The sequence below is a fragment of the Passer domesticus genome, chromosome 6 (assembly GCF_036417665.1).
Source record: "Passer domesticus isolate bPasDom1 chromosome 6, bPasDom1.hap1, whole genome shotgun sequence".
NCBI classification, from domain to species: domain Eukaryota; kingdom Metazoa; phylum Chordata; class Aves; order Passeriformes; family Passeridae; genus Passer; species Passer domesticus.
Genome location: NC_087479.1, coordinates 70,457,401 through 70,599,884, shown reverse-complemented (window position 1 = coordinate 70,599,884; position 142,484 = coordinate 70,457,401). Strand labels below are relative to the sequence as shown.

Below are 142,484 nucleotides of genomic sequence, written 5' to 3'. Positions count from 1 at the left end.
GCAGGCATGAGAGCACCAAAAAGCATCCCCTGGCCTCCCTCAGCCTGCTGCTGTGGACATGGCTGCTTCTGCCAGTGCTTCCCCACAGCTAGAAGTTGTTTTGTTACTATAGGATGATAAAGTGATTTCGCAGCCTGCATTTTTGAAGCCCACGGAATACCTTAGTAAGAGATTTAGGCATGAAACCAAATCTAAATAGCAAATGCACAAACTATCTGCTCTTTAACTCAGGGCATGCTAAGCTGCATCCAGCCCTGTGCCCTGCAAGGTGCTGCATCAACTTCCATTCCCAGTAGGGATGAACCACACCCCAGCTCTGCACATTCTTCAAATGTCTCTCCAAGCAAACAAAACATCACTGCTGGTTTAGCAATGTTGAATTAGGGACAGTTCAATCCCAGCTGGATCCTCACCTGCTCACAAAGTAATGGCCAAATTTAACCCATGGCACATAAACTTGATTTAGTATAACTGTGATAATTTTATTCAGGAAAAACACTAAGAGTGAAGAATTTCTGTTATGAAAAGAAGACAAAAATCAAAATATTAGTTTAATGACTGTGAAGTTTAAAATGTTCCTCAGAGTTTTCTGGACAGTCTACATGAAAAAAAAGGAAACAAACTAGGAAAAGACCATCAAACCCCAAAGAAAAAAAAAAATTCAAAAAATCCAAACTGGAAGAGGAGCTTCATGAAACTCTGGAAAGGAGAACCTCTAGGAAAGTTGAGTCACTGCTCAACTATAATGTGTATTTGATCAAATTGAACTTTTTGCCTACTTCTCACATATATAGATTATATGAAAAGAAAAAGAGACTTCCAGGTACCTTACAGATATAAATGGCAAACCATGGGTGAAAAAACCCAATAAAAGGAGAAGGTCAGTTAATGCCTCAGTGTGAATCAGGTCCAGAACTGAATCAGGATCAGGGAAATGGAAACTGCCTCTCAGTTACCATTAGTAGGACTGGAACTGGATCTTCCCAAGGTGCTATTCACATTGACATGGAGCAGTGAGGCAGCTGAGCCCTGGACTCGGGATTATCTCTGCTCCAGGGATGGCTGCCTCCAGCAGAAGGGTGAAGCAGAGCTGTGGGGATGATTTCTTAAACTTCTGCAGACAGCTTAGTCTGCGCTTTCACCATGAATTATTTTATTTATAAGACAAGCCCACTTTGATTTCTCTTGGAAACTTACCATTTCTGCTTTCTTCCTACTGTTTTCTGGGAGAAAGAAACTCATTTTATATTAAGGATGTATAGAGCTGCTCCATTTGCAAGGGAAATGTGTTGGAACCCAAAAGCTTCAGAGGAATGCAGGAGGAGGAAGAAAACCTTTGCACTTATTCTATCACAATGTAAATAATCTAAAAAAGAAGGGTTTGTCCAAATCAAGTGAAAGCTCAAATACACTGCAGAGAAAATGGAGAAACAGGCAAAAGTCAGCAAGCATACTCAGGGAGAGAGTTGCTTTGAGCACATTTCTGAGACTTTACCACAGCATTCGTAAGACTCTTGTCCTGCAAATCCAAATTTACCCAGAGTATTTAAGCTCCTGTGCTCTGCCATGTAATTGCATCTTACCCATCACAAGACCCATGGCTGCTTCAGCAGCAAGCATTTCAGCTAATTAGGGTTCACAATGGAAAAAAATTAAAGGTTTTTTTACATTATTTCCAAACACAACCCTTTCACAAAGGTAACTTGTGACAGCTCTATGTAAGAATGTGTCCTCACAGTATTCAAAGCTACTAAGGAAAAAAGAATACGAGATGGGGTTTTTTTAGTTTGGTTTTTTGGGGTTTTTTTTTCCTTTCAGGCTGTTGCAAGTTTTCTGAGGAGCAAACTAAGGAGCAAAGAACGGAGGGCAGCTTTGCTGTGTACCGCTGCCATCTAGTGACCTGCTTCTGAGAACGGGACTCCAGCAGCAGCGTCCCCGTGTCAGCACTGTCCCGGTTATACCCTTTATTTCAGATTCAGCAGGATGTGAAACAATTATTTCAGTTCACAGCTCCTATTGCGCTGCCTAAGTATTCAAAGCAAAGAACAAATTTCAGTTAATGGTGGTGGCATATGTGTGATCATATCACAGTAATGGAACATTTATTCACTTTGCATAATTGCTATCTCTATAAATCACCCATAGGAGAATGGTCCTTTTAAAGAAAGAGAGGGTTTTTTTTCTGTGAAGGCAAAGCTAATCCATCAGAAAATCAATTGTAGTATTAAAACATAATTAACATCCACAGACTTCATTATTTGCCTATGACATTGCCATAAATGAGCTTCAGTGGCATGCACAAGAGCAGACATTATGGTTGTGTGTTTCTTTCAGCTGCTTCTGATAAGCTCTCCATGAAGACTCAATTTTGAAGAGCTTCTGGCAACGACAGTGATTTAGAAAATGGAAGGGCAAGTTGTGGCACAATATGATTAAGAGTGGGTCTGTCTGAGCTGCTTAGGAGAGGTCCCATTAAACATCACAGTGACACTGCTGGCTCTGGGCTAACTCAGCCGAGCCAGCCCTCCCTGTCCCAGAATTGAGGGGGTAGGTCAAAATGAAAAAGGATTTGAGAGACCCTGATATTTCAGAGTCAGTTCTGCAAGTAAAAAGTAGATGTGGGAGAAGAGGCAGAACTGAAGAAGCAGGCTGTTAACATATAAGAGCAATAAATGTAATAGCCATAGCCTAATACCACAGCCCAGACTGTATCTTCATTTCTTTTATGCTCTAGACTTCTGGGAGGTATCACACAGTTCTGTATGTGGCTGAAAGTAATTTACAAGCCTATGGCAAGGGCCAAAATCAAGTAAACCTATATCAGAGTTGTTCCTAACAGGGAAACTCATAAAGGTATATTGGAAAAAAAAAAAAAAAAGCGCTATTCAGCAAATTACACAGCCCATTCTTTAAGGAGGTCATTGAAGTCAAATAAATTTCATAGGTCTTTCCTATGCAATAATTTAGATGCAGTTAATATGCCCCAGAACACCAATAACAGCTAGATGCAGAGGTCATTTATTCACATTTTATCAATAGGATCTTTATGAGATGCAGGCTACTTCTTCAAGATCCACCCCATGCCAACAACCCAGAACATCAATGCTGTCCAGAAACCCACCTCAGTGCAATCATCCATTTCAGACTGCTGACTGAGCAATATGAAGCTAGAAAATGTCTTTAGGAGATACTCAACCCTCTGCCTCCACCTCAAGCCAAAACTAACTTCAGACTTGCTGGGAGAAGGAAAAGGCTGCCATCCCCCAGCCATGAGGGGTTTTCATATGAAGTATGATAGCATCATGTTTCTTCTGAATAACAACTTACTTCAGCTTAATGCTTGTTTCTTCCTTGCCTGGGGTTCATCATTTCAGTAACACAATGTTGGTTTTTGTTCTACGTACCCTGGGCCAAACAGACATTTCTGGTGCTTCACTGCACAGGATGCAAGCAGATCAAAAATTAGTTTAACAAAACACATAATTGGCTAATTGACTATATCCCCTTCCTATAACATGGATTGTACTACAATTTCAATTAGGGTGGCTTTTCAATGGACTTAAGACAGTGTTGTTTGAGTACACACGATGAAAATATTAACACAGAATCAAACGCAGGCAAGTCAAGATCACTTGTTGAAATATATCCATGCATGGCATGAAAGTCTAAAGGCCTCATATAATCAGCTGATGAGTGTTCCACTGTTCCAAGTTTAGAAAGATTTCCTTTAAGGTCCACCTACAGAAGAAATATTCAGAGCAGTCATGTTGGGGAGTGCTGCTGATCCCACTGCTTCCAGAACCAGCTGACAAAAATTACTTCGAGAAATCACATAGCTCATAATGGAGGGTTCAGTTTAAAAAGTCAGTAATGTGATTGATCCAGCTGGACAAAAAGCCTGAGAAAAATCAAACAAGATTTGGCCTGAAGATCTAGAACATTTAGGATTTCTCTGTTTTCATTTGTAAGTGTTAAAACCGTTTTCTCGGTGTATTCAGAAATTCTGCTTATATAAATACATTAGGTTTTAAGGAATACTTTTCAGTTATTCTGCTTATAAAAACATCAGCTCCTCCCTGTCCCCCCAGTGATTTCCAGGGAGCTGCTACAGCTTGTTTCCTCCAAATTACCATCATCCTCCACCCCCGCCTACCACCCATTAGGAGCCTGATACAGATATCAAATATGGGGCATAATGGGCATTAAATGAAGACCTCCCAGCTGTCTCCTGACAGTTTCATTGCATAATGGCGACCTTTGCATGTCTTATTCACCAAATAAAAAAAGACAAAACTATACAATTCCAAGCTGCAGATTAAAAAAATAAAAGTCCTATGATATATTTGGGGGGCAGGTTGGGGGTCTTCATTTACTTGCATATGTAGATGGTCTTATAAGGCTTCCCTTGGTGCTTCCTAGATGTGTAATATTTTGTTTCTTAATAGTCATTCTTGCTTTCTTTCTTGCTGAAAAGTGATAGCTCACTTTGAAAGCAGAGATTTATACTGCAGACTCTTCATTTAAACCTTATGTAAAGAAATAAAATCTTTATGTCCACACATATTTGAGCTCCTACCTTCATACATTTATAGCGTGTTACATTTCCCAGCTTTCCCATATTTAATGTTTTACAGCCTGTTCTCCAGATTCAGGTAGTAAAAGGCTTGAAGGCCAGAAAGCAAGGCAGCAGCTCACCATTTAATTAGAAAAGAACCAACACCGAGTTCTCCAAACTGCACATTTGCACAGAGGTACTAGCAAGACCTCTCACTAGAATAAGAACAATCTAACCTACGACTTCCACCAAAATATTTTAATTTAGACAGTTTTAAAATGCTTTAAGTGAATCCTTGCTGGACCTTGTGTTGCCTCATCAGTATTTAGAAATAGCACTGCAGGGGAAAAGGAAAGAACAGGAAAGGGAAAGAACTATACACTAAATAGAAAAAAGTCTGGGTAAGTAGAAGTAACTATTCCTTCATTTCCAGAAGGCTTCACTCCCACTCCATTCGGCTATGCATCTCCCAGCCAAGATGTGTGACATTTTCTGTGGGTGGCAGCACAGTTGTATTGGTATTTAGCTTGCATCTGACAAGCCTGTGCATTTGGAAGAATCACAGAATCATAGAATATCCAGAGTTAGAAGGGACCCATGGGATCACTGAGTCCAACTCTTAGTCCTGTGTAGGACATCCCCAAGAGTCACACCATGAGCCTGAGAGCATTGTTCAAATGTTTTGTAAACTCTGTCAGGTTGGTGCTGTGAACACTGCCCTGAGCAGCCTGCTCAGTGCCCAGCCACCCTCTGGGTAAAGATCCTTTTCCTGATGTCCAACCTAACCCTCCCTGGCTCACTTCATGCCATTTCCTTGAGTCCTGTCCCTTGTCATGAGGGAATAGATCTGTGCCTGGCCCTCCTCTTTCCCTCATGAGGATGTTGAAGACCACAACGTCTCTCCTCACTCTCCTCTTCTCCAGGCTGAACAGACCAAGTGCCCTCAGCCACTCCTCATACAGCTTCCCCTCCAGACCCTCCACCATCCTCACAGCTCTGCCTTTGAGGGTCTCTAGCTGCTCAATGTCTTTGTTATACTGCAGTGCCCAAAACTGCACTCAGGATTCAAGGTGGGGCCACTCCAGTGCAGAATTTGCTGATAAGAGGGAGTTATCACAAATAACTTGTCAACAATATTTCACACTTGTGGAGTCTGACCACACCCTTTATATCCTTCCCACTTTCACTCTCCATGGGTTCCTCAACCCCCCCCCCCCCCCCCACTTCACACTGTATTTCCTGAAACATGAAACAGATTATAGGAACATGCCATCAGTCAAGGTTCTCAGGAAAATTACATGGCACCTTTCCCTTGCTCCAGAGGACTAAATATCAACTCTGCAATATATTTCAGATGTTTGTCTAATCCAGAAGGGTCCTCTGTCCCAAAACAAGTTCCAAGGCTCCACACAACCATCTGAAGGTAAACCATGCTGGCACTTCCCACACCTTATTGGATCCAAGGCAGGAAGCTCCTCCAACACATCCATACACAGCCTTGAGGGTTCCCTAGTGTTCCACAGAGCACACAGTGGAAAAAAATGGGAAAATGGGCACCAGAGCCTGGGTCTGTCCATAAGATAATGGCTCAGAAAGTGGGTATGCAAGTGCTGACACAAAAGCTCTGCCTGGCCCACAGCCTTCAGGTTACTCCTAAAGTACTTTGCTAAAGTTTTCCTTTCATTTTCCCATGTAGATCATGCTTTCCAAACTTCTTTTACCTGTTGTTATCCTCGCAGTTCTCTTATTCTCCCCTTGACCTCTTTTCCCTTTTCCCTTTTCCCCCCCTCAAATTAGGTCATTAACACAGGGCAATTTAGGTGATTAACACATTAACACACATTACCAAGCAAAACTACTGCTGACGACCACAGCAATTCCTACCCACAAGTTATTTTAATCTTTTCAAATACTTCTGAGAACTTCTCCTCTGCCACAGCATGACAATAGTGACTATGGCTCAGCCTCCAACATGCTCTGACTCACAGATTTTCCTCTATGCTACAGCTCACTGGAACATTACCCACATTTATGCCTCGGGTTTAAGCATTAGTTTTACATTACACTACATTTCTTACATTAATTCCTCAGTTCCTGCAGAAATCCAAGCATAAAGCTGGGATATTCCAAATAGTTGAGAATCCAGGTGTGACCATTGGCAGCAGCTGTCTGCAAGCAGCATCTCTGCTCTTCTTCATGGTGCACAGCACAAGTCAGAGGTTTTGCTGTCCCAAGGCTGCAAGAATGGTGGAAAACAGGACACCTCACTCCCTAACCCTTCATCCAAGTCTCCTTAGGAACCAGGGGATAGAGACCATTGGGAAAAAGGAGCTGCTATCCTCCAGCAAGTGGGGTGTGCCAGGGACCCCCATTTTAGACATTTTCAGCCAGGCTCTCCATTAATGCCATCAGTATAATACAAAGTTTACGAAATAAAATACCAAGACCCCGTTCAGACACCTCTTGGCCAGAACACAATTCCCTGCTCAGTACCTAGCATCTGATAAAGAGAATGATACCTTGTTTCCCAGCAGTCATGTTAGGGTAGAGGGATTTATCTTGTGTGGACTTATTCTGACAATCCTTGCCTCTGGTTGTAATAAAAGCTCTTTATGGTGACTTTTCACCAAGCAAACTTCTGTCAGAAGTCTTTTAGAATTACAAGCCTCCTTTCCCACGCCCTGCCTCAAAAAAAGGGAATGGAGGAGAACAGAATTTCTTTTGCTGCAGGCAAACTGGCTTTGTGTGCTCCATGCATTTTGGCTTTGGGTTTCTTCACAAAATTCAACAAAGTTTTCATGTAAATGCTTATAGGTTTGGAGGCAACAGCTTACAGTGGCAGCCTGAGGCAGGTCAGCTTTGGATTTTAGGGGCTGCAAGGAAAATGTTTCCTCTAATTGAAACCCACACTGACTCCTGTATGGAAAAGCATTGCAGAGACACAAGAGGCCACCGAGTCCAGCAGAGATGCTGCCTAAGCAGTTCAGGGAGGAGATGGGTTCTGGCAGGTTTCACTGAAATCAGGGAGCAAGTTGTGCTCCTTCCTCCGAAGAGAGAAGCGCAGCGCACGTCCCTGCCTGGCAGGCTGTGAAGTGAAAGCCTTATCTCTGAAAGCACAGATACTCCAGGGAGTCTGCTGTGGAAAATCCCTCCATCAAACAAATCCCTGTGAGTTTCCAAGGAGTCCCAAACCTCTCTGGCCTGTCAGAAATGGATGCTTAGCTATTGCTAAGGCTTTTCTAGAAGGATGCAGAGAGCCAGCTGCATGACTTTGGCAACAATCAGTGAATCACCACAAAAGGTTGTCTTTTTTTAATGGAGTTAATTTATATGAATATTGTCACTGCTGTTCTCTTCCAAAAGCTCAATTTGCAGCTGTGGCTCGATCTCAGACTAAAAAAAAAGGAAAAAAGAACATGTAAATGTGTATCATGTGATTAACTCACCCATCACATGAAACCTTCCCTCCACATGACAAGCTGTCTGAGACATCCTGCTATGTATACACAATAAAAACTGTGGGAAACTGGGACTCAGAAAAGTGCTTATTTGGTTTACAAAGCTGGAAACTTTGTCTTTGTTCAGCTGAGGTTTTACACAGACTAATGTACCCTCAGCTCCAGACACAGACTTGCACATATTCTCCCGTATAAATTTCTGCGAGCTCCAATTACCATATGTAAACTACACATGTTGGAATAACCAAAGCAAATTTTTCACAGAGTACAGCTACTGTGTGCTACAGTGAGTAAAACTGGATTCTTGCAGTCAGGAAATGCCAGATCTGCAAAACCAGAAAGGAAAATCATCTTCACAAGATATTAGCTCATAAACTTGGGTAAAAGAAAAATAGAAAATTGTTGTTGTGCAGGACAGTGGTGCTCAGCTGAGGGATACAAGGACTGCAAGCAGCAATGCAGGTTGCTGGGAAATTCTAATTAAAAGTACACTTTGACCCCAGAAAAGCAGATAAAAATATATTACTTTCTAAGAGAAAACAAGCTTTCTGTTTTCCTGCACCTTTTACCAGCAAGTATTGGATTTAGCAATAAACATATATATATGTTCAGACCCCACACTATTAAGAACATTACCAAACATTTATAATGTCATTTATAATATTATAAATATTATAAATATTATAAATAATATTATGTATTATCATATCATATGACTGACCTAAAACTTCCTGCCAATCCCATTATACATTGCAGGAATCCACAAAAGCTGCAACTTAAAGGTAGTGGTCCACAACCTACTGTCACTGATTTCTGAATCTGCTCGTAGCAGCTACACTGACAAAACCTGACACAGCACTGCCCAACATTTCAAGGGGACAACTCAAACCTCCCTCACTTAGTTTGTCCCTGAGGTCCCTATAAAACAGCAGCTATACTGACTAAGAAACTTGAAATTCGTGTACAGAGACCACCAAAATCACTGCCTCGCCCTGAAATCAATGTTTTCCTTTGATTTTCAAAAAAGCAAGGCTTCCAGACACAACCTTTAAATTCATATGGAAAAACCATTTAGAATTTCATTAGAGAGAATAAAGCATAAGTCCTTTAAAATTTTTATGAAGTAATCCTTAGGAATAGATAATTTAGTAGAATTCTAAAATAATTTCTGTAAAATTCCATAGAATTAGAAAGCGAGCATCTGTTCTAAATAACTTTTTAATTGCCATAGAGAACTGGAGAAGCAGAATATCTTTTCTTGTTCATTTTTACAGGCTGATAGATAATTCATGTAGCAAGATTATCAATTTCTATTAAATGTCACAGCACCTTTTCATGCAGGAGTCTGACTCTTTTCTTTCTCTGATCGTGTCTTATTTGAGGAGGGGAACATGTTCTGCAGCCAAGTCTCCATTATTTGCTTTGGACAGTCAATTTTGCAGCTGAGCCCATAAGGTTTCTCCATATAATTATAGAGCATGTCTGACTGCTTCAGTGGTGGGTGGACAATTACAGATGTCAAAACTTTTCTTCCAGATAATAACAAGACTGCAAGGATAGCAAACCTGTTATATGAACCTCCAAGTTAAATACCCAACATCATGTCAATTCTTCATCTGAAACACCCTGCTGGGCAGCACACATGGAAATTACCTTATTTGAAAGAAATAGCTGTTAGGCAGGGTAAATATTAACACTATCTGGCATGAAAATCTTGCTTTGGCTTAAGTTTTAGGTCAAGAAAGAATAAACAATGACAGAAGAAAACCTCCCAGCTGAATACATTATGCTAGTTAAAGAAAGTAAAAGGTGAAAACTCCTTCCAAGACCTTTTGTTTTTTAGATATCTTGTGAATTGCCTGAACCAGATTCCATTTCAGCCATTCACTCAAGTATTATCTCGAGTATAATTTAAAAAGCATCAACCTCACTCAAAATATAGTTTTATTTCAGATATGCACCCACCAAACTAAAGACTCCCAACACACTCAAATGCTCATGAGCTCACTTGCCTGAAGTCCTCCCCATTAACTTACAGTCAGCTCTTCCAAAATTTAATCTTTCTATTAGAGCAATAATAGTTCTGTAAACAAAACACATTTTATGATTGTTTCTGTATGTATCAAGATGTGTTTGGCACTGAGGTTTGCAAAAGAGAATTTCCTGTTTACAAGCTCATTTTCTGTCCTGAATTTCAATGCATACTTGAGCAAAACCCTTCCACACGACTCCTCATCTTATTTCAAATGAGAAATATTTTGATGAGCATTTTTGCTTTAAGTTAATCATAATTATTGTAACAGTTTGACCTTTTCTTTTCTTAAAAAAAAGAAACAAAAGAAAAAGTATTGACAAATTAACAACAAAATATGGATATTACAACATAATATATGAATCTAAACAACTTTATAGATCTGAGAAGTCCTGTTTGGTTCAATGAGACAGCTCTATCACATTGTTGGCCGTGTGTAAATGCAGCCAAAGCCTTTGTCAGGTTTTTCTCAACAGCTGTTAAGCATCAGTCTCATATGTCTGACTGTTTGTTATACTTATAATAATCCATACATTATTTTAAACAAAAAATTCATGGAATTATGCAGAGACATTAATTTACCTTATTTTCCCATTTCAAGATATCAAAAAAGTCTTTTTTTCCTTACTTTTTATTTCCCATATCCTCATGAAGAACATGTATTAGTTATGCTCACTACAGAATCATAAAAGTTCTAAGTTAATATGTGTTACACTCATGGACCTGAGTATATATACTGTGAAGGAAAGCAGCCAAAGTAACCAGGATAGAAATGAAGGTGAAATAAAGAAATACAAGGTGAGGAGTATGATTGTGCTGTCCACGTAGCACTTAAAACACTGACCTGGAGCTGTTCCTGAGAGCCGTGGCAGAACCTGGGCCCCACATGATCAACCCAGGCTGCTGCATTAGTCTGCCCAAATTACCATCCCATTTGCCTGAAACAAGTCTAACTTTGCTGTCTTCAACCTAATTATTTCTGACTTACAGTAGAATATAGGATTTATCATCAGCTTTAAAATACTTGGATGTAAACCAGCCTCAAGGCAATCACATAACCCCTGGTCCCTGGTAACCCTTTTCAGCATCACGACAGAACCCAAAAGTGCTGCATACTTCAGGTCCGAAGTCAGCAGAAATTCAGAGAAATGTTGTATTTACTTACATGGATATTTTATCACCCAAAACAGCTGCCAGGTACAGAGCCTGTTATTTTGTCAGTTACAAATTTCTAGTCTTAGAAACCTGCTTCATACTATTAATTTGCCAAAATGGTGGTAACCTCTATTTAGTATTCATATTCTAAAGTACAGAAAAGCCTCAGATGTGTTGCAGAAAACAGCCACTGAATTAATGTCTCAACCAAGTCATTTTCTATAAGAAAGAGGTTCTAGACAGGCTTTCAATAGTGCTTTTTACACAGAAAAGCAAACAATTTTTGCCTGTGTAAAATAATAAACCCAGTGGGGTGAGGCTGCATAGGGAACAGTAAAGCCAGTCACAGCACAGAAGGGCGGGACCACTCAGGTCTGTTAGGACCTGGTTGATTTCTCCTTCTTCACATCTATGGCTGAATCTAAGGTTTGCTGTCCCCCTGATTATAAAATACTCAGTCACAAGAGAGATGTCATCAATAGGTTTGAACTTGATCTACAGGATCCATAACTTAACTAAGAAATAGTTAAAAGATTTGGAAATTGCAATCTGATGAAAAACCATGTAACAACATAGCTCCAGACAGGACCAATTGCTCAATACTTAGGGAGTATAATCCCTAATAATTTAAATTAATTATTCAACAATGATGGATCTCCATTAGATCATCCACATCTCATCCCTCTGTACCCTTACGTGGGGTGTGCTGGGATTAATCTGCTGTGGGAAGCACAGTTTAAATACCATATGGAGGAAAGCAGAGCCACAGCCTGGGAATGGTAGGCAGAGCAAGCCAAATTAATATATTTTCAAATGCACACATGTTTGGCAATTAGGTTACACATGAACATTGTCAGGTGCAATTTCTTTTGCTTTGCAAATACCTTAGTAACTAGAGCAAGGCCTCGTGAGCATCTCAGCTCAGGAGGCAGAGGTGTGAGAACTGAGCTAATCCTCTGCTAACATGCTCAGAGGCACAGAGGACACAGCAAAAAGAGGAACCTTTGGCTATTGCTCTCATCACTTTAATTGCACCAACATAAATTGAGCATCTTCACCACTTCTCTGCTGACTTTTGCACAGCTACAGACCATCATTGTCTGACAACTGCCATGCTTTTTACAAAGTCAAGCAGACTAGCTTACATGAAATCAATCAGGATTTACAAAATAGAAATGAAACTGTCACTCCTCAAAGGGTTGATCTAACAGATATACTTCATTTGTAAATATATAAAGCCATGTATCTAGTCAAGAGGATAAAGCTTCTTGCAGAACATAGCTGCAACAACTGCTTTGCTTTAGGTGGTTAAGCTGTGCTTTCATGCAAGAATGTGACTGTCAGGGCACTTACCTTGTGGGAAACCCAAGTTCTTTTACATCTGCCACCGCCCATGAGAATGATCCAACTACCAGACTGCACAAACGGCATTCTTCAGCCTTTCTGTAGAATCAGTGCTGTGTTTTCCTGTAAAATATACGTCTCAGTGATACAGAAAAGGAAAATAAAAGCATGGAAGAGACCATGCTTCTAAAGTCTAGTAGTTATGTCACTTACTAAGAAAAGGAGAGTCTCGGTTCTAGTTCCAAGACTATGTCTGTAATCCCCATCATGGCATAAAACATATGAACACTACCTCAGACCTTCCATCCCTTTTCCGTCAAAGAAAACGTCAGAAACGTCAAAGTTTTCTGTTCAGTTATTTAAAATAAAAGGTATTTTTCAGAAATACTCAGTGGATATGCACCCACACAAGTCACTTTCCTCCTAAGCAAGGTGTCTAAATCTCAGAAGATTATTAGAGCTGGACACAATCTCCTGTATTTTTGTCTTGTGTAACTTTTATTAACTATCTTGAAGCATCTCCTCACTCAACACATCCCCCTTCATGGCATATTCCTCTAGGACACCAAGGCACTCAACATTTGGATTCTGGATTCAAATTTGCAACCAGGTTAAGGTTAAATGTTAAAATCAAATGTCTGCTACATTTTGCACCCTCCAGAAAATACAACCAACATGCACAATTTTAGCAGCCAGGGTCTGGAAGCAAGATTTCTATCTTCCATCTTTTTCTCCTGTCTCTTGTTCCCTGCAGCTTCCCTCTGTTTCCAGTCTGTCCTCCCAGTATTTTATGAGGTGGGCAAGCAGCAGGTGCTCATCACTGTAGCTGTGCTGATGAGCCAGGATATACTTATCACTGCTTCCATCATGAGAAGCCAGGGTTTCCTGCCTTCTGTTTGTAATTAATTGGGAGTCCACATCCTCACTGGATACTGTTTTTTTCACCACACATCCAGGAATTTAAAATTTCTAAACCATGAACTCTTGCCAAATGTAACTGGGTTCACCAGCAGATTCAGAAGGTTTTGGACAACAATATATAAATGTACATATGGACAAAGATTTTGACTTCTAGACAATTAGGCTTAATGAGGAGATGAGGCTCAGGCAGAGAAAGAGAGGAATAGGAATTAAGCAAATAGTTGGACCTTTCTAAAGATGAGATTCACCTATCATTTATACTGCAAGCCTTTTGAGCACATGCTCAAGAAACCACCAATTCAGCAGCCAGAGATGATCTGTGTGAGCAAACAGGGCTGGGGAGTGGGAACAAGGCCTGGCACATCCTCCAGGTTGCTCAGATCTCAGCAGGACCCACTTGGGGCTGAGCACTCTGCAGGACTGGGCTGTGAGGACAGGTGGAAGCTGAACAAGGAGCACTTTCCCAGGGGTACTTTGGATGCAGTCCCTCTCTTTGCTGAGGGTGATTTTGCTGTACTGATGCAAGCTAGGCTGGGCCAGTTGGCCTCAGGAGCAGAGAACAAATCCTGTAGAAGTAGCCAGAGAAACTGTGACGACATCATGTATTAATATTGCCCAGCTTATTTTTCACAAGGGGTGGATGGACAAAGAGGGGGAGTTTAGCTCTGTCCACCACTGGAGCCCTTTGGCCCTTCCCACAGGAGCAGCTCTGAGCCTGCATTTCTGCGAGGACATTCCCAGCTCCAGGAACTCAGTGTTCCCAGATCCTGAGCTGATGTGCTCACGGGAAAATGTTGAAAATATCCCTCGTAGACAATGATCTCATCTTTTTCCATAAACGCTCTTTTCTTTTCCAATCCTTCTGTGAAAAACTGAGATTCAAAAACTTGAAGACAACATTGACAGGTCCCATAAACAGCATTTGCGGCTGCCCATAGGGGTTAAGTCAGTGCTCAGTAACCTCAGTCACAAACTGGAAGACAGGAGTAGTAACAGGAATTAGTCAGAGAACCTTAGCCCTGGACTTGAACCTTTTTCTCCCCATATTTTCACTGTTGGCGAAATATGGGTACAGAAACACACATGCACACAAAAATTTCCTTAACTATCAATACACATATATAGACATCTATTAATACATTTACACAATAGTTGTACTTGTGTCTATCCCATTTCTTAAACGTATGCGGAATATAAGTACCTAATTACATATGAGTATTTCTGTAAGTTTCTTTAGACATTCACCCATATGCACATACACAATACAGATAAGATACATTAAATACTGGTTGGGGAGCACCTTATGACATACATCCTGAAATATTTTGGCAAAGGTACTCTAAAGGATGGAACTGGAAGAGTGATATGCTAGAAAAGTGCCCACAAATGCTGGCCTGATCTCATGTTTCCCTGTGCTAGCCTGTATCACACACATGTATGTACACACACAAAAACTCCCACAAAAGCCAATATGAGCTTTGATTTAGAAGCAACCCTTTATAAGCATTTCAGCTGAAACAGAGCAAGTTTTGGGTCATTTTGGTGAGTGACAGAATAACCACTCTAGCTAACAGGAAGAATTTTATTGTAATTCTTCTTTTATTTTTATAAATAAAAACTTTCCTAGACTAAAAAGTGAAACATGGAATCAGGTAATCACATTCTCCAGCCTTCTATCACACATTCAGAAATGAAAAGACTTGAAAAGAATACACCTTATTCCAAGACTTCTTTTGACAGCATCTATTTTTTAAAGCTGACCTTTTCTATAGGCTTCTATTTCCAGATAGGCTAGAAATATGCTTCCAGATACTATTTCCAATATATTTAATGTTTTAAAGAGATGAATTCTGGAGCATATTGCTTTTCTGGAAGTTTCTGTCTCTTAATTCTATCTACCCTGGTACCAGGTTAGCATTGAAAGTGCTTCTCTTTCCTTTGGTCACACACAATTTTTTCTACCCTGTAGCACACTTGCTACAAGGACACTGAAACCAATTCCCTTCCCTTCAGGTAAAAGTCTAGCTTTAAAATTTGGGTTCACTTCTCTAAGGTGTGTTCTCCTGTATTCATACACCCTGGACTCCAACTGTCATACTTACAGCAGTGTTGATATTAAAAGCCTTAACATTAACGTCACTGATAGCATTAACCATTAGTATTAAAACTCTGGCTTCATTCTTACTGAGCCCACCATGCTGCTATTTTAGGAGCAAGATTTTTAATTCTCAGTTATATACAGTTCTACTGACTAGTAGCCTAAAAGGCAATACCTTTCCAAGTGCCCTCTTATTTCATTATCATTGACTGATAACAGCAGAGAACCTTTCCTACAACATCCAGCCCAGACACTTTATCAAGAAACTCTTCATTCACTAGAGATGATTTTTGCAAGATAGATAAAGCCTCCTGTTTTCTCAAAGTCTGTGTTTACTAACTTTTGAAATATGCCCTTAGTGCTCCTTTTCAGTCCCTACAACAAGGCAATAAGCTAAAAGGTAAAATTCCTCAGGATAGTAGGAAGTTAAAAAGTATGGCACTGTGATCATGCATGTGCAATGTATGGAAAAATAAATGGTGTTATATTTCTCTTAAAAATAAATTTTAAAAGAGGACATATAACCTCACTACCATTTTGAAATAAACCTGATGATAGCTGAGTCTATAGAATTTTGTTTTCTGACAAGCAGAGCACTTTTATTTGAGACTTTCAATCAGAAATGTGTAAAGCTGGGCAGAAAGCAGCTGGGCATTTCAGAAAGGGAAGGAGAAGGCTCATAAATTAACCAGTTGGCACAATCCTAACTATAGTATCACGAACAGTGCTGTTATAATATTATTGCTGTAGGTTAATGTGATCCTTTATTCAGCCTTTTTTTCCTCCACAGTAGCCCATTTTCAAGAAGTAAAATGGTTTCATTTGAATTGCAAATCCCAACACATATATAGTTTGATTCTTTTGGAGCAGGATGAGTGACAGTGGTATATTAGAGTTAACAAACCTTGCCCACTTTTAAATACATTTCTGGTATTGAAAGCTAACAGAGCTGAAATCTGAATGGGTGAAGGGTCTGCTCTGGCATTCATTCCTTTATTGGAGCCTTGAAAGGACCGTATGGAGGGAACCTGATAGAAATTTGTGTTGCTGCTAAATAGAACTCAGTCCAAGGTAGAAAAATAAAAGCTTAGGTCTGTCGTCTTTTATAACATTTCATTCCTGGGGGCCACTGCTTTCAAAACTGAAACTAGGGGCTGTGCAGCTTCTTTGATTCAACTGGTCCCTCAGCTTAATGGACTACAGGCCTTGCAAAATTGCTGAATTGCCCAGCCTTTTGAAAGATTCTGTGCTTCTTGTACAGAAATGCATTAGCGCGTGTGGCAGCAACAGAAGATTTTTAAAAAAAAAAAAAAAAAGGAAGCTTCAAGAAAATGTGCAGTGGGAAGCAGATAATAATCTCCCTCCAACAGTCCTGCACACTTGGGAAGCTGTTTTTTAGGTCCAGTACAGAAGCTTAACCTGCACATTGCCATTAGCAACAACCAAAGGCATACCATAGACATGCAGGCATAGAGCAGCCAAACATGAATCTGACAGAGCCATGTCAGACTGAATTAATTCACTACTTTTAACATTTTTTAAAAGAAAATTCTGGATCCCAAAAGGATATACAAATATAATTTTATAGGAGGGAGAAATCAAATTCATAATAGAAGAAATAGGAGCCAGCCAAAGCTGCGCTCAGTTGCTCTATCAGAAATACCTGTCCAAGCAGGAATTAAACACAATTAGCAGAATTGTTGAGTATCATCCTCCATGTGCTTCCAAAACTTAAGGAAAAATTAGCAGTAAGACATTTCTACAAATAATACAAATATTCTTCTTGTAACCAAGCTACCTATCTGTTTAAAGCATCGAGAAGCAGAGCACTCACTCCACAGCACGGGCACAGACTCGAATGCAATGTGTCCCAACAAAGACGTTTCATGTTTTCATAGTTAATCTTCCATTCAGCCTTTGTACTTTGATGTGCTCTGAAAGCAGAAGAAATTTACTCATCCAACCACCCTTCAGGCTGCAGCAGCTGTGACACTGCAGAGCAACACAAAGGGATTGCTCTGTGGCCAGGGGATGGCAGAGACTTGCCTCCATTTGAGGCTTATAACTCATTCTGCCATTTAGAGCTCCAGTGTTCAAAAAACGACAGATTTACATTCAAAAATGGAAGTTGAGTGAGAAATAAAAAATGTATAAAAAGAATGAGTTGCATGCAGAAGCAGACATTAATTTAAATATAACTCAACATCAGCTCAGTTGAAGAGTGTCTGATCCCATGAGCACACAATCTGACACACATTTCAACAACTTTCAAAGTCTTGATCTTAAACAAAGAAATCATTGCTACCCTTTCCTATTTCTGTAAGGCTAACACCTGTAAAATTATTTGAATTTTACTCCTCCCCTTGCACATGATTTTAAATGGTGGCTGCAAATGTAGAAACTAAGATTTTTTAATGCTCTAGTACCCTGCCAAAATAAGCCAAAGACATCCCTAATAACATAAATATATTATTACCTGGGCCATCCTGCATTTATTCTACCAGTTACTGTAACAATCATTAACCTGAAGACCACAGAAGCATCAATTTTAAATGCTTCAGGAATAAATTTCCAACAAAGGATGAATAAGTGAAAGTCCACTCAGCCATGGGGTGGACTTTCTTGCTTTCTTTACTAGTGGCTTTCTAGCCTGAGCAGTGGCTTTGATTCCTTCATCAACCTTAGAACCGGACAGAAAGCCAAGAAAAATGTGCCTAGATCGCTACTGCAAATGCTGCGCAGACAATAGCTTTTTCACACACCACTTCTTTTAAACATTGTCTTCATTTCTATTTTTCACGGGTTTCCAAGAGATGAATGACAGATGTAGCCAGTAGTTTTAGCTGCCAAAACAAATGCTGGTCACTTCACTCATTGTCCAATGCCTTTGACTAAACAGATTCAGGATGTGGAGGATGCAAGGAGAAATTCCACACTAAAAAATGTATTATGGATTTTGCAATACCTGCCTTTGAAAAAAAGAAGACAGTCTGAATGTGAAAATCACTTTTAAAAAACTGGTCTTAAATCTCTGGCTTTGGCAGCACAGACTGTAGAAGTCAGAGGCAGAAAAGACCTTGCAAGAAATCTATGTTTCCTCATGAACATCATTCCTTCCAACACAGTTACCCCTAATGTAGTATGTAATTTAACATGATCTATGTCTATGAAAAAATTTGGATGATCCTCATAGAAAGATCTGTAACCAATATATTGGATCACACTTTTCCTCAGAGTCTCCCTGACCTTTCCCAGTTTCATTATTCAATTCTTTTCATAAATATCCCAAGCACAAATGCTTTTGTTTTACTAGTTACTGTTTAAGATTGAACACAAATGGAGAGAGTTAAGCCAACAAGCTTTATGGGACCACCTGTACATAGCTAGTATTTTTTAATGTATACATTTAAAAAAAAATAAATATTTCTTTTCGATCAGAGGTGATTGTGCATGGGATTGGAATTTGATGATCAAATTCAAAGACTGGGGAAAAGAGTGGAAGCAGCTGACAATAGAAAAATAACTTATTTTCTTGTATTCATTTATTTCCCTACTAGGGTCATATTTAAAAGAGAAAATACCACCTTCCAATTGATCTGGGTACTTTCCACTTGCAGTGCTCTTTGTCTTCTAAACAGGCAAAAGTTCTTTGTCAGGTAACATGACAAAAAAAGAGCTATTTTTCACATTTATCAGCCAAGGTTTTATACAATCTTATGATAATTCAGGCTGATTGAAAAATACCAATAGTGGTAGTGTAGTAACAGAACCAGGCAATATAATGGAAGAATTGTCAGTGGGATTTCCACACAGGAAGGGTTTCTAAACAACAAGCAAAACAACCAGCTCATTACTTGCATTTCTCTTATTACCTGCCAACAAAATGGCAGTGAAATCTGAAAAACTCAGGTTTTGAAGGCATGTTGTAAACATTGCTTCCACCATTCAAGCCAGAACCCTAGAAACTTTTTTCTGTGATGCTTTATAAAATTTTAAATATATATATAGAGAGAGAGAGGGAAATCAGATTGTTAACAAGACTGCTTCAAAGCAGACCTCTTATTTTGGCTCCTCTCTAATTCTCAGGCTGACAAGTGAATCTGGTGAATTAATGTTGGAGATTTGAACAATAAACACTCTGGGCCTTTTCTATTGCTTCAGTGATGCAAAGCCTAATTAGATGGTTAACTAGGCATATGGCTACTTTGCATCATTGTAGAAGCAGAAAGCATCTGATGTGCACACTGCTTCTAGAAATTTAAAAGCACTGTAATTGTTGGAACTTAACTTAATCTTCCTAGATGCCAGTAACAAATGGTTGGGGTTGTAGAAACATGGAGAACATTACAGGTTTTTCTTTATTTCTTGTAAATATCAATAGTATAAGCAGAAAACTGAATATATACGGTGATTATTTTTTATTGCACAAATAAGTCAGACTCAAGCAACAGAAATATACTGAGTGAAAACCAACTATTTTAGATCAGTACTTGGCTTAGTTAACAACTAACTATCACATTTTGAAAGCAAATTCCAGCTTTAAAAATTGGTAGTAACCATTGTAAATAATGCTGCAATCTCATCAAATATTCAAACAAAGGAACAAAGACTGAAAGCTTGAGAACAACAATTTTAGGGTTGTACAAAACTCATCTGTCCTTTGAAAAACAATGTTTGTTTTTCAATACTGAAATTTCCATAAACTAATCACCAAGAGAGTAACAAACCAGAGCAGTTCTTTCAGAACACATGGCTGATCCTTTTTATCATTTGAAGCTCTAATCTAAATGATCAGGATCTTCTCTAAAGCCTTCATTATTTAAATTTATTCATCAAATAGGTTTTTAAAAAGTTACTTGCTTTACTGGCAATTTACAATCAAATCTTAGCAAGCATTAAATATACAGAACTCAAGCTCTTCTTGAATAATGAATTTGTATGCTTTGCTTCTGTTTTTTTTTTTTCTCTGAAGAAAGATTATATTCAAAATTGCATTTCCCATTCTGATTCCCTTGACTACAAACTTGAAACCCACATTTCTTGCTAATTTGTGCAGCTACTTTTCAAAGAGCCTTATCAGTGAATGTTCCAGCACTCACATTTGTTTGCTAAGAAAGTCAGAGCAATCAAAACCAAAGTAGAATATGAAGAAGGATCCTAGAATTTGGATGCCTGTGTATCAGGAGTTCTTCTGTCACAAGGAGCATTTTTAACAATTTGCAAACAACACGTCTGCCCTGAGAGCTGGAAAGACACATTAACACATCTAACTGTTGGTTCACGGGTAAGAGCCTCATGCATTCTACATTTTCAACATGCACTCTAAAATTCCATCCAGCTTATCACCCTTACTTATTAATTTTTACTATTTTAATAAGGAAAACCAGGCTGGTGCCATTTAGCTACCTACATGAATGTTTCCAGTGGCATTTTCTATGTGCATAAGAATGTAATGAGAATAAGTGACACAGGGCTTGTTTCTGCCCAGTCAGTGTGATTACACAGCCTGAGCTATCCATGATCTCACTCACTAGACAAGGAAGAGGCTGGTTGGGAAGTCCCACGCAGTATTCCAGTGTCATAGCTGGGTACTTTGGGCAATTTGCTATATTTCACTTACCTTGGCACAAAATCACTTTTCAGAACTGATGCACATTCCAAAGCAGAGCAGAAGGTTCAGATACATACAGTGGCCCAAATTTTTTCATCCCAAATGGATTTTGTTCATCTCAGTACACATTTTTCATAAATCTGAGTTATTTTTATAAGGCAATAATGTCATTTGAAAGCTAAAATAACCTGCATTCTCTTCCTTTACCAACTTGAAACTTCCTTTACAAACTTGGAACATCCTTCAAGTACTACTGTAAAAGATATATCCAACCCAAATGTTTGGGTTGCTTGGTCTTTATATTATTAATCAAATTACTGAGGCTCTCAACTTCCCTTTATATCCTGTACTAATAAGCCCACTGCAAAAATAAACCAGATAATTACCACAGCCATCAACTTTCTACACACAGTAGCTGTCATTCTTACAGTGTTGGAGGCACTGCAGAAGTATTTGTGATCTCAGGAGGGCAAAGAAGGAAAAAAAAATGTCCAAAAGTAAAGGAGAATTTAAATTATTTATTTAAAGCATTTGGAATTAAATCAGTCAATATCAAGAGACAGCCAATGGTGGTATGCAAAATAATGGCAATGGGCTTTCTATGGTTTATCAGTTAATTCCAGGGAATTCAGCTCTCTGACAGGAGGCTATTAGCAAGTAACAGCTCAATAAGAGAAGATACCTAGAATAAATAGTTAGTGCTAAAATCTCATTAATCAAAAAGGAGTCTATAAGATCTTTTAGGCAAGGATCATGGACAAGGCATCTTGCAGATTTCAGCGTGCTTTTTGTGACATTAGAACAAGAAATTAGAACAATCATACAACAACATCCTCTGCAGACACCACAGAGTTTGCAACTCCTTTCAATGTTGCTGCACAATGTAACCACTAATGTAAAAACATTCTTTTTTCTTTTAAAATTACACAATGAATAATTGGCCTTGGCCAACTCTTGTCTTCATTACAAAGTGGCTGCTGCCACTTCCTCTCAGTGGGAAGTGATCCATGAGAGATGAAGGCTGCAATTCACATTTTTAAAATAACATCTCTCCTCTTTAATGTGAAGTGATCCTCAATCATTTCATGCAGATGAAAGAGGAAGTTGAAAATTATCCCAGTTTTTTATTCACTCTTCTATAATTAGTGTTTACCTATCCCCAGCTGACATGTCTTACATATAAAATTCAGAACAGTCTGACAGGAATGAACAAGCTTACCTTAAAAGAGAGTTGTACATAAGAGAAATGGTGCTAGCTTCCTCCCAGGAAAAGTAGAATCTGCAACATGGAATAAGGAAAATTTTATTTCAGTGGAAATGAAAATAAATAAATTTTATGTGGGAAAAGAGAGGATTTGTTCCTAAATTTAAAGAGTGTGGATTGAACAGCAGAAGGCCACCCTGCACAGAAAGAAAATAAAAACTTCAAGAACGTAGGTGTTTAGTTAGAAATACCTAGTTCTAAATATCTTAGAAAGAAAATCCTGCCAGCCTGAAACAGGATTTGGATTCAGGAAAAGGGCATTCTAAGCAGCAGTGTCATATGCAGACAGAGAACTTCTCCAGAAGTTCATCCCTGCAGCAGAAAAGAGCAGGAAAAGTTTAAGATGAGATCAAAACCGAGAGCCGCAAGAGCAATTCACCAAGGAACAGCACAGCCAAACCTTCCCAGGAGCCATGAGAAGGAATTCACGCCATGTCACAGCAGCACAGCCTGCTCTGTGCTCTGTCAGCTCTCACTCCCAGGACAGAGAGGCTGTGCCCACCCACTCAGGACCATCTCCACAGCTGGTAGCCCAGCTGTGACCAGTGCCTTCCGCCTGACATAAGGGGTGACATCCAGGATTCACTCAGGCTGGGCAAGTGAGCACAGTCCAGCCACAATACTCTTTGGAGTTGAAGGCAACTTCACAAATATGAACTGAACAGACATAATGGCCACAGAGCTGAAAAAACTATGAATTAAAAGGCCAACGTTTTCCATTTCCACATTTTTAAAATGAAATATTAATTTATATCCAATACTTCCTTCAAATGTGTGGCCAAGAACACATTTTATGTAAGAAACTCTCCAAGCCAAAACAATCATCTTAAAACAACCATTTATTTCATTTCAAACCATGTATCTTTTTTCTCTTTCCTGGAGAAAAAAAAAAAAGAAATAATTTTCCCTATTTTTTTTCATCTACGCATAAAATCGGGGGAAGCAAAAAAATATCGTTACATTGTTTAAAACCTCCTAATAAAAGGCATACGCTGTCTCCTTGGAGACATGCACTAGCCCTTTGAATTTCCAACTGGACCACTTGGTCCTGGAAAGCCTTTCTGCAATAATGGACTCAATGTATTTAAATACTGAAGCAAGGGAAGAGCAAAACTGAAAGTGGGCAATACACACAGAAGTGGGATCCAGATTTCCTCCTGAAGTATCCATTGAATTTCAACCTCACTTTTCTCCATTGCAGCTCATCCAAGACCTGCAGAGAACTAACTTTTGACAGGTGGTGTCAGAAGGCAAAATCTGTTTAGGACACTGGAAAAATTATGAAAAATGTGCTCTGACATTGAAACACCTCTAACTGCAGGGTATTACTGTGTGCCAAAAATTACAACACAAAGCTTTAAAAAACCAAGTCATGAAAAAATGCTGTTTGCCAGTGCTATCTAACTCTATTTCTTATTTAACATGTTAGAGCACATTAAAAATAAAAAACTCTTTGAAGCCATGCATGAATCTTACAGGTTCATATATACCTAATATGTGTACACATATATAATCATCCATATCCTTACTCAGAAAACATTCTTTATATTTTTCCCATTTTTAGCAAATTTAAGTTTTCCTAGATTTATGCATGTGGCACTATCATGCTCTCCTCAGATTCTTGAGTGGACTGAACTGCTCAAAAACCTCCTAGAAAAATATTTGCAAGGATTGGGAAATAACCTCAGGAAGTTGGACTGACACTCTTGGAATGCAAAGATCAAGAGTTTCTTCGCACTATTTTTATTATAAACAAAGAACCCACTACAATTGCAGTGGCATCACTGGGGGAGGTAGAGGGAGGAGATGAGGAACAGTAGGAAAGCTGGAAAAATAATACAGATAATCATTTTAAAGCCTTGAGTATACTCCTCCTGTACTCTTCACATCATTATGGCAATGAAAATACCCCAGGCTTTTTCACCAAGAGCTTCATTTCTGTCTGAATGAAGTAATAGCATTACAAATTTTGGAGGCTCTTTAAAAGATCTTTATGTGAAGTCAGATAGGAATTACTAAACAGTTCCCTGTTTAAAAAAAAAAAAAAAAAGAAACAAAGACAAGGGTCAAACACCAAAATACAAAGAAAAACAAAAGTAAGAGGAAGAAATAAAATTAGCTCAGTTTTCTGACCATGTAAATCATCAGGAATTGTTTCATCTTAAACACTAAATGGCCCAGCCATTGCTAGCATGTAGAGATAAGACATTTCCACCTCCACATGACAGCTCATACAAACTGTTTCTTGTTTGTTTCCCTATCAGGAGTTCACAGCAGTCACCAAGATGACTTCACTTGATTTGATTCCTTCCCTGCTCTCTGTGGTTCCTTTACCAAGCCCTGTACAAGGCTGTTCACGTCCCTTGGGAAGACCCAAAGTCAGGATTTGCACTGACAAAAGGTGCAGCAGATAACGCTGAGTGGAACCCTGGCTGCCACAACACTGCTCCTTTCGCCAGCCCCCTCACCAGGGCACTTTCCCAGGCAAAGGGCTGGGACAATTCTCCGTGCTGCTCTCATCTCACTGCTCTTCCCACCTCTCTCAATCTACCAAAGACAAAACAGGGACAGTTGTGAGGTTGGTATCTGTGGTTGTTAAATCCCATGTTTCCTAGTTCAGCCTTTCCATTGCAAATAAAAGTCAGAGTGCCTGAAAGTACATCTGGTTAAAACCAAAATACATTTCCAGCATTTATATGAAACTCTTTTTCTTTTAGAGACATGAAATGATGCCACAGGTTTTAGCTTTTATATTTTTCAGATTCTGTACTGGTTTAGTGTGTAGTTCTGAGCTTCATATGAGAGGATAGTGAGCTCTCTTCACAGAGCAGGGAGAAAAAACAATTACTTCTCTAGCTGGGGACCAAGGACAAATGATCCAGACGTCAGGCATAAAAAACAGCAGACTGAAGAGAGAAAAACAAGAAGGATGGGACTTCATAAGCTAAAGCTATAACTGGACAATTAACTCCAATACACTAATGGACCAGAACTTATAAAAGTGAGAGGCCCCATGACCAGTTATCAATTTTTTGACCATTTTGGGTTCACCTGGGGTGTGGCCCTGGCTGGGCTCTTGTGCTGCTCAAGGTGGATCCATTGAGGCCTCCTAATAAATCCCTACTTTATTCTTCAGCTCTGTCTGGTCTCTGTTCTAGGTCATCCTTCACAAGGCATGCAGAAAGCATTTATGAGTGCTGGTGATGAGACTCTGCTTTTGCTGGTATTCTCTTACTGCTCAAAAAAAAAGCTAAAGAGAATCCCATTATATTTCACAAGAAATGCATAAAAACAGCTTCTTCCACAATATAATTATTTAAAAAATCTCAGTTCGAGATAATGCTCTCTGCTAGCTGACAAGTCAAATTTTCATGTTAGCTTCTGCAAATGACTTTTGGTGAGTTATTTCCAGGCTACTGTCCAACCACACACTTACTTGTACAGGTAAAATGTAATTGATACATGAATGAGCTACCCATATCTGCTCTAAAACTTGATGTAGCAGAAAAAATCTTAAAAAATAAAACGAAGAAAAACAAAATTTGTCAGAGTTCCTGAAAAAATGCTTTTTTCTATTATGGAGAGTACCATCAACACCACTGAAGAATGACAGCAGAATTTATTCTGGCACATGTCCACAGCTTTCAAAACTAAGCAAATATTAGGCACAGTTAGGAAAAAAATAGTTTGATACCACTAAAAAAAAATATAGAATTTACTCTGATAATAAGATAAAGCAGATATTCTGTAACATAACCAAATCAAAACAACCAGCCGTGCTTGAAAATTTACAAATATTTTACTAGCTACAAAACCTGTTGCTTACTGTACCCAAAACACAATGGAAATTGGGGGGGGTGGTATTTATTCCAATGCAACTTTTTTTGTTGACGTTACAGAACAGACTAATTTTTCCAGTTAATTATTACAGGAAGTAAAATATTATAGCAGGCATAGATTTTTTTTTTTTTAAGTATTCCCCACATCATAGTAACAACACATTCTTTTTGTTTAATATTACAACTTGTAGCTGTTCTGAGATACGAGTCTCCTGAGTGAGTGTTAAAACACTTCAGTATTACTCCCTTAACTTCATCTGTAAAATGTGAAACAACCTGGAATTGTAACACTGAACACTAAGCAACCTTCCAGAAAATTCCAGCCTTTAACCCCTGTGTCAGTTAGAGCTCTGTACTCGTATCACACACTGGAATAAATAATACATGCCATACTTGTGAAAAAAAAAAAATGAAGGACCTGCAACTACAACCAATAAAATATTCTTTCACATTTTTTATATGTGATCAAAGAACAGGAGCTTCTAGAACATCATCCAACAATAAATGACAGAAATAGATATCTGAGCTTGGTGTGATTCATTTGCACATGTGACCTGGGAAAGAAATCAAATAAGTATTCTGGAAGGAAATCAAACACAGAGTCAGTCTGAAAAATTTTAAAATAAGAGCTGGAAACAATAAATGATACTTAATCTAGCGTACAGCAAGTAAATACAGTAGTAGAGAACCCAGAACCATTTTCTCAAAGGCAGATGTGCAGCTAGAGGCCTCAGTATTGAAAATGGACTGCAGCTGAGACAATTGACATCTCTATACATGATACAGATGTTATACACAATCAGCTATGGCCACGTCCCAGATGGTCACTTGTGACATCTGACTGTTGACCTAAAAAGCCATGGAACAAAAGTTGTAGGAACTGTTGGGCTTTTTTCTAAGGCCTTCATCACTCTTTTTTGTTCCTGGATGCTTTAGTAGTGAAAAAAACATTGTTACAGAGAATCAGCCAAAACAATTGACTCAATCAAGAGCTGCTGCACAAAGACCAACCTACAAATGCAAACACATCAGCAGGGAGATACTGAAACATTTGGTTCACCCCTTTACTCACTCCCATCTCATCCAAGTTCAACAGCAAAGGAAAAACGATTATTGCATAATTTCAGAAATTATAGAACGTCTCTTAATCAAGAATCCAAAAGCAGTTTTGGGGAATACAGTGCTAAGAAGTAGGTCTCAGGAGATTTCTCCTAGCTGTAGCCTAGGAAAGAAACTAGAAATATGCCTGAAGTAGACTGTGGGATTAAACATCATCACACTATTTCACTATTTCAAATTATTTCACTCATTTTTATTTGTCTTTGTCTGCAGAATTTAGCACAGATCTCCATTTTTCCTCCCTTTCCTCCAGTCTCCAATATTTTGATCTGCTGCAGACATTTCTTACTACCACATAATAAGATTGATTCATTTTATACTTGACATTTTCTTCCATCCTTGGATGTCGCTGTATATTCTTAAAGGAAAAACTGCATTGTACTCTAAATTATGGCAATCCAGAACTTAGTATGGGGCTTGCCTGAGAACTGCATCTTTGTAAATTCAGGCAGCAACAGCATAAGTTCTGTTCAAAATAGCTCTCCTCTGGCTGAACAGTAATGAGCACTGAATTCTAAGACTTTCTATCTAACTGACTGTGTTTGGTACTCCTGAAAAGAAAAGTAACTGTATTTTGTTTTAAAACTAGAAGGGAACAATACAATTAAAGAAATTAATTAAAGCAAGTGCAATAGAAAATATTACACATGCAGAGGAAAAAATGAAAGCATGATGAAAATTACCAAAAATAAAAAAGGAGGGGGTTGTCAAACCAAACACATATTCTACTGGTTTCCTTTCTAGAAAAGAAGACTCAGGGGTAATAGTTAAATTATAGATATTCAGGGTATTTCATAGGGCTGCAACCTGATGTCAGACCTGTTCTTTAAGCACCAGGGTCTGCCTCACCATGTAACCCCACTGTGCACTGTTCTGTAGATCACATCTTTGTGAACTGCTTCTAGGTAGTCTCCAGTGGCTGTATTCCATTACAAGCCGGGTTTTGATCCTCTTTTTCCCATTCAGTGTCGCTGTGAGAACAAAAAACTTTCTTCCCTCAGGTGAGATGTCTCCAGGAGACTTGGAGAAACCTCTGGAGGTTTTTTCTGGAGGCCATCAGCCATGGCCTTGCAGTTCTTCCAGGTATAGTGCCTTATGCTGCATGATTGTCACATGATTTTGGCTCTTTGCAGAAAGTGTGCTATCACTGTTAGAATATGGCACTACAAGGTCCAAATTCTACTTTTATTTCTAGAAGTAATTTTTAATAACTCCTCAGGGAAAGTGAGGGCCATTTAAAATATATTATCTCTCATATCATCTATATGTAGATGCATGAAGCCAGAGCTTTTTTAGCAAACAGAACACATTTAGACACTGAAATAAGGTCAAATTTCCAGAAATTATCTGCAGCTGGAAGCTCTCACCACCCTCAACACAGTTAGCTCTTGGAAACCCGGCAATGCATATAGACAACTAAACAAGAGCTGGGCTGTTCAGAAAATCTGGTCCCAGTTGTGAATGCTGACATCTCCTGAAGATCCTCTCACTGGTTCTAAAACTCTGACTTACCTACAGCTCCCACTGACTGGGAATCCCTGCCATTGAAAACCCACAGTTGCCTGCGTGCAGATTGCTGTGGTTCCAAATATCAAAATTCACTTTTGCAGCCACATATGATTTAATTTGTGTTTTTCAAGGACCTGGTGCTGAAAGGCAGAAATTACAAGGATATATTAAAACTTATCAATGACACCCTCTAAAAATGAGCTAAATTTTCAGGGCTCCAGAAGTATCCATTTAAGTCAAACAGTTTTATAAGTGAAAATTCCACTATATTCTAGGAAAATGAGGGAAGAGGAGAGCTTTCTGCTGGGAAGTTTCAGCTGGGTATTATTATGACTCCTTTTATACACACCGTAAGTATTTCATGACTTTGAACCATCTATTTTTCCAATTAAGATGTCAATGAAAAAAAATAAGCAATGGATCACACAGGGCTGGTCTTAAAAAGTCAACATCAACCTTAATTCTGTGATGACAATTTATAGATTATTTTCCAAAATACTTTATTTTCCACCCTCACAGAATTAACATTTCCTTCAATTGTCACTGCAACATACATGTTCTGTTAGTACAAAACAAGGATTTTTCTCAACACTTAAATATCATGAGGTTGCCCTCAATTTACCTTGTGCTAAAGTAATCCCAAAAGTGAGAAGGATGTTTCCCATCCATGCTCCTACTTCCATACTCAGCCCTCCAGTGACTTCTGTGATAGTTTTGGGTACTGGATTTTGAAAGCATAGTAGTTGATACTACTTGAAGTACATCACTTTCATTTTTAAATGTAATAAAAAGTAAGAGCCCTACAGTTTCCCATCAGAATGCACTACTTCAATCTCCTCCTTTTTGCAACCAAAACTATGGGGTTGTTTCCTCAGGAGAGGAAAAAAATAGAACTTAAAATGCAACAATAAAAAGCTAACACAATAATGATTCTTAACCTTTTTTTCATTAAAGCAATGCAAAAGTTTGAACAATAGCTGATGATATTGCCTCTAGAAGAAGCTCCTTGCAGAATACCAGTAACACCAGCTGTAAATTGAACTGCATAATTTCTAATGCATTAGGATATATGGATTATACAGACATTAGAATATTTTCTCACAATATCTTTGAAGAAGAAAGAATTAAAAGGAAAAAAGTAAAAGCAAATTTAAGTGAGCCTCCAACAACTATCAATATTTCAAACTACAATTTAAGTACCCTGTTGTTAATTTTAGTATGCACCTCAAAAAAAAAAAAAAAAGGTATTTTAAAAATTGTCTTAATACTTATTAATATATTCACATCCTGGACTATAAACACCCATTCTATGTAACTGAGTAATTGGTTTTTTGTGTATAGATGTTAAATTTAAGCCCGAGTAATCAACTGTGATTTCATCCACCATACACAGACTTTTTCCTTCATGATGGGAGGTGGTTTTTCTTGGGGACAGTGCTAGAGTTTTGGGGTTTTTTTGGAGGGAGAGGGATTGCTGATTTCAGGGATACTAAAAGAAAAGTGTATTTTGTAAGGATATCAGCATATTAACTCAATCTCTCATCGCAAAATGAATATCCCTGTGACTGATGAAGACACAAACTCCATGGATTTCAGAACACCAAGGGACCATGATGGCAAATATTTTGGAGAGCAGCAGAGAAGGCACAAGCTGAAGAGAAGGGTGCCTCCCTGTGGCAAACAGATACAAGAGAGGCCAGGCAAATTACTGGGGCTTAGTTCCAGTTTCTTTTTTCCATATTTTTTCCATATGGACTCAAGTAGCCATAGCATCAAATGTTCCTGGGAGCACACTCTCCTCTTTATGCTGTGGCAGAAAATTGCCAGGGCAAAATCACACCAAAACCACACACACAAATAGAGGAAAAAATAAACCTACAAAACATCCACACAGGCAAAAAGCCTCACAATTTTTCCTAATTTTGAGAGTTTAAAGTTTAAAGCTTATGCTGTATTTTGGTTTTTAATTAAAACAAATTGAATTACACAAGCTTCTATTTTGGCATCATCCGAATATAGATAGAGGCACATTTTTACAAATTCAGAAAAACAAATATTTTTTTTTGCTGAGCACCAGTTAACATCTAATCTTCCTTGATGCTCCCTTTCCATTCTCTGCTTGTAATTCTTCCAAATCAGTTCCTTCCTTCCTGCAGAGTCCTACTCTTGTAAGGATTCCATAGTGCCTTTACTACAAGTTCCTTTTTCCTTATTTTTCCACATTTCCTGAAGCATGTCACTTTCAAAACTAACTCTAAAGTTATCACAGCAATAGTTGGCTTTATGTCATTATTGAGGTCAAACCTGATCTAGCCAGTCAGACCTCTAGAAAAAAACCTGTATTTTTATCTGAAGGAAGACTGCATCAGCAACAGTCAAGGTAATGATATTACCCAGATAGCATCATCCCATACAGGTTGTTGAAGCCCTTTCAGATGTTTCATCTTATTTCAAAACAAATATTTTTGAGACAAGTTATTATAATTTTCTTCTTTTTTTTTTTTTTTTAAGATCTCATTCTCTTTATATTTCTTTTCCTTTCTTCACTGGTAGAGTGGAAAAATGACAGAAAGAAATTGAGGAACTAAAATCAGAAACCAGCTACACTATGCCAATCTCTTGCTATCATTCTCCACTTGTTTATCCTGCACATTCCTTTAGTTCTATCAGATACTATTAAAGATTCAGTACATTATTCTAAACTGTATTTGATACAGAAAATCACATATTGAAATTCAAACAAAGAGCAAATAAATACTTTACCCTTATAAATTCAGGATATGTATATAAAACACCTCCGAAAGGACTTGTGCATGTATGATGACACCAGTTCTTCACTTTGGATAAACAGCCATCTGTAAGATCAAGACAAAAGAAAAAACAGCCATATCTTAGGAAGGATAAAATTATCCTTTATCAATCGAAGTGAAAAATTTGGATTTAAGAGATGTAAGATCACTGCCTGGTTGCAGAGAACTTTTCCGGCAGTAGCTTTTTCTGCATATTACCCTAAGAGGAAACAAGATTGAATGTTAAACAAATGATTCACTACAATAATAAAATAAACTTTCAATATTTAATGAAAGCAATAAATAATAGATTGTAATTGTCAACCTAATACAATTTTAAAGGCAGAATAATTCTTATCCAAACACACTCAACTGAGCTAACAGGCTAAGTCAGGGGTTTTGGTTTTAAAATACACCAAAAAATCTTCAGCTATTTTTTCCTCTGTTCTAGAGCCTGCTGTAGGCAGATGAAACCTATCATGGTTATCATTGTATCCTGAACTAGTTTATTTGAAAATAATTTTGAAGTCAAGGTCTTGTGATACTTTATGACCTCCTTTACTCTTCCTCTGAAATATTCTTGGATGAACTTAAAAGAGGGCTGCACATATGGTCTACCGGATTAAACAAGGAGGTAGGAAGGTCAGATTATTACCAGAATAATTTATATTTCCTTTTGCATTGGCTGTGTACAACATGAGCTGTAAGCAAATGAGACTCCCCAAAATTTATAGTCAGCTACACTTTGGATTAAAAATCAGACCGGGACAAAAGAGATTTTGCAATAACCAGAGAACAGAAATTGTGACCAAAAACTGGAGGTGAGAGGATGGCAATTAGAAATATTTTACCATGCACCTGGAATGCAGCATATACTTCACCTATTGTACTCATTTAATCTAGTATTTCAGATTTTGAAATTTGTTATCACTTTACCAGGGAAGAGAGATCTTTTTTCTTTAGCCTGTCTCTTCACAGCAGTGAAGACAACCACTCAGTGGTCATTATACTGTACTCCTGCAACTGAAGGCAACACTCCACTGAAAGAAGCTGCACTGTTCATTTGATGACAGCCTAATTCCTCTTTAAGAAGTTTCTTGCTAAAATTTACTGGAAAGACCCTGTTACCTGGGATGGTCTGCGATATAGCCACAAAACAGAATCACTTTAAAAGGTGCATGTTCTGCAGTGATCCTAGCAATGCTGATCTTTCAGAAACAATCCGTGTAAGAATAAGGACAACTTTTCACAAAACAAAATACACACTCCCCGGGGGGGAAAATAGTGAGGAACTTTCTGTTCTGCATTCTCCAATCATCTCTAAGAAATAAGGATTAATAACTAGCTGCCTGTAGGCAAGTTGTTACAGAATTACCTACTAAAGGGCTTCTTCCCCTTCACCTTGTTCCCAGCTTCTGTGTTTCGAAGAATATTTAAAAGGTCATCCAAAGTAATCACCATGATAAATGCAAAGAAATTCAACTGCAATTGGTTCAGTAAAGGGTTTTCTTTCCTTAGTGGAAAGAAAACTTCAGGAAGTGCTTTTGTCAATCCCAGTAAGACTTTGACAGTAACATGTAACCTCAGTCCTTGACCCGGCAAGTCTGAGCTGCATTTAATTGGTCTGTCTGCAAAGCTATGAAAAATTTCTCTTTGTGTACTGTAAAATAAAATGTATATATTTCATACAGCTGGGAAACAATATCTACTATTCAGAGCTGCTGGCAGCACAACAGAGCACTTTCCTTGTTAAACTCTCTGAAACCATCCCCTTTTTCCAGCCCTGCTTTTAGGTGCACTGAAGAAGCCAAAAATATAAAAGTCAACAAGTGGAAAGCATAATCATTGGAAAACTCAAAGGATATAAATCATTCTTAGGAGAAACACAACATTTGGTGAAAATCATGAGAACCTTGCAGATTTGTTGGGTTGGTTTGTGGAGCTGGGGAAGGACTTATCAGGAAAAAAAAAACAAAACGCTGAACAGCCACATTGAAACCAAATCCTCATCTCTGTCCTGTCCATCTCTTTTTTATTTTTACTCTACTTACTGGTCTTCCTCAGCATCAAGCTACTCCCCATAAATCCACAAGTAGCAGCCATGTGGACTTTTATGAGATAAATCTCAGGATAACTGGGAACCCACGGGGTTTTTTTTAAAAACTAAGCTTTTCAATACCCGATCAAATAAACATTCAAAGAGGAAGAATTTAAGGAGGAAGAGACAGAAGCTTTCTAATCTCTAATTCTCATGTCTGTCAGTGTGAGTTACCATGGCAGTTTGAACACACATTGAGCTTGTGGCCATTTTTATGGCTGGAAACAGGATGGGCTGAGGTGTATCAACGTTACAGAATGAGTCAGCCAGCAAATCCATGCCAGGAGATTCCCTCCTGGAGTAGCTACAGCAGTCATAAAGATGTAAACAAAGGTAGCAACAGGACTTATTTCACTGCTGAGGTGCAGCTACCCAAGGAGTTTTGCTGGCAACAAGATCTTAGTAATGGGAGGGAGGACTTCCCAGTTTCCACTTAATAGACCCAAAACTAATAAAATTTATAGCACAGACTGAGCCTGAGCTGCATAAAAACATAGTCACTGAAAGTTTGCAAAGCACTGGTTAAAAGGAGAAAAATGGTTATGTAAAGGATGTCAATATTGATAAGAAATGTAGATTTCCATTGATCCCACACTGATCCAGCAGTAAAATGTCTATTATAAACATCACCACCTCACAGGACTGAACACAGTACACAACTTCAACTTCTTCTAAGCCTTCATTTGCAATCAAATTACAATCAAACAGGTAAATTAGGTGTGTCCTGTACAGCAAACACATGTGGAAGTGATGCACATTATGTATAAATTAGATCTATTTTTATTCTTCCAATTACCTTCAGATGCAGCAATAACTAACCACAGAAAAGGTATTCCTGCATGTGAGCAATGTCAAGATGCAAGACCATTTGGAATCTTTAAAGCAGCTCACAATTTTAAAGTCACTGGCAGTAGAAAGGCAGAAAAAACCAAAAATGAGAGTATTTTACTGCTAAGGGACCCGGACAACCTTCTGACACAAGTTTCCTTGTTGTTTTTAACTAAAGCACAGAGAGATAAAATGGTTACAAGTAACAATTGGTAATCATTAGGCCCTTTTTAAAAAAAATCCTGAGCAGAAAAAGAACATTCCCTCAAGTATTGTTTGGGTGGGCACTGAACAAATGCTGAAACCACTCACTCCTGCTCCTCCCTAGATGCTGTTTGGTGTTGCTCATAGTTAAATGATATAGCACTAGCATTTATACAGTTTTATATCTTCAAGCACTGGTATGAACTGAAGGGATTTTTTTTCAGCCTTTTGTAGGTGTGTGATAGTTACACAATGCAGAAATACAGGCTGCTGAACACTAATTAGAAACAAACCCTTAAAATACATATTCCATTTGCTTTAGAGCATCAATTATAAAACCAGATGTTAGAGCCAGATGTCAAAGAATTATTTTTCATAAGCCACAGCTTATAGCCATGTAGCCTCCATTTATCATCTCAGATGGGAACATTTAATTTGACAGCACACATTTTGGTTAATAGCCAGTTTCAACATTAGCACTTGTTTTTGCAATTTTATGTAAAGGGATGCGATAAAACTGTCTATAATGAAAATTCTGTTATTTCAGTACCTCAGCATTTACAAATCATGTCTATCTGTGCACAAGCTGAAAATGTTTTACACACTTGTGAACGTCTGCAGTATGTCTCAGAGGAACAGTTCTTTCCAGATGGTAGCTTATTTAATATATATCTACAGATAGGGTTTGCTCCTAGAAGCTGTGCTCCTCTTTCAAGACATTTATCTTAAGAGGACAGAAAATAAAACATTTCTGCTCCTGTGTTTCTTGAATATTATAAAACTTCACTGATTACAGTGGATAATTTTGGTTAAAAAAAATATTGCATTCTGTTACTTTTGGTAGATGGTCTTAACAGAAATTTGGGCCTAGAGCTCTCAGGGCAGCCTATATTTAGCAATACAAGTCCTTTCTTCTTGTGTATTCCTTGCATTTCTAGGTAAAATCTGTGCCAGGTCTTCAGCTGCTGTCAGGCTGGCGCAGACCCAGTAACTTCAGCACTGTATTTGAGTTTCTTTTACATTTGACAGGAAAAAAAAAAAATCTAACTGTTCTGAAGCCAGGAATGGTAAGGAAGGGATAACTGGCATACTTTAAAAATCTGCCAATAGATATCAATCCACCCTGATTTTAGTCCTAAAGGTGAACAGTCCCACTGCAAGGCTTCTACTGAGAAAAACTGGGTAATCATATCAAATTATGTGACAAATTTGTGAAAAGTGCAAATTAATTTTCCTCCTGACTAAAGCCAGGATTTGACTCTTCAGATAGTGAGAAGACACAAGTACACTATTTCAACTGGGATATTTCAGGTTTGAATTATTTTATCCAGACAGCAAAACAGATTTTTTTGGCTACCCATCACACATTTTCAAACTCAGACGTTAATTTTAGAATAAAATCCTCAAGAAGTAAAACCAAGATGTTTAATGCAACCCTATCAGAAAGACATATTATATGTGCTGCCTATACTTGTGAAAAATTAGGGAATGGGCATTTTTATTGCTCCTGTTCATAAATCAAAGAATGTAAGGAACTGATATATGAAAGGACTAAAGAGGAAAATATAGTATCATCTATCAAACACTTAAAATACATATTTTAAGAAACTCCTATGAAAGGGAAGTGGAGATGAGTCATAACACACCTTCAGTTCTTCAATGGGAGGCACAGCCTGATCACAGACTCCAACTGCTAATAAGAGAAACCCAGTCTCTTAACTGCAGATTAATATAGAAATTACATCCAACATCCTTTCGTGCTGACATAAAAGAAACCATACCAGCCAGCTTTACTTTTCTGCTAAGAAGGATTTCAAAAAGTGCCCTAGACCAGGACACAGGGGTGCTGAAGACCTGTGTTAACTCCTCCATACACTTCAGCAGCAGAAATGAAGAAGGCCTGGGTGTAACCATGGCCAAAAGAGCCCTGCAGATTCTGAGCTGATGAGGATAGGAGATTTAAGATTCCTTCTGTGAAACCACATTGGGGTTTTTGTTTTGTCTTGATTTTTCTTTTTTTTTTTCCTGTCTCGGAGATTGGAAATTCCACCTATTAGAATTGGTGAAACATCAGTCTTACTCCTTCTGGTAAGTCAGTATGCAAGCAAAACAAAAACAAACATATTAATAAGTTAGTAGATCATAATATACTGATGACTTCTCAGTTCCTGAAAATAAAACAATATTGAAACATCAGTTATTCACACACTGAAAATTCTGATTTTTCAAAACCCTGTAGCAGTAAAGTCAGCTCAAGGCTTTTGAGAAAGTCACAGTTACTTTCATGATTTAGGATATTTGTATACAAATACAACTTAAAGAGACTGAATTCATTACTGAATTTCTGATATACACAAAATAATGTTCTGACACAGGAAAAAGCCTGCGTACAGTAATTGTAACTATTAGCTTCAGTTGTTATGGTCTGGCAAAAGTCTTTCAGTACTCTGATATCTGCTAGCATCACTGGAGAAGGGCATTGCAGCTTAATTAACTTGTTAACAATGCAGAGGCAATGAGAAACTAACATTCTACCCTTTCACATAGATCATGCATGTTGAATAGCTCTAACATTCACATCATTAGCCACAAAAAGTTGTTTTTCCAGTCACTGACATGCATGTTTTTATTTCAGCAGCCATAACACTCTAATGGCTAAATGGATTTGCTTTCCCAGAGTGTCTGGGAAATGATTTTGCTAATCTTGGTTCACAAACTCATTACCAAACTGAATTCCAGCATCTTTTCCAGTGTCTAGCCTGAATATCAAGTTTCAGGCACCTTTCACTACTCCTTATTTATGTAATTCTTTATTAAGCCTGCATTTTACAGCCTTTTTTTACAACTTGGTCATATTAAGTAACAAGGTTCTGGATAACTGGAAAAAGCTCAGCAGCAGCTCAGGAGGTATCTCGGGTTTGGGATGGAGGTGTAAAATAACTCACAGAGCACCAATGTACACAATGCTGATGCAATTCATGTGGCTGCTGCTGCATGCATTTCATTGCACACAGGAAGGTGTGTTACCTCCCTTCCCATCTCACCCTAGCCCAGGAATTCTTTTCTGAGGAACAACTGTTTCAAGAGCAATATCAAATTTCCACAGCAAGGCAACCGGCACAGCAGCTAAATAATCTGCCCTTGTGAAGCACTGCAGGTGTTGAAACACTGTGCAGACAATTTAGGGGGTTTAGGGAGACAAAACTCCCTAAACCTTCAGCATCCTTTCAGCATTCTTTCCAAGGCAGGCAGAAGGGGATGCACTGCAAGCAGTCATGTGGCAGCTAAAGGAGTGCACCAAGTATGAGGAAACAGGGAAAAACTTCTCAGAGGACAAGAGACAAGAGCACAATCAGCACAAGAGGTAAATGGAAAACTACTATTAGGAATTGGGAAAGAAAAAAAAAAAAGCTCTTACAGAAAGGGTGATCACACCTTGGAACAAGCTGCTTTGCTATGGAATCTCCACCCTTGGAGTAATTAAAGAATTGCTTGGGAAAGGCCTCAGCAACCTCAACTGACTTCTGAGTTGAATTTACAATGAAGCAACCTCTGCTGTGATTGACTTGGAGCAGTCAACTTCCCCTCCCAGCCTAATTTATTCCTTGATTTGATCTCACCTTCCACCCCACATTCAGGATTCCACAATTTGGGAACAGAAAAGGGAAGCCCAAGCAGTGGAAAGGAGAGGCACATTTTCTGCCACAGAGGCTGAGCAAGGCAGAAGTAGCTTCAGCAGCACACCCAACATTCTTTTTCCTTTTTAATGTTTGCTCTATCCTCTACTCCCTTAGAAAAAGACAGCATGTACTAAAATCATAAAGTTTATCACTCTAATTTCATCTCTTCCTCAGTTTTCCATGGAATTTTGAAGGGCTACAACCTCCCTGCAAACATGTAGAATGCCTACAGCTGGAAATGAGCTGGATCCAGGAAGCCTTTCATATTCTGCCCTAAATCCCTTACAGTGGATATATAATTTTAGAAAATTGCTAACTTTTGAAAATAGACTTTTGCCAATTAAATGTCTGGCCTGTGCAATAGCTATTAGCTGAAAACTTCTGCATTTTCTTTTTGCTCCTTCAAAATCCCAGTTTGATACATTCTTTATTAAAATTTCAAATTATCTACTGAAATAATAAAAATTTTCAGGTGTCCTGAGGAACTATCTAATTTTAATTTTACTGCTGCAGTGAAATTAACAATTCCAATCAAGCATTTTCCCTACAGTTCGGAAGAAAGTTAGAATTGCATTTAAACTGTAAAAATAGTTCTCATCAACTAATCTTATTAAACTAAGTAGCAAAGTTTTCTATCACACTGATGTCTATTTAAATCTCACAAAGAAGGGGAATTCCTAAATATATAAAAATTGAAAAAAAACATAGGACTTTGTTTCATCCTTCCCAGTTTCTAGAAGAAACTGCACAATGAACTCCAAGATACTTCAGGTTGTTTCATTTTGGTTCTAACAGTATTTCATGAGTTGGTGATGTGCTTGCTCAAGTGTAATTTCAAGAAAATTAAATCAAATACATTAACGCAAACTGATAAGTTGAAGAGTGAAAAGAAGTTCATAAATTCTCATTTGCACACAGAGATGGTATTCAGAAAGTTACTGCCACTTCTAATTATCACAAGCAAACAGCTGGTGTATAAAATTGTTAGTGGCCAAAAGTATACACAGATCTGTTATTTAAATCTATTTCAGAATGTAAATGGGCTCTTGGAATGAAGAAGACCTATAACTAATTGATTTATACACTCTAACTTGTTTATTTCAGTTAGAACATAAACATTTTGTACATTCCTGAAAGACCTGGCAAGGAAAGTAACTGAGAAATAATGATGTTTCTCGCTTGAGTATTTTATCATTGTTCATTTTATTTACTGCTTTTTTTTTCCCCTATTGGATATATGAAATATGCAAAAGTTCCTGTTATTGTAATACAGATACATAAACAGAGGAATTTGGCTTTTCCCTGACTACATTGCAAAGGAAAACAAATCAGAATTTTACCTATTGTCAGAATTAGGCACGGTTGTGTTTTTTCAAAATTACATTAACTGCAGACCATATATGTGGGAATTCAGGTCAAATCTCATTCGGCCCATCACTTTTCTTTCTGTCACACAAACTCCCTTTATTTCCTCCTGCCATTTTCCAGGCTTTCTTGACACTTGGAGCAGCATCATTGAGGGGTTGGGAGGGATTATCCCAACCTATAACAGTGCTCCATCATGAAAATGGGCATTGCTCTAAGAACCATTTAATGAGTAATTAACAGTATCTAACCTGCAACTTGAAATAATTATCTCCCAACATTGTAAGTTGAATTAAAAAAAAAAAATTAGGTTTCTTAATACCAAGAGGGCTCATTATGAATAAATACCACTCTTTTAGTCCCATTTTAGTTCCTTTTTATTTCAGTTTTTTGCTTTCATTTTGCTTTTAAGTTGGAAAAAAATCCCAACATTTTAAAGCTTATACAGCAAAAGGTAATGGTATGCCAACATCATTCACAAAGCTACCCTACTTGCAAGGCTGGTCTCACTGTCTAAGGATTAGAGAGCAAATAAACATTTTAAACTGCAACCCAACTGTAAATGTCTTTCTCAGTGCAGCCTGACAGTAGGCTTTGATCTTTGTGTGTATATACATATATTCATATAAAACTCAGAGGAAAAAGCACTAAAAACAGCATTGGGAAGATTCAGAAAGCCTAAAGAGAATCACAAAAATCTTTTTTTAATGTCTTCAAATTCAGAAGTCAGACAAAACTGGAAACTGCTGTTTGATTTTTGCGTAATCCTTATTTCATGTTAAGAGTATAGAGTCTAATCATGAATCTGGATCTCTCAAGAACACACCAAGCCTAAACACAGAAAGAAAAGCATGCTGAGGGAATGGCCTGAAGTTGTGTCAGGGCAGGTTTAGGGTGGATATTTTAAAAAAGGTTCTTCCCCCAGTGTGGCTGGGCACTGAACGGGCTCCCAAGGGCAGTGGTCACAGCACCAGCCTGAATAGATCCTGAGGTGTGTTTGGACAATGCTCTCGGGCACATGGTGGGATTCTTGGGGTGTCCTGCCCAGGAGCTTCACTTGATGATCCCTGTGGATCCCTTCCAGCTCTGGATATTCCATGAATTTGGGATGAACGTCTTCAGCAAGATCCCATATCCCTCTGTGGGGCATTGTGACTGAACACAAAATCTGAGGGCATTGCACCTATTCCACAGGCCAAAAGGGACAGTCCAACCCCCTTGGATTATAAGGAGTTCAGCCTCCTTGTACCACCCATCCTGACTTTCACCTAGGCACGCAAACACTGAATTTTGCACCTTGTTACTGACAACAGGGAAGGTTGGTGGTGGTGTGTGTAATGCCAGATGCTGCCAGCAAAAGAATGATGTTGATAAACTCGACAGGGAGTAGAAATCTTTATCTTTCAGGAAAAACATAATCCTGAATACTTGAGATTGGTTCAGAAGCTTCATTTGAGACTGTAGGTAGTACTCTGATTTTCCTTTAAGGAGGCTGACCCAAGCAATGTGTCTGATGTATCATGGAACAACTTTTAGTTATTTTAAAGAACAAATGAATCAATTAACTGAATTCTTAAAGCTGGCAAAAGAATGAGCTAAGACTGATTAGGATGACTTAATGCTCAATTGCTTGATAATATATATATATAATAACTGTACTTAAACTTTTAGATCTAGAGGGTTTTGGTTTCCCAAAAGTTAAAAAAAGAGCAATTAAAATTCTGCCTTACAAAACTTTTTTTTTTTTTAGGCAGACCACAACCAAAGCAAAACACCCAGACCCAGCCTTAAGTGCCCTCAGCTTTAAGATTACATCCTGAACCCTGCTGGTCCCATGACAATCCCAATTCAGACCTCCCCAAGGAGTAAAGTGAGGCACTTGAAGCCCCCAGTCTCCAACAATCCCTTTACACATTGCAGCTTCACTTTATGATGATTCTGAGCAGACACATCCCTTAACCATGACCTCTTCCAAAACTTCAGAGAACTTCTAGAGAAACAGACCAATTTTCCTTCAGCACTGGGCTCTCCTCACCTACCTGTGACCTCCTCCTGACTTGCACACAGAGTTTGGTTCTGTCTCCCTGCACGTGAAGGGACCCACCCTCTTTCTGATGGGGATGCATTTCAAATGCTGGCGTGAAGAGCATGTCAGGAGCTGCTGGCTCAGAGGAGCTTGGAAGCAAACATGGAGAGAGCTGGAGCTGGGCTCTTGCATGACTTTTCCACACACTTTTGTAAGAATTTTAGGCTAGTCCAGACAGTTGGGAAATCCCAAATGACAGATGATCCATTTTTATTACCCTTATATTTCCATTGTGGATATAATTCATATTGGACTTGTCACAAAAAAGCTCCACGCTCAAAGCCAAAGAAGATGTAGCACATTTCAAAACAGTCTTTTTCACATCTCTATGGTTATTCTAGGAGGAGTTAATGTAAAAAGTAGCCAGGATGACATCTGCATTAATATATACATGCAGCACCTATGGGTTTACTCATTAATTAAAGCAAGAGCCTTTATGTCATTTGTACAGCGTGAGGTAAAGAACATTTTTCCTGTCTGTATAAGCTTTGGTACACCAGTTTCCTCCCTAAAGAGGACATAATAGCTACATTTAAGTAAATCGGGTCAACATGTCCTCCTTTATTTTAAGGTAAACTGACCTTCCTGTCCCACTGCAGTCCAATTTTTCTTTATAGCTATTTAAAACCTATTATAGGTTAACATTAACATTGAGACCACTTCCTGCACTGTCTGATTTTGCTAGATGATAAACTTAATAGCACTTAGTGACAGACAGCAACTGAGAAGCTGGGGGAAGGGGGGATTTCACCTCCAACAGCAGCCTACAATACTCATAGCAGTTTAATAACGACATCAATAAAAAGGCAGATCTACTGTAAAATGCCTGCGGTGGCAATTACTCTGCTCTGTTTACTTTGGCTGCAGCCAGCAGAGAGCAGGATCCATTCTGCTCACCACCTCTTCCCTTCCAGTCACTCCTATCCCACATCTGGACAGGGAGAAGCATAACTCAGGGTGGGGATCAGGAAAGTTTCGGGGATGGATCCCATACTGCACCTGGCACAGACGGCGTTTCTGCAGCACACAGACGCTCACCCCGCTGCTGCGGCAGGACGCATTAGCCTTCAATGGTCTGCACACTAACTGCAACCTTGGAAAAGACATTACCTCACAAGCAAAAAATCTTGCACTGTGTTCATTTTTCAAGATTGAATTAAGCCTGTTTTGGTTAAATGCGAATATCAGTAGTTTGGAAACCCAAATCTGATGCATATGTCTCTCTATACTGCCTCAGAGGTTCAATCAGGGGATGTTTAAAAGCTTTCTGCTGGTAGCAGGCAGCAAAAGGCACTCAAGAGGCAAGAGGAATGATTTGTCAAGAGGTTTCTGATTCCCAAAGCTGGTACTCAGGAGCAGTTTTGGTCTCAGGATCGATGTAGCTTCTAGAGACTGAAACTCTGCAGTTATGCTCTGAGGCAGCTTTAGAAATATCTTCATCTGCCAAAAGCAATATTTATAGTATGAAAGACCATGTAAGTTACTTCAGCAACAGAGTTTCTAAAGACATTCACACTTGGCTGATACCTGGCTCTTATCTTTTAGGGGGGAAAAAAAAAGACATAGAAAGGAAAACCTTTGTGTTAACAATGACAACTGAAAAACTAGCTGGTCTCTTAAAATGATACTAACAGTGCTAAAATGATTCTAAGCTGGGCCTTCCTGGTACAGAGTAAAATGCATGGAATAAAGAGAAGTTTCAACACTGTAAGAAGTTATTGACTCTGGGATTTTGCTCTGGCTGACAGTTTCCATACGGTCATGGAAAACAAGGAGAATTTTTAAAAGATGTCTATGTGCCTCCTTGTACAGATTTAGCTGTTTGGTAGTTCACATAAGGAGGTGTCACAGAAAACATTGCTATCTCCTTGCCAAGGAAACCAGACAGGTATCCATCGGTACTCTCTAATGAGCAGCACAAAGCAACCAGTCCTTTCATTTAATCAACTTCCTCCTAGAGTTGGACTCAATTATTCTTATGGATCCCTTCCAACTTAGGATATTCTATTGCATGATAATGCAAACAGCTACAAGTATTGACTTTTCTCCCTGTGAAAAAAACTCTTGCTTTTTTCCCAAAGTCTCCAAGATCATCTCTAGCAAAATAAATGCTCATCACAGTTCCAGATAATCTGCTTCTCTTTTCAGCATATCATGACTCTTTTTTTCATCCCAAAGTGTGAGACCTCAAGATCCTCAAGGAGGAAGCCGGGCAGCCCTTTAAAGAGGGAGATGCTAAGCTGTACATCCAGGAGAGCTCCTCTGAGCACAGAGCAGCCACAGAGCACACCTGACCACAACACTGCTAGTTCACCTGTGTCCTTATAAATGGGAAAAGAACAAAACAGTGGCAGGAAAGGAGGCAGAAGTCAACTGTGAGAGTTTCATTCTCCACGCATGATACTCAAAAACAGAATGAAGGCCTTATTAAGGAACACCAATAGCCATGAAAATTTATGTAAGCAGCACAGACAGGTGCTATATATGTCCCTTCTGCTTCCCAGCCTCAATGCAGACTCAGTTTCAGGATGCAGTGGCATCCCAGGAAGCTGCAAATGCTCAGGAGTGTAGTGGCTCGTGCCTCACTGATAACCACTTGGAAAAATATACTGTTTCGTATAAATTAGAGGAAACCTAGGAATCTAGCCTAAATCAAGTTCTAGGCAAGACCCCAGCCAATATAAAATATGGAGAGGCACAAAAGTGCCTCCACTTTCCACTCCACCTCCCTTGAACTCAGCAAGAACTAATCCCCAAACCTCACAGCCGGAGGCAAATGCAGTTGGTTGGGAGAGGAAATCTAAAGTCTCCTTGTGAGGCAGCTCTCCAAGGCTGAGCCCCAGGAGAGGCAGCTCCCGCAGCACGTGTGCAGGTGGCACAAAAAGAACCTGTGTGCCATGGCCAGCAGGACAGTGCCAGCCAAAGGGCTGCCTGAGGACGGCCACCGATGGTTTCACTGCCAGCCCTGGCTGAGGGGAAACCTGGACACAGGACAAGGCAGAGAGGGGCCAAATGTTCTACTCCTTCTCAAAACAAGTTGCTGTTTTTGTTTCCAAGCCTAGCACTCTTTGGATCTAATTAAATTTGAAGAGGGAAATGAGGAGTAAGCAAAATTCTTGGACAGCAGGCTGGTTTGTTCAGCTAGCTGGGGCTGCAAGCCATGCGTGAAAAGCAACGTCAGGTGCTAAAGCAAATCTCTGTGTCCTTCAACAGCAACAAGAGAAGTGTGAACAAGACAGAGAATATACCTATTTTAGGAATGTAATTGTTTTATAGTTAAACACACCAACACCCAGTGTTCTTCTAATCTTGCTTTTTAATACTCAGCGCTTGTAAATTCCTTCAATCTGGGAAGTCCAAGATTTCATCTGATAACATAAATATTTGTTCCGCACCATTTGGGGGTTTTTTTTAATTCTTAATGTTTATATAAATATCACTTAGCGACCTGAGAAGAATTAAGGAAATATGCCTTTAACTACTCTGTGTAGGTCACCTGCAACAAATTTCATGGCAGAGGAGCTTCTGGAAGCCCCTGGTTTACCATCACTACCAAAACTTGGTAGTGATCTTCCAGAGACCCACCATGGAGAGGCCAAACAACTATTACTGGTCTTAAAATGAAAAGAAGAATTGCTCCATGGAGCTTAAGAGAGCATGCTGTCTTGGCATTAATTCCTACCAAGGAATTAATGCCCTGACAGTACAGGGCAGTAAATAATGCAGATTTCTAATTTATACCTCTTAAAGCACAGCCTAAAAATAGGAAAGACTCCTATAACAAAGAATCCTCCATTGAGTGCTCAAGAAGGAATTCTTACATCTTCTTCAAGACCACACATAAACCAGGTGGAATCAGTTCTGAAGTCAGATTTTAATAGCTCTGAGAGAGATTTTCTTTCACAGTTGCATTATTGAAGCCATGTAAACTCCTGGAATCCATATCATCTTCTAACTATAAGCTGCAGAGATTAAATTTCTCACTGTGTGGAGAAATACCTGATTCAGTTTGTTTTGAATCTGCTGCCTGTCAACTTTTTTTGATCTTGTCAAAGGCTGTCTGGGGAGAACGTTGTCAATACAATTTTTGTGAAATCTACATGAGAATCTGAGGAGATTACTACACAGCTTGGATGCTAGAGGAACTTCTGCAAATAGGTTACAGGGTATTTATTTAACTGATTCAGAACTTTGCTTCAGCTGGCAATAGTTCAAGAATTTTATTTTCTAGTGTCTTTTGGTGGCCCACATTAAAAAACAAAAAAAAAAAACACAAAACAAAAAAAACCAAAGAACAAGTTCTGTCCTTCTCCAATTTCAAACAGATATTCTTTTTCTTTACCCATGAATTATGACAAAGCAAGTGACGTTCAAAGTCAGCATTCAGAAAGAGCCCTGAGAAGAGACTAGATGTATGCCAATTCCCTCTTGCTATTCAGCTGATTTTATATACTAGCTTTCTGTGTCTCTAGCTTTTTATATGATCTCTGTTACTACAGCCACTTCCAAATCTTGGTAAAAATTAGTAATTTCTCCACCTTCACTTTGTGGGAAATTGTGGGGGCAAAAAAGTAGCATTTTTTAGTCCAAGTTCAAGCAGAAAAACAGAAATTCAGAAATACATTCTGACCCTTGGCCAGTTTTAATTTTTATTTAACAGCACCCACAAGGACACCGTCCCCAAGTGAGGGGAGTGGGGCTCGCAGAACTCACCGATTGTGAGGTCACGTGCACATCTCCAGGGAGGCCTGAGGTATAACCATTGCTGTACATCAACATTGCACTCAGAGCTGAGGACAGGATCCCGAGAGGGAGCTTGCCCAAGGCTGCTGAGCGAGTTTTGGTGTCTCTGAGACATCTCTCTTCACTCAAGGAAGGATTGGAAGGCTTTGTCAGGAGGAGAAAGGCCGGCAGTGCTGTGGCACAGACCGTCCAGACATTCCTCCGTACCCACAATGGTGCAGCAGAACGCTGCTAAGAAGCGTCCCCCTGGCAAGGAGCGAGGTGAGAGCCAAGTCTCCCTCCCCACAGATGGCAGAGGGGGAGCGGCCAAGAGCAGCAGAAAGGGGAAACAGGAGATCCACAGAATCACCCCAGAGTAGAGGCCCTCCTCTCATGGGCCAGAGGAGCCAGGCTGGGCTGTGGGCATCGGCACTTCCCCTGCCCTTTAGCCAGCCAGCAGGGCCTTGGGGACAATGCTGCAGGGACATTTCCTGAGCTCTACAAGGTGCTCACTCCCCCTGCCCTCTCTCTCTCTCCCCAATGCACACCGTGTCACCGGGCAGAGGCAGACGCAGAGAGCGGCAGCTACCTCTCCGGACATGCCAGGCCGGACCAGGCTCGTCGCTGTTCATGGAGACAGCAAGCACAAGACTCGGGCAGCCAGAAAGGAAAACGCATCCGGCTCAACCGCGTGCCACTGCTGCGTGCTGAGACCAGCAGCCCCAGCACCGCCCCTCAGGCGGTGTCAGGGCAGTCCCAGGCCGTGGGGCTGGTCACCAGCAGCAGCAGCAGCTTGCCCTGCCGAAAGCAGGGCCTGAAGCGAGGCCACCCACGGGGAGACACGGATCCTCAGGCACCCAAGAGCCCACTGGCAAAGCGCCGCAGGTTGGAGGATGGTCCAGCCCCTCAGGAGGTGTCAGGGTGGTCCCAGGCCGTGGGGCTGGTCACCAGCAGCAGCTTGCCCTGCCGAAAGCAGGGCCTGAAGCGAGGCCACCCACGGGGAGACACGGATCCTCAGGCACCCAAGAGCCCACTGGCAAAGCGCCGCAGGTTGGAGGATGGTCCAGCCCAGAGTGCTGGTACCACCAGCCAGGTGGCATTGAGGGTGTCCCAGGAATCTCAGTCATCCAGGAAACAAACAGCCCCATACATACCCCCCTGGATCTTGCCCCGCTCCCAATCCGGGCCAATTCGTGTGAGGCACGTCTTGCGGCGGCAGCTGCGAGATAAAAAGCCCTACAGTCGGCCTGAAAACCAGGGCAGGACCAGACGAGCACCCACCCCTGTTGTTTGGCCCCCTCATCCCTCAAAATAAAGTTTTCTGGTTTGTTTGTTTGAACTGGGAGATGCCACATTCTTTTTTCCAGTCGTCTGCAGCTGATCTCCAAATAGGGGCCCCAAGCTCAGTGGGACAAGTGTGTGCCTTCAAGGACTCACCTGTCCCATGGCAACACCCAGCGTCACCACGTTCCATGGCAACACCCAGTCTCACCATGTCCCCTGGTCTGGAGATACCAGCCCTGCTTCTGCCAGGGAAAAAACAGAACTGTGCAAAAGGAGCACGGGGATTTTGCAAGCATTCCTGGCTGAGGCAGCCTCAGTGGGAGGGCACAGCTCTGCCTGCTGCAGGTGCCCAGGAGGGAAAATCATGGATGCAGTAGGATTATTCCCCTCCCAACCCAGCCCAGGCACAGTTCAATCTACCACTGCTGCCATTGGGGTTGCACGTACCAGCCTGGAGAGTAACTGGAATAAGAGAGAGTAACTTCCCAGCATCAGTGCAGCTGATGCTGGGAAGGTAAAACTAAACCCAGTCCCGCCCCCAGTAAAAATACACTGCACCTGAAAAAAAATAGCCAGCACCCTCCTGTTCTCTGCAAATGGGACCAAAATTTCAAAAGCATTAAAAAAATTAACCAGGCTTTGGAGCAGTTACAGGTCAGACTACATGAGGCTGGAAAAGATTGTACAGGTGACAGTTCTCAGAGGAAAATTAGCAGGAAATCCCTTCTTTCTGCTATTAAAATCTCAGGCTGTTGCCATGAGACACTCAAGCCACAAGAAAAGTACTTCAGCACCAGCATCCAACTGAGCACCTGTTTGATCCACTTCAGTGGAAAGCCATCACTTTGCCAGCAGAATTCCTCCTCTGGGTTACACACAACATATTTTTTTCTATCTGGGAGTGCCACTGGATTTTTTTACCTAGCATTTAATATTAAATTGTGGAAGTATTTTAAATTAAAAGGGAATGAAAAGATGGACCCACGAGATGGGACAGGAGGAAGCCGGGCAGCCCTTTAAAGAGGGAGATGCTAAGCTGTACATCCAGGAGAGCTCCTCTGAGCACAGAGCAGCCACAGAGCACACCTGACCACAACATTTCTAGTTCACCTGTGTCCTTATAAATGGGAAAAGAACAAAACAGTGGCAGGAAAGGAGGCAGAAGTCAACGGTGAAAGTTTCATTCACAACACATGATTCTCTGCAAGAAGCACTGGAGAAGTGCATGGGGTAAGAGTTCTGCAAGTGCCAGGCTCTTCTGCAGCAGAAAAGGTCTAAAAAAATCAAAATTCTAGCAAGCAAAATAAATCCATCCTTTAGGGCTTGTAAATACTCCGATGAATCTCAGTTACTTTGGGACAAAAACAAACACAGGGCAAACTTTCCCAAGTATGGTTTCATGACAAAATTCCCATTTGTCTGCTCCTGTTTATCGGAGAAGACAAGGTTACAAGCTGCCCAGCTCAAGAAGGAAAGGAGGATCTACACTTCCCTGTCATATTTTCCTACTGACAAAGGATTTAAGACAGAGAATTTGGGTAAATGGAAGGATAAGACTGGAGTACGGATGAAGTTTCACATCTAAGATACTTCATTTGCTAAAATAGAAGCACTTTTGTTGTACATGGATCTCCTTGCTAAACCTCTTTGTCTTCAAACTCCCTTCCTCCATGGCAGAACTGAGCAAGCTCCATGTGTCAGAGCTTCGAGTTAAAAGCTCTGTGAAGAGTTAGTTTTAATGGATCCATTTCCAGTCCGTGGGGTTGCTGTCATGAGGAGCTCAGGTGGCTTTTTGTTGAGATCAAAATCAATGAGCCATTTGTCCCAGCTCCACCTGTCCTGAGGCAGCACTGGCTCCACTGTGCCATTTCTAATGAAAATTGAACCTCCTAAAGAAGCCAGGCCAAAATCACAAGAGAGTAGTCACAAAAATTAATTTCGGCAGTTTGCTGGGTATTGATCTAACAGCTACCACCTTCCCAAAGTCCAGGCAACAGTTAACAAGGCTCTTTGCTCTGTAAACGGCCTTTCAATTGGTAGTGTTTCATACCCATGCAGAAGAACAAAAAGCCACTTCCACTGTAGAAACATGAGCTGCAGCTATGCAGTAAGTTGTGCTCAGTAGCTGACCTGCTGCTTTAGTTTTGGGGCAGGAGATACTGCCATAAAATTTCACAAGGAAACTATCAAGTATCTAAACTATGCAGCATTATGTTATTTTCTACCTCCAGTATTGCCAGCACATAGCTTAAGGAAGACAGGTATTTACCAGCCACCATAGATGAAAAAATTAGAATGAAAAATGGCTTTTAAGGAAATCAGAGTGATGGCCACCAGTCATTTTCCAGCTTTGCAGGATTTTGGTTCACAGTCAATCTAAACAAGCCTGCATATGTCTAGCAAGAAGGAAATCACAGAAACATTTCATAGATTGTAGCAGTTTGTTTGGGGGGGGGGGGGGGGGGTTCCCTGGGGAGTCCCCGGAGGGCCCCCTGGGCTGTGAGTTCGCTGGCAGCAGCAGGCACGCAAGGAGACTCCACACGGCTTCTGAGGGTGCTGATTAGATGAGGGTTTATTGGGGGCCCCAGCCCCGGGTGTAACATGGTTTCAGAGGGAGAAGGGGGAAAGGCAAAAGGAAGGGGGAGAGAGGGCGAGCCTAGGGGAGAGATGGGCCATGAGAGAATCTGGTCTTCCTCGCACAGCTTAAGAGGGAAATTCAAAGTGGGCACGAAATAAGATTTGGGCCAATGGGATTGCAGATTCATGGGACTTCAGGGGAGGAACACAGGTTGGAATAAATCATACATTTTTGAGGGGTACATTTTCAAGATAGAGCATACCATTTGAATGAAATGCAACACCACAATAGATTAATATGATAGATGATAGATAGATAGATAGATAGATAGATAGATAGATAGATAGATAGATTGACAAGGAAAATAGAGATATATGAATGCACTTGCCTGTATAACTTTGTATAGAAAAGGATGGGGAAGTGAGAGGTTATTCTTTTCCACACATGGGAAACTGTCTTTTTCCCAGAAAAATCAGCTTCCTTCTTCAGTGACCACCAGGGTATCTGAAGACCCCACCAAGAAGGCCCTGTGATGCCATTGGCCTGTGCATCCAGCAAGTCAAGAAAGTAAGGCCTGCCTCTTAATACTACAGTGGTGTTAAAGAGGTTTATTCTCGGTTTTTGGTACCAAGAGGAACAAACTGAAGCCACTTGCCATAAAATGCCTGCACAAGCACCAGTGCAAATCACAGCCAAAGGAAGGATGAAGCCAAGGTGTCCCACAACCACAGCCCAAGTGGCCAGAGATCCTCCTTCAACCGTGGCTGCATTGAAGCCCCACTGACTGCCAAGAAGAAAAGCACCCTACTGAGAGCAAGCAAACTTAACCCTCTGGCAGGACACAAATTCAGAGGGAAAAAAATTTTAAAATCCCCACACCACCAGACACACTTCCCAGTGAGAAGGGTTGGAACACTCTGCCCCTCAGCACTTCCCCGGCAGGCAGGTTCCCAAAGGTGCTGGGAGCTAAGCTGTGCCCTGCGAGGGAACAGAGCCAGCCTCCCTTCAGTGGGAGAAGGCGCGGCCTCAGCTGTAGCCCCGGGTGCCTGCGGTGGCCCAGGGCACGGCCATGGCTGTCAATGTGTTGGGCTGCAGCACAGGGCAGGCCGGAGCTCAGCAGCCTCAGCAGAGCCCAGGGCCGCGGCCCTTCCCTGCCGGGGCCCGAGCCTGGCCCGGCCCGGCCCGGCCTGAGCAGCCCGGACTGGCCCAGGGGATGGGCTGCGCCCGCCCGCTGTGCCCACAGGCTGGGCCCAAGCCTTTGCAAGAGGCTTTCTCCCAGCTTGGCAAAACCTCGGCCAAGTGTCCCTGTGCTGTCCTGAGAAGAGTAAAAACCCTCTCAAATTTAACCCTGCTGCCCAACGCATGAGGGATCCCTGCACACCTTAGGAGAGGCCATCAATACTCCTTTGTGCCTCATGAGGGATCCCTGCACCCCTCAGCAGGGACACCAAAATATCCCTTTGAGCCTCTTCATGTCCAGGCCCAGATGATGCCACGGAAGGAAATGTGCCCTCAGCCCAGGGACGCTCAGCATGGGCTCCCCCATCCCCTCGGGGCCCCGCCGCTGGGCACAGCAGCCCCTGCCTGGCTCCTGCCTGCCCACACCGTGGCCATCCACGGCTGCTCCTGGGCATGGAGCTCAGTCAGTGCTGGTGCCGGGTGGGCTTTGTTGGTGCTACCAACCGGACATAGCTGTGAAAACTCTAATTCTTTATTTAAACATAAAATGTGGGACAAGCCCTGCCCTGCCAGGCAAGGGCTGCCCACCTTCAGTCCTGGCTGGGGAACAGGACCAGGGGGCTCAGGGGCAGAGGGTCTCGTTGAGGAGGGGTGGGTTTTGGGACGGCCGCGTGGCGGGGATGCAACCACGGCAGGGCAGATAGGGGCAGAAGGGAAGAGCTGGGATAAACTGCCAGGTTGTCATTGCCTCTGTTTTTAGGTTTGTCTTCTGAAGATACACGCGAGCACCTGTGAATAGAGGTGGTGGCTGAGGCCCCAGCTGCCAGTGGCACACAGGGACCCTCGTGCACAGCAGGGCCCAGAGCTGGCAAGGCTCCCCAGCACGGCTGGAGCTGCTGGCACAGCTGGGCCCAGCTGGACAGCTGCCCCTCAAGGCTCCGGCCAGCAGGGCACGGCTCTGGGCAGGGTCCCTGGCCAGGAGCGGGCCCCAGAGCGCCACTGCCTTTCAAGGGCAAACTCGGCCCTGCTCTTTCTCCTCCCCACCTCCCTCTGCCTCTGCCCCGTGCCCCTGGGGCTGCTCTTGGCCAGGCAGCCTCAGTGGGAGCCAGCTCTGGCTGCAGCCCCAGCGGGGCCCCCAGGACAAGGCCCAGCAATTGAGAGGCCAATGGAAGCACTGGGCAGCAGCAGAACCCTCAGGAGAGTTATTTGGACTATCATGGACTGGCCACAACTCCACTGCAGCCTCAATGGGAATGTTCCCTGTCCACGTTAGACTTTCAAAAGAAGCTGTTTGAGGGGGAGAGCACAAAACACTCACTGTTTTCTGTTCCAAGAATACCAGATTCCAATGCAGCACAATATGAAGACAAGCTCCAAATAAAGCACGCCTGCCAGAAACCCTAGCCAGCAGCCTGTTCCCTGACAGAAACCCCTTCCGAGGCCATCCTGGGCATTGGGAACAGGTCTTGTGGTGCCAGCTGCATCTGTGGGAGCAATGGGAAGCGTGAGCCCGTGCTGTGCTGCACTGCTGAGCTGGCAGCACGGTGGATATGGGCAGGACGTTCTCTGTTTCCCCCAGAGCTGGGGCCTGCAGGCACCTTGCCGGCCCTTGGCACAGGCTGTGCCAGCCAACAAAGCCCAGCAGGCCGGGAGGAGAGCCCGGGGGCAGCGCAGCTGCTTGGGCAGTGGCTGCTGCCAGGGACACGGGCCAAAGCCATCCCTGAGCAGCCACTGCCACCCCTGGCCCTCCCTGCCCCGTGACAGCTCCCCCAGCCCCAGGGGACAGGCTCAGGCCCTGTCAGGACCCAGCGCAGCCCCTGCCCAGTCAGGAGCCAGGGCTGGCTCTGGCCCTGGGCTGGCGGCAGGGCTCCCGCTCGGGGCTGCTCCTGTGCCTTGGGCCTCTGGGCACTCAGGGCCAGCTCCGCAGCAGCTGCAGCGCCAGGGACGTTGCTGCACCAGTCCCGTTTCCCTGGAGCTCTGAACGAGCTCCAGAGGCCTGGAAGCCGAGGCGCCTCCAGCTTTGGCTGCTGCCGGGCCGGGCAAGGGCAGGCCCTGGGGGAAGAGCTGCTGCCACACAGCCCCGGCCAGGGCTGAGCCCGGCACAGCAATTACCTGCTGTGCCTGTGCCCATGTCTGGCATCGCCTTCCTTCCTGCAGCTAGCGCTGCCAGTGAGCCACTGCTTCTCCCTGAGTGTTCCTCCTCCTGAACAGCCTTTTGGTCCATCACTTGAAAAAGGAAAAAAGGGACAACTGGATCAAATGGAAACATTCCCCACTGGGGAAGTGGCATCTTCATCAGGAAATGCTTGTCAAAGTCACAGATAAAGACCAGGAAAAAGACCAGGTAATTTGGGCTAGGCCAGTGCACTCCCATGAGCAAACAGCTACACCGCCTGATCTTCTCAGAGACTGGGAAATGGCAGGGGATCTCAGGCCCACAGTACAGTTGGGGCACCCTATCAGCTAATGCCAAATTCCATCCTGCAGAGGCTGGGGAGGAATTGCAGCCAGGCCAGAATGGGAAACAGCCCTGCAGGGTGTGAAAGCAGCAGCGGGGCAGCGAGGCTGCCATGGATCCCTTCCCGCTGTGCCGGGCACGGCGTGTCCAGATGTGCAGCCAAAGCCCCCGGCTGCTGAGTCCCAGGGGAAGCATGAGGGAAATGCACCCACCTTGTCCTCCGGGTGCTTCCTTCTGTGTTTCTCTCAGGAATTCATCTGCCTCATGAGACATTTTGGCTGCAGTATCTTGGGTCTTCCCTTTTGGAGGACCTTAAGAGAAAGTAGTTCCATTTCCCAGGAATGGGTCCGGCAAAAGCAGGGCTCAGCCTGTGGGGTCAGCAGGGACACACTACTCACCCCTGCCATGGGAGCTGGGTTGGGGCCAAGCATCCAGCCCTGGAGCTGGAGAAGTCCTCCCTGCAGACACACCTGTAACTCAACAGCCACAGAAGCTTCTGCCATCTCTGCTGATCTGCACGGGCACCACTGAGCCGCAGCAGCGGTGAGGGGATCGTGCAGGGCGCGGGCACACAAGTGCATGGTTCTGTGCTGGCACCTGCAGCGCTGCCTCCCTGGCCCAGCTTTGGGCTCTGAGCTGGCAGCTCTCCCAGGGGAAAGGCCTTGACCTACCCTCAGCATCTCCCAGAGCCTCAGTCCTGGATGTGGGGCCTTCACCGGCAGGTTCAGCTGCAAAGAAAGGCAGGACAGAAGAGCTCCTGTGGCACTGCAGGAGATCCTCAGGCTGCCCACAAGGTTCAGCCCTGGGGCACAGCCCTGGGCCCGGCCCCTTCCCTCTCTGCTCTTCTCTTTGACTGCACAGAGCACACGGAAGGACACACTGGCACAGCACACGGGAGGAGGACTGAAAGATCAATCCTCCTTCGTCCCACTGACAGCGATCCTGAGGGATCCCTCAGGGATCCAGAAGGGAGAAGGGAAAGATTCTCAGAATCCTTCAGCCTTTACATAATGTTAAGGGAAATGGTTTATAAATGAGCTTTTGTTGCATTGATCCTGATTATTCACTCAGGAAGGGCAGAATGAAAACTTGCCTCCAGCATCCTCCAGGAACTTCAAACCATCCTTCATCAGGACTTCCTGAAAACCCATGTCACGATTCCAGTCTAAAAGGGAGCAGAGATCAGAACCATATCTGTGGCATGCTGGGATGCCCGAATGCTACATGGAAAAGGGCACTGCAAGGGGGTCGTGTAAGGCTATGGGACCCAGATGGGAATGGACATGGCCAAAGCTGCACAGGGGCCTGGGGAGCTTTGGGCTGGCTCCTGATCACTCTCCACACTCTTTCCCTGCCCTCAGCAACACCCCTGGGAGGGGTGGCTGGAGTAGCCCAGGGCCCTGGGGCTCTCTCCCTCAAACTCACAGAATACCCTCCCTAAAGCCCTGGGGAAAACTGCAGCAGGCAGTGCCACAGCTGTCCCTCCCTCCTACACTCCCTCCTGCCCTCCTTCTGCTGGGACAGCTCCCACATCCCAAGGGCAAACAGCCAGGCCCTCTCAGGACACACTGGAGCCTTGCTCTCCCCCTCTCTCCTTTCCCCACCCTGGGCACCCTGTGCAGTCACTGCCAGGTTTCAAGACATGTCTCCCATGGAGGGACCCCAGCAGGACTGCTCAGTACCCGAGTGCCTTGAGCCTGCTCGGGATAATTCCCCTGGGCTGTGCCGCTCTAGTCCAGGCTGTGCCCGCACTGCCAAGCAGCAGAGAGGGCAGCTCAAGCCTCAGCAGGGCTCAGGCCCAGAGGCACAGCAATTACCTCCTGTGCCTGTGCCTGGCATGGCCTCCCTTCCTGTAGCAGAGGCTGGCACGGAACCACTGCTTCCTCCGGGAAATGCTTCCTTCTGCACAGGCTCTCCGTTCATTTCTGGAAAATGGAAAAGAGACAGCTGGATCAGATGGAAACATTCCTGACTGGGAATGGGGAAGGTGAGGCATCACTTATGAAAGGAATGGATAAGGATCAGAAAACACCCAGGATTTTGCGACAACCCAAGGCTGCTTCCTTCCCCAAACAGCCCCAACATCTGATCTGCCTGTACATCAGGAAATTGCAGGGGATCTTAGGGAGGGCATGGCCTGTGGTACAATTGGGGCTGCCAGTCAGCTGATGCCAAATGCCTTCCTACAGAGGCTGGGCAGAAGCTGCAGCCAGGCCAGGCTGGGAAACAGACCTGCAGGGCGTGAAAGCAGCAGTGGGGCAGCGAGGCTGCCATGGATCCCTTCCTGCTGTGCCGGGCACGGCGTGTCCAGATGTGCAGCCAAAGCCCCTGGCTGCTGAGTCCCAGGGGCAGCATGAGGGAAATGCACCCACCTTGTCTTCTCTGCAGACATTCCTTCAGCATTTGCCACATGATTTCTAATGGGTCCTGGAATTTCTTGCCTGCCATGTCTTTGGTCTCTCCTGTCAGAGGAGCTTAAGAGAAAGTAGTTCCATTTCCCAGCAATGGACCCCACAAAAGCAGGGCTCAGCCTGAGGGGTCAGCAGGGACACACTACTCACTCCTGTGATGGGAGCTGGGCTTTTGTGCAGCATCCAAGGTAGGAGTTGGTGAAGTCGTCGCTCCAGATATATCTGTAACACAACAGCCACAGAAGCTTCTGTCACCTGGTCCTGACCAGTCAGTCAAACATTACGCCTTGGTGGGACAGTGAGAACATACCTGAAGAATGCTCGGAGGGCATCACAACTTCAGAGCGCCAGGCTAATGGAGAATCCTTCCCAGCCTCCCAGTCTGGAAGCAAACCAAGATGAGAACTGTTTCCATAGTGTGCTAGGGCTGGCTCTGGCCCAGCTTTGGACAGCAGGGCTCCTGCTCGGGGCTGCTCCTGTGCCTTGGGCCTCTGGGCACTCAGGGCCAGCTCTGCAGCAGCTGCAGCACCAGGGACGTTGCTGCACCAGTCCCGTTTCCCCGGGACTCTGAACCAGCTCCAGAGGCCTGGAAGCCGAGGCGCCTCCAGCTTTGGCTGCTGCCAGGCTGGGCAAGGGCAGGCCCTGGGGGAAGAGCTGCTGCCACACAGCCCCGGCCAGGGCTGAGCCTGGCACAGCAATTACCTGCTGTGCCTGTGCCCGTGTCTGGCATTGCCTTCCTTCCTGCAGCTGGGGCTCGCATTGAAGATGGAGTGCTTCCTTCAGGAATTGCCACCTTCCACTGAAGCTCTATGTCCATCTCTTGACAAAGGAAGGGAGACAGCTGCATCAGATGGAGCTGTTCCCCACTTTGGCAGTGGCATCAGAGGTAATATTTGTGAAATTTATGGAGCAGGAAAATGGCCAGATTCCAGTGGCATGATGTGAGCACTTCCACCTCCAAACAGCCACCCTTTTCCTAATCTGCAGGGCTGGATATAGTGGGGGATCTCAGGGTGTGTTACAGTTTGGGCTGCCTGTCAGCTGATGCCAAATGCCTTCCGGCAGAGGCTGGGCAGAAGCTGCAGTCAGGCCAGTCTGGGAAACAGCCCTGCAGGGCGTCAAAGCAGCAGTGGGGCAGCGAGGCTGTCATGGATCCCTTCCCGCTGTGCCAGGCATGGCATGTCCAGATGTGCAGCCAAAGACCCCGGCTGCTGAGTCCCAGGAGAAGCATGAGAGAAATGCACCCACCTTCTCTTGTCTGCAGGGGTTCCTTCAGCTCTTGCCTAATCTGTTTGGATGGTTGCAGGGACATCTTATCTGTTGTATCTTGGATTTTCCCTGTTGGAGTACCTTAGAGAAAAATATTTCCATTTCCCAGCAATGGATCCCAGAAAAGCAGGGCTCAGCCTGTGGGGTCAGCAGGGACACACTACTCACCACTGTGATGGGAGCTGGGCTTGCGTATAGCATCCAAGGTAGGAGCTGGAGAAGCTGGAGAAGTCCTCCCTGTAGACACATCTGTAACACAACAGCCACAGAAGTTTCTATTACCTGGTTCCTGCCCGCTTGTCTACAATTCTTCCTTGGTAGCACACCGAGAACATACCTGCAGGAGGCTCCAAGGGCTTCAAAACTTTATTCATCCAAGCTGATGGAGAAGCCTTCCCAGCCTCATCTAGAACGGAGCACAGATGAGAACACTTTCCATGGTGTGCTGGGATCCCCTTCTGCCACAGGGAACTGGGCACTGCCAGGGGGTCGGCTAAGGCCGTGGGAGCCAGATGTGAATAGACATGGCCAAAGGTGCACAGGGGCCTGGGGAGCTCTGGGCTGCCTCCTGGTCACTCTCCACACTCTTTCCCTGCCCTCAGCAACATCCCAGGGAGGGGTGGCTGGAGCAGCACAGAGCCCTGGGGCTCTCTCCCTCACACACAGAGGAAATCCTCCCTAAATCCCTGAGGCAAACTGCAGCAGGCAGTGCCACAGTTATGCCTCCCTACCTCCTTCTGTCCCTCCTGCCCTCCTTCTGTGGGGAAACCCCCCAGATCCCAAGGGCAATCAGCCAGGCCCTCTCAGGACACACTGGAGCCTTCCTCTCCTCCTCTGTCCTTTCCCCACCATGGGCACCCCGTGCGGTCGCTGCCAGGTTTCAGGACATGTCTCCCATGGAGGGACCCCAGCAGGACTGCTCAGTACCCGAGTGCCCTGAGCCTGCTCGGGATAATTCCCCTGGGCTGTGCCGCTCTAGTCCAGGCTGTGCCCGCACTGCCAAGCAGCAGAGAGGGCAGCTCAAGCCTCAGCAGGGCTCAGGCCCAGAGGCACAGCAATTACCTCCTGTGCCTGTGCCTGGCATGTCCTCCCTTCCTGCAGCAGAGGCTGGCAGGGAACCACTGCTTCCTCCAGGAAATGCTTCTTTCTCCGCAGGCTCTCCTTTGATTTCTGGAGAATGCAAAAGAGACATCTGGATCAGATGGAAACATTCCTCATTGGGAATGGGCCATGGATCCCATCCTGCTGTGCAGGGAACCATGCGTTCAGATGTGCAGCCAAAGCCCCCGGCTGCTGAGTCCCAGGGGAAGCATGAGGCAAATGCACCCACCTTGTCCTCCCTGCAGCATTTTCTTCAGCACATGCCTCATCTGTTTGGATGGTTCCAGGGATATCTTCTCTGTTGTGTCTTGCATCTTCCTCTTCGGAGGAACTTAGAGAAAAATATTTCCATTTCCCAGGAATGCATCCCACAAAACCAGTGCTCAACTTGTGGGGTCAGCAGGGACACACTACTCACCCCTGCCATGCAGACTGGTCTTGTTGGCAATAACCACCAATGTACGTATGAATCTCCTCCCTGTAGACACACCTGTAACTCAACAGCCACAGAAGCTTCTGCCATCTCTGCTGATCTGCACGGGCACCACTGAGCCGCAGCAGCGGTGAGGGGATCGTGCAGGGCGAGGGCACACACGTGCATGGTTCTGTGCTGGTACCTGCAGCGCTGCCTCCCTGGCCCAGCTTTGGGCTCTGAGCTGGCAGCTCTCCCAGGGGAAAGGCCTTGACCTACCCTCAGCATCTCCCAGAGCCTCAGTCCTGGATGTGGGGCCTTCACCAGCAGGTTCAGCTGCAAAGAAAGGCAGGACAGAAGAGCTCCTGTGGCACTGCAGGAGATCCTCAGGCTGCCCACAAGGCTCAGACCCGGGGCACAGCCCTGGGCCCGGCCCGGCCCCTTCCCTCTCTGCTCTTCTCTGTGGCTGCACAGAGCACACGGAAGGACACACTGGCATTGCACACGGGAGGAAGATTGAAAGCTAAATGCTCCTTCCTCCCAATGACAGTGATCCTGTGGGATCCCTCAGGGCTCCAGAAGGGAGCAGGGCAAGGTTTCCAGATTCTTTCAACCTTAAGATTATCTTAAGGGATATGGTTTGTAAGTGAGCTTTTGTTGCATTAATCCTGATTATTCACTCAGGAAAGACAGAATGAAAACTTGCCTCCAGCATCCTCAAAGAACTTCAAACCATCCTTCATCAGGACTTCCTGAAAACCCATGTCACGATTCCAGTCGAGAAGGGAGCAGAGATCAGAACCATTTCCATGGTGTGCTAGGATCCCCTTCTGCCACAGGGAACTGGGCAATGCAGGGGTGTTGGGTAAGGCTGTGGGACCCAGATGTGAATGGACATGGCCAAAGGTGCACAGGGGCCTGGGGAGCTCTGGGCTGGCTCCTGGTCACTCTCCAACCTCTTTGCAGGCCCTTTGCAACATCTCTGGAGGGGTGGCTGGAGTAGCCCAGGGCCCGTGGGGTCTCTCTCCCTCCCACAGAGGAAACCCTCCCTAAAGCCCGGGGCAAAACCATCCCCAGCGCTTCCCAGGGAGCAGGGAGCGCTGTCCCGGGAAAGGGCAGCCAGGCTGCCGGCTCACCTGCTCGCCGCGCTTGCAGCGGAGCAGCCTGGGCAGCCCTGGCAGGCAGGGCCACAGCCAGGAGCAGCAGGAGTAGGAGGCGCAGAGCAAGGGCCATGCTGCCTTGTCCTCCGGCAGTCCTGCAGCTCTTGCTGCCACCGCTGTCCCGACACCGCTGTCCCAACGTCAGCACCGCTGCTGCCACCGCCGCTGCTGCCGCAACAGTTGTGCTCAGGGACTGACTGCTGGCTCCTTGTGCTGCTGTGCAACCACGGGGCTCTGGCACCTCTGGCGCCTCTGTGACCTCAGGGCCTGCTGAGAGCTCAGCCTGCTGTGACCCCAGAGCCCTGCTGTGACCTCATGGCCTCAGCTGTACCCCCAGAGTGTGTGCCCGTCCGCATGAATGGACTGCCCTGATTGTAAATGTTTTGCTTCATCAAAGGGCCATTGCTCAGCAAAACCTTTCTTTTGCCTGCTGACATTGCTGGTCAGGCTGCGTCCCTCAAGATGCTCTTGATTGTTGCAGTTCAAATTTATTTTATTGATTCCATTTCAAGTCTTGTTTAAGGGCTCTGTTGTGCCCCCATTTTTTTCCTGAGTTGGTTTACCTCTGGGTTTTACCCTCCCTCCAAACTGTCCCTCGTGTCCTTCCCCACCCCTTGTTCCAGCTCTTTCCCTGCCTGTCAAGGCAACCCAGCCCCTTGGTTCCCCAACCTTTGGGCCAATCCCTGACTGCAACTCCCCTTTGGCATTCCCCTACTCCTGGGAGCCCCACTGGCCCTTGTGACCCATCCTCTCCACCCTCCTACCCCAATTGGCCCCAGACACTTATTGTAATCCCCTCACTCCTCTCCTGAGCATTCCCTATTGGTTCATTGTTTGCATCCACCCCATGACTTGTATGTGTACAAAACCCCTTGGGCAGTACAGCTAGGGGCTTCTCATCCTGTTCTCTTCACCTGGACTAAGCTGTTCCTTGCAGAACCTGAAGACAGGACGCCTCCTCCTTTCTCCTGTGCCTCGTCCCTGTCGTGGCTTGTGTCTGACACTGGAGAGCAAGTGGCACTAAAGGCTCTGCCTCTGGTAAATCCCCATAGCGAGGCAGTTCCCGACTCCTGCTGTAGTGCTGGAGTTGTAAGAGCTAGCCCAGGTTCCAGCACTCACTTCACTAATGTACCGAATGCCCCTTCTTCAGTGCCTGCTCTGGTGCTCTGCCAGCTCACACAGCAGAGTGTGATTCACATACTGCAGCCCAGAGGTAGGTTGTTGCAACATTGAAATGGGTGTGGTTAGCAGGATGGCTGGGCATAAATCACTACAGAACTAAAGCAAATGTGTGCACCGTGCCAGGCTGGACTTGAATAGACACAGGAATTGTGGAAAGATGAGGACAGGATAGCAGAGAACAATGGAAAAGCCAGCTGAAAAGGAGGACATGCTAAAGGAGTTATTTGTGCACATTTGGGGCTATATTTTTCTTGGGTGCAAAGCAAAATGAAAAGCTCCTAAATGCCCAAAAGATGAGAACTGTGTGTGGTAAATAGGTATGATTCATGCTGACAAAATTGAAAGAGTAATCAATACTGATACAGTAATTAATATTTGGAAATAATAAAACAGTTAAAGGTGTAATGCCAAGCAAGAAAGGGAGAGGAGGGGTTATCCCTCTCCCCACCGTTCTCCTGCAGCTGTTCAGAACAGGAAGAAGCAAGAGATAACAATGACTGAATTTAGTTGGAAGAGAGGAGAATTTGGTTGGACACCAGGCAAATGTTGATTATATGAGATTCACTGCTTTAATGTTAGAACACAATATTGGTTTATACAGTACCAGCTTGGTGCGCATGTGTAATCCAAAAGATGAACTCCAGGACATGGAGGAAGAGGAGAGGCCTTCCTCAAAGAAGATCCCCAAAGAGTGGTACAACTTACTTAAAGAAGTGTGGAGCATGCGTGGTAAAGGTGATGATGAGGGCGGTGATACAAGTGTGACGAATCGAAAATGGGAGGAGATGGTAATGACATACAGCATAAAAAGGGGAATTTTGTCTTGACAAGCTAGTCCGTGAGGTGACGGGGGGTCCAAAAGCCCTGCACTCCGTACCCCATGCATACCCCGCATGGTTAGTTTTGCTTATACGCTATTATCAGGACCAAATTATTCGTAATTTAAACCAAATTATATAGTCAGTGTTTCGAGTTTATTCAATTGTATATATATTAAGTTACATAATTAAAATTGCTGTTTTATTTAATTTTGTTTGGGTTTGTTTTTTTGGTTTTTTTGATTGGAAAATTTGGCAAATATAACATGTGGAATGTCCTCCACAGCAGAGTGTCAGACCTCTGAATCTTTTTAAACAATTTTATCAAGGTGGAACTGTGGCAGCTTCAGCTGGTGCCTCTGGAGGACCTTGAACAAAGAACCCCTGAGCTTTTCTACCCTCCCAGGTGAAGTGTGATAGTCTGGGGTCTTCCTGCTGTGTCCGAGTGCCAGGCCACTGGCTGGCACCACAGGTCCCCAGACCCTCTGCTGAGGCATCCCTCTCCTACAGTCAAGTTTAGTCTGTCACATTTGGCTTTTCTCTCTGATCCACCACCAGGACCAAAGATCACACGGTCGTGAGGATGTAAAAATGCCTGTTCCTTCTGGAACATTGCTGTTGTGTGACAGCCGTGCAGGCAGAGCGGGCAGCTGTAGGGATACTGACTCATTTCCCTGGTGCCAGCCGTGCTGCATACATCGAGCTGCTGGGTGTTGGTGCTCGCTGGGACGCGGCCTGGCCCGGCACCACGGGAGTTAGGAAGGGTCTTGAAGGAATCCCCACGCGTTAAAGCAGACGATTTAGCCGGGGATTTTAAGTTGTTTCTCAGTTAACCTTGTAAAAGGCCAAAACAAGTCTCCTATGAATTTTGTCCCTGTCAAGTTCAGTTCTGCCCCGAAATCCCCTCAGCATTCTCAGGGCAGTGGCAGGAGCCGGGTGCTGGCCCGTAGCCCCGCTGGCCGGGGAGAGCATGGCCCAGAGCGAGCCCCTGCTGCCCGGGATGGCCACAGGCCCGGGGGAGCCTGGTGGGCAACGCCAGGGCCCTGTCCAGGGCTCCTGGGGCTCCTCTGGCATCTGTTCCGTCCCCTCGGGCGCTGAGCGGTGCCCGTCCCGCGGGGCTGTCTGTGCCCGGCCCCAAAAGAGGCAGGGCCAAGGCTGTGGCCCCTGGGCTGGCGGTGCTGCCTGCCCGGCGCTCAGCACTGCCCGTGCCGTGCCGGTGCAGCGTGACCCGGCGGGGCAGCTCCGCCTCGGCGCCTCGCCACCGCCATCCCGACACGGCGGCTGGCCCTGGGCCACGGCAGCCTCGAGCCGCACGGGCCCGGGAGGGACTGCCGGAGCTCCCCGTCCCCTGCATGCCTCAGCAGACACTCCAGCCCCACTGTGTGCAGCAGGAGGGACACAAAGCACCTGCACGCTTACGAGAGTCCACAGCCCTTTCTACATGTGAAATGAGACCCCAGAACCCCGACATGTGCCTCCAGAGAGATCCCAGCACCCTGCACACCTTGGGAGAGATCCCAAACCCTCTGCATGCCTCACACAGGATTCCAAATCCCTTGCATGACTTGAAGTGGACCCCAGTGCCCTCCATGCCTCAGAGGACACCTAAAATATTCCTGGGTGTGTCACAAGGGACCCCACTCCCTCGTGCACCTTAGGGGGACTCCAAAGCCCCCATGTGCCCTACAGGGAAGTCCAGGCCAGCTACGCCGAGTGTTTTGACCTGGAAAACAAGCCTGGTTGGACCTGGGTTGTTGTGTCTCTGGGGCTGCTCACCAGCCCTGTCGGACCCTGAGGCTACACAGCCCTTCCCTTCCCTTCCCTTCCCTTCCCTTCCCTTCCCTTCCCTTCCCTTCCCTTCCCTTCCCTTCCCTTCCCTTCCCTTCCCTTCCCTTCCCTTCCCTTCCCTTCCCTTCCCTTCCCTTCCCTTCCCTTCCCTTCCCTTCCCTTCCCTTCCCTTCCCTTCCCTTCCCTTCCTTCTGGCCCTGGCTGAGAGCAGCAGACCCTGTGCAGCACCCTGCATTGGTGATGGCCCATCAATTAGGTCCTATCCAGTGTGTGTTAATTAGGGAAGAGCTTTGTTTTGCCTGCTGACATTGCCGGTCAGGCTGTGTCCCTGGAGATACTCTTGATGGCTTCCCTCTTTTCCTGGCCATGGCAGTGGAGGAGGTCTGGGCCCAGATGATCCCACGGAAGGAAATGTCCCTCAGCCCAGGGACACTCAGCATGGGCTGCCCCATCCCCTCGGGGCCCCACCGCTGGTCACAGTGAAGCGATCTGCAGAATAAATAGACTCCACTGTCGCCCTGGTTTTTAATGTTCTGTCCTGGATTAGGGTCAATCTGGGAGAAGACCTCCAAAGGAGGGCCTCCCAGAAAGCAACCCCACATGGCCCCTTCCCCCCAGCAGGTTGGGAAGGATTCCTTGGAGAGAAGTGGAAAGAACCTGTTTATTTGACAGGCAAAACACCCCCAGCACACAAAATGAACAATACCAGATGACAATGCTTTCACCGATCTGAAAAGGATGACAAATTCAGAAAGTCTTTCCTGGCAGTGGTGGCTCTGCTGTCGCTCCCTCCGGTGCTGGGGATAGCTGCTGCAGCCACAGGATGCAAACTCTCAATGTTTCCCAGGTCCCAGTCTGGAGCAGGTGTGAGTGGTTCGAAAAAAGGAAAGGAAAAACAGTCCAGGGAAAAATCTGGACTGCTTAGCTAAACTGACTAACAAGCAGAAGCCAAAAAGCAAAAGAAAAGCGGGAGCACAGCAGAAGCAAGAGCAAAGCAAGCAACAGAAAGCAAAGCAAAAAGCAAAAGCTGCACTATGTACTGCGCCGTCTGTCTGTCCTGCCAGCCGTGGGGGAGCAGGCTGATAACAAACCAAAACAAACCTTGCTCTTCAGGGCCAGTCGTGAAGGCACAGTACGTAATATCCAGCATTAACAGAACACACGACTGGGGATGCAAGCATCATAACCTCACCCTAGGACAAGTTCTTCAAGCCTTCTGATGTTTGCATTCTTGTAGCAAACTTTCTCACGCACTTTATGCAAATAACGTATTGTTATGCATTCTTTTCTGCAGGAGGAGAAATTTGATGGACTGTTGGTTTGTCCAGTGTCATTGGAGAGGTGGCACTTTCACCCTCCAATCCACTGTCACTTTTGGAAATCTGTAAATGTTGGAGTCAGAAATTCAACTGCCCTCTTTTTTACCTTGGAGAGATGCGTGTCTGTGTTGTTTTATTTCATGTCCTATAGTGACACTCCACAACCTGATGTAGTTATGATGTGGGTATGCGTGTCAGGGCCTGGCCAGGCGAGATGGCTCTCGTGAAAACTTGTGCCCCGAGCCCTGGTCCGAGCCACATCTTTGTTCACAAACATGTTCCATATGCAATGCATTACACAATCTCTTCATGCACATTCAACCCCTGGCCCCGCCTGTCCTCCCCTCACATGGCGATGAGATCCACGCCCTTCTGGGCACGCGTTGTTTCCTGTGGTGGTCACACTGGGGTCTTTGGTGGTCTCTGAGGCCGAAGGCTGTGGTCTTGCTCATGACTGAACTTTTGAACTTTTCTCCTTTGTGCGTGCACTGTGGTCCCCTGGTGCTTATCTGAGTACGTCTGTTGGTTGGATCAGCTTGGAGACAGAGGAGCTCCTTAGTCTAGGCTTCTTGCATTCCCTGGTCTTCTCCTGGTGTTATGAGTAAAAAAGTGATCTGTAGCTATGATATTTTATTAAAAATCCTTTCCTAGGATTTTTCCCCTCCTGAGGAGCTGAGGGCCTCAGGAAAGAAATGTAAACAATAACGATCTGCTGCTGTGGAATGCAACAGATGCATCTTCCATTGCTCCATGTGGATTGTTTTCACTTGATGACCAATCACAGCCAACTGTGTTGAGCCTGTGAGCAGTCACAAGATTTTTGTTATGCATTCTATTCTATTATTCTTCTTTGTAGCCTTCTGGTCATTTTTTCCTCTCTGTTCTTTTAGTATAGTTTTAATGTACTATTTTAATAGAATATATAATAAATCAGCCTTCTGAAATGGAGTCAAGCCTTGTGTCTCCACACCTGGTGTGTTCGCCCCCACAAATTATCCTTGTTTTTTTAAGGCTGCAAAGTTAAACAGGTTGGGCCAGTTGCTGAGAGTTGAAATGTTGACTATTTGTTGTTGATAGCTTCATGTTGCAATCACCTCTTGTTAATAGTTTTTCTTCAATTACCTGTTAATGGTTAGAAATCAAGCGCAGTTGTCCCCCTGCTGCTTCCCAGGAGCCTGAAGGTAGCAGGGGGAGGTGACATCAGAGCTAGTATACAGATGAGAATGCATTTCACCAAATTTTGCAATTTTCCAGGAAAAAAACTCCTAAAAACAACAAGCCAACATGGAATAAAGAAAACTAAGTAATGTCTAAAGGTGAGGAACTTAATCCTTAGTATCTGCTAAGATCCTTTTTACTCCTCACCCTAACCTGAAAGGATGTCTGCAAGAAAGAGGACCTGGAATGTTAGAACAAAAAAGTGGAATTCCCACTACTCCCTCGAGGATGGAAGCCCCAGCTCTGCCTGCATACCAGCGGGCACAGCTGCATCATCCTCCTCCTCCGTGCCACTCCTGGGAGCAGCGGGGGTGCGGGCGACCTGTCCTTTCTCCCCAACCTGAGCTGAATGTTTTTAATAAAGGCATTAAAAAGGAGAAAGATCTCCTGCCCTGTTTATGACACTGGTATTCTCCTACATAGCAAGAAGCTTCAGAAATTTGCATTTTTCTATGCCCTTTGTACCATGGCAGAGGTTTCTTAAGTAAAAGGTTAAAATTCAACACATAATTCTACAATTTAAAATTTAAATGCTTAGTCCATATATTGCTAACTTAATTGAACCCCCCAAAACCTCCATTTCAACAGCAGCCCCTGCCTGGCTTCTGCCTGCCCACACCGTGGGCATCCACGGCTCCTCCTGGGCATGGAGCTCAGTCAGTGCTGGTGCTGGGTGGGCTTTGCTGCTGCTGCCACCTGGACACTGGGGTGACCGCTTGTCCTGGGTTGTAGTGTAAAGATGTATTCTAATGCCATCCTCAAGAGCTGCTGAAACCAGGAGGGGCATTGTTTCTTCCTTATCTCCTGTTAATGGTCCCATCAATGTCTTGCCACATGAGTCAGAGATAACTCCCTCCCAGAGCCATTTCTGTTTCATGGCTAATCAAGGACCCATGAGGCAGAATGATATCAGCCCACTGTGAGATGCTCTGCCCATGGGGGAGGAGCTAAGCATCCCCAGGTGGATATAATCTGGGTTTTGGGACACAACAAGCAGTCTTTCCACTGGATTCCTAGAGGAACCGCTGCCCCTACCCACTGCTTTTCCAGAGGATGAGAGCTACCAGATTGTTTCTACAGGATCACCACTTCCACAAGTCCATTTCATCTGGACTGCTACCACCACCCTAACTAGCAGGGTGTCAAACTGTATTCTGAGCCTGTCAGTGGTTTTTCTTTTGTATTATTGCATGTGTTTTGGGTTTTTTTCCCTTTTCCTAATAAACTGTATTTCTGACTTGGACCCTCTCACTGGTTTTGCTTTCAAACTAGGACACAAATCCATCTCTTTATTTGAACACAGAGGAATGGGCCATTGCCTAACCTGCAAGCAGGAGTTGGAGCGGGTAGGAGGGTGGGGGTGGGGTGGGGTGTCATCTTCAGTGTTGCCTAGAGGGCCAGGCCAGGGGGCTCAGGGGCAGAGGAAGGGATGTGTTGGTCTCAGGAGGTGCTGGAAGCTGCTGGGCTGGTCCTGGGGTCCCTAGAGGAACTCGGGTTGGATGGGATGGGACAGACAGAGAGAAAAAAAAAAGATGAAGGCAGCTTGGGGAGGCCCATGAGGAGAGCAGGTGGCAGTGGGATCTACGGGGCAACAAGAGGCTTCCGTGTACACGGTTGTTCTGGGGTCCTCTTCACAGAAGACTTGAGAGGGCTGTCCAGGCCCTTACTGCTGCTGGAGGAGCTGCTCACGCTGTCTGGGTGTGAGGTGCAGCCACCGTCTTGCAACTCCTGTCCCGAGGTGCTCCTGTGAAGAGAGGAGGTGTCTGAGGCCCCAGCTGCCAGTGGCACACAGGGACCCTCATGCACAGCAGGGCCCAGAGCTGGCAAGGCTCCCCAGCACGGCTGGAGCTGCTGGCACAGCTGGGCCCAGCTGGACAGCTGCCCCTCAAGGCCCCGGCCAGCAGGGCACGGCTCTGGGCAGGGTCCCTGGCCAGGAGCGGGCCCCAGAGCGCCTCTGCCTTTCAAGGGCAACCTCGGCCCTGCTCTTTCTCCTCCCCACCTCCCTCTGCCTCTGCCCCGTGCCCCTGGGGCTGCTCTTGGCCAGGCAGCCTCAGTGGGAGCCAGCCCTGGCTGCAGCCCCAGCGGGGCCCCCAGGACAAGGCCCAGCAATTGAGAGGCCAATGGAAGCACTGGGCAGCAGCAGAACCCTCAGCAGAGTTATTTGGACAATCAAGGACTGGCCACAACCCCACTGCAGTCTCAATGGGAATGTTCTCTGACCACATTAGACTTTCAAAAGAAGCTGTTTAAGGGGGAGAGCAACAAAACACTCACTGTTTTCTCTTCCAGGAATACCCAATTCCTAAGCAGCACAACATGAAGACAAGCTCCAAACAAAGGACGCCTTCCAGTAACCTTAGCCAGCAGCCTGTTCCCTGACAGAAACCCCTTCCGAGGCCATCCAGGGCATTGGGCACTGGACTTGTGGTACTGGCTGCATCTGTGGGAGCAATGGGGAGCGTGAGCCCGTGCTGTGCTGCACTGCTGAGCTGGCAGCACGGTGAATACGGGCAGGACGTTCTCTGTTTCCCCCAGAGCTGGGGCCTGCAGGCACCTTGCCGGCCCTTGGCACAGGCTGTGCCAGCCAACAAAGCCCAGCAGGCCGGGAGGAGAGCCCGGGGGCAGCGCAGCTGCTTGGGCAGTGGCTGCTGCCAGGGACACGGGCCAAAGCCATCCCTGAGCAGCCACTGCCACCCCTGGCCCTCCCTGCCCCGTGACAGCTCCCCCAGCCCCAGGGGACAGGCTCAGGCACTGTCAGGACCCAGCGCAGCCCCTGCCCAGTCGGGAGCCAGGGCTGGCTCTGGCCCTGGGCTGGCAGCAGGGCTCCCGCTCGGGGCTGCTCCTGTGCCTTGGGCCTCTGGGCACTCAGGGCCAGCTCCGCAGCAGCTGCAGCGCCAGGGACGTTGCTGCACCAGTCCCGTTTCCCCGGGGCTCTGAACCAGCTCCAGAGGCCTGGAAGCCGAGGCGCCTCCAGCTTTGGCTGCTGCCCGGCCGGGCAAGGGCAGGCCCTGGGGGAAGAGCTGCTGCCACACAGCCCCGGCCAGGGCTGAGCCCGGCACAGCAATTACCTGCTGTGCCTGTGCCCGTGTCTGGCATCGCCTTCCTTTCTGCTGCAGGGGCTGCCAATGAGCCACTGCTTCTCCCTGAGTGTTCCTCCTCCTGAACAGCCTTTTGGTCCATCACTTGAAAAAGGAAAAAAGGGACAACTGGCTTAAATGGAAATATTCTCCACTGGGGAAGTGGCATCCTCAGGAGGCAATGCTTGTCTAAGTCACAGGTAAAGATCAGGAAAAAGCCCAGGTAATTGGGGCTGGGCCAGTGCACTCCCTTGTGCAAACAGCTGCACCGCCTGATCTTCTCAGAGACTGGGAAATGGCAGGGGATCTCAGGCCCACAGTAGAGTTGGGGCAATCTATCAGCTAATGCCAAATTCCATCCTGCAGAGGCTGGGCAGAAGCTGCAGCCAGGCCAGGCTGGGAAACAGCCCTGCAGGGCGTGAAAGCAGCAGCGGGGCAGCGAGGCTGCCATGGATCCCTTCCCGCTGTGCCGGGCACGGCGTGTCCAGATGTGCAGCCAAAGGCCCCGGCTGCTGAGTCCCAGGGGAAGCATGAGGGAAATGCACCCACCTTGTCTTGTCTGCAGGGGTTCCTTCAGCTCTTGCCTCATCTGTTTGGATGGTTCCAGGGACATCTTATCTGTTGTATCTTGGATTTTCCCTGCTGGAGTACCTTAGAGAAAAATATTTCCATTTCCCAGCAATGGATCCCAGAAAAGCAGGGCTCAGCCTGTGGGGTCAGCAGGGACACACTACTCACCACTGTGATGGGAGCTGGGCTTGCGTATAGCATCCAAGGTAGGAGCTGGAGAAGCTGGAGAAGTCCTCCCTGTAGACACATCTGTAACACAACAGCCACAGCAGCTTCTGTCACCTGCTTCCTGCCCGCTTGTCTACAATTCTTCCTTGGTGGCACACTGAGAACATACCTGCAGGAGGCTCCAAGGGCTTCAAAACTTTATTCATCCAAGCTGATGGAGAAGCCTTCCCAGCAACCTCATCTAGAACGGAGCACAGATGAGAACACTTTCCAGGGTGTGCTGGGATCCCCATCTGCCTCAGGGAACTGGGCACTGCAAGGCGGTCGGCTAAGGCCATGGGAGCCAGATGTGAATAGACATGGCCAAAGGTGCACAGGGGCCTGGGGAGCTCTGGGCTGGCTCCTGGTCACTCTCCACACTCTTTCCCTGCCCTCAGCAACATCCCTGGGAGGGGTGGCTGGAGCAGCGCAGGGCCCCCGGGGTTCTCTCCCTCAGACACAGAGGAAATCCTCCCTAAAACCCCGGGGAAAACTGCAGCAGGCAGTGCCACAGCTATCCATCCCTCCCTCTGTTCCTCCTGCCCTCCTTCTGTGGGGACAGCTCCCAGATCCCAAGAGCAAACAGCCAGGCACTCTCAGGACACACTGGAGCCTTGCTCTCCCCCTCTGTCCTTTCCCCACCGTGGGCACCCCATGCAGTCACTGCCAGGTTTCAGGACATGTCTCCCATGGAGGGACCCCAGCAGGACTGCTCAGGACCCGAGTGCCCTGAGCCTGCTCGGGATAATTCCCCTGGGCTGTGCCTGACTTGTCCAGGCTGTGCCCGCACTGCCAAACAGCAGAGAGAGCAGCTCAAGCCTCAGCAGGGCTCAGGCCCAGAGGCACAGCAATTACCTCCTGGGCCTGTGCCTGGCATTGCCTCTCTTCCTGCAGCAGAGGCTGGCACGGAACCACTGCTTCCTCCGGGAAACGCCGCCTTATGCCCAGCCTCTGCATCCACTTCTGGAGAAAGGAAGAGGGACAGCTGGATCAGGTGGGGCTGTTCCCCACTGGGGAGGTGGCGCCTTCCGGAGGGAATGCTTGTCAAAGACATGGCTAAGAATCAGGAAATCCCTATAAACATTTTGGGAAGGCCTGGGCCCTCCCCTCTCCAAACTGGTGCCCTTTCTGTTCTACCCGGCGACTGGAAAATTGCAGGGGATTTCAGGCCTGTGGTGCAATTAGGCGGCCGGTCAGCTGATGCCAAATGCCTTCCTGCAGGGGCTGGGCACAAGCTGCAGCCAGGCCAGGCTGGGAAGCAGCCCTGGAGGGCGTGAAAGCAGCAGCGGGGCAGCGAGGCTGCCATGGATCCCTTCCCACTGTGCCAGGCACGGCGTGTCCAGATGTGCAGCCAAAGCCCCCAGATGTTGAGTCCCAGGGGAAGCATGAGGGAAATGCACCCACCTTCTCCTGCCTGCTGCATTTCCTTCAGCATTTGCCTCATGTTTTCGGATGGATCATGGGGTTTCTGGTGTCCTGTAGCTTGGTCCTTCCCTCTCGGAGGACCTTAGAGCAACAGAATTCCATTTCCCAGGAACAGATCCCACAAAAGCAAGGCTCAGCCTGTGGGGTCAGCAGGGACACACTACTCACCTCTGCGATGGTTGCCAGGCTTCTGTGTAGGAATCAGCAAAGCAGCTGGAGAAGTCCTCCCTGCAGACACACCTGTAACTCAACAGCCACAGAAGCTTCTGCCATCTCTGCTGATCTGCACGGGCACCACTGAGCCACAGCAGCGGTGAGGGGATGGAGCAGGGCGAGGGCACACACGTGCATGGTTCTGTGCTGGCACCTGCAGCAATGCCCCCCTGGCCCAGCTTTGGGCTCTGAGCTGGCAGCTCTCCCAGGGGAAAGGCCTTGACCTACCCTCAGCATCTCCCAGAGGCTCCGTCCTGGACGTGGCTTGGGAAGCTGCACCACCTTCACCAGCAGGTTCAGCTGCAAAGAAAGACAGGACAGAAGACTTGTAAATCCACCAACAGAAACACCAGCCAAACCTCACTAAAAAGTCACCACTACTCCTTGAAGTAAAATAGACTGATGCATGTTAATACCTAAGCTTGTAAGCTGTAAAACCCATTGTTATGAGAAGTAAAATATTTTATTTTAAACTGTATTATTCATGAGGTTGTTTTAGGTGAACTGAATATTTAAGGTGTGATATGCAAATTTATTTCAAAAAATAAAATATTTTAGTGCTTTTGTTATAACAGACAAAAGAAATAGAAGTAAAAGCTAATGAAACACTGTAAAGAATATATTAGAACAATAATATGATTCGTGAAAAATCGGAAAAAAAAAAGTATATAAGATACAAACCAGATTTAAGTTCCAACAAACACTAAAAGTAACATTAAATCAGATAGGATATAACAAAAGCCGTTAGATATTTAATAAGGATCAAATTAAAATAAAGGAAAACAGCCAAGTATAGCTGAAAGAAAGAGAAGTGTACAGACTAATTACAACTTTAGAGCTAAAATGTCAAAGAAATAAAACTATAACAATTAGAAATAAGCAGATGCTATCCTAAATCCTGAAAAACAATTTAAAAGGCTCTTATAAATCTTATGAAGTAAATACTGAGAATGAGACGAATGACACCAGTGACTAGATCCCAAGGTGTAAGCTCTGCTACCAAGAAGATACACATCTTGGCCCTTTGGCTGCAACCCAAAGGGGCTTTGAGAGAGCTAGAGTGTTAAAACTGCAGAGGATTATTGTCCCTGTATTAGTTATCCAAGCCCAAAAAGAATGAGCCATATGCACACTCCCAAGTTAGTGTAGTACGCTATAATTTTAACAAATTCAGAATGTGCACTACGAGTAGTGAAAGACACTGCAATAAAGAAAATGTGAAATAGAGCAAAAAGAATAAAATGGCAAAATTTGTAAGCAATATATTAAAACTTTTTGTTCTGTAAGAGATAGAGAAGAAATAAATCCTGAGAGTAGAATAAAGCAAATTGCTCAAGAATTAGAAAACAAGAACATGAGACAGTTATAAAGACACATTTTAGCAGGCAACATAAGAAAACATGAAAAACTTATTTTACAAATATTACCAGCCTTAAACGACTATGGAGTCAAAATATATCTAAAGTACAATAAGCACATGCATTGATATAAAAAAATATAATTGACAATCCAAAGAAAAGAAATTAAAGATTTAGAATAGTCTACCTTATGAGAAGAGCTGTTAATTTTATACCCTGACTAGTAGTATGAAAGCGTAGTTGTTAAGTTTTAGAAATACTAAACATAAAATTAGAAAATAAGTAAGCTTTGTCAAAGTGTATCCTAAAAGTACAAATTTAATAAATTAATAGAGAAAGGGAGGGATTCTGATAGACTGTATGCACAAATTCATGCTCAGACTACAGTAATCTCGCCTAATGAAAATCCTAGCATAACAAAGGAGGCTTCAGGGCAATCAACATGCACCAAAATCCTAGCCTGAATATTCGTCCCCAGAAATGCTGATTCCAGAAGATTATTTCTCTGACCAAACCTCAGCAATGTGCATTCAATTTGCATCATCTATAAGATAAATGTGTGCCTCCTAGAATGCATATTGCAGGAGATTTTCCTCTAACAAAGTGAATTTTTTACCAGTTTTGGGGAAACTCTCAGCAAGAGCTGCAGCAAGAAAGGAAAAAATACATGAATATGCAAAAAGGATAAAAACAACCATAAGAAAGCAGAAAAACTCCTACCCTCCACACTGCTTGGAGCTTGGAAATGGACAAAAAAGACTTTGAGAGAGCTGTCCCTTCGTGATGCACAGGGGAGAGAAATGCCCCACCTGTCTCACCTGACGCTGTTAGCCTGCTTCAGGGCCAATCTGATATTTGCTTCTAGATTTTCTACGAATTAATTTTAATTATGGAATAAGTTCTCCTTATTAATCAAAAAAAGCTAATTCATTTAAAAAATGCGGGACTCCTGGAACCCTCATCAGGCACCCCAAAATATCCCTGTGTGCCTCTTCAGGTCCAGGCCCAGATGATCCCACAGAAGGAAATGTGCCCTCAGCCCAGGGACGCTCAGCATGGGCTCCCCCATCCCCTCGGGGCCCCGCCGCTGGGCACAGCAGCCCCTGCCTGGCTCCTGCCTGCCCACACCGTGGGCATCCACGGCTGCTCCTGGGCATGGAGCTCAGTCACTGCTGGTGCCGGGTGGGCTTTGCTGCTGCTACCACCCGGACACAACTGTGAAAACTCCAACTCTTTATTTGAATATAAAATGTGGGCCATGCCCTGCCCTGCCAGGCAAGGGCTGCCCACCTTCAGTCCTGGCCGAGGAACAGGTCCAGGGGGCTCAGGGGCAGAGGTTCTCATTGAGGAGCGGTGGGTTTTGGGATGGCCTCGTGACACTGCTGCAGCCATGGCAGGGCAGATGGGGGCAGAAGTGGAGAGCTGAGGTCATGGCTCAACTTCTCGCTGCCTGTGTTGTTAGGCTGGTCTTCTGGAGATGCAGAGGAGCACCTGTGAAGAGAGGAGGTGTCTGAGGCCCCAGCTGCCAGTGGCACACAGGGACCCTCCTGCACAGCAGGGCCCAGTCCTGGCCTCCACGGCTGCTCCTGGACATGGAGCTCAGGCAGTGCTGCTGCCAGGTGGGCTTTGCTGGTGCTACCTCCCAGGCACTCGCGTGACAACTGCATCTCTTTATTGCAGCAGAAGAGCTGATTTGGGAAGTGCTGTGCTGCCCCATTTCTTCAGCCCCACTAGCTGCCCACACCCACAGTGGCACTGGGCCGCCCCCAGAAAACTGTCGAATCTGGGCTGTGGCTGCAGGGCACAGCTGCTCTACAGCACAGGTGGACTGCCTTGGGGGTAGGACTGCACTGAGGGTAGGGACAAGGAACGGGGTGAGGTCTGCTCTATGTTTTCTGAAGGTGATTATTCTACAGACCATCAGGGCCAGAACAACACTGCATTAAAGGCATACACCAACTTACAAACTTGGCAGGGTCCCAGGGGAGGATCCAATCTTTAGCCAATTGGGAGAAACTGAGGGTGGAACACCAGGCGGGGAATACAAGGTTTAAACCAATTGGGGATTACAGGGGAGGGGAAGAATTTAAACAAACCAATGGGGTTCCGAAGGATACAAAATTGATAGGAAAATTTCTAGAGCAAGGGGCAGGCTTGGAGAGGGACTGACATGCAATGGGAGGAGGAACAGTGAACAAAAGGGCAGGTCTTTGGGGGGATGGACAAGTGGGCAAAACCAAGACATGGGGTAAAGGAGCAAGCCCTTGGTAATAAAATATGCTATAACAATAGAAAATAAGGGGAGGGGTATAAAACTGACTGCTAGGACGGAATTACAATCAAAGACATGAACTGCAGTGCCGAAGCTCTGAGTCAATGTTCAGTTGAGCACTTCCAAATAATTTCCTGGCAGAAACAGATAGCCAAACTTGCCCTTATCACATGCAAAGAGAGGGTTCCCCAACAGCAACCCATTCTGAGGCTCTTCTGGGAATGGGAAACACGTGTTGTGGTGCCAGCTGCATCTGTGGAAGCGATGGGGAGCGTGAGCCCGTGCTGTGCTGCACTGCTGAGCTGGCAGCACGGTGGATATGGGCAGGACGTTCTCTGTTTCCCCCAGAGCTGGGGCCTGCAGGCACCTTGCCGGCCCTTGGCACAGGCTGTGCCAGCCAACAAAGCCCAGCAGGCCGGGAGGAGAGCCCAGGGGCAGCTGCTTGGGCAGTGGCTGCTGCCAGGGACACGGGCCAAAGCCATCCCTGAGCAGCCACTACCACCCCTGGCCCTCCCTGCCCCGTGACAGCTCCCCCAGCCCCAGGGGACAGACTGTCAAAAAGTCCACAGCCAGCAAAGAGATTGTCCCAGGAATTGTGTGCTGCTTTTCCTCCTGCAGCTGGTCCCAGAAACATCCCTTAGACTGCTGTAAATGCCCACACATGGTCTGATCAGCCCCTATGCTTTTCCACTCTGCTCTCAGAAATTCTGCAACAAATCCACCAATAAATTCCAGGTTACATCTGTGAATTGCATGCTACACTTTCCTTCCTTTTTTCCCAATACCCAAAAGTTTCTATAGATAGTAATGCCCTTGACGATCTCTGATTATTTTCATTTTTTTTTTTCTTTTATGAGGCAGATGAAACAGCTTTATTTGTTTTAGTTTTGGCTGGTCAGGCTTTTTTCTTAGTGTGATGGTTTACTTATTATCTACATTAAACTTGTTTTTATTTATGGTCATTTGTTCCCTAAGCAATTATTTTGACAATCTGTCATTCACTTCTTAGTTAATGTTCCATAGATTAACAATTTGGACTCTCTTTTTATAGGAATATAAAGACCTCAAAAAGCTGTATTTTTGATTTTGAGGACATTCTTTCTCCCCACTCGCAGCTTATTAAATGATCATTTTTGAAACATCTCTGAGGACATATGGAGTTATTTGAGAAATGCTTGGCTTAACCTGGGTGTTGGATTATTATTTTCAGTGCTATAAACCTACATTGCTTCAAGGTTCACACCATGGTCCTGATTTGTGGCTCACTGCATGGATGACTGTCTGAATTAAAAGAATGTTTGTGAGGCAGCTGAAGAGCTTAGACCCCAGAGATTAAAATTCCTGGGAGGAAGAAAGGATAAAATCCTGATTCAAAGGTTTTTTTCTCACTTTTAGTATGCCAGAAGTATGGTAGACTACACCTGTCTTCAAATGTCATTTACTTACAGAACAACTCTCTACAGTGTCAGACTCCAGGAGAAATGACTCAACACTTTGCCTCCCAATGCATCAGCTTTAATTCTAGTGAAAGGTAGGTCTTAATTACAGTCCAATTGGAGCAAATCAACAAAGCAGTCTAGCCATTGTGTGAATGGCAAGAGGAATTTGCTTGTGAAGAGATGACTATGTCCCACTCAGTAATGAACAAAATTTGCCTTGACTTGGAAGAAAGTAGACAAGGAGCAATGCAGTATTTGGGGTTTATCCAGGGATAAATGGAGCAAGAAGCTGTAACAACTTACCTGTTTTACAGAACACAAGTACTGATATGGCCAATAATGAATCCACATGAAGGGATCTTCAGGACATTCCTTTATTTCTCTAACCAGGAATGGGCAGCAAAATGCTGGCATTTATCTGAACTGGAAGCCGTGTTCCTCTCCTTTTTCTCCTTGAGCACACTGAGTGTTATTTGCAGACTTCACTGTCCAGCCCATCAATCCTCTCGTGGCCAATTGCTAAATGGCACAACGACCAAAATACAGGTGCCAGCATAATCAGCCCAGCACTAATGCAGCACTGCTTTGATGGTGCACAGAAGCACAGAATGGCTTGGGTTGGAAGGGACATTTAAAGGCCATCTAGTCCCAATGGCCTGCAGTGAGCAGGGACACCTTGAACTAGGTGAGGTTGCTCAGAGCAGGAGCTTGAATGTCTGCAGGGATGGATGTCCACCTCTCTGGGCAACCTGTGCCAGGGTTTCAAAAGCAATAGTGTAAAATATGTGCTTCTTTCATCTAGTCTGAATTGACCATCTTTTAGATTAAAAGACCCTCGGTCTGGTCACAAAAGGCTCTACTAAAAATTCTGTCCCATCTGTTTACAAGCCCCCAGAAGGCCCTGAAAGGCAGCAATCAGGTGTCCCTGGAGTCTTCTCTCTTCCAGGCTGAACACTGCCAGCTCTCCTAGCCTGTCTCCAAAGCAGAAGGGCTCCAGCCCTCAGAGCATTTTGTCCCTCCTCTGGACTTGATCCTTCCTGTCTTGGGGACCCAGAGCAGAATGCAGTACTCTGTCATGGTAGAGACCGAGACACTACAAAGAAACACACTCCATTTCCAGAAGGCTTCAAACCCTGTTTTTATTCTAGCCTGCATGCCTTTTCTACATTCTTACAAAGCTCTTCTTGGAATAGGCCATTGCAGGTTTCTCTTATTTATCCTTCTTTCTTTCTTGGTTTCTATATCAATGACATAGAAAATTGGCAGAAAATTATTTCCAGGGTTAACGTGGATCCTCTTATCAAACATCTTGATGGCTCACAGAGGCCACTGTAAAACCTCTTCCACAGTACTCCAGGTGGAGTCTCACCAGAGCAGAGAGGTGGAATCACCTCCTTCAACCTGCTGGGCACTCTCCTTTGGATGCACATGGCTGCCTCACGTCCAGCCTCTCTTCTAGCAGCAACCCCAAGACCATCCTGGCAGAGCTGCTCTGCATCCCTTCATGCCCCAGCCTGTGAGATCAGCTGAGCTGGGACTCTGTCACAGCCCTTGGGCAGAGCAGCTGGGCAGGATGAGCTCCCTCCCGAAGAAGGCAGATCCACCTTCCCAAACAATTCCACCCTGGCCATGATGTCAGAGCAGGCTCTGAGGGCCCTAAGCCCTGTGGTTGCACAGCAGCACAAGGAGCCAGCAGTCAGTCCCTGAGCACAACTGTTGTGGCAGCAGCGGCGGTGGCAGCAGCGGTGCTGACATTGGGACAGCGGTGTCAGGACAGCGGTGGCAGCAAGAGCTGCGGGACTGGCAGAGGGCAAGGCACCATGGCCCTTGCTCTGCGCCTCCTACTTCTGCTGCTCCTGGCCATGACCCTGCCTGCCAGGCCTGCCCAGGCTGCCAGGTTTGTTTTTACCCCAACTGGCTTCAGCAAGGGCATTGAAACAATGACATTGAGTTGGATATTGGCTGAGTAAAGAAACTAATGCCACATCCACTGCAATCAGTGATATGCTGACAGATGTTAATAGTGTTAGACATGCTACCCTTCAAAACAGGGCAGCAGTAGATTTTCTTTTACTGGCACATGGACACGGTTGTGAGGAATTTGAAGGATTCTGTTGCATGATCCTGTCAGAGCATTCTGAATCCATCCAAACAGCATACAAAAGCTGAAAGATTTGACAGCTCAAATTAAAGAAGATGGTCTGTCATAGTTAGATGATTTGTTCCAAGAATGGAGCTTTGCACCTTGGCTAAGGGAACTCTGTAAGATAGGTCTATACGTGCAGAGTGTTTTGGTGGCCATACTAGTAGTGACACCTTGCAGACTTTGGTGCGACAAATGATGGAGAAAACTATCAAAGAAGTTTTTGTCATACAAGAGAGAAAAGTAGGAAATAGATTCACAGAAAGTTCTCCAAATCTTACAGAGATGGTAGATGAAGGTATAGCCATAGAAAAAATGTTTTGAATTAAAACCTTAGAACAGGCGAGAGTTTTTGAACAATGACTTGTAATTGTTATCAGACATGACTTATGCCCTTTGAACTGACTGGACTTTCACAGCATTAAAATTGCTGTGTTGTAATATAGCAATACTTAATGTGAGCAAAAAGGAAGCTTTAAGCAAGTAACAAGCAGATATATTATAGGAAATCTACAAAATGCAAGGGAGTTAATAAAGGAGACAGTTAGGAAAGTTTCTTTTTAGTTGAACCAAGAGGGGGAATTGTGGGAATCCATAGAATCTGAGGGTTTTGGGAAAGCTGCAAAAGGCAAGCCTCAGTGACAGCAGAACTGCAATTAGAGCTAAAAAGTAATCATAAGATTTGTCAGCAGAAAAATTGTATAAGAAGTAGGCAAGTAAAGACTTAGAGAGCAATGGTCTATGTATTAACACTTGTCTAAAACAACTCCCTAACCTGCAGAAACGTCTATCTAGTTGAACGTGAGGAAGTTCTAAGCTTAATAATGGAGCTCTGTGCGTTGTATTTTAAGCAGATATTGTATTTGAAATAAGCAAGCATTACTTTAGCCAAAGGAATGTGTGCTTACATTAATTGGATGGAACTACTGTCAATAGGTTTTGGGTTTTGTGATTGGCCAGGAAACTTTTAAAGTAAGTTGCAACATTAAGTTCTTGGTCTGCTGCTTGGGATGTGAAATGCTTGCATCTTCCCATTGTCATAACTATATAATGAGACTGGTGCTGGAAAATGAAATTGCTCAAGGCACATTCCTGAGTAGTACTGTCCTGTTTGTGATTTCTACATAGATCCAGATCCAGCAATAAGGGGCAGCTGTCCAGCTGAGCCGAGCTCTGCCAGCAGCTCCAGCCGTGCTGGGGAGCCTTGCCAGCTCTGGACCCTTCTGTGCAGGAGGGTCCCTGTGTGCCACTGGCAGCTGGGGCCTCAGCCACCTCCTCTCACCACAGGGGCAGTTCGGGACAGGAGTTGAAAGACGGTGGCTGCACCTCACACCCAGACAGCGTGAGCAGCTCCTCCAGCAGTAATAAGGGCCTGGACAGCCCTCTCAGGTGGTCTGTGAAGGGGACCCCAGAACAGCCATCTGCAAGGGAACCTCCTCCTACCCTGTAGATCCCACTGCCACCTGCTCTCCCCATAGGTCTCCCCAAGATGCCTTCATCCCTTTTTTGGTCTCCCTGTATCCTGTCCCAGCCATTTCTCAAGTTCTTCTAGAGACCCCAAGACTAGCCGAGCAGCCTCCAGCCCCTCCTGAGACCAACGCATCCCTTCCTCTGCCCCTCTGCTCCCTGGCCTTGCCCTCTAAACAACACTGGAGTTAAGCCCTGCTGCCCCGCCATTGGGCCATTGTGAGTCAGTGAGGAGCAAGGGGTGCAGCTACCTGAGTTGCTGCTGAGTGGTTGATTATAAGAGGTGTCTGGGGAGCGGGGCGAACAGGAGCGAGCAAACGGGTGTGGTGAGTCTCTGGGGCTTATACAAGGCAGTTTGCGCGGCAGTTCCCACAGGCAGGGCAAACAGGCAGGGTTGCCAACTTTCTTGCTAGTAAGGAGTCCTCTGTGTTGTTTGAGGTTTTTCTGCTGCCTGCTTGTGTTTGAGGTGTCTGTTAGTAATGGTTTCTACACGGTCAAAAACTGTGGCTGGTATAAGTGTAAGTGAGTTGAGCCCTCCAAAAAGGATGTGTCTGTACAGACCCATCCGAGCCCAGAATGTTTGAGCTTATCGGTGGCTTCAGGGAGTGTTGTGGAGGAGACCTGCCTGCGGTGTGAACAGGTGAACAACCTCCTTTCACTGGTGGCTGAGCTTAGGGAGGAAGTTGAAAGGTTAAGGAGTATCAGGGAAAGGGAGCTGGGCCCTTCCATCTTTAAGGGAGGCCTCTGACCGAGAGACTGAGGACTTCTATGCCTCCCGCTGTCAGGCAATAGAAGGGCACCTGGTGGATGAAGAGGAGTGGAAATGGGTCCCCATTTGGGGAAGTAATAACAAAAACTCCTCCCCATCCCCATCATCCTGGCAAGTCCCACTACAGAATAGGTATGAGGTCCTGGAACTAAAGACCCAACTAGATGATTTAGAAGAAAACTGTCTGCCCAGTGAGCCCCCCCAATTATGATTCATCTGTAAGATGGATCACTACCTCTAACATCAAGAAGAAAAGAAGGGTAATCGTAGTAGGTGATTCCCTTCTGAAGGGAACTGAGGGCCCCGTATGTCGATCAGACCCATCCCACAGGGAGGTCTGTTGCCTCCCTGGGGCCCGGGTACAAAATATCACTGAGAGACTTCCCGGGCTGATTCAGCCCTCTGATTATTATCCACTGCTGATACTCCAGGCTGGCAATGATGAGATTGAAAAGAGGAGTGTCAAGGCAATTAGAAAGGACTTTAGGGTACTGGGTCAGGTAGTTGATAGGGCAGGAGCACAGGTAGTGTTCTGCTCAGTCCCTTTGGTGGCGGAGGAAAATGATGAAAGAAACAGGAGAATCCGCATCACCAACAAATGGCTTAAGGGTTGGTGTCATCGGCAACATTTGGATTCTTTGATGATGGGGAAACTTTTACAGCATCTGCTCTGCTGGCACCAGATGGGGTACATCTCTCTGTTAAGGGCAAAAGGTTTTTAGCTCATGAACTGGCAGAGCTCATTGAGAGGGCTTTAAACTAGGTTTGAAGGGGGAAGGGGATGCAGCTGGGCTGTCTGGAAGGCGGCCCAAGAGTTGCAAGGCTAAGTTAGGGGTGAAGTCAGTAGCCCAGCTGAGATGTGTGTATACCAATGCACGCAGCTTGGGCAACAAACATGATGAGCTGGAGGCCATGGTGCAGCTGCAGAGCTAGGATGTAGCTGCCATCACGGAAACATGGTGGGATGCCTCACATGGCTGGAGCGCTGCACTGGATGGCTACAAGCTCTTCAGAAGAGACGGGAAAGGAAGAAGAGGTGGAGGGGTGGCCCTTTATATTAAGCAGACTTTTGATGCCGTAGAAATTGAAACTAAGGAAGCTGGAGTTGAATGTCTATGGGTAAGAATTAAGGGGAAGGCCAACAAGGCTGACACCCTACTGGGAGTCTGTTATCGTCCACCCAAGCAGGAAGAAGAGGTAGATGACTTATTCTATAAGCAGCTAGGTAATGTTTCAGGATCATCAGCCCTTGTTCTTGTGGGTGACTTCAACCTACCAGACATCTGCTGGGAACTTAATAGAGCAGTAAAGAGGCAGTCCAGGAAATTCTTAGAGTGTATGGAGGACAACTTTTTGTCGCAGCCGGTGGGTGAACCCACCAGAGGAGGGACTATGTTAGATCTGCTGTTTGCAAATAGAGATGGGCCGGTGGGAGATGTGGTGGTTGGAGGTCGCTTGGGGCAGAGTGATCATGACATAATAGAGTTCTCAATATTTGGTGAAGTCAGGAGGAGCACCAGTAAGACTCTTGCACTGGACTTCCAGAGAGCAGACTTTGGCCTGTTTAGGATACTTATTCAGAGCGTCCCTTGGGAGGCAGCCCTTAAAAACAAAGGAGTCCAGGAAGGGTGGGCATGCCTCAAAACAGAGATCTTGAGGGCACAGGAACAGACTGTCCCTGTGTGCCGAAAGATAAGTCAGTGGGGTAAACGTCCAGCCTGGCTGGGCAAGGAGGTTTAGGAGGAACTTAGGAATAAAAAGAGGATGTATCAGCTTTGGAAGGAGGGTCAGGTCTCTAAGGAAGTATTCAAGAGGGCTGCTAGAGCATGCAGGAAAAAAATTAGGGAGGCCAAAGCTCAGTTGGAACATAGAATGGCGACTTCTGTAAAGGATAATAAAAAATATTTTTACAAATACATTAATGCTAGAAGGAAGGGTAAGACCAGCCTTTGTTCTTTATTGGGCAAGGGAGGGAACTTAATATCTGCAGGTGAGGAGAAGGCAGAAGTGCTTAATGCCTACTTTGCCTCAGTTTTTAGTGGGAAGTGGACCTGCCTTCAAGACACCTGTCCGCCTGGGCTGGTTGATGGTGTCAGGGAGCAGAATGGTCCCCCCCATTATCCAAGAGGAGGCAGTCAAAGAACTACTGAAATGCTTGGATGTTCATAAATCTATGGGACCTGACGGGATCCACCCCAGGGTAAGGGGAGAGCTGGCAGATGAGCTTACAAAGCCACTCTCCATCATTTACCAACAGTCCTGGCTCACTGGTGAGGTTCCAGATGACTGGAAGCTGGCCAATGTGACACCCATTCACAAAAAGGGCACAAAGGAGGATTCTGGTAATTATAGACCAGTCAGCCTGACCTCAGTACCTGGCAAAATAATGGAACAGTTTATATTAAGTGCCATCACACAGAATTAATAGGATGGCCAGTGTATCAGACCCAATCAGCATGGGTTTAGGAGGAGTAGGTCATGTTTAACCAACCTGGTCACCTTCTATGACCATGTAACCCGCCTAGTGGATGCAGGGAAGGCTGTAGATGTTGTTTATTTGGATTTCAGCAAGGCCTTTGACACTGTCTCCCACAGCATACTCCCTGATAAACTGGCAGCCCGTGGCTTGGACAAGAGCACTCTGTGCTGGGTTAGGAGCTGGCTGCATGGCCGGGCCCAGAGAGTGGTTGTGAATGGTGCTGCATCCAGCTGGCGGCCAGTCACCAGTGGTGTCCCTCAGGGGTCTGTGCTGAGGCCAGTTCTGTTTAATATTTTTATTGATGATATGGATGAGGGTTTAAAATCTTTTATTAGTAAATTTGCAGATGACACTAAGCTGGGAGCATGTGTGGATCTCTTAGAGGGACGGAGGGCTTTGCAGAGGGACTTGGAACGGTTGGATGGATGGGAAGAATCTAATGGGATGAAGTTTAATAAGTCCAAGTGCCGAGTCCTGCACTTTGGCCACAATAACCCCCTGCAACGTTATAGGCTGGGGGCGGTGTGGCTGGACAGTGCTCAGGTGGAAAGGGACCTGGGGGTGCTGGTTGACAGTCGGCTGAACATGAGCCACCAGTGTGCCCAGGTGGCCAAGAAGGCCAATGGCATCCTGGCCAGTATCAGGAATAGTGTGGCCAGCAGGAGCAGGGAGGTCATTCTTCCCCTGTACTCGGCACTGGTGAGGCCACACCTTGAGTACTGTGTCCAGTTCTGGGCCCGTCAGTTTAGGAGGGATGTTGAGATGCTTGAGTGTGTCCAAAGAAGAGCAATGAGGCTGGTGAGGGGCTTGGAACACAAGCCATACGAGGAACGGCTGAGGGAGCTGAGATTGTTTAGCGTGGAGAAAAGGAGACTCAGAGGTGACCTTACCACTCTCTTCAACTTCCTGAAGGGTGGCTGTGGTGAGCTGGGGGTCGGTCTCTTTCTCTGGGCAACAACAGATAGAACAAGAGGATACAGTCTCAAGCTGCACCAAGGGAGATACAGGCTAGACTTAAGGAGGGAGTTTTTCACAGCAAGAGTGGTCAAACACTGGAATCATCTGCCCAGGGAGGTGGTGGAGTCACCATCCCTGGATGTGTTTAAAAAAAGACTGGATGTGGCACTTTGGTGCCATGATCTAGTTGAGGTGCTAGAACATGGGATGGACTCGATGATCTTAAAGGTCTCTTCCAACCTAGAAATTCTGTGATTCTGTGATTCTATGAATCAGTAGGTGATGGCCCCTTCTTCTGTTGCAATAGAGAGATGGAGCTGTCACCCCAGTGTCTGGGAGGTAGCAGCAGCAAAGCCCACCTGGCACCAGCACTGGCTGAGCTCCATGCCCAGGAGCAGCCGTGGATGGCCATGGTGTGGGCAGGCAGGAGCCAGGCAGGGGCTGCTGTGCCCAGCGGCGGGGCCCCGAGGGGATGGGGGAGCCCAGGGGGCAGGCAGCAGCATGGGGCTCCTGAGAACAAGCCACCCCATTTTGCCTTTGTTTTGAATTTTTAGAAATGAGAAAGTTTTAGAAATATTTTAAAATTTATTTATTGTAGAGAGACTACCTGAAATATTTATTCCTGAGTACTACAGAATTTAAGGACTTTTCAAGGACTAAGGACTTCACTCCTAAAGCAGTTTTAGAATCCTGAAAAAGCAACCCTATTTTATCTTCACTTCTAATTTTTAGAAATATTTAGAAATGCTTCTTGTAGAGACAGTTCACCACATGGTTCATCCCTTTTTCCACAATATGTTTCTATTTTTGAAAGTAGTCTTACAGTTCTGGAAAATTCTTTACACTTATACAATAAAAAATAAAGTGGCATTTCAGTGGTAATATTTACTCTGCAAAGAAGTAAGGCACCCTAAGACACCCAGCCTGCTGCAGAAGCAAAGATCTTTTCCCACAGGAACTTTGTACCTAGTCACAACCACGTTATGTAAAACCTTTTCCCAGATGTTTCCTGGGATTCTTGACAAGCTCACCTCTTAGTCTTCAGAGGCAAACTTTGAGCACAGTGGGAATCTCTTCAAGTCACCATCTTTCTTTGCTTCTGCAAGAACTGCCTCAGTTCCAGAGCAGGGGTTTCTCTCAGCTTCCTGCTGCCCCCGGGCTCTCCTCCCGGCCTGCTGGGCTTTGTTGGCTGGCACAGCCTGTGCCAAGGGCCGGCAAGGTGCCTGCAGGCCCCAGCTCTGGGGGAAACAGAGAACGTCCTGCCCGTATCCACCGTGCTGCCAGCTCAGCAGTGCAGCACAGCACGGGCTCATGCTCCCCATCGCTCCCACAGATGCAGCCGGCACCACAACATGTCTTCCCGATGCCCAGAAGGGAATTGGTTTCTGCCAGGGAACACACTGCTGGCTAGAGTTAATGCCAAGCCTGGCTTTTCTATTGCATGCAGGGGATTGGGGGACCCCTGTAAGGATGGCAGTTGGCCGGGGTCCCTCATGTGGCACACCAGCTGGAGGGGGGGTTTTGTAGGTGTTGGGTTTTGCAGGAAGGCATGCAGGGCTTTGCGTCCTTTGTAAGTGGTGCATGGGGCTGGGGTTCCTCGTGAGGTTCTTAGGGGATTTGAGATCTCTTCTGTGGCGTACAGGGGACTGGAGATATCTGTAAGGCTGGCAGGGGCTTGAGTACCTCGTGATTAACGTGACACTTTAGTGCTTGCCGTCAATGCCTGGAGAGGAGCTGAGTCCTTCCTAAGGTGGGCAGGAGGCTGGGCTCTTTTGTGAGGCACACAAGGCTGCCCTGGAGTCTCTGCATTGGTGAACACGGATTCTCTGTGAGGCACACAGGGATATTTTGGGGTCTCTGCTGAGGGGTGCAGGGATCCCTCAGGAGGCACAAAGGAGTCTTGATGGTCTCTACGAAGGTGTGCAGGGATCCCTGATGAGATGTGCAGCGGGGTTTGTCAGTCTCCTCAGGGCAGCAAAGGGCCACTCTGGGTGGAGGCTGTGCAAAGTGGGCAGAAAGCTTCCTGCCAAGCCCTGCGGCCGGCGGGCGGGCAGAGCCCATCCTTGGGGGTCGGGCGGGGCCTCTGGAGCCGCCGCACCCTTGTCGGGCAGGTCCCGGCCCCGGCGGGGAGGGGCCGCGGCCCCGGGCTCCGGCGGTGCTGCCGAGCAGCGGCGGAGGCACAACAAGGGCCCCGCTCTGGCCTGGCCCTGTGCTGCAGCCGAGCACAGGGACAGCCACGGCCGCTCCCTGCGCCACAGGCAGCACCGGGGCTGCAGCTGAGGCCGTGCCTGCTCCCACTGAGGAAGGAGCTCCTTGCAATGCCCACTTCCCTAAAGCACGTGGGCAAGCCAGCACAGCATGGAAACGCTTCTGAACTGTGCTCCCATGGACACTGGGATCGAGAGATGGATTGACTGGAAGTCCTGGCCAGTCACAGTGTGAAGATCATGCTGGATGCTGGAGGCGACTTCTCCATGTCCCTTTGCTGACAGAACAATCACAGATTAGCAATTGTGGCCGAGAGCAGCCCCAGGGGCACAGGGCAGAGGCAGAGGGAGGTGGGGAGGAGAAAGAGCAGGGCCGAGGTTGCCCTTGAAAGGCAGAGGCGCTCTGGGGCCCGCTCCTGGCCAGGGACCCTGCCCAGAGCCGTGCCCTGCTGGCCGGGGCCTTGAGGGGCAGCTGTCCAGCTGGGCCCAGCTGTGCCAGCAGCTCCAGCCGTGCTGGGGAGCCTTGCCAGCTCTGGGCCCTGCTGTGCACGAGGGTCCCTGTGTGCCACTGGCAGCTGGGGCCTCAGCCTCCTCCTCTCTTCACAGGAGCACCTCTGCAGCTTCACAAGACCAGCCAAAGAGTTCCATCAGGGAGACTGCCACCTGCACCTGCGCCTCTCATCAGCCTTCTCTATGCCAGTGTCCAAAGTCCCTGCCACGGCTGCATTACCAGCTTGTTGCTAGGGACATGCTGCCACCACCCAGAACAGGAGCCTCTGGCCCTGAACGTGCTGGCATTGGTGTCCAGCCAGGACTGAAGGTGGGACCCTCCTGCCAGGGAAGGGCTTGATCAACGTCTTTTACCTCTGCTCTCTGGGTGGTAGCATCAGCCCTGCCTGTGCTGATTTTCTGGGCACCGCCAGGTTTGTGCAGACAGCAGCCAGGCATGTGTCTCCTGACACTAGGATCTAATATTTTTAATTTTGCAAAATTTAGGAACATTTGTCATAGAATATTCCCCTAATAGTTCTTCCCCTTTCCCACAACAGTTCTATATTTCTCAGCGTAGTTTTAGTAGTTGGAAAACCAGAATATTTTCACACTTCTAGAATAAAATAAAAAAAAAATTGCATTTAATTGGTAATCTTTATTCCCGGAAGAACTAAGTTCACTGAAGAAACATAGTCTACTGGAGAGGCTCATTGCCCAGGGCAGATTTGTATCTTCTCACAACTAACCAAGAACCTTTTCCCTCATATTTTCTGGGATTTCTGACAAGCTCACCTCTTAGTCTTCAGAGGCAAACTTTGAGCACAGTAGGAATCTCCTCAAGTCATCATCTTTGTTTGTTTCTGCCAAGAACTGCCTCAGTTGTAGAGCAGAGGCTTCTCTCAGCTTCCTGCCGCCCCGCTCCCCCCAAGCCTGTCCTGAGCCCTCTCCTGCAGCTGCTGCACTGCCATGGAGCTGCTGTAAAACACAACAGCTCTGCCACAGCCGCTCAGCTGGATTGGAGAAGCTTTCTGGCTGTGCTTACATTAGGCTGATGGCTTCTTGAAACACAAGCTGAGCTTCTGAATGCTGTGTTTCACCTGGCAAAGGAACTGATGCTACCTTTCTCATGGAGCCTAATCTCCCATGGGCTTTCAACGCTTTCTGGCCAGCATACAGCCTGGAAAACCTTTTAATGCAGCCATTAAGTACTGAAAATTACCCAGTCTGTGTATCAAAGGAACTTTTTAAAATGCTGGAGCCCACCAGAGCATCCTTCCAGGCCATAATTTACTCCCCATCGCACCTCCCCCTGCCTGACTGACAAACAGCACCTTTGACAGTTCTTTCCTCCAGAAGCTGAATGGCACCATTTTATTTGGGGGAGGAAAAAAAAGGAAATGTTCTGGGATACAATCATCATCATCATCATCATCATCATCACAATGAGCCACAAATTAGTTAAATTACATCAACATCTCAGACTGTGGACTTACTTCTCAGAGTGCAGCACTGGCTGTACTACCTCCTGAAACTGCAGATGTGCTACAGTCTTTAAAATCAGGTGGATGCAGACGAGATTTGGAGCCAAGCACAGCTCTGGGAGAGCTTTAGGGATTGGGCCTCCACGGGCACCACTGTGTGCCTGGAGTAACCTGCCCCAAGCCATCTGCCACCTGAAGAGCCAAGTGGGGCACGGAAAAGCACAGGCTGCAGAGAGGCTGGGAGTGCAGGGAGCCCATCCTGGTCAGGACTAACACGCTCATCCCACCTTCGCACTGGCTTTGGATGGAGACCAGAACTAATAGCTGGCAAAAGGAAAAGAGGGTACAAAGGTCCCTGGAGTCCCCTGCCCCAGGAAAGGAAGAAGGCAATATGTGGCCGGGGGTTTAAAAGGAGGCTGTGTTCCCCACTAGCTGAGAGAGACAACCCCACAAGCGGATGTCCCAATGGACTCGCTCCCTATGTTCAAACAAAGCTACAGGACTCCTCTGGCTCCTTTATGGACACTGGCTTTTCACAGCGTGATTTTTATGCACACCTGTTTCCTTGTATCAGACTATCAGCAGCCTGCAGTGACTCACTGCCACTCTGGTCTGCAGGGGAAATGGAACTAATTTCCATTGGGGCCCTCCCAGAGGGAAGAACAAACCCAGAGGAGACAAGCAACCCCTGCAGGCATCCAAACTTCTGCACCAGAGGCTGAGTGAGCTGCAGAGGGGGCGTAGTGGGTGCATTTCCCTCAGCAGCTGGGCACTTGCGCTGCACACGTGTGTTGGATAATATACCAAGTTTAATTTTTGTTTCATGTCTCCAGTCAGGCTTGGTTTGCCTTTGCCTTAGGGAAAGGAATTCTCATGGCTTTTTTAAGGGATCTTGCACCACTCTCAAGGGAAATGAGCTGAACATCTCAATGAACTGGGAATAACCCAAAAGGTCCACAAAAAGATAATGACCATCAAGAACACATCAATGACCATCAGCAAACATCAAGGAACATCTGCCCCAGACACTGCCCCCTGGCATAGTTGGAGACACCTGGTCTGGAGGAGGTTGAGAAGAAAATCAAGGAGGGTGGACTTTATTAACATCAGAGGCCAAGAAATCTGGCTTCAGGAGAAAAACAAATACTAAGAACTATGTGACCTGAGACCAACGAATATTAAAGGAATGGAAAATTACATCTAGTTGAATATTAGGAAGTCTGAAGCTTAATAATGGAGCTCTCGGTATTGTGATGTGTTTTTTCTTTTATTAATTTGATTTGTAATTTTGAAGTTTCCTTATGCTGTTCCTTTTGTCCCTGCCCTTTTCCCAGAACTTTCAGCATTTTTCCTTTAATGTTATTAGATGCTGGTTTCTCCCGGAGCTTGCCTCCCCTCGAGAATTTTCAGTTTTGTATTTCTTCAAACTTTATTAGTTCACTGAAACTGTTTTCCTCCCTTGAACTTCTTTATTGGTTTATACATTGTATTTCCCGCCTTGTTTTTACTCCCAATTTTCCTGATTTGTTAAAGATTGTATCCTCCTGCTGGGACCTGCCCCTGTCTATAAGTTGCTGTTTGCCCTCAGTTCAGGGTCCTGGGATGATGAAGAGGGGAACTTTTACCATCAAATAAAGTTACCCCGGGACCCGTGTTGCTGTTCCTTTGTTTCATGCTGCACCATCACTGGCAGCTGGGATTTAGTGGAGCTCGGGGGAGGGGGATTGTTGCCCCCCTGTCACCATCTAGCTGGGCCAAGCAACAGTGATGTGTAGTTATGTTATTGTAGTTTAGACGTCCTCTGTTCTCCCCATAGTTCCCTTTCCCCCCATGTATTGTTACCATCAGGCAGCCAGGGTTGTCAAGGCCAGGTAGAAGAAGGCGTGCACGTGTCCCTTACCTGGGGCAGTTGGGAATGGAGAAGCTTGTTGCCAAGGGGGTACAGCATGGCAACACCTGATCTCCCATCAAGTTACAAGAAAGCAATCTCCACCGATAAATGGCAAAGAGCTGACTGACAGACTTTGGCAGGGCCCAGGGCTGTCTGATGCAACACTCAGGGGTAGAACAGGCTGAGCACCAATCTTGAAAAAGAGCCAGCAACGTGGTCTCCACGAGGCCAGTTCCCAGCGCTGCAAATTTTTCCTTATATAGTCCTTTGTTGTATTTTTGTTAAGGTTTAATAAACCTTTTTACATTTTCAAAGTGAGCAGTTGTTTCTCACTGATAGAACTACTGTCAATATGCTTTTGCTTTTTGTGATTGGTCAAAAAACTTTTAAAGTAAGTTGTAACATTAAGTTGTTGGTCTGCTGCCAGGGATGTGAGCTGCTGGCATCTTCCCATTGTCATAGCCATGTAATGGGACTGATGCTGGAAAAGAAACAGCTCGAGACGTGTTCCCCAGCAGTTCCATCCCGTTCGTGATTTGTACGTAGACCCCCCGGTCAGCAATAAATGGTGCTCCTCAGTGAGGAGGATTGGTAGACTAGAAGAATATAAAAAATAAAAAATAAGACCGTGGACAGTGCAATTGCCAGAGGCCCAGGCTGTTAAAAGGAGGAATGGATCATGCCCTTTGTTGTCTGTCGCTGGTATGCTTGTAAGTAACAAGTAGCAACTTTAGGGGCTCCTGGGCAATGAGATGGGAAACCATCTATCTAAAACAGGAGGGGATGTCTTTTACCGGCTTCAGACAATTTTACAGGAAAAAGGACATTCAGACAGCTCAAAACATGAACGAAAAGACTTATTAATCTGGGTAAAAGCGAATACTCAAAATATAGACTTGAAGTCTGCTTTTGCCTTTGATTTCTGGGACCAGATAAACTGGAAAATTTACAGTCTAGTCTCTCTCAAAAGGAAGAGACTTTAATCAAACCTGTTTCCAGAGCTTTATCATAGAGCTTTAAACAGAATGATCGTAACAGAGACTTTCTCAAACACCAAAACAGAACACCTAGTTCTAAGATGTTAATTCCGAGTGGTGCTAGGTCTTTGTCCATCTCTGGGAGGATCTGGGGTTTTGTTTCTAGCTCTTTCCCTTCTCCTGTCATGTCTGGGGTTTCCCCAGGCAGTGTGGACAGCATCCCAATCCCCGCGAAGGGGGAATCAGATCAGCTTCCAGCTTCGGTCGTGTCCTCTGTTTCTTCCAGGATTCCCTGTGCCTCTGATGCTGCGACCAGGCATCCTCCATTCCTCCACAAAATCATCCACCCCTGGATTTCCCGGGAAAGCATTCGGGATTTTCGTTGTGCTGCGAGAATTTGGGGGGTCAGGAGTCGTGTTCTGGGGAGATTGGGAGTCAAACGGGTGTGAGAGATGAGAGTTTGGGGAAGGTTTGCAAAACAAGGGCTGCTGTTTCTGAGCCCTGTTCCTCTTCCAAACAAGTTGTGGTCGGATCTTGTTCTGAAGTTGTTCAGCGGGGTCTGCCAAGGGGGGCTCCAGATCCACTTTGCCTGGCCGAGGGGCTGTGGGAGTCACCCCTGCCACGGTTTCTTCCTGGGAAGTCATTCCCTCAGATCAGGCTCAGGCGGGCAGATTGTTTTGCAGTTCTGAGAATTCTTTTCATAGAGATTCCTTCACCAAGCCTCTTCCAGAGTTTTTGCCGCTTTAAGCACCCCAGACTCTGGTTACAGCTAGTGGGGGGGGCTTTAGATTTAGCTCTGCCTGCAGGGAAGCAGGCAGGGGGACAAACAGAAGCAGCGGGAGGCAGCCAAGAGTCAAGCAGAGCTGGGATGGCTCTGCCCAGAGAGATGGATGGGGTGGAGGCGGGAGAGCTCAGGAAAGTTTCTGTCCAAACACAAAGAGTTCATTAGGAGCCTTGAAACCTCTCTCGTTTGTTACTGGGGGTTGGGCGGGGGGGAAAGCATGCTGAGATCGCAGCTCAGACCTGAGAGTTTTCCAGCTGAGTCCCTGTGGGTGGGGATGCGGTGTGGAACCTGTAACAGCTCATTGCAAAGTGTCACAAATACAAATTTGGGATCTACAGCTCTAGCGCAGCTTGATTTGTATGAATCTAAAAACCCCAATTTAGTGAATTGAGATGTGATTTAGCAAGCTCTAGCTTTCTTCCTCTAACCAATACAACACATTCCTCGGCCGCTACCTCCAGCAGCGGGCAGGGGAAGGGAGGTGGGGGGTGTGTTAAAAATGTAGAGCTCTCCTCCTCCACCCTTCCTGGCAGGGCTCCCGGGAAGGGCGACACCTCTGCCAAGAACTTGGAGCTTCTTGGCAAGGTTCCTGAGACAGCTGATTGCTGTGACAACACTACCTGTTCTTCTGTATCAGATACAGGAGTGATGAGAGGCAGAAACCACACACAGTCTAAATCAGAGGGAAACCTTCCACTTCAACTACCCAATTCATCTAATATTAGTCAAAGTTTAGAAAAAATTTAGACTCAAATAAACAGCTCCTTGCCTTAACCTGCAGGATATAGTCATAATGATGTAAATCCATGCTATGAAACTCATTCTCACCATGATATAAAAGAACTCCGTCAAGCTTTGAAAGAATGTAGGTTCTCTTCTCCTTATTTTAAGAATGTCTTGAAAAGTATATTTAATTCTTTTACTTTAGTCCCTGCTGATTGTCAAAATGTAGCTTCCTTGATCTGAACCAATTCACAATATCTTTTATGGGAATTACAATGGAAAAAATCTTCTTAATAAATCAGTTGAAAAATATAACAATACTCCTTAGGAGAATATAGATATTATATGCCCAACTAGCAAGTGATCCAACTTTCCACAGACCAGAAAATCAGGCTGTAGAATTGCCTCAGCCTGTAGTCACAGATATTAAAAATGCTGCTAGAAAAGCTTTCCTTGCAGTTGAGCCAGCTGGTACCCATGTAAATGCTTACCCTACTATCAAACAAACTGATTTAGAACCCTTTAGTTCTTTCCTAGATAGATTACCCAAGCTGTTGAAAAACAGTGTCCAGGTGAACAAACTCATTTCTGTTTTATTCAAAACCTTGCTTTTGTCAATGCTAACGAAGAATGTAAAAAAATTATTTTAACTGTACCTGATCAGCCTCCAAGTGTAACACAGATGCTAACAGCTGGCAGTAAGCTCACCTCTCCATAACATCTGGCTAATGTACAAGTCAGTGCTTTTGGAAAGCAGATTGCAGAATCGCAAGAATAGTCTAGAAAAACATTGGGAGATAATTTAGGAAAACCTTTAAGAGAAAATTTGAGACAACAAATGGAAAAGCTTGAAAAAGCCCTAGAAGCACAAACAAAAATTTTGTCCAAATCTGTTGGCACTTTACTGTTGGACTCTGATAAAAAAAATTTCTTGCTTTGCTTGTAGTAAAACAGGTCACATTAAAAAATATTGTCCTACAAAAACATTCCAACCTAAACAACTTTCTATTTGCCCTCAATGTTGGAAAGGGAAGCATCTTGCTAAGCACTGACACTCTCAGTTTGACATCGATGGCAAACCTTTGTCGTTAAACTCAAAAAAGATCGTGGATAAACTCTAAAAAGAGCGTGGATTAGCACCACCCCTTGACACAAGCAGTGGTACCTCCTGACAGTCAATTACCCAGCCAAGTGGCATTGGTACCTCCATCATTTATTCCGCAGTCAACCATTCCTCAAATGGTCCCAGCTCAATACCCTCAAGCAGAAGGTTTGAATTGGCCTCCTCAAAATTAATACAGCTTTTAAATAAATTTTGTTATGAAAGTATTTCTACTGGAATTATCAGGTTTTTTTCAACTAAGACAAGATCTTTTAATTATAGGCAAGGCCAGCACCAAAATTTTCAGACTTTCAGTGCATCCAGCTGTTGTTTCAGTAAATTGTAAGAAAGAGCTAGTAATTTTAGCTCTTGCACTTAATGTTCCTATAGTAATTCCACCAAAAACACCTATAGCTATTGCATTTCTTTTACCCATGAATACATCCAAGCAAAACAACTTTCCAGAGAATTCAATTCTGTCTGTGCCATTTGGAACTCAGGTCCTGAGGTCTTTTGGGTGCAATCTTTAGACCACAGCCAACCAAAATTGACTTGCAGCCTGACTCACCGTGGTAAAACAATTTCCATTACAGGCATGCCAGGTACTGGTGCAGATGTCACTGTAATTTCTCACGTGTTTTGGCCCAGTGATTGCACTTTGGTAGCTCCTGCAAGTTCCCTCACAGGGACTGGAGGTGCTACTGCGTGTTTGCAAAGTGCATCCCTGATTAACATTAAAAGTCCTGAAGGACAAACAGCCACGGTGCATCCTTTTGTTGTTCAGAAGCCTCTCAGTGTCTGGGGGAGAGACATCCTGTCCCAACAGGGAGCAAAACTAAAAGTGAGCCTGTGATGGAAACCACACCAAAACCTGCCACTTTAAAGCTGAACTAAAAAACTGATCATCCTATAGAGATTGATCAATTGCCTTTAACTGAGAAAAAATTAAATATCCTTAAAAGATTAGTAAAAGAACAGTTACAGCAAGGTCACATCACATCCACAAACAGTCCCTGAAATTCACCAGTATTTGTCAACCACAAGAAGACATCGGACAATCCTGGAAGTTGCTTCATGACCTAAAGAAGATCAATAAAGTAATTGAAGACATGAGACCTCTTCAGCCTAGACTTCCTTCTTTATCAATGATCCCAAAACCCTGGCCTCTTGTTGACATTGACTTAAACAACTGTTTTTTCCACATCCCACATCATCCTAGTGATGCTCCAAGATTTGTCTTTTCAGTTCCAGTCAGTCATCGATCGAAGAGAACCCATCCAGAGATGCCACCAGAAATCATTGCCTCAAAGAATAAAATAATTGCCTATAATTTGTCAATATTTTGTTGCACAAGTTTTGTCTCCAGGTCAACAGAAGCATCCAAGATCCATTACTCTACACTAGATAGATGATTTGCTCATCACAACTACAATGCAGCCAAGGAGAAAACAAACTCGTGCTAGTGTTGTTACTGAAATCCAAAATACTGGAGTTGAAATTTCTATGACCAAAATTCAAGAAGTTCCACCCTAGAAGTATCTAGGATGGAAAATGACTGAAAAAAACATTACAAAAGACACAGCTCCAGACCAGTATCAGCAACCTACAAAATTTACAACAACTTCTAAGAGAAATCACTTAGGTCAAGACTGATTTGAGAATTACCAGTGATGAACTGAGACCACTTTTTAATTTACTGAGGAGACAAAGCTGTGACATCAATTCTCCTAAAACTCTAACACCTGAAGCTCTTGCAGGCCTTAACAAAGTCATAGAAGCTCTCCAAAGACGACAAGATCATCTCTGTATTCCAGAAAACCTTACTTTTTTGCAATTTTGAGAGGAAAAAATGCAACTTTGTAGCCTCATCTTTTGATGAGACTCTTCTAAGAGAGATCCTTTGTTGATAATAAAATAAGTCTTTCTTCCCTACAAGTTTCCAAAGACTCTTTTTCCAGTTTTAGAGATAATAGCACAAATTGTAATGAAAGCCAGAATAAAATTGTAAGTTTAGCAGGTCAAGAATTTTAGTTTTCTATTTACCATTGGAAAAATAAAATCTTAATTAGGCAATGTAAAATTCTGATGATTTGCAATATGCATTGTTAAATTTTCCAAGTATTTGTTGTGTTCATTACCCAGCTCACAAATTATCGCAAGCAAAATTGAGTTGGAGAGAGAAACCTATGTTAGGCAAAGAAGCTTTGAACGCAATAACTCTTTTCACTAACAAATCTAGCAAAAGGCACAAGTCAGTTGTAACTTAGTTGAACCAAACAACTAAAATTTAAGAATCAGATATTGCAATAGTAGAAGGATCTCCTCAAATTGTTAAGCTTGCTGCTGTAGTTTAGGCTTTTCATCTCTTTCTAAAACCTTTTAATTTAATCACAGATTCTGCTTATGTTGCTAATGTGGTTAAAAGAATAGAAAGATCAGTTCCAAAAGATGGTTTGTTGCTAATGTAGTTAAAAGAATAGAAAGATCAGTTTAAAGAATGTTAATAATGACACTTTATATGGTTGGCTTTCATGTCTTTATACAACTTTGCAATCTAGAACTAATCCATATTTTGTTTCTCACATTAGGTCTCATTCCTTGTTTCCTAGATTTTTAGTGAAAGGAAACGCAGGAGCACAAAACCTGACAATGGTTATTTCAAACACTTTACCAAACATTTTTGAATAAGCAAAACTGAGTCATGCCTTTTTTCACCAAAACGCACAAGCACTTGTGCAAATGTTTCAGATTTCCAAAAGTGAAGCTAAGGCTATCGTCAGTACTTACACTCAGTCAGCTTGTGCAGCCTCCTGTTTCTACAAGAGCAGTCAACCCACAAAGCTTACAAAGCCTGCAGTTATGGCGAACGGATACCACTAAATATCCTTCCTTTGGTACATTTAAAAATATACATGTTTCAGTAGACATGTTCTCTTGCACAGTTTTTACTTCTGCTCACAAAAGTAAAACATGTAATCATGCCTGTCAACCTTTTTTGCAAGCTTTTGCTTCATTAAGTGTACCCCAAGAAGGAAAAACTGACAATAGTTCTGCACATAGATCTCAAAAATTAGCCACATTTTAAAAAATTTAAGTGTTCATCACAACTTTAGTATTCCTCATTCTCCCACAAGTCAAGCAATTATTGAGACAACACATCAAACATTAAAACATATTCTTCATCGACAGAAGGGGGATTAGAGGTCACACCACAGATGAGGTTGAACAAAGCTTTCTATGTTTTGAATTTTTTAAACAGCTCTGTTGCAGAACCCGATCCACCAATTTTTAGGCATTTTTCAAATAATAGACAGATAAAACGGAAAGAAAATCCCCCTGTTTTAATTAGAAACCCTGAGACTGGACAAATTGGAGGTCTTTTTGGCTTAACCACTTGGGGCAAAGGGTGTGCTCCTGTCTCTACAGGTGCAGGAATTAAGTGGGTCCCAGCCAAAAACGTCAAACCGTATCGCACCCCAGAACGTGTTGGCGAGTCCAAGGCCGTGGAAGCGAGTACGCAGACGTGAGCCCAACAGAGGCATCATGGGCCACGCCTGGCATTCCTTGTTCATCCCTGGAACCTGCAAAGTCTGATTTTATGCTATTTATCAATGTGTCAGTTGTGTGTTTCGTAGAATCTTTTTGGCAAAAGTGTGGGTTTTGTTTTGTTACATTATAGATCCCCCTCTACTGGATTTTCAAAGGTGAAATTCTTTTTAAAGGTCAAAAGCAAAGTTTTTAAATTGAGATATATAGGAAGATCTTTTGCCAAAAATATGCTCACTAAAAGGATGGAACGAAATTGAGTGATACACTAGTGTTAGTTGGTTTTAATTGTTTCTTGTAGTGCAAATTTACCTGTAGAACAACTAAAAACAAATGTTTGGGTGACCTTAGCCAAGGCAACAGGCTCAGATATCATATGCTTGTCTAATTCAGAAGCAGAAAACCTGTCCAGTTGGTGTGCCAGTAAAGGATTTGCCTTTGATTGAAAAACAATTTAATAGTAAGCCTAGTGAAATTGACAATGAGAGCAATCCTGTACTGAATTGGAACATTTGGGCCAAGGAACTTCCCAAAGCAGTGTCTGAACCCCAAGAATTAGAAATCCTTGGTTCTTTCACAATGGACTTTTGCCTTACGTTGACAGCTACTGACCCGAAGGCGACCTTCCAAAGTACAATGTTAGTCCCCATTATTTTGCATACAGAAATTCAAGTTTTTAGTGTAGTGATTCAGACAGTTGGGATGTGCTTTCCGAGGCTGACCAATGTCCTTGACAATTGCCAAAAGGATATGGGCTCATTTGTGGAGATAGGGCTTGGCAAGGCTTTCCATCACGCCTTGAAGGTGGCCCATGTAGCATTGGAATGCTCACTGTGATAGCACCTACTGCTAAAGCAGTCATTAAGAAGAAACATAGGGGAACAAGATCCGCTCATCACTATGATGAGAATTGTAAGAGTGATTTCATGCCTTAGAATGATGCTAAAAAGGGTTTCAGCAGGTTTGTTTTTACCCCAAATGGCTTCAGCAAGGGCATTGAAACAATGAGATGGAGTTGAATGTTGGCTGAGTAAAGAAACTAATGCCACATCCACTGTAATCAGTGATATGCTGACAGATGTTTATAGTGTTAGACATGCTACCCTTCAAAACAGAGCAGCAGTGGATTTTCTTTTACTGGCACATGGACACGGTTGTGAGGAATTTGAAGGATTCTGTTGCATGATCCTGTCAGAGCATTCTGAATCCATCCAAACAGCATACAAAAGCTGAAAGATTTGACAGCTCAAATTAAAGAAGATGGTCTGTCATAGTTAGATGATTTGTTCCAAGAATGGAGCTTTGCACCTTGGCTAAGGGAACTCTGTAAGATAGGTCTATACGTGCGGAGTGTTTTGGTGGCCATACTAGTAGTGACACCTTGCAGACTTCTGTGCGACAAATGATGGAGAAAACTATCAAAGAAGTTTTTGTCATACAAGAGAAAAAAGTAGGAAATAGATTCACAGAAAGTTCTCCAAATCTTACAGAGATGGTAGATGAAGGTATAGCCATAGAAAAAGGTTTTGAATTAAAACCTTAGAACAGGCGAGATTTTTTGAACAATGACTTGTAATTGTTATCAGACATGACTTATGCCCTTTGAACCGACTGGACTTTCACAGCATTAAAATTGCTGTGTTGTAATATAGCAATACTTAATGTGAGCAAAAAGGAAGCTTTAAGCAAGTAACAAGCAGATATATTAAAGCTACAAAACGCAAGGGAGTTAATAAAGGAGACAGTTAGGAAAGTTTCTTTTTAGTTGAACCAAGAGGGGGAATTGTGGGAATCCATGAAATCTGAGGGTTTTGGGAAAGCTGCAAAAGGCAAGCCTCAGTGACAGCAGAACTGCAATTACAGCTAAAAAGTAATCATAAGATTTCCCAGCAGAAAAATTGTATAAGAAGTAGGCAAGTAAAGACTTAGAGAGCAATGGTCTATGTATTAACACTTGTCTAAAACAACTCCCTAACCTGCAGAAAAGTCTATCTAGTTGAACGTGAGGAAGTTCTAAGCTAATAATAATGAAGCTCTGTGCATTGTATTTTAAGCAGATATTGTATATCAAATAAGCAAGCATTATTTTAACCAAAGGAATGTGTGCTTATAGTAATTGGATGGAACTAATGTCAATAGGTTTTGGGTTTTGTGATTGGCCAGGAAACTTTTAAAGTAAGTTGCAACATTAAGTTCTTGGTCTGCTGCTTGGGTTGTGAGATGCTTGCATCTTCCCATTGTCATAACCATATAATAAGACTAATGCTGGAAAATGAAACTGCTCAAGGCACATTCCTGAGTAGTACTGTCCTGTTTGTGATTTCTACATAGATCCAGATCCAGCAATAAGGGGCAGCTGTCCAGCTGGGCCCAGCTGTGCCAGCAGCTCCAGCCGTGCTGGGGAGCCTTGCCAGCTCTGGGCCCTGCTGTGCACGAGGGTCCCTGTGTGCCACTGGCAGCTGGGGCCTCAGCCACCTCCTCTCTCCACAGGAGCACCTCTGCAGCTTCACAAGACCGGCCAAAGGCCTCAGTCATGGAGAACTGGACCTGTCATCTTGCATCTCCTTGCCAGTGCCCCTTGTCCCTGCCATGGCTGCATGACCAGCTTATTGCTGGGCACATGCTGCTGCCACCATCACCCAGAACAGGAGCCTCTGTCCCCAGAGGTGCTGGCCCTGGTGTCCAGCCAGGACAGATGCTGTGGCCCTCCTGCCAGGGAAGGGCCTGAGCCCAGCAACATCTTTGGGCTTCAGCTCAGGTGTCTGTGAGCTACCACCAGCACTGGCTGAGCTGATTGTCTGGCACAGCCAGGAGGGGCAGCCAGCAACCACATATAGGACTCCTGAGAAAAAGCGACCCCATTTTGTCTTTGTTTTACATTTTGACATATTAGAAATTTTTAGAAATATTCAGCATTATTTTTCATAGGAAAAAAATCCCCAAATATTTCTTACATTTTTCTATTGTCCTTTAGGATTCTTCAAAATACTTTTCGAATTAGAAAAATTTAGAACACTTTTACACTTGTAGAATAAAAAATAAAATTGCATTTAATTGGTAATATTCGCTCTAAGAAGAATGAAGTCATGACAAGACACCCAGTGTACTGGAGAGGCTCTTTTCTCACTGGAGATTTGTACCTAGTGACAACAACCAACTTAAAACCTTTTCCCTGATATTTTCTGGGATGTCTCACAAGCTCACCTCTCTGTCTTCAGAGGCAAACTTTGAGCATGGTGGGCATCTCCTGCAGTGCAGGAGGGTCTCTGTGTGCCAGCTTCAACTGGGGCCTGAGCCACCTCCTGTCTCAACAGGTGTCCCGGGGGGATGGGGGAGCCCATGCTGAGCATCCCTGGGCTGAGGGCACATTTCCTTCCATGGGACCATCTGGGACTGGACCTCCTCCAGTGGCATGCCCAGGAAAAGAGGGAAGACATCAAGAGCATCTCCAGGGACACAGCCTGACCAGCAATGTCAGCAGGTGAAAAATAAGGTTTTTCTGAGCAATGGAACTCTGATAAAGCAAAACAATCAGGGCAGTCCATTCATACAGATGGGGGCACACTCTGGGGGTACAGCTAAGGCCATGAGGTCACAGAAGGGCTCTGGGGTCACAACAGGCTGAGCTCTCAGCAGGCCCTGAGGTCACAGAGGTGCCAGAGGTGCCAGAGCCCCGTGGTTGCACAGCAGCACAAGGAGCCAGCAGTCAGTCCCTGAGCACAACTGTTGCGGCAGCAGCAGCGGTGGCAGCAGCGGTGCTGAGGTTGGGACAGTGGTGACAGGACAGCGGTGGCAATAAGAGCTGCGGGACTGGCAGAGGGCAAGGCAACATGGCCCTTGCTCTGCGCCTCCTACTCCTGCTGCTCCTGGCCGTGGCCCTGCCTGCCAGGGCTGCCCAGGCTGCTCCGCTGCAAGCGCGGGGAGCAGGTGAGCCGGCAGCCTGGCTGCCCTTTCCCGGGACAGCGCTCCCTGCTCCCTGGGAAGCGCTGGGGATGGTTTTGCCCAGGGCATTAGGGAGGGTTTCCTCTGTGGGAGGGAGAGTGTCCCAAGGGGCCCTGGGTAGCCCCATTTCCCATTCCTGTCCCAGAATCTTACACAGGGCAGGGAAAGAGGGTGGAGAGTGACCAGAGCCAGTTCAGAGCTCCCCAGGCCCCCATGCACCTTTGGCCATGTCCATTCACATCCGGCTTCCACAGCCTTACCCGACGCCCTTGCAGTGCCCGGTTCCCTAAGGCAGAAGGGGATCCCAGCACACACAGAAGTGGTTCTGGTGTTTGCCCCCTTCTAGATTTGGATCACGACTTACATGACTTGGAAGTCCTGGTTAATGACACTTTGAATGTCTTGGAGAATGCTGGAGGCAAGTTCTGCATTTCCGTTTTTACTGGCAGAATAATCAGTGTCCATGTGGATAAAGCTCACTCATGGGCCATTTTTGTTAAGGTTAAGTCAGAGTGGAAAGATTCTAAAAACTTTGCCCTGTTCCCTTCTGGAGCCCTGAGGGATCCCACTGGATCACTGTCAGTGGGAGGAAGGAGCATTTAGCTGTCCATCTTCCTCCTGTGTGCAATGCCAGTGTGTCGTTCCGTGTGCTCTGTGCAGCCACAGAGAGGAGCAGAGAGGGAAGGGGCCAGGCCCAGAGCTGTGCCCCGGGGCTGAGCCTTGTGGGCAGCCTGAGGATCTCCTGCAGTGCCACAGGAGCTCTTCTGTCCTGCCTTTCTTTGCAGCTGAACCTGCTGGTGAAGGTGGTGCAGCTTCCCAGCTCATGTCCATTACTGAGCCTCTGGGCAATGCTGAGGGTAGGTCAAGGCCTTTCCCCTGGGAGAGCTGCCAGCTCAGAGCCCAAAGCTGGGCCAGGGGGGCATCGCTGCAGGTGCCAGCACAGAACCATGCACGTGTGTGCCCGCGCCCTGCGCGATCCCCTCACCGCTCCTGCGGCTAAGCGGTGCCCGTGCAGATCAGCAGAGACGGCAGAAGCTTCTGTGGCTGTTGTGTTACAGATGTGTCTGCAGGGAGGACTTTCCCAGGTCCTTTGGTGGATGTTGCATGCAAGCCCAGCTCCCATCACAGGGGTGAGTAGTTTGTTCCTGCTGACCCCACAGGCTGAGCCCTCGTTTTGTGGGATCCTTTCCTGGGAAACGGAAATATTACTCTTAAGGTCCTCCAAGACGGAAGAAGAAACCTACAGGAGCTCGTACATCCCTGGAGGAATCCAAACATCTGGAAAAACTCCTGCGTGATGTGGAAAGCCAGCGTGGTGGGTGCATTTCCCTTATGCTTCCCCTGGGACTCAGCAGCCGGGGGCATTGGCTGCACATGTGGACACGCCATGCCCGGCACAGCGGGAAGGCATCCATGCACCACAGGCCATGCACACCCTAAGATCCCCTGCTATTTCCCAGTCTCTGTGCACATCTGGAGGGGCCGCTCTGTGCAGGAGAGAGGGCCCTGGAGCAGCTCCAAAACCCTGGCCATTCTCCTTATCCATGTCTTTGACAAGTGTTGCCTGGAGCAGAAGGGCACAGCATAGAGGAATTATGGCATGCAGGCTCAGGGGTTTGGGTACTGAGCAGGCCTGTGCCAAGGGGCAGCAAGGTGCCTGCAGGCCCCAGCTCTGGGGGAAACAGGGAGCGAGAACGTCCTGCCCGTATCCACGGCGCTGCCAGCTCAGCAGTGCAGCTCAGCACAGGCTCATGCTTCCCATTGCTCCCACAGATGCAGCCAGCACCTCAACACATTCTGACATCATCTGGAAAAGCATGAGAAGAGTTTTCTGCTGGGGAACACCTTGTTTGATTAAGTTGATGGCCATTGTGGCTGGTGCGGCACTGTGCCTGATGATGTGCTGTGCAGGAATCTGGTATTGCTGGACGAGAAAATGGTGAGTGTTTTGCGATTCTCCACCTCAAACAGCTTCCTTTAAAGGCTGCTCATAGTCAGGGAACATTCCCAGAGAGTCTGCAGTGGAGTTGTGGCCAGTCCATGATTGTCCAAATAACTCTGCTGAGGCTTCTGCTGCTGCCCAGTGCTTCCAGTGGCCTCTCAATTGCTGGGCCTTGTCCTGGGGAGCCCTCTGGGGCAGCAGCCAGGGCTGGCTTCCACTGAGGCTGCCTGGCCAAGAGCAGCCCCAGGGGCACGGGGCAGAGGCAGAGGGAGGTGGGGAGGAGAAAGAGCAGGGCCGAGGTTGCCCTTGAAAGGCAGAGGCGCTCTGGGGCCCGCTCCTGGCCAGGGACCCTGCCCAGAGCCGTGCCCTGCTGGCCGGGGCCTTGAGGGGCAGCTGTCCAGCTGGGCCCAGCTGTGCCAGCAGCTCCAGTCGTGCTGGGGAGCCTTGCCAGCTCTGGGCCCTGCTGTGCACGAGGGTCCCTGTGTGCCACTGGCAGCTGGGGCCTCGGCCACCTCCTCTCTTCACAGGCACCACCTTGAAGAAAAGCTGAAAGTTGGTGGCTGGTCACGAGACCTCTACAGCCAAAAGAGCAATAGCAGCAGCTCTGAGTCTGATTATGAGTCTGATGAGTGTATATTTGCCCCTCCAACCCCTGTGGTGCTTGGAGGCGACAGGCCCAGCACTCCATGCAGGGCTGAAGGTGGGCAGCCCTAGAACAGGATTTAGAAGTGCTCAAGTTAGCACTCTTGGAGAGCTTCCAAAATCACCTCTTCCCTTTCAATAAAGAGATGGAGCTGTCACCCCAGTCTCTGATGGCAGTAGCAGCAAAGGCCACCTGGCACCAGTACTGGCTGAGCTCCGTGCCCAGGGGCAGCTGGGGATGGGCATGGTGTGGGCAGGCAGGAGCCAGGCAGGGGCTGCTGCGACCAGCGGTGGGGCCCCGAGGGGATGGGGCAGCCCATGCTGAGCGTCCCTGGGCTGAGGGACATTTCCTTCCGTGGGATCATCTGGGCCCAGACCTCCTCCAGTGCCATGCCCAGGAAAAGAGGGAAGCCATCAAGAGTATCTCCAGGGACACAGCCTGACCGGCAATGTCAGCAGGCAAAACAAAGCTTCTCCCTAATTAACACACACTTGATAGGACCTAATTGATGGGCCATCACCAATGCAGGGTGCTGCACAGGGTCTGCTGCTCTCAGCCAGGGCCAGAAGGAAGGGAAGGGAAGGGAAGGGAAGGGAAGGGAAGGGAAGGGAAGGGAAGGGAAGGGAAGGGAAGGGAAGGGAAGGGAAGGGAAGGGAAGGGAAGGGAAGGGAAGGGAAGGGAAGGGAAGGGAAGGGAAGGGAAGGGAAGGGAAGGGAAGGGAAGGGAAGGGAAGGGAAGGGAAGGGAAGGGAAGGGAAGGGAAGGGAAGGGAAGGGAAGGGAAGGGAAGGGAAGGGAAGGGCTGTGTGGCCTCAGGGTCCGACAGGGCTGGATAGCAGCCCCAGAGACACAACAACCCAGGTGCAACCAGACTTTATTTCCAGGTCGAAACACTCGGCACAGCTGGCCTGGACTTCCCTGTAGGACACGTGGGGGCTTTGCAGTCCCCCGTAAGGTGCACGAGGGGCTGGGGTCCCTTGCAGCACATCCAGGGATATTTTAGGTTTCCTCTGAGGCATGGAGGGCACTGGGGTCCACTTCAAGTCATGCAAGGGATTTGGAATCCTGTGTGAGGCATGCAGAGGGTTTGGGATCTCTCCCAAGGTGTGCAGTGAAATAAATGGGCAGGAGATCTTTCTCCTTTTTAATGCCTTTATTAAGAAGAATCAGCTCAGGTGGGGAGAAATTGACAGGTCGTGCCCTCGCCGCCGTTGCTCCCAGGCGTGGCACGAAGAAGGAGGATGATGCAGTTTTGTCCGCTGGTCTGCAGACAGAGCTGGGGACTCTATCCTCACAGGAGAGTCGTGGAGTTGTAGCTTGTTTGTTTAAAAACCCGGGGTGTCTCTTTAATCAGTTTCTTTTCAGGTTAGGGTGAGAAAATAAAAAGGTCCAAGCAGGTACGGGACTATGCTCCCATCCTTAGACGTCACTTAAGTCACTTGTTGGCTCGTGATTTTAGGGGTTTTTCTTGTAAAAACTGTAAAAACCCAAGGCGCACTGCATTTCTTATTTGCATACTGGCTCTGATGTCACTCCTATTTTCTTTACCTCGGAGGGGTCTGTCCTGGTGTCTTTTTTTTTGGTAAGTGGCCAGCATCAGGGAAACAATCAGTTAATCACCAGCCATTAACAGGTATTCGAAGAGCTTTTCTTTGGCAGCGAACCTAAAGGAGTCTGACCGGTTTGACTTGCTTTTTTTTTTTTTTTAACTCTGAAACTAAAAAAAATACAATATTCTATTCATAACAGTTACCAGAGAAACTAAACCAAGACCTCACTCCCCCCAGCGTGTTTCACCGTTCACTCACACCCACACACACACACAAGCACGCACATCCAGACGTGATAACCATACACAATCACAGTTCAAACCAACGCTCCGCCAGCTGCTCTGTCAGCTGGGGACCCCCCACCACCGGCCTCTCCCTGGCAGACGATTGCTTGCAAACTGCTTGTGCAAAACTACACACAAAGACGTCTCTTATGTGATTTATCAGTAGCCAACCCTAAAAAAAGGAAAGGAATACATACCACTTCTGTCCATCAGCTTGGAGACAGAGGAGCTCCTTAGTCTAGGTTTCCTGAATTCCCTGGTCTGCTCCTGGTGTTATGAGTAAAAAAGTTATCTGTAGCTATGATATTTTATTAAAAATCCTTTCCTAGGATTTTTCCCCTCCTGAGGAGCTGAGGGCCTCAGGAAAGAAATGTAAACAATAACTAGCTGCTGCTATGGAATGCAACAGGTGCATCTTCCATTGGTCCATGTGGATTGTTTTCACTTGATGACCAATCACAGTCAACTGTGTTGAGCCTGTGAGCAGTCACAAGATTTTTGTTATGCATTCCATTCTGTTCTTCTTCTTTGTAGCCTTCTGGTCATTTTTTCCTCTCTGTTGTTTTAGTATAGTTTTAATGTACTATTTTAATAGAATATATAATAAATCAGCCTTCTGAAATGGAGTCAACCCTCGTGTCTCCACACCTGGTGTGTTCGCCCCCACAAATTATCCACTTTTTTTTAAGGCTGCAAAGTTAAACAGGTTGGGCCAGTTGCTGAGAGTTGAAATGTTGACTATTTGTTGTTGCCAGCTTCATGTTGCAATCACCTCTTGTTAATAGTTTTTCTTCAATTACCTGTTAATGGTTAGAAATCAAGCGCAATTGTCCCCCTGCTGCTTCCCAGGAGCCTGAAGGTAGCAGGGGGAGGTGACATCAGAGCTAGTATGCAGATGAGAATGCATTTCACCACAGTTTGCAATTTTCCAGGAAAAAAAAAACTAAAAACAAGAAGCCAACATGGAATTATGAAACCTAAGTAATGTCTAAAGATGAGGAACTTAATCCAGTATCTGCTAAGATCCTTTTTACTCCTCACCCTAACCTGAAAGGATGTCAGCTAGGAAGAGGACCTGGAATGTTAGACCAAAGAAGCGGAATTCCCACTACTCCCTAGAGGATGGAAGCCCCAGCTCTGCCTGCATACCAGCGGACACAGCTGCATCATCCTCCTCCTCCGTGCCACTCCTGGGAGCAGCGGGGGTGCGGGCGACCTGTCGTTTTCACAACCTGAGCTGAATTTTTTAATAAAGGCATTAAAAAGGAGAAAGATCTCCTGCCCTATTTATGACACTGGTATTGTCCTTCATAGCAAGAAGCTTCAGAAATTTGCATTTTCCTATGCCCTTTGTACCTTGGCAGAGGTTTCTTAAGTAAAAGGTTAAAATTCAACACATAATTCTACAATTTAAAATATAAATGCTTAGTCCATATTGCTAACTTAATTGAACCCCCCCAAAAAAATCCATTTCAACAGCAGCCCCGGCCTGGCTTCTGCCTGCCCACACCGTGGCCATCCACGGCTCCTCCTGGGCATGGAGCTCAGTCAGTGCTGGTGCTGGGTGGGCTTTGCTGCTGCTGCCACCTGGACACTGGGGTGACCACTTGTCCTAGGTTGCAGTATAAACATGGATTCTATTCCCATCCTCAAGAGCTGCTGAAACCAGGAGGGGCATTGTTTCTTCCTTATCATCCTGTTAATGGGCCCATCAATGTCTTGCCACATGAGTCAGAGATAACTCCCTCCCAGAGCCATTTCTGTTTCATGGCTAATCAAGGACCCACAGCATGAGGCAGAATGATATCAGCCCACTGTGAGATGCTCTGCCCATGGGGGAGGAGCTAAGCATCCCCAGCTGGATATAATCTGGGTTTTGGGACACAACAAGCAGTCTTTCCACTGGATTCCCAGAGGAACCGTCGCCTTTACCCACTGCTTTTCCAGAGGATGAGAGCTACCAGATTGTTTCTACAGGATCACCACTTCCACAAGTCCATTTCATCTGGACTGCTACCACCACCCTAACTAGCAGGGTGTCAGCAGGCTGTATTCTGAGCCTGTCAGTGGTTTTTCTTTTGTATTATTGCATGTGTTTTGATTTTTTTCCCTTTTTCTAATAAATTGTATTTCTGACTTGGAGTCTCTCACTGGTTTTGCTTTCCAACCAGAACAAAGATCCTTCTCTTTATTTAAACAGAAGAATAGGCCATTGCCTAACCTGCAAGCCGGGGGGGTGGGGGGGGTGTCACCTTCAGTGATTCCTAGAGGGCAAGGCGAGGGGGCTCAGGGGCAGAGGGAGGGATGTGTTGGCCTCAGGAAGGGCTGGAGGGTGCTAGGCTGGTCCTGGGGTCCCTAGAGGTACTCGAGTTGGCTGGGATGGGACAGACAAAGATAAAAAAAGGGATGAAGGCAGCTTGGGGAGGCCCATGCGGAGAGCAGGTGGCAGTGGGATCTACAGGGTAAAAGGAGGTTCCCTCGTAGACGGTTGTTCTGGGGTCCTCTTCACAAAAGACTTGAGAGGGCTGTCTGGGCTGTTCCTGCTGCTGGAGGAGCTGCTCACGCTGTCTGGTGTGAGGTGCAGCCACCGTCTTCCAACTCCTGTCCAGAGGTGCTCCTGTGCAGAGAGGAGGTGGCTGAGGCCCCAGCTGCCAGTGGCACACAGGGACCCTCGTGCACAGCAGGGCCCAGAGCTGGCAAGGCTCCCCAGCACGGCTGGAGCTGCTGGCACAGCTGGGCCCAGCTGGACAGCTGCCCCTCAAGGCCCCGGCCAGCAGGGCACGGCTCTGGGCAGGGTCCCTGGCCAGGAGCGGGCCCCAGAGCGCCTCTGCCTTTCAAGGGCAACCTCGGCCCTGCTCTTTCTCCTCCCCACCTCCCTCTGCCTCTGCCCTGTGCCCCTGGGGCTGCTCTTGGCCAGGCAGCCTCAGTGGGAGCCAGCACTGGCTGCAGCCCCAGCGGGGCCCCCAGGACAAGGCCCAGCAATTGAGAGGCCAATGGAAGCACTGGGCAGCAGCAGAACCCTCAGCAGAGTTATTTGGACAATCATGGACTGGCCACAACTCCACTGCAGCCTCAATGGGAATGTTCCCTGTCCACGCTGGACTTTGAAAAGAAGCTGTTGGAGGGGGCAGGCAATAAAACACTCACTGTTTTCTGTTCCAGGAATACCAGATTCCAATGCAGAACAACATGAAGACAAGCTCCAAATAAAGCATGCCTGCCAGACACCCTAGCCAGCAGCCGGTTCCCTGACAGAAACCCCTTCCGAGGTCATCCTGGGCATTGGGAACAGGTCTTGTGGTGCCGGCTGCATCTGTGGGAGCAATGGGGAGCGTGAGCCCGTGCTGTGCTGCACTGCTGAGCTGGCAGCACGGTGGATATGGGCAGGACGTTCTCTGTTTCCCCCAGAGCTGGGGCCTGCAGGCACCTTGCCGGCCCTTGGCACAGGCTGTGCCAGCCAACAAAGCCCAGCAGGCCGGGAGGAGAGCCCGGGGGCAGCGCAGCTGCTTGGGCAGTGGCTGCTGCCAGGGACACGGGCCAAAGCCATCCCTGAGCAGCCACTGCCAGCCCTGGCCCTCCCTGCCCCGTGACAGCTCCCCCAGCCCCAGGGGACAGGCTCAGGCCCTGTCAGGACCCAGCGCAGCCCCTGCCCAGTCAGGAGCCAGGGCTGGCTCTGGCCCTGGGCTGGCGGCAGGGCTCCCGCTCGGGGCTGCTCCTGTGCCTTGGGCCTCTGGGAACTCAGGGCCAGCTCCGCAGCAGCTGCAGCGCCAGGGACGTTGCTGCACCAGTCCCGTTTCCCCGGGGCTCTGAACCAGCTCCAGAGGCCTGGAAGCCGAGGCGCCTCCAGCTTTGGCTGCTGCCGGGCTGAGCAAGGGCAGGCCCTGGGGGAAGAGCTGCTGCCACACAGCCCCGGCCAGGGCTGAGCCCGGCACAGCAATTACCTGCTGTGCCTGTGCCCGTGTCTGGCTTTGCCTTCCTTCCTGCAGCTAGGGCTGCCAATGAGCCACTGCTTCTCCCTGGGTGCTCATCCTTCTGCACAGCCTTTTGGTCCATCACTTGAAAAAGGGAAAAAGGGACAACTGGATCAAATGGAAACACTGCCCACTGGGGAGGTGGCACCTTCAGGAGGCAATGCTTGTCTAAGTCACAGGTAAAGATCAGGAAAAAGCCCAGGTAATTGTGGCTGGGCCAGTGCACTCCCTTATGCAAACAGCTGCACCTCCTGATCTTCTCAGAGACTGGGAAATGGCAGGGGATCTCAGGCCCACAGTACAGTTGGGGCACCCTATCAGCTAATGCTAAATTCCATCCTGCAGAGGCTGGGGAGGAATTGCAGCAAGGCCAGGCTGGGAAACAGCCCTGCAGGGCGTGAAAGCAGCAGCGGGGCAGCGAGGCTGCCATGGATCCCTTCCTGCTGTGCCGGGCACGGCGTGTCCAGATGTGCAGCCAAAGCCCCCGGCTGCTGAGTCCCAGGGGAAGCACGAGGGAAACGCACCCACCTTGCCCTCCGGGTGCTTCCTTCTGTGTTTCTGTCAGGAATTCATCTGCCTCATGAGACTTTTTGGCTGCAGTATCTTGAGTCTTCCCTTTTGGAGGACCTTAAGAGAAAGTAGTTCCATTTCCCAGGAATGGATCCCACAAAAGCAGTGCTCAACTTGTGGGGTCAGCAGGGACACACTACTCACCCCTGCCATGGGAGCTGGGTTGGGGCCAAGCATCCAGCCCTGGAGCTGGAGAAGTCCTCCCCGCAGACACACCTGTAACTCAACAGCCACAGAAGCTTCTGCCATCTCTGCTGATCTGCACGGGCACCACTGAGCCGCAGCAGCGGTGAGGGGATCGTGCAGGGCGCGGGCACACACGTGCATGGTTCTGTGCTGGCACCTGCAGCGCTGCCTCCCTGGCCCAGCTTTGGGCTCTGAGCTGGCAGCTCTCCCAGGGGAAAGGCCTTGACCTACCCTCAGCATCTCCCAGACCCTCAGTCCTGGATGTGGGACCTTCACCGGCAGGTTCAGCTGCAAAGAAAGGCAGGACAGAAGAGCTCCTGTGACATTGCAGGAGATCCTCAGGCTGCCCACAAGGCTCAGCCCCAGGGCACAGCCCTGGGCCCGGCCCCTTCCCTCTCTGCTCTTCTCTTTGACTGCACAGAGCACACGGAAGGACACACTGGCACAGCACACGGGAGGAGGACTGAAAGATCAATGTTCCTTCCTCCCACTGACAGTGATCCTGTGGGATCCCTCAGGGATCCAGAAGGGAGCAGGGAAAGATTCTCAGAATCCTTCAGCCCTTACATAATGTTAAGGGAAATGGTTTATAAATGAGCTTTTGTTGCACTGATCCTGATTATTCACTCAGGAAAGGCAGAATGAAAACTTGCCTCCAGCATCCTCCAGGAACTTCAAACCATCCTTCATCAGGACTTCCTGAAAACCCATGTCACGATTCCAGTCTAAAAGGGAGCAGAGATCAGAACCATATCTGTGGCATGCTGGGAACCCCTAATGCGACAGGGAAAAGGGCACTGCAAGGGGGTCGTGTAAGGCTATGGGACCCAGATGGGAATGGACATGGCCAAAGGTGCACAGGGGCCTGGGGAGTTCTGGGCTGGCTCCTGATCACTCTCCACACTCTTTCCCTGCCCTCAGCAACATCCCTGGGAGGGGTGGCTGGAGTAGCCCAGGGCCCCGGGGTTCTCTCGCTCAAACTCACAGAAAATCCTCCCTAAAGCCCTGGGGAAAACTGCAGCAGGCAGTGACACAGCTATCCATCCCTCCCTCCTACAGTCCCTCCTGTCCTCCTTCTGCTGGGAGAGCTCCCAGATCCCAAGGGCAAACAGCCAGGCCCTCTCAGGACACACTGGAGCCTTGCTCTCCCCCTCTGTCCTTTCCCCACCGTGGACACCCCGTGCAGTCACTGCCAGGTTTCAGGACATGTCTCCCAAGGAGGGACCCCAGCAGGACTGCTCAGTACCCGAGTGCCCTGAGCCTGCTCGGGATAATTCCCCTGGGCTGTGCCGCTATAGTCCAGGCTGTGCCCGCACTGCCAAGCAGCAGAGAGGGCAGCTCAAGCCTCAGCAGGGCTCAGGCCCAGAGGCACAGCAATTACCTCCTGTGCCTGTGCCTGGCATGGCCTCCCTTCCTGCAGCAGAGGCTGGCATGGAGCCCCTGCTTCCTCCGGGAAATGATTCTTTCTCCACTGGCTCTACTTTCATTTCTGGAGAATGGAAAAGAGACAGCTGGATCAGATGGAAACATTCCTGACTGGGAATGGGGAAAGGGACAATTTCACGAGGCATCACTTGTGAAAGGAATGGATAAGGATCAGAAAACAACCAGGATTTTGGGACAACCCAAGGCTGCTTCCTTCCCCAAACAGCCCCAACATGTGATCTGCCTGGACACCAGGAAATTGCAGGGGATCTGAGCGTGGGCATGGCCTGTGGTGCAATTGGGGCTGTCTCTCAGCTGATGCCAAATGCCTTCCTGCAGAGGCTGGGCAGAAGCTGCAGCCAGGCCAGGCTGGGAAACAGCCCTGCAGGGTGTGAAAGCAGCAGCGGGGCAGCGAGGCTGCCATGGATCCCTTCCCGCGGTGCCAGGCACGGCGTGTCCAGATGTGCAGCCAAAGCCCCCGGCTCCTGTGTGCCAGGGGAAGCATGAGGGAAATGCACCCACCTTGTCTCGTCTGCAGACGTTCCTTCAGCATTTGCCACATGATTTCTAATGGGTCCCGGAATTTCTTGCCTGCCATGTCTTTGGTCTCTCCTGTCAGAGGACCTTAAGAGAAAGTAGTTCCATTTCCCAGGAATGGACCCCACAAAAGCAGGGCTCAGCCTGAGGGGTCAGCAGGGACACACTACTCACCCCTGTGATGGGAGCTGGGCTTTTGTGCAGCATCCAAGGTAGGAGTTGGTGAGGTCCTCCCTGCAGACACGCCTGTAACACAACAGCCACAGAAGCTTCTGTCACCTGCTTCTTACCAGACAGTCAAACATTACGCCTTGGTGGGACAGTGAGAACATACCTGCAGAATGCTCGGAGGGCTTCACAACTTCAGAGAGCCAGGCTAATGGAGAATCCTTCCCAGCATCCCAATCTGGAAGCAAACCAAGATGAGAACTGTTTCCATTGTGTGCCAGGGCTGGCTCTGGCCCTGGGCTAGCAGCAGGGCTCCCGCTCGGAGCTGCTCCTGTGCCTTGGGCCTCTGGGCACTCAGGGCCAGCTCCGCAGCAGCTGCAGCGCCAGGGACGTTGCTGTACCAGTCCCGTTTCCCCGGGGGCTCTGAACCAGCTCCAGAGGCCTGGAAGCCGAGGCGCCTCCAGCTTTGGCTGCTGCCGGGTCGGGCAAGGGCAGGCCCTGGGGGAAGAGCTGCTGCCACACAGCCCCGGCCAGGGCTGAGCCTGGCACAGCAATTACCTGCTGTGCCTGTGCCCCTGTCTGCCATCGCCTTCTTTCCTGCAGCAGGGGCTGGCACTGAAGATGGAGTGCTTCCTTCAGGAAATGCCACCTTCCACTGAAGCACTATGTCCATCTCTTGACAAAGGAAGGGAGACAGCTGCATCAGATGGAGCTGTTCCCCACTTGGGTGGTGGCATCAGAGGTAATATTTGTGAAATTTATGGAGCAGGAAAATGGCCAGATTACAGTGACATGATGAGAGCACTTCCACCACCAAACAGCCACCCTTTTCCTAATCTGCAGGGCTGGATATAGTGGGGGATCTCAGGGTGTGTTACAGTTTGGGCTGCCTGTGAGTTGATGCCAAATGCCTTCCTACAGAGGCTGGGCAGAAGCTGCAGCCAGGCCAGGCTGGGAAACAGCCCTGCAGGGCGTGAAAGCAGCAGCGGGGCAGCGAGGCTGCCATGGATCCCTTCCTGCTGTGCCGGGCACGGCGTGTCCAGATGTGCAGCCAAAGCCCCCGGCTGCTGAGTCCCAGGGGAAACATGAGGCAAATGCACCCACCTTGTCTTGTCTGCAGACGTTCCTTCAGCTCTTGCCTCATCTGTTTGGATGGTTCCAGGGATATCGTATCTGTTGTATCTTGGATTTTCCCTGTTGGAGTACCTTAGAGAATAATATTTCCATTTCCCAGGAATGGATCCCACAAAAGCCAGGCTCAGCCTTTGAGGTCAGCAGGGACACACTACTCACCACTGTGATGGGAGCTGGGCTTGAGTGCAACATCCAAGGTAGGAGCTGGAGAAGTCCTCCCTGTAGACACATCTGTAACACAACAGCCACAGCAGCTTCTGTCACCTGCTTCCTGCCCGCTTGTTTACAATTCTTCCTTGGTGGCACACTGAGAACATACCTGCAGGAGGCTCCAAGGGCTTCAAAACTTTATTCATCCAAGCTGATGGAGAAGCCTTCCCAGACACCTCATCTAGAACGGAACACAGATGAGAACACTTGCCAGGGTGTGCTGGGATCCCCTTCTGCCACAGGGAACTGGGCACTGCAAGGGGGTCGGGTAAGGCCGTGGGAGCCAGATGTGAATGGACATGGCCAAAGGTGCACAGGGGCCTGGGGAGCTCTGGGCTGCCTCCTGGTCACTTTCCACACTCTTTCCCTGCCCTCAGCAACATCCCTGGGATGGGTGACTGGAGCAGCGCAGGGCCCCGGTGTTCTCTCCCTCAGACACAGAGGAAATCCTCTCTAAAACCCCGGGGAAAACTGCAGCAGGCAGTGACACAGCTATCCATCCCTCCCTCTGTCCCTCCTGCCCTCCTTCTGTGGGGAGACCCCCCAGATCCCAAGGGCAAACAGCCAGGCCCTCTCAGGACACACTGCAGCCTTGCTCTCCCCCTCTGTCCTTTCCCCACCCTGGGCACCCTGTGCAGTCACTGCCAGGTTTCAAGACATGTCTCCCATGGAGGGACCCCAGCAGGACTGCTCAGTACCCGAGTGCCCTGAGCCCGCTCGGGATAATTCCCCTGGGCTGTGCCGGTCCAATCCAGGCTGTGCCCGCACTGCCAGGCAGCAGAGAGGGCAGCTCAAGCCTCAGCAGGGCTCAGGCCCAGAGGCACAGCAATTACCTCCTGTGCCTGTGCCTGGCATGGCCTCCCTTCCTGGAGCAGAGGCTGGTACGGAATCACTGCTTCCTCCGGGAAATGCTTCTTTCTCCACTGGCTCTACTTTCATTTCTGGAGAATGAAAAAGAGACAGCTGGATCAGATGGAAACATTCCTCATTGGGAATGGGCCATGGATCCCATCCCGCTGTGCCGGGAAACATGCGTTCAGATGTGCACCCAAAGCCCCCGGCTGCTGAGTCCCAGGGGAAGCATGAGGCAAATGCACCCACCTTGTCCTCCCTGCAGCATTTTCTTCAGCACTTGCCTCGTCTGTTTGGATGGGTCCAGGGATATATTCTCTGTTGTGTCTTGCATCTTCCTCTTTGGAGGAACTTAGAGAAAAATATTTCCATTTCCCAGGAATGCATCCCACAAAAGCAGTGCTCAACTTGTGGGGTCAGCAGGGACACACTACTCACCCCTGCCATGGGGGCTGGTCTTGTTGGCAATAACCACCAAAGGACGTATGAATCTCCTCCCTGCAGACACACCTGTAACTCAACAGCCACAGAAGCTTCTGCCATCTCTGCTGATCTGCACGGGCAGAACTGAGCTGCAGGAGCGGTGAGGGGATCGTGCAGGGCGCGGGCACACATGTGCATGGTTCTGTGCTGGCACCTGCAGCGATGCCTCCCTGGCCCAGCTTTGGGCTCTGAGCTGGCAGCTCTCCCAGGGGAAAGGCCTTGACCTACCCTCAGCATTGCCCAGAGCCTCAGTCCTGGATGTGGGACCTTCACCGGCAGGTTCAGCTGCAAAGAAAGGCAGGACAGAAGAGCTCCTGTGGCACTGCAGGAGATCCTCAGGCTGCCCACAAGGCTCAGCCCCGGGGCACAGCCCTGGGCCCGGCCCCTTCCCTCTCTGCTCTTCTCTTTGACTGCACAGAGCACACGGAAGGACACACTGGCATTGCACACGGGAGGAAGATTGAAAGCTAAATGCTCCTTCCTCCCAATGACAGTGATCCTGTGGGATCCCTCAGGGCTCCAGAAGGGAGCAGGGCAAGGTTTCCAGATTCTTTCAACCTTAAGATTATGTTAAGGGAAATGGTTTATAAATGAGCTTTTGTTGCATTGATCCTGATTATTCACTCAGGAAAGACAGAATGAAAACTTGCCTCCAGCATCCTCAAAGAACTTCAAACCATCCTTCATCAGGACTTCCTGAAAACCCATGTCACGATTCCAGTCTAAAAGGGAGCAGAGATCAGAACCATTTCCATGGTGTGCTGGGATCCCCTTCTGCCACAGGGAACTGGGCAATGCAGGGGTGTTGGGTAAGGCTGTGGGAGCCAGATGTGAATGGACATGGCCAAAGCTGCACAGGGGCCTGTGGAGCTCTGGGCTGGCTCCTTGTCACTCTCCAACCTCTTTGCAGGCCCTTTGCAACATCTCCGGAGGGGTGGCTGGAGTAGCCCAGGGCCCGTGGGGTCTCTCTCCCTCCCAAAGAGGAAACCCTCCCTAAAGCCCTGGGCAAAACCATTCCCAGCGCTTCCCAGGGAGCAGGGAGTGCTGTGCCGGGAAAGGGCAGCCAGGCTGCCGGCTCACCTGCTCTCCGCGCTTGCAGCGGAGCAGCCTGGGCAGCCCTGGCAGGCAGGGCCACGGCCAGGAGCAGCAAGAGTAGGAGGCGCAGAGCAAGGGCCATGCTGCCTTGTCCTCCGCCAGTCCCACAGCTCTTGCTGCCACCGCTGTCCCGACACCGCTGTCCCAACGTCAGCACCGCTGCTGCCACCGCCGCTGCTGCCGCAACAGTTGTGCTCAAGGACTGACTGCTGGCTCCTTGTGCTGCTGTGCAACCACGGGGTCTGGCACCTCTGTGACCTCAGGGCCTGCTGTGAGCTCAGCCTCCTGTGACCCCAGAGCCTGCTGTGACCTCATGGCCTCAGCTGTACCCCCAGAGTGTGCGCCCATCCGCATGAATGGACTGCCCTGATTGTAAATGTTTTGCTTCATCAAAGGGCCATTGCTCAGCAAAACCTTTCTTTTGCCTGCTGACGTTGCCGGTCAGGCTGCGTCCCTCAAGATGCTCTTATTGTTGCAGTTCAAATTTATTTTATTGATTCCATTTCAAGTCTTGTTTAAGGGCTCTGTTGTGCCCCATATTTTCCTGACTTGGTTCACCTGTGGGTTTTACCCTCCCTACAAACTGTCCCTCGTGCACTTCCCCACCCCTTGTTCCAGCTCTTTCCCTGCCTGTCAAGGCAACCCAGCCCCTTGGTTCCCAAATCTTTGGGCAATCCATGACTGCAATTCCCCTGTGGAATTCCCATACTCCTGGAAACCCCATTGGCCCTTGTGACCCATCCTCTCCACCCTCCTACCCCAATTGGCCCCAGACACTTATTGTAATCCCCTCACTCCTCTCCTGAGGATTCCCTATTGGTTCATTGTTTGCATCCACCCCATGACTTGTATGTGTACAAAACCCCTTGGGCAGTACAGCTAGGGGCTTCTCATCCTGTTCTATTCGCCTGGACTAAGGTGTTCCTTGCGGAACCTGAAGACAGGGAGCCTCCTCCTTTCTCCTGTGCTTCGTCCCTGTCGTGGCTTGTGTCTGGCACTGGAGAGCAAGTGGCACTAAAGGTTCTGCCTCTGGTAAATCCCCATAGCGAGGCAGTTCCCGACTCCTGCCGTAGTGCCGGAGTTCTAAGAGCTAGCCCAGGTTCCAGCACTCACTTCACTAATGTACCGAATGCCCCTTCTTCAGTGCCTGCTCTGGTGCTCTGCCAGCTCACACAGCAGAGTGTGATTCACATACTGCAGCCCAGAGTCAGGTTGTTGCAACATTGAAATGGGTGCGGTTGGAAGGATGGCTGGGCATAAATCACTACAGAACTAAAGCAAATGTGTGCACTGTCCCAGGCTGGACTTGAATAGGCACAGGAATTGTGGAAAGATGAGGACAAGATAGCAGAGAACAATGGAAACACCAGCTGAAAAGGAGGACATGCTGAAGGAGTTATTTGTGCACATTTGGGGCTATATTTTTCTTGGGTGCAAAACAAAATCAAAAGTTCCTAAATGCCCAAAAGATGAGAACTGTGTCTGGTAAATAGATATGATTCATGCTGACAAATTTGAAAGAGTAATCAATATTAATAAAGTAATTAATATTTGGAAATAATAAAACAGTTAAAGGTGTAATGCCAAGCAAGAAAGGGAGAGGAGGGTTTATCCCTCTCCCTACAGGTCTCCTGCAGCTGTTCAGAACAGGAAGAAGCAAGAGATAACAATGACTGAATTTAGTTGGAAGAGAGGAGAATTTGGTTGGACACCAGGAAAATGTTGATTATATGAGATCCACTGCTTTAATGTTAGAACACAATATTGGCTTATACTGTAGCAGCTTGGTGCGCATGTGTAATCCAAAAGATGAACTCCAGGACATGGAGGAAGAGGAGAGGCTTTCCTCAAAGAAGATCCCCAAAGAGTGGTACAACTTACTTAAAGAAGTGTGGAGCATGAGTGGTAAAGGTGATGATGAGGGCGGTGATACAAGTGTGACGAATCAAAAATGGGAGGAGATGGTAATGACATACAGCATAAAAAGGGGAATTTTGTCTTGACAAGCTAGTCCGTGAGGTGACGGGGGGTCCAAAAGCCCTGCACTCCATACCCCACGCATACCCCGCATGGTTAGTTTTGCTTATACGCTATTATCAGGACCAAATTGTTTGTAATTTAAACCAAATTATATAGTCAGTGTTTCGAGTTTATTCAATTGTATATATATTAAGCTACATAATTAAAATTGCGGTTTTATTTAATTTTGTTTGGGTTTGTTTTTTTGGTTTTTTTGATTGGAAAATTTGGCAAATATAACATGTGGAATGTCCTCCACAGCAGAGTGTCAGACCTCTGGATCTTTTTAAACAATTTTATCAAGGTGGAACTGTGGCAGCTTCCGCTGGTGCCTCTGGAGGACCTTGAACAAAGAACCCCTGAGCTTTTCTACCCTTCCAGGTGAAGTGTGATAGTCTGGGGTCTTCCTGCTGTGTCCGAGTGCCGGGCCACTGGCTGGCACCACAGGTCCCCAGACACTCTGCTGAGGCATCCCTCTCTTAGAGTCAAGTTTAGTCTGTCACATTTGGCTTTTCTCTCTGATCCACTGCCAGGACCAAAGATCACACGGTCGTGAGGATGTAAAAATGCCTGTGCCTTCTGGAACATTGCTGTTGCGTGACAGCCCTGCAGGCAGAGCGGGCAGCTGTAGGGACACTGACTCATTTCCCTGGGGCCAGCCGTGCTGCATCCATCGAGCTGCTGGGTGTTGGTGCTCGTTGGGACGCGGCCCGGCCCGGCACCACGGGAGTTAGGAAGGGTCTTGAAGAAATCCCCACGCATTAAAGCAGACGATTTAGCCTGGGATTTTAAGTTGTTTCTCAGTTAACCTTATAAAAGGCCAAAACAAGTCTCCTATGAATTCTGTCCCTGTCAAGTTCAGTTCTGCCCCGAAATCCCCTCAGCATTCTCAGGGCAGTGGCAGGAGCCGGGTGCTGGCCCGCAGCCCCGCTGGCCGGGGAGAGCATGGCCCAGAGCGAGCCCCTGCTGCCCGGGATGGCCACAGGCCCGGGGGAGCCTGGCGGGCAACGCCAGGGCCCTGTCCAGGGCTCCTGGGGCTCCTCTGGCATCTGTTCCATCCCCTCGGGCGCTGAGCGGTGCCCGTCCCGCGGGGCTGTCTGTGCCCGGCCCCAAAAGAGGCAGGGCCGGGGCTGTGGCCCCGGGCTGGCAGTGCCGCCTGCCCGGCGCTCAGCACCGCCCGTGCCGTGCCGGTGCAGCGTGACCCGGCGGGGCAGCTCCACCTCAGCGCCTCGCCACCGCCATCCCGGCACGGCGGCTGGCCCTGGGCCGCAGCAGCCCCGAGCCGCACGGTTCCGGGAGGGACTGCCGGAGGTCCCCATCCCCTGCGTGCCTCAGCAGACACTCCAGCCCCACTGCATGCAGCAGGAGGGACACAAAGCACCTGCACGCTTACGAGAGTCCACAGCCCTTTCTACATGTGAAATGAGACCCCAGAACCGTGACATGTGCTACAGGAGAGATCCCAGCACCCTGCACACCTTGGGAGAGATCCCAAACCCTCTGCATGCCTCACACAGGATTCCAAATCCCTTGCACGACTTGAAGGGGACCCCAGTGGCCTCCATGCCTCAGAGGAAACCTAAAATATCCCTAGGTGTGCCACGAGGGACCCCACCCCCTCGTGCAGCTTAGGGGGACTCCAAAGCCCCCACGTGCCCTACAGGGAAGTCCAGGCTAGCTATGCCGAGTGTTTCGACCTGGAAATAAAGTCTGGTTGCACCTGGGTTGTTGTGTCTCTGGGGCTGCTATCCAGCCCTGTCGGACCCTGAGGCCACACAGCCCTTCCCTTCCCTTCCCTTCCCTTCCCTTCCCTTCCCTTCCCTTCCCTTCCCTTCCCTTCCCTTCCCTTCCCTTCCCTTCCCTTCCCTTCCCTTCCCTTCCCTTCCCTTCCCTTCCCTTCCCTTCCCTTCCCTTCCCTTCCCTTCCCTTCCCTTCCCTTCCCTTCCCTTCCTTCTGGCCCTGGCTGAGAGCAGCAGACCCTGTGCAGCACCCTGCATTGGTGATGGCCCATCAATTAGGTCCTATCAAGTGTGTGTTAATTAGGGAGGAGCTTTGTTTTGCCTGCTGACATTGCTGTTCCCTGGAGATGCTCTTGATGGCTTCCCTCTTTTCTTGGGCATGGCACTGGAGGAGGTCTGGGCCCAGATGATCCCACGGAAGGAAATGTCCCTCAGCCCAGGGACGCTCAGCATGGGCTGCCCCATCCCCTCGGGGCCCCACCGCTGGTCACAGTGAAGCCATATGCAGAATAAATAGACTCCACTGTCGCCCTGGTTTTTAATGTTCTGTCCTGGATTAGGGTAAATCTGGGAGAAAACCTCCAAAGGGGCCCCCCCAGAAAGCAACCCCACATGGCCCCTTCCCCCCAGCGGGTCGGGAAGGATTTCTTGGAGAGAAGTGGAAAGAACCTGTTTATTTGACAGGCAAAACACCCCCAGCACACAAAATGAACAATACCAGATGACAATGCTTTCACCCATCTGAAAAGGATGACAAATTCAGAAAGTCTTTCCTGGCAGTGGTGGCTCTGCTGTCGCTCCCTCCGGCGCAGGGGATAGCTGCTGCAGCCACAGGATGTAAACTCTCGGTGTTTCCCAGGTCCCAGTCTGGAGCAGGTGTGAGTGGTTCGAAAAAGGGAAAGGAAAAACAGTCCAGGGAAAAATCTGGACTGCTTAGCTAAACTAACAAGCAGAAGCCAAAAAGCAAAAGTAAAGCAGGAGCACAGCAGAAGCAAGAGCAAAGCAAGCAACAGAAAGCAAAGCAAAAAGCAAAAGCTGCACTATGTACTGCGCCGTCTGTCTGTCCTGCCAGCCGTGGGGGAGCAGGCTGATAACAAACCAAAACAAACCTTGCTCTTCAGAGCCAGTCGTGAAGGCACAGTACGTAATATCCAGCATTAACAGAACACACGACTGGGGATGCAAGCATCATAACCTCACCCTAGGACAAGTTCTTCTCAGCCTTCTGATATTATACATTCTTGTAACAAACTTTCTCACACACTTTATGCAAATAACTTATTGTTATGCATTCTTTTCTGCAGGAGGAGAAATTTGATGGACTGTTGGTTTGTCCAGTGTCATTGGAGAGGTGGCACTTTCATCCTCCAATCCACTCTCACTTTTGGAAATCTGTAAATGTTGGAGTCAGAAATTCAACTGCCCTCTTTTTTACCTTGGAGAGATGCATGTCTGTGTTTTATTTCATGTCCTATAGCGACACTCCACAACCTGATGTAGTTATGAAGTGGGTATGTGTGTCAGGGCCTGGCACAAGCGAGATGGCTCTTGTGAACACTTGTGCCCCGAGCCCTGGTCCGAGCCACATCTTTGTTCACAAACATGTTCCATATGCAATACATTACACAATCTCTTCATGCACATTCACCCCCTGGCCCCGCCTGTCCTCCCCTCACATGGCGATGAGATCCACGCCCTCCTGGGCACACGTTGTTTCCTGTGGTGGTCACACTGGGGTCTTTGCTGGTCTCTGAGGCCGAAGGCTGTGGTCTTCTTCATGACTGAACTTTTGAACTTTTCTCCTTTCTGCATGCACTGTGGTCCCCTGGTGCTTATCTGAGTACGTCTGTTGGTTTGGATCAGCTTGGAGACAGAGGAGCTCCTTAGTCTAGGCTTCCTGCATTCCCTGGTCTGCTCCTGGTGTTATGAGTAAAAAAGTTATCTGTAGCTATGATATTTTATTAAAAATCCTTTCCTAGGATTTTTCCCCTCCTGAGGAGCTGAGGGCCTCAGGAAAGAAATGTAAACAATAACTAGCTGCTGCTATGGAATGCAACAGGTGCATCTTCCATTGGTCCATGTGGATTGTTTTCACTTGATGACCAATCACAGTCAACTGTGTTGAGCCTGTGAGCAGTCACAAGATTTTTGTTATGCATTCCATTCTGTTCTTCTTCTTTGTAGCCTTCTGGTCATTTTTTCCTCTCTGTTGTTTTAGTATAGTTTTAATCTACTATTTTAATAGAATATATAATAAATCAGCCTTCTGAAATGGAGTCAAGCCTCGTGTCTCCACACCTGGTGTGTTCGCCCCCACAAATTATCCACTTTTTTTTAAGGCTGCAAAGTTAAACAGGTTGGGCCAGTTGCTGAGAGTTGAAATGTTGACTATTTGTTGTTGCCAGCTTCATGTTGCAATCACCTCTTGTTAATAGTTTTTCTTCAATTACCTGTTAATGGTTAGAAATCAAGCGCAATTGTCCCCCTGCTGCTTCCCAGGAGCCTGAAGGTAGCAGGGGGAGGTGACATCAGAGCTAGTATGCAGATGAGAATGCATTTCACCAAATTTTGCAATTTTCCAGGAAAAAAAACCCTAAAAATAAGAAGCCAACATGGAATTATGAAACCTAAGTAATATCTAAAGGTGAGGAACTTAATCCAGTATCTGCTAAGATCCTTTTTACTACTCACCCTAACCTGAAAGGATGTCAGCTAGAAAGAGGACCTGGAATGTTAGAACAAAAAAGTGGAATTCCCACTACTCCCTCGAGGATGGAAGCCCCAGCTCTGCCTCCATACCAGCGGACACAGCTGCATCATCCTCCTCCTCTGTGCCACTCCTGGGAGCAGTGGGGGTACGGGCAACCTGTCGTTTCTCCCCAACCTGAGCTGAATGTTTTTAATAAAGGCATTAAAAAGGAGAAAGATCTCCTGCCCTGTTTATGACACTGGTATTGTCCTTCATAGCAAGAAGCGTCAGAAATTTGCATTTTCCTATGCCCTTTGTACCTTGGCAGAGGTTTCTTAAGTAAAAGGTTAAAATTCAACACATAATTCTACAATTTAAAATTTAAATGCTTAGTCCATATTGCTAACTTAATTAAACCCCCCCAAAACCTCCATTTCAACAGCAGTCCCTGCCTGGCTTCTGCCTGCCCACACCGTGGCCATCCACGGCTCCTCCTGGGCATGGAGCTCAGTCAGTGCTGGTGCTGGGTGGCTTTGCTGCTGCTGCCACCTGGACACTGGGGTGACCACTTGTCCTAGGTTGCAGTGTAAAGATGTATTCTAATGCCATCCTCAAGAGCTGCTGAAACCAGGAGGGGCATTGTTTCTTCCTTATCTCCTGTTAATGGGCCCATCAATGTCTTGCCACATGACTCAGAGATAACTCCCTCCCAGAGCCATTTCTGTTTCATGGCTAATCAAGGACCCACAGCATGAGGCAGAATGATATCAGCCCACTGTGAGATGCTCTGCCCATGGGGGAGGAGCTAAGCATCCCCAGCTGGATATAATCTGGGTTTTGGGACACAACAAGCAGTCTTTCCACTGGATTCCAGAGGGACCACCGCCCATACCCACTGCTTTTCCAGAGGATGAGAGCTACCAGATTGTTTCTACAGGATCACCACTTCCACAAGTCCATTTCATCTGGACTGCTACCACCACCCTAACTAGCAGGGTGTCAGCAGGCTGTATTCTGAGCCTGTCAGTGGTTTTTCTTTTGTATTATTGCATGTGTTTTGATTTTTTTCCCTTTTTCTAATAAATTGTATTTCTGACTTGGAGTCTCTCACTGGTTTTGCTTTCCAACCAGAACAAAGATCCTTCTCTTTATTTAAACAGAAGAATAGGCCATTGCCTAACCTGCAAGCCGGGGGGGTGGGGGGGAGGGGTGTGGGGGGGGTTTCACCTTCTGTGATTCCTAGAGGGAAAGGCCAGGGGGCTCAGGGGCAGAGGGAGGGATGTGTTGGCCTCAGGAAGGGCTGGAGGGTGCTGGGCTGGTCCTGGGGTCCCTAGAGGTACTCGAGTTGGCTGGGATGGAACAGATGGAGAGAAAAAAAACGGATGAAGGCAGCTTGGGGAGGCCCATGGGGAGAGCAGGTGGCAGTGGGATCTACAGGGTAAAAGGAGGTTCCCTCGTAGTTGGTTGTTCTGGGGTCCTCTTCACAAAAGACTTGAGAGGGCTGTCCGGGCCCTTACTGCTGCTGGAGGAGCTGCTCACGCTGTCTGGCGTGAGGTGCAGCCACCGTCTTCCAACTCCTGTCCCGAGGTGCTCCTGTGCAGAGAGGAGGTGTCTGAGGCCCCAGCTGCCAGTGGCACACAGGGACCCTCGTGCACAGCAGGGCCCAGAGCTGGCAAGGCTCCCCAGCACGGCTGGAGCTGCTGGCACAGCTGGGCCCAGCTGGACAGCTGCCCCTCAAGGCCCCGGCCAGCAGGGCACGGCTCTGGGCAGGGTCCCTGGCCAGGAGCGGGCCCCAGAGCGCCTCTGCCTTTCAAGGGCAACCTCGGCCCTGCTCTTTCTCCTCCCCACCTCCCTCTGTCTCTGCCCCGTGCCCCTGGGGCTGCTCTTGGCCAGGCAGCCTCAGTGGGAGCCAGCACTGGCTGCAGCCCCAGCGGGGCCCCCAGGACAAGGCCCAGCAATTGAGAGGCCAATGGAAGCACTGGGCAGCAGCAGAACCCTCAGCAGAGTTATTTGGACAATCATGGACTGGCCACAACTCCACTGCAGCCTCAATGGGAATGTTCCCTGTCCACGCTGGACTTTGAAAAGAAGCTGTTGGAGGGGGCAGGCACTCACTGTTTTCTGTTCCAGGAATACCAGATTCCAATGCAGAACAACATGAAGACAAGCTCCAAATAAAGCACGCCTGCCAGACACCCTAGCCAGCAGCCTGTTCCCTGACAGAAACCCCTTCCGAGGCCATCCTGGGCACTGGGAACAGGTCTTGTGGTGCCGGCTGCATCTGTGGGAGCAATGGGGAGCGTGAGCCCGTGCTGTGCTGCACTGCTGAGCTGGCAGCACGGGGGATACGGGCAGGACGTTCTCTGTTTCCCCCAGAGCTGGGGCCTGCAGGCACCTTGCCGGCCCTTGGCACAGGCTGTGCCAGCCAACAAAGCCCAGCAGGCCGGGAGGAGAGCCCGGGGGCAGCGCAGCTGCTTGGGCAGTGGCTGCTGCCAGGGACACAGGCCAAAGCCATCCCTGAGCAGCCACTGCCACCCCTGGCCCTCCCTGCCCCGTGACAGCTCCCCCAGCCCCAGGGGACAGGCTCAGGCCCTGTCAGGACCCAGCGCAGCCCCTGCCCAGTCGGGAGCCAGGGCTAGCTCTGGCCCTGGGCTGGCGGCAGGGCTCCCGCTCGGGGCTGCTCCTGTGCCTTGGGCCTCTGGGCACTCAGGGCCAGCTCCGCAGCAGCTGCAGCGCCAGGGACGTTGCTGCACCAGTCCTGTTTCCCCGGGGCTCTGAACCAGCTCTGGCTGGAAGCCTCTGTGCTGGGATCCCCTTCTGCCACAGAGAACTGGGCACTGCCGGGGGGTCGGGTAAGGCTATGGGACCCAGATGGGAATGGACATGGCCAAAGGTGCACAGAGGCCTGGGGAGCTCTGGGGTGCCTCCTGGTCACTCTGCACACTCTTTCCCTGCCCTCGGCAACATCCCTGGGAGGGGTGGCTGGAGCAGCGCAGGGCCCCCGGGTTCTCTCCCTCAGACACAGAGGAAATCCTCTCTAAAACCCCGGGGAAAACTGCAGCAGGCAGTGCCACAGCTATCCCTCCCTCTGTCCCTCCTGCCCTCCTTCTGCTGGGACAGCTCCCATATACCAAGGGCAAGCAGCCAGGCCCTCTCAGGACACACTGGAGCCTTGCTCTCCCCCTCTGTCCTTTCCCCACCGTGGGCACCCCATGCAGTCACTGCCAGGTTTCAGGACATGTCTCCCATGGAGGGACCCCAGCAGGACTGCTCAGGACCCGAGTGCCCTGAGCCTGCTCGGGATAATTCCCCTGGGCTGTGCCGGTCCAATCCAGGCTGTGCCCGCGCTGCCAAGCAGCAGAGAGAGCAGCTCAAGCCTCAGCCGGGCTCAGGCCCACAGGCACAGCAATTACCTCCTGTGCCTGTGCATGGCATGGCCTCCCTTCCTGCAGCAGAGGCTGGCACGGAACCACTGCTTCCTCTGGGAAACACCGTCTTATGCCCAGCCTCTGCATCCACTTCTGGAGAATGGAAGAGGGACAGCTGGATCAGGTGGGGCTGTTCCCCACTGGGGAGGTGGCGCCTTCAGGAGGGAATGCTTGTCAAAGACATGGCTAAGAATCAGGAAATCCCTATAAACATTTTGGGAAGGCCAGGGCCCTCCCTTCTCCAAACTGCTGCCCTTTCTGTTTTACCCGGCTACTGGAAAATTGCAGGGGATCTCAGGCCTGTGGTGCAATTGGGCGGCCTGTCAGCTGATGCCAAATACCTTCTTGCAGGGGCTGGGCACAAGCTGCAGCCAGGCCAGGCTGGGAAACAGCCCTGCAGGGCGTGAAAGCAGCACGGGGCAGCGAGGCTGCCATGGATCCCTTCCTGCTGTGCCGGGCACGGTGTGTCCAGATGTGCAGCCAAAGCCCCCAGATGCTGAGTCCCAGGGGAAGCACGAGGGAAATGCACCCAACTTCTCCTGCCTGCTGCATTTCCTTCAGCATTTGCCTCATGTTTTCGGATGGATCATGGGGTTTCTGGTGTCCTGTAGCTTGGTCCTTCCGTTTTGGAGGACCTTAGAGCAAGAGAATTCCATTTCCCAGGAACAGATCCCACAAAAGCAGGGCTCAGCCTGTGGGGTCAGCAGGGACACACTACTCACCCCTGCCATGGGAGGCAGGCTTCTGTGTAGGAATCAGCAAAGGAGCTGGAGAAGTCCTCCCTGCAGACACACCTGAAACTCAACAGCCACAGAAGCTTCTGCCATCTCTGCTGATCTGCACGGGCACCACTGAGCCGCAGGAGGGGTGAGGGAATCACACAGGGCGAGGGCACACACGTGCATGGTTCTGTGCTGGCACCTGCAGCGATGCCCCCCTGGCCCAGCTTTGGGCTCTGAGCTGGCAGCTCTCCCAGGGGAAAGGCCTTGACCTACCCTCAGCATCTCCCACAGCCTCAGTCCTGGACGTGGCTTGGGAAGCTGCACCACCTTCACCAGCAGGTTCAGCTGCAAAGAAAGACAGGACAGAAGAGCTGTAAATCCACCAATAGAAACACCAGCCAAACCTCACTAAAAAGTCACCACTACTCCTTGAAGTAAAATAGACTGATGCATGTTAATACCTAATCTTGTAAGCTGTAAAACCCATTGTTATGAGAAGTAAAATATTTTATTTTAAACTGTATTATTCATGAGGTTGTTTTAGGTGAACTGAATATTTAAGGTGTGATATGCAAATTTATTTCAAAAAATAAAATATTTTAGTGCTTTTGTTATAACAGACAAAAGAAATAGAAGTAAAAGCTAATGAAACACTGTAAAGAATATATTAGAACAATAATATGATTCGTGAAAAATCGGAAAAAAATTAAGTATATAAGATACAAACCAGATTTACGTTCCAAGAAACACTAAAAGTAACATTAAATCAGATAGGATATAACAAAAGCCATTAGATATTTAATAAGGATCAAATGAAAATAAAGGAAAAAAGCCAAGTATAGCTGAAAGAAAGAGAAGTGTACAGACTAATTACAACTTTAGAGCTAAAATGTCAAAGAAATAAAACTATAACAATTAGAAATAAGCAGATGCGATCCTAAATCCTGAAAAACAATTTAAAAGTCTCTAATAAATCTTATGAAGTAAATACTGAGAATGAGACGAATGACACCAGTGACTAGATCCCAAGGTGTAAGCTCTGCTACCAAGAAGATACACATCTTGGCCCTTTGGCTGCAACCCAAAGGGGCTTTGAGAGAGCTAGAGAGTTAAAACTGCAGAGGATTATTGTCACTGTATCAGTCATCCAAGCCCAAAAAGAATGAGCCATATACACACTCCCAAGTTAGTGCAGTACGCTATAATTTTAACAAATTCAGAATGTGCACTATGAGTAGTAAAAGACACTGGAATAAAGAAAATGTGAAATAGAGCAAAAAGAATAAAATGGCAAAATTTGTAAGCAATATATTAAAACTTTTTGTTCTGTAAGAGCTAGAGAAGAAATAAATCCTGCCTGGCTCCTGCCTGCCCACACCGTGGCCATCCACGGCTGCTTCTGGACATGGAGCTCAGCCAGTGCTTTTGCCAGGTGGGCTTTGCTGGTGCTACCACCCGGACATAACTGTGAAAACTCCAACTCTTTATTTGAATATAAAATGTGGGCCACGCCCTGCCCTGCCAGGCAAGGGCTGCCCACCTTCAGTCCTGGCCGGGGAACAGGACCAGTGGGCTCAGGGGCAGAGGTTCTCGTTGAGGAGCGGTGGGTTTTGGGATGGCCTCGTGACACTGCTGCATCCATGGCAGGGCAGATAGGGGCAGAAGTGGAGAGCTGAGGTCATGGCTCAAATTCTCGCTGCCTGCATTGTTAGGCTGGTCTTCTGGAGATGCAGAGGAGCACCTGTGAAGAGAGGAGGTGGCTGAGGCCCCAGCTGCCAGTGGCACACAGGGACCCTCCTGCACAGCAGGGCCCAGTCCTGGCCTCCACGGCTGCTCCTGGACATGGAGCTCAGGCAGTGCTGCTGCCAGGTGGGCTTTGCTGGTGCTACCTCCCAGGCACTCGCGTGACAACTGCATCTCTTTTTGCAGCAGAAGAGCTGATTTGGGAAGTGCTGTGCTGCCCCATTTCTTCAGCCCCACTAGCTGCCCACACCCACAGTGGCACTGGGCCGCCCCCAGAAAACTGTCGAATCTGGGCTGTGGCTGCAGGGCACAGCTGCTCTACAGCACAGGTGGACTGCCTTGGGGGTAGGACTGCCCTGAGGGTAGGGACAAGGAACAGGGAGAGGTCTGCTCTATGTTTTCCAAAGGTAATTATTCTACAGACGACCAGGGGCAGGCCAACACTGCACTAAAGGCATACACCAACTTACAAACTTGGCAGGGTCCCAGGGGAGGATACAATCTTTAGCCAATTGGGAGAAACTGAGGGTGGAACACCAGGCGGGGAATACAATATTTAAACCAATTGGGGATTACAGGGGAGGGGAAGAACTTAAACAAACCAATGGGGTTCCGAAGGATACAAAATTGATAGGGAAGTTTCTAGAGAAAGGGGCAGGCTTGGAGAGGGACTGACATGCAATGGGAGGAGGAACAGTGAACAAAAGGGCAGGTCTTTGGAGAGATGGACAAGTGGGGCAAAACCAACAAATGGGGTAAAGGAGCAAGCCCTTGGTAATAAAATATGCTATAACAATAGAAAATAAGTGGAGGGGTATAAAACTGACTGCTAGGACCGAATTACAATCAAAGACATGAACTGCAGTGCCGAAGCTCTGAGTCGAGGTTCAGTTGAGCACTTCCAAATAATTTCCTGGCAGAAACAGATAGCCAGACTTGCCCTTATCACATGCAAACAGAGGGTTCCCCAATAGCAACCCATTCTGAGGCTCTTCTGGGAATGGGAAACACGTGTTGTGGGGTCAGCCGCATCTGTGGGAGCAATGGGGAGCGTGAGCCCGTGCTGTGCTGCACTGCTGAGCTGGCAGCACGGGGGATACGGGCAGGACGTTCTCTGTTTCCCCCAGAGCTGGGGCCTGCAGGCACCTTGCCGGCCCTTGGCACAGGCTGTGCCAGCCAACAAAGCCCAGCAGGCCGGGAGGAGAGCCCAGGGGCAGCGCAGCTGCTTGGGCAGTGGCTGCTGCCAGGGACACGGGCCAAAGCCATCCCTGAGCAGCCACTGCCACCCCTGGCCCTCCCTAACAAATTCTAGGTTACATCTGTAAATTGCATGCTGCACTTTCCTTCATGTTTTTCCCAATACCAGGAAGTTTCTATATATAGTAATGCCCTTGAGAATCTCTGATTATTTTCAGGTTTTATTTTCTTTTTTTTTTTTTTTTTTTTAATTGAGACAGATGAAACAGTCTTATTGGTTTTAGTTTTGGCAGGTCTGGTTTTTTTTCTCAGCATGATGGTTTACTTATTATCTACATTTAAACTTGTTTTTATTTATGGTTATTTTTGGTCCCCAAGCAATTATTTTGACAGTCTTTTGTTCACTTCTTACTTGATGTTCCATACATGAACAGTTTGGACTCTCTTTTTATAGGAATATAAAAATCTGAGAAAGCTCTATTTTTAATTTTGATAACATTCTCTCTCCCCGCTCCTAGCTTTCACAATGATTGTTTTTGAAACATCACGGAGGATAGATAGAGTTATTTGGGAAATAACCAATAGGCTTGGCTTAACCTGGGTATTGGATTATTATTTTCAGTGCTATAAACCTACATTGCTTCAAGGCTCACACCATGGTCCTGATTTGTGGCTCACTGCATGGATGACTGTCTGAATTAAAAGAATGTTTGTGAGGCAGCTGAAGAGCTTAGACCTCAGAGATTAAAATTCCTGGGAGGAGGAGGTGGAGGAAGAAAGGATAAAATCCTGATTCAAAGGGTTTTTTCTCACTTCTAGTATGCCAGAAGTATGGTAGACTACACCTGTCTTCAAATGTCATTTACTTACAGAACAAGTCTCTACAGTGCCAGACTCCAGGAGAAATGACTCAACACTTTGCCTCCCAATGCATCAGCTTTAATTCTAGTGAGAGGTAGGCCTTAATTACAGTCCGATTAGAGCAAATCAACACAGCAGTCTTGCCATTGTGAGAGTGGCAAGAGGAATTTGCTTGTGAACAGATGAATATATCCCACACAGTAATTAACAAAATTTGCCCTGACTTGGAAGAAAGTAGACAAGAAGCAATGCAGTATTTGGGTTTTATTCAGGGATAAATGGGGCAAGAAGCTGTAACAACTTACCTGTTTTACAGAACACAAGTACTGATATGGCCAATAATGAACCCACATGAAGGGATCTTCAGGACATTCCTTTATTTCTCTAACCAGGAATGGGCAGCAAAATGCTGGCATTTATCTGAACTGGAAGCCGTGTTGCTCTCCTGTTTCTCCTTGAGCACACTGAGTGTTATTTGCAGACTTCACTGTCCAGCCCATCAATCCTCTCGTGGCCAATTGCTAAATGGCACAACGACCAAAATACAGGTGTCAGCATAATCAGCCCAGCACTAATGCAGCACTGCTTTGATGGTGCACAGGAGCACAGAATGGCTTGGGTTGGAAGGGACATTTAAAGGCCATCTAGTCCCAATGGCCTGCAGTGAGCAGGGACACCTTGAACTAGGTGAGGTTGCTCAGAGCAGGAGCTTGAATGTCTGCAGGGATGGATGTCCACCTCTCTGGGCAACCTGTGCCAGGGTTTCAAAAGCAAATGTGTAAAAAATGTGTTTCTTTCATCTAGTCTGAATTGACCATCTTTTAGATTAAAACCATTCCCTCTCTGTCTGGTCACAAAAGGCTCTACTAAAAATTCTGTCCCATCTCTTTACAAGCCCCCAGAAGACACTGAAAGGCAGCAATCACGTGTCCCTGGAGTCTTCTGTCTTCCAGGCTGAACACTGCCAGCTCTCCCAGCCTGTCTCCAAAGCAGAAGGGCTCCAGCCCTCAGAGCATTTTGTCCCTCCTCTGGACTAGATCCAACAGGTCCATGTCCTTCCTGCCTTGGGGACCCAGAGCAGGATGCAGTACTCTGTCGTGGGAGAGATCGAGACACTACAAAGCAACACAGTCCATTTCCAGAAGGCTTCAAACCCTGTTTTTATTCTAGCCTGCATGCTTTTTCTCCATTCTTACAAAGCTCTTAAGTTTGTACTTTACACATTGGTCACGAGATACAAACAAAATACTCATTGAAATAGGGAGTTGCAGGTTTCTCTTATTTATCCTTCTTTCTTTCTTGGTTTCCATGTCAATAACCTTGGTAGAAAATTCTTTCAGGGGTTAGCATGGATCCTCTTATCAAACTTCTCGATGGCTCACAGAGGTCACTGTAAAACCTCTTCCACAGTACTCCAGGTGGGGTCTCACCAGAGCAGAGAGGTGGAATCACCTCCTTCAACCTGCTGGGCACTCTCCCTTGGATGCACATGGCTGCCTCACGTCCAGCCTCTCTTCTAGCAGCAACCCCAAGTCCTTGCTGGAGCTGCTCTCCATCCCTTCATGTCCCAGCCTGTGAGATCAGCTGAGCTGGGACTGTGTCACAGCCCTTGGGCAGAGCAGCTGGGCAGGATGAGCTCGCTCCCGAAGAAGGCAGATCCAGCTCCCGAAACAACTGCACCCTGGCCATGATGTCAGAGCAGGCTCTGAGGTCCCAGAGGTGCCAGAGCCCCGTGGTTGCACAGCAGCACAAGGAGCCAGCAGTCAGTCCTTGAGCACAACTGTTGCGGCAGCAGCGGCGGTGGCAGCAGCGGTGCTGACGTTGGGACAGCGGTGACAGGACAGCGGTGGCAGCAAGAGCTGCGTGACTGGCAGAGGGCAAGGCAGCATGGCCCTTGCTCTGCGCCTCTTCCTTCTGCTGCTCCTGGCCATGGCCCTGCCTGCCAGGGCTGCCCAGGTTGCTCCGCTGCAAGCGCGGCGAGCAGGTGAGCCGGCAGCCTGGCTCCCCTTTCCCGGCACAGTGCTCCCTGCTCCCCGGGAAGCGCTGGGGATGGTTTTGACAGGGCTTTGGGGAAGGGTTCCTCTGTGGGAGGGAGGGAGACCCCAGGGGCCTGGGGCTTCCTCAGTTTCCACTCCAAGGATATTCCACAGAGCTAGGAAATAGTGCGGAGAGTGACCGGGGCAAGGCCACAGCTCCCCAGCCCCTGGTACTGCTTTGGTCATGGTCATTGACATCTGGCTCCCATGGCCTTATCCGACCCATCCTCGTGAAGAGGAACTACCTTTCTCTAATGTCCTCGAAGAGACAAGACCCAAGACACAGAAGACAAAAAATCCCTGGAGGCAGCCAAACACCTGGACCAGATGATGAGTGCACAGGTGAGACGCCATGGTCAGTGCATTTCCCTCCCTTGGTCAGTGCATTTCCCTCCCTTTCAGTGCCCAGATCCCTAAGGCAGAAGGAGATTCCAGTACACCATGGAAACACTTCTGATCTGTGCTCCCTTCTAGGTGAGGGTGCTGGGATGGCTTCTCCAGCAGTGGGGATGGAAGATGATTTGGAGCCCTTGGGAATTTCTGCAGGTTAGTTCACCAGTTTCCCTCAGAGAAAAATTATTGTAAGCCTGGAAGAACAAGGTGACAGAAGCTTCTGTGGCTGTTACAGGTGTGTCTGCAGGGAGGACTTTTCAAGCCCCACGGCTGGATGCTGCACACAATCCCAGCTCCCATGGCAGGGGTGAGTAGTGTGTCCCTGCTGACACCGCAGGCTGAGTCCTATTTTTGTGGGATCCATCCACATGAACTGGAAGTACTTTTAATGTCCTCCAACAGGCAGTACCAAAGAGGAGACAGTAAGTTCCTGGAGTCAGCAAAACATCTGGGCCAGATGCTGTGTGATCTGGAGAGACGCCGTGGTGGGTGCATTTCCCTCATGCTTCCCCTGGGACTCAGCAGACGGGGCCTTTGGCTGCACACCTGGACACGCCGTGCCCGGCACAGCGGGAAGGGATCCATGGCAGCCTCGCTGCCCCGCTGCTGCTTTCACGCCCTGCAGGGCTGCTTCCCAGCCTGGCCTGGCTGCAGCTTCTGCCCAGCCCCTGCAGGAAGGCATTTGGCATCTGTTGCCAGGGAGCCCAAACTGCACCATGGGCCATGCCCACCCTGAGATCCCCAGCAATTTCCCAGTCTCCAGGCAGATCACAAAAGGTGGTGGTTTGGAGAAGGGAGGGTCCTGTCCAATCCCAAAAGCTCATCTGATTTCCTGATCCTTGTCCATGACTTTCACCAGTGTTACCTTCTGAAGATGGCACCTCCCCGATGGGGAACTGTCCCATCTGATCCATCTGTCCCTTTTCTTTCTCAAGTGATGACCCTAAACTTGGCACAGAAGGTGGCTGTTCCAGGAAGAAGCAGTGGCTCAGTGGCAGCCTCTTCTGCAGGAGAACAGGCGGCTCCAGGCACTGGCACAGCAGGTGATTGCTCCAGTGTCTCCTGAGAGGGCCTGACTCTGTCCCCTGGGGCTGGGGGAGCTGTCACGGGGCAGGGAGGGCCAGGGGTGGCAGTGGCTGCACAGGGATGGTTTTGGCCCGTGTCCCTGGCAGCAGCCACTGCCCAAGCAGCTGCGCTGCCCCCGGGCTCTCCTCCCGGCCTGCTGGGCTTTGTTGGCTGGCACAGCCTGTGCCAAGGGCCGGCAAGGTGCCTGCAGGCCCCAGCTCTGGGGGAAACAGAGAACGTCCTGCCTGTATCCACCGTGCTGCCAGCTCAGCAGTGCAGCACAGCACGGGCTCACGCTCCCCATTGCTCCCACAGAAGTGCTTGGCAAGTCAGACACAAACGCCTGGAATCCACGGAACAATGCAAGAATTGTCTGCCCTCAGGACATGCGCAGGTCCTGCATGATAGGCACGGTGGTGACACTGTTCACTGTGCCACTTTCCATGGTGCTGTGCAATGTTGGGTTTCGGTGGTGGAAGGAAGAGAAACAGTAAGTTGTTGCTGATCTGTCCTCTCTATCTTTTTAAAGGCTGCTCATAGTCAGGGAACATTACTAGTGAGGCTGCAGTGGAGTTGTGGCCAGTCCATGGTTGTCCAAATATCTCTGCTGAGGGTTCTGCTGCTGCCCAGAGCTTCCATTGGCCTCTCAATTGATGGGCCTTGTCCTGGGGACCCATTGGGGCAGCAGTCAGTGCTGGCTCTCACTGAGGCTGCCTGGCCAAGAGCAGCCCCAGGGGCACGGGGCAGAGGCAGAAGGAGGTGGGGAGGAGAAAGAGCAGGGCCGAGTTTGCCCTTGAAAGGCAGAGGTGCTCTGGGGCCCGCTCCTGGCCAGGGACCCTGCCCAGAGCCGTGCCCTGCTGGCCGGGGCCTTGAGGGGCAGCTGTCCAGCTGGGCCCAGCTGTGCCAGCAGCTCCAGCCATGCTGGGGAGCCTTGCCAGCTCTGGGCCCTGCTGTGCAGGAGGGTCCCTGTGTGCCACTGGCAGCTGGGGCCTCAGCCACCTCCTCTCTCCACAGGAGCGCCTCTGGACTGCAGCTGAAGGACAGTGGCTGGATCTCACTCCCAGATAACTTGAGTAGCTCCTCCAGCAGTGATAAGAACCTGGGCAGCCCCATCAAAAGCCCTCAGAGGACAATCCCAGAGCAGCTGGCCTCGAGGAGGAAATCAATCAATCCCTGTGGAAATTGCAGTGGAAATCCCAGTGCCACCTCCACTCCCTACAGGAATCCCTGAGCTGCCTCTGCTACCCATGGGGATCTTCAAGATGCCTCCACACCCTCCCAGTCCATCCCCACCTGTGGAGCAACCCAGAACCAGTTTAGCACCTTCCATACCCACCTAGGACCAGCACATCCCACTCCTGCATGCCCCAAATGCTCAGACCAGGCCTCCAAAAGACAATGAAAGAGCCTCAATCCCACACCACCTATTCCAGGGCAGGGCTTGGTCCAGATCTTCTGATGCAATAACGTGATGGAGCTGTCAGCCCAGTGTCCAGGTGGTAGCACCAGCAAAGCCCACCCAGCACCAGCAGTGGCTGAGTTCCATGCCCAGGAGAAGCCGTGGATGGCCACGGTGTGGGCAGGCAGGAGCCAGGCAGGGGCTGCTGTGCCCAGCGGCGGGGCCCCGAGGGGATGGGGGAGCCCAAGCTGAGCGTCCCTGGGCTGAGGGCACATTTCCTTCTGTGGCATCATCTAGGCCTGGAGCTCTTTCAGGGGCATGCCCAGGAAAACCGTAAAACAATCAAGACCATCTCCAGCAACACAGCGTGACCAGCAATGTCAGCAGGAAATATAATAATTTTGCTGAGCAATGGCTCATTGATGAAGCAAAACATTTACATTCGGGGCAGTCCATACATACAGCTGGGGGCACACGCTGGGGGTACAGCTAAGGCCATGAGGTCACAGCAGGACCTGAGGTCACAGAGGTGCCAGAGCCCCGTGGTTGCAGAGCAGCACAAGGAGCCAGCAGTCAGTCCTTGAGCACAACTGTTGCGGCAGCAGCGGCGGTGGCAGCAGCGGTGCTGACATTGGGACAGCGGTGACAGGACAGCGGTGGCAGCAAGAGCTGCAGGACTGGCAGAGGGCAAGGCAGCATGGCCCTTGCTCTGCGCCTCTTCCTTCTGCTGCTCCTGGCTGTGGCCCTGCCTGCCAGGGCTGCCCAGGCTGCTCCGCTGCAAGCGCGGCGAGCAGGTGAGCCGGCAGCCTGGCTGCCCTTTCCCGGCACAGCGCTCCCTGCTCCCCGGGAAGCGCTGGGAATGCCTTTGCCCAGGGCATTAGGGAGGGTTTCCTCTGTGGGAAGGGAGAGAGCCCCAACAGGTCCTGGACTGCTCCAGCCACTTATCCAGGGATGTTGCACAGGGCCTGCAAAGAGGGTGGAGAGTGGCCAGGAGCCAGCCCAGAGCTCCCCAGGCCCCTGTGCAGCTTTGGCCTTGTCCACTGACATCTCGCTCCCACAGCCTTAACTGACCCCCCTGCAGTGCCCAGTACTCTAAGGCAGAGGGGGATCCCAGAACACCATGGAAATGGTTCTGATGATTGTTCCCTTCTAGATTGGGATACTGACATGGATAATCTGGATGCCCTATCAGATGATGGCTTGAAACCCCTGGAGGATGCTGGAGGCAAGTTTTCCGTGTGCCTTTCCAGAGAAAAAAATCAGTGTCCATGCGGCAAGAGCTCAGTTAAACGCCATTTCCCTTAACATAATCTTGAAAGAATCTGAAAAATTTGGGCGGATCCACACTGAGGCCCTGAGTGATCCCACAGGATTGCTGTCAGTGGGAGGAAGGAGCATTTAGCTGTCCATCTTCCTCCCATGTGGAATGTCAGTGTGTCCTTTCATGTGCTCTGTGCAGCCAGGGAGAAGAGCAGAGAGGGAAGGGGCCAGGCCCTGGGTTGTGCCCCGGGGCTGAGCCTTTCACAGCTCCTTTGCTGGCCCCAGGGAGCCCGAGCTGCTCCTGCTGCCACTGCCAAGCCCTGGTCCTGCCCATGGCTGGGTTTAGAGCTGCTGGCAGCTCCAGGGAGTCCTTTCTGCCCTGACTGCCCCGCAAGGGGCTGCTTCCATCCCAGTGTGGGGCCACTGCAGGCACGTGCTCCCTCTGCTCCTGCTCCTGAGTGGGAGGCAGGGCTGAGGGAGTGCCTTGGAGGGCACCAAGAACCCAGGTGCCCTCACTGCCACTCCAGCCTGATGGAGAAATTGAATCACTTTCCATTAAGGTCTTCCTAGATGGAAGAACCAAGACGCAGGAGACAGCAAGTCGCTGGAGGCAGCCAAGCTTCTGGACAAGATGCTGAGTGACCTGGAGAGACGTCGTGGTGGGTGCATTTCCCTCATGCTTCCCCTGGGACTCAGCAGCCGGGGGCTTTGGCTGCACATCTGGACACGCCGTGCCCGGCACAGTGGGAAGGGATCCATGGCAGCCTCACTGCCCCGCTGCTGCTGCTGCTTCCACGCCCTGCAGGGCTGTTTCCCAGCCTGGCCTGGCTGACACGTCTGCCCAGCCCCTGCATGAAGGCATTTGGCATCAGCTGACAGGCTGCCCAAACTGCACCATTGGTGGCCTGACATGCCCTGCAATTTCCCGGTCTCCAGGCAGATCAGGAATGGCAGCTGTTTGGACAAGAGAGTGCCCTGTCCAATCCCAAAAGTTTTTATGATTTCCAGATCCTTATCCATCAATTTAACCAGTATTGTCTCCTGAAGATTCCAACTCCCAGAGACGGGAACATCTGCACCTAATCCAAATGTTCCTTTTTCTTTCTGCAGAGATGAAACCAAAGGCTGTGCTGAAGACTGAGTTTCCCGGAGGAAGCAGTGGCTCCATGGCAGCCTCTGCTGCAGGATGGGAGGCGATGCCAGGCACAGGCCCAGGAGGTAATTGCTGTGCCTCTGGGCCTGAGCCCTGCTGAGGCTTCAGCTGCCCTCTCTGCTGCTGTGTGTCAGTGCCTGCCCCTCCAGGGATGCTGCACAGGGCTTGCAAAGAGGGTGGAGTGTGACCAGAGCCAGTCCAGAGCTCCCCAGGCCCCTGTGCAGCTTTGGCCTTGTCCACTGACATCTGGCTCCCACGGCCTTACCCGACCCCCTTGCAGTGCCCAGTTCCCAAAAGCAGAGGGGCACCCCACCACACCATGGAAATGGGTGTGGTCTGTGCTCCCTTTCTAGGTGAGGGTGCTGGGATAGCTTTTCCAGCAGCTGGGATGGAAGATGGTTTGGAACCCTTGGGAACCTCTGCAGGTAAGTTCTCAACTTCCCCTCAGAGAATAATCATTGACAAACTGTCAGGAAACACGTGACAGCAGCTTGTGTGGCTCTTGAGTTGCAGGTGTGTCTGCAGGGAGGACTTTTCAAGCTCCAGGTCTGGTTGCTGCACACAAGCCCAGCTCCCATGGCAGGGGTGAGTAGTGTGTCCCTGCTGATGCCACAGGCTGAGTCCTGGTTCTGTGGAATCCGTTTCTGGAGAAATGGAAATACTTTCTCTTAAGGTCCTCTGAGAGGGAGGAAAAAACCTACAAAACAGGGTAAGTCCCTGGAGGAATCCAAACAAGCAGACCAAATCTTGACTGAACTGGAGAGACAACGTGGTGGGTGCATTTCCCTCAGTCTTCCCCTGGGACTCAGCAGCCGGGGGCTTTGGCTGCACATCTGGACACGCCGTGCCCGGCACAGTGGGAAGGGATCCATGGCAGCCTCGCTGCCCCATGCTGCTGCTGCTGCTGCTTTGATGCCCTGCAGGGCTGTTTCCCAGCCTGGCCTGGCTGCAGCATCTGCCCAGCCTCTGCAGGAAGGCATTTGGCATCAGCTGACAGGCTGCCCAAACTGCACCAAAGGGCATGCACACCCTGAGATCCCCTGCAATTTCCTGGTCTCTGGGTAGATCCGGAGAAGCAACTATTTGGAGATGGAGCAGCCCCAAGGGCCTTGGCCTTTCCCTGATACTTATCCACATCTTTGACAAGTGCAGTTTCCTGAAGATGCCACCACCCTAATGGGGAATGGTTCCACCAGATCCAGCTGTCCTTTTTCCTTTCTCCAGATGTGGACCGAAAACATTTGCGGAAGGCAGAACTTCCTGGAGGAAGTGATGGCCCAGTGCCAGCCACCGATGCACAAAGGGAGGAGATGCCAGACAGTGCCACAGAAGGTGATTGCTGTGCCAGGCTCAGCCAGGCTCAGCATTCCTGCTGGGCCCCTTCCATGGGAGACACGTCCCAAAACCTGGGAGCAGCTGCACGGGGTGGCCATGGTGGGGAAAGGGCAGAGGGGGAGTGCAAGGCTCCCATGCCTCCTGACGGGGTCTGAGCCTGTCCCCTGGGGCTGGGGGAGCTGTCACGGGGCAGGGAGGGCCAGGGGTGGCAGTGGCTGCTCAGGGATGGCTTTGGCCTGTGTCCCTGGCAGCAGCCACTGCCCAAGCAGCTGCGCTGCCCCCGGGCTCTCCTCCCGGCCTGCTGGGCTTTGTTGGCTGGCACAGCCTGTGCCAAGGGCCGGCAAGGTGCCTGCAGGCCCCAGCTCTGGGGGAAACAGAGAACGTCCTGCCCGTATCCACCGTGCTGCCAGCTCAGCAGTGCAGCACAGCACGAGCTCATGCTCTCAATTGCTCCCACAGATATTATCAATGAAACAGGAATATATGCCCCGGATCCAGTGCGCTTCCCAAGAATTGTCTGTCCCGAGGATGTGCGTAGGACCTGCATGATAGGCACAGTGGTGACAGTGTTCACTGTGCCACTTGTGCTGATAGGCTGCTATCTTGGCATTCGCAAGCTGTACGAGCTCAGACGGTCAGTTGTTGATTTTTCTGCACAGTTTTCTTATAACTCTACTCCTGGCATTGGTAGCCTGACTGGGAATCATGCTGCAGTGAAGCTGTGGCCAGTCCATGGTTATCCAAATAACTCTGCTGAGAGTTCTGCTGCTGCCCAGTGCTTCCATTGGCCTCTTAATTGCTGGGCCTTGTCCTGGGGGCCCCGCTGGGGCTGCAGCCAGTGCTGGCTCCCACTGAGGCTGCCTGGCCAAGAGCAGCCCCAGGGGCACGGGGAGAGGCAGAGCAAGTTCTCCACAGTATTTGGGCAGCACAGTTCAGGACAGGACAGGACAGTGCTTATTTAGTAGCCCATGTAAATTTCATGGTAACAGTGGTGTTGCAGCACAAGAAAAATTTGCTCCAGATTTGTGAAAACAAATCCAACGTGATGAAGGTTTGGCTTTGGCCTTGAGACTTTGCTCTTTGTGTGAGCCCTGCTCTGGATTGATTCCCAGTCAATCTTGGAGCTGGTTTTGGGCGAAGGCTCATCCCAGCCCTGAGCCTTGTCAGTTCTCTGGCCTCAAAGGGACAGCTGAGACTGCACTGCACATGACTGGGGTTCAGGGCTCCATCATCAAAGAGCTTTGACATGTTTAAATTTCTGTATTCTTACTACATGGTTTTTGTTATGAAATTCATTCATTAGATTTTAAAACTTAGTTGTAAAAAAACTTCTTTTCCAGTGCTTCTTCCAGTTATTTGATATAGTCAGTGATGGCCTAATTATCCCATGGCTGAATTAGAAGACTGTAAGTATTATAAAATGAAATAATGTTAGGTTATCACACTCTTAGGTCTTTCACAGATTCCTGAAACTTATGTTGGTTTGATGTGACCAACAGAAGAGTTTGGCTCCGCTTTTAATTGAAACAAGCAGCAGAGCTGGAACCTGTTGAAAAGAGTCTCTTCGCTTCATAGCTAAAGCCAGCTGCCAGGGTTCTTTATTGAGGAATATAATATCTGTATTTCTCCTGACAAGTAGCTGATAGAAATGAGGAATTTGGACTCTTTGGGAAGTACTGACCAGTTGGGCATTGGGTCTCTGAAGCTCAGTCTGTAATAACCAATCTTTTTCAGAAGAGAATGTTCAGTTTCTTCCTGGCTCTCACACTCTTGCATTTGTGTTCCAAAACACTTCCTGAAAGAAATTTACAACAGCTCTTTGTGGTCCTTTAGTTGACTTTTCTCTCTTTCTCCACAGACGCAGATGCAAACCTGGATGATTCCATTAAAAAAGCTGGAAAGCAGATCCTGGAGAAGAGGGCATACATCTGCTCCCACCCACTGGACAGGACCTTCTGATTCCTCCCTGAGAGCAGGCACTCATGAATGTCAGTCAGGGAGGAATTTGCTGCAGTTCCCACA

At 47.5% G+C, this 142,484-nt stretch overlaps 2 protein-coding genes and 2 long non-coding RNA genes across 6 annotated transcripts in view; 2 read left to right on the top strand and 2 right to left on the bottom strand.

The window, feature by feature from the left end:
* Positions 1–12,546: 12,546 nt before the first annotated feature.
* Positions 12,547–31,760, bottom strand: LOC135302224 (uncharacterized). The gene is made up of 3 exons (XR_010363922.1): positions 31,669–31,760; positions 22,394–22,453; positions 12,547–12,667 (listed from the first exon to the last, which is right to left on the bottom strand). It is a non-coding gene; the product is annotated as an uncharacterized LOC135302224 (long non-coding RNA).
* A 20,580-nt stretch (positions 31,761–52,340) lies between these two features.
* Positions 52,341–117,509, bottom strand: LOC135302353 (uncharacterized). Its single transcript, XM_064422723.1, has 34 exons — positions 117,409–117,509; positions 116,979–117,050; positions 116,557–116,613; positions 116,284–116,355; positions 116,095–116,196; positions 115,827–115,934; positions 115,103–115,174; positions 114,943–115,014; positions 114,754–114,855; positions 114,208–114,324; positions 113,816–113,887; positions 113,656–113,727; positions 113,467–113,568; positions 112,901–113,008; positions 112,173–112,244; positions 111,790–111,807; positions 59,649–59,687; positions 59,376–59,447; positions 59,187–59,288; positions 58,919–59,026; positions 58,194–58,262; positions 58,025–58,105; positions 57,836–57,937; positions 57,290–57,406; positions 56,898–56,969; positions 56,738–56,809; positions 56,549–56,638; positions 55,994–56,101; positions 55,270–55,341; positions 54,848–54,904; positions 54,575–54,646; positions 54,389–54,487; positions 53,831–53,944; positions 52,341–52,507 (listed from the first exon to the last, which is right to left on the bottom strand). Exons 1-34 carry the CDS (start codon positions 117,503–117,505, stop codon positions 52,341–52,343), a joined length of 2,928 nt encoding a protein of 975 aa, XP_064278793.1. The 5' UTR covers positions 117,506–117,509.
* On the top strand, positions 103,127–104,311 carry LOC135302223 (uncharacterized). The gene is made up of 4 exons (XR_010363921.1): positions 103,127–103,232; positions 103,434–103,505; positions 103,592–103,690; positions 104,149–104,311. It is a non-coding gene; the product is annotated as an uncharacterized LOC135302223 (long non-coding RNA).
* A 20,158-nt stretch (positions 117,510–137,667) lies between the features above and the next one.
* The window catches only part of LOC135302221 (uncharacterized), a 4,897-nt gene continuing 80 nt past the window's right edge, over positions 137,668–142,484 (top strand). Inside the window, exons 1-10 of one of the 3 annotated variants that reach the window (XM_064422649.1) lie at positions 137,680–137,939; positions 138,535–138,633; positions 139,085–139,192; positions 139,481–139,552; positions 139,641–139,712; positions 139,801–139,836; positions 140,352–140,459; positions 140,922–141,096; positions 141,803–141,868; positions 142,321–142,484. The exon at positions 142,321–142,484 is cut by the window's right edge and continues 80 nt beyond it. In XM_064422649.1, the coding sequence (XP_064278719.1) occupies positions 137,882–137,939; positions 138,535–138,633; positions 139,085–139,192; positions 139,481–139,552; positions 139,641–139,712; positions 139,801–139,836; positions 140,352–140,459; positions 140,922–141,096; positions 141,803–141,827 (753 nt within the window). In that variant the 5' untranslated portion in view covers positions 137,680–137,881 and the 3' untranslated portion in view covers positions 141,828–141,868; positions 142,321–142,484. Of the gene's footprint in view, positions 137,940–138,534; positions 138,634–139,084; positions 139,193–139,480; positions 139,553–139,640; positions 139,713–139,800; positions 140,460–140,921; positions 141,097–141,802; positions 141,869–142,320 lie in introns of those variants that run through there. The other 2 variants (XM_064422650.1, XR_010363920.1) reach the window with 2 other exon arrangements.

Coding starts and splice junctions, on each gene's coding strand:
- LOC135302353 (XM_064422723.1), bottom strand. CDS start 117,505: ATGGCCCTTGCTCTGCGCCTCCTACTCTTGCTGCTCCTGGCCGTGGCC. Junction 115,175..115,826: donor GCCAGGCACAGGCACAGGAG/GTAATTGCTGTG, acceptor GTTCCGTTCTAG/ATGAGGTGTCTGGGAAGGCT. Junction 114,856..114,942: donor GCCCAGCTCCCATCACAGTG/GTGAGTAGTGTG, acceptor TTATTCTCTAAG/GTACTCCAACAGGGAAAATC.